Source organism: Lonchura striata, chromosome 11, assembly GCF_046129695.1.
Source record: "Lonchura striata isolate bLonStr1 chromosome 11, bLonStr1.mat, whole genome shotgun sequence".
NCBI classification, from domain to species: domain Eukaryota; kingdom Metazoa; phylum Chordata; class Aves; order Passeriformes; family Estrildidae; genus Lonchura; species Lonchura striata.
In genome coordinates, this window is record NC_134613.1 from 5,954,807 (window position 1) to 6,064,353 (window position 109,547).

At 52.5% G+C, this 109,547-nt stretch overlaps 5 protein-coding genes across 6 annotated transcripts in view; 2 read left to right on the top strand and 3 right to left on the bottom strand.

Moving 5' to 3' along the window:
• Positions 1–1,210: 1,210 nt before the first annotated feature.
• On the bottom strand, positions 1,211–6,128 carry LOC110479741 (cytochrome P450 1A5). Its single transcript, XM_021547238.2, has 7 exons — positions 5,989–6,128; positions 3,708–4,583; positions 2,994–3,120; positions 2,396–2,485; positions 2,196–2,319; positions 1,924–2,010; positions 1,211–1,709 (listed from the first exon to the last, which is right to left on the bottom strand). Exons 2-7 carry the CDS (start codon positions 4,560–4,562, stop codon positions 1,403–1,405), a joined length of 1,590 nt encoding a protein of 529 aa, XP_021402913.2. The 5' UTR covers positions 4,563–4,583; positions 5,989–6,128; the 3' UTR covers positions 1,211–1,402.
• A 5,650-nt stretch (positions 6,129–11,778) lies between these two features.
• On the top strand, positions 11,779–17,532 carry LOC110479740 (cytochrome P450 1A4). The gene is made up of 6 exons (XM_021547237.2): positions 11,779–12,639; positions 13,734–13,860; positions 14,110–14,199; positions 14,276–14,399; positions 14,819–14,905; positions 16,401–17,532. The coding sequence occupies exons 1-6, from the start codon at positions 11,785–11,787 to the stop codon at positions 16,705–16,707; spliced, it is 1,590 nt and encodes a 529-aa protein (XP_021402912.2). The 5' UTR covers positions 11,779–11,784; the 3' UTR covers positions 16,708–17,532.
• A 3,575-nt stretch (positions 17,533–21,107) lies between these two features.
• EDC3 (enhancer of mRNA decapping 3) lies at positions 21,108–47,162 on the top strand. Its single transcript, XM_077785841.1, has 7 exons — positions 21,108–21,180; positions 25,832–26,013; positions 28,717–29,030; positions 33,822–34,157; positions 42,167–42,320; positions 43,718–43,935; positions 46,032–47,162. The coding sequence occupies exons 2-7, from the start codon at positions 25,850–25,852 to the stop codon at positions 46,364–46,366; spliced, it is 1,521 nt and encodes a 506-aa protein (XP_077641967.1). The 5' UTR covers positions 21,108–21,180; positions 25,832–25,849; the 3' UTR covers positions 46,367–47,162.
• A 1,988-nt stretch (positions 47,163–49,150) lies between these two features.
• Positions 49,151–61,366, bottom strand: CLK3 (CDC like kinase 3). 2 transcript variants are annotated; one of them, XM_077785843.1, is made up of 13 exons: positions 61,198–61,366; positions 57,704–57,800; positions 57,494–57,598; positions 55,562–55,655; positions 55,289–55,355; positions 53,563–53,679; positions 52,472–52,638; positions 52,277–52,371; positions 51,406–51,535; positions 51,159–51,241; positions 50,747–50,826; positions 50,570–50,660; positions 49,151–50,036 (listed from the first exon to the last, which is right to left on the bottom strand). In XM_077785843.1, the coding sequence occupies exons 1-13, from the start codon at positions 61,344–61,346 to the stop codon at positions 49,851–49,853; spliced, it is 1,461 nt and encodes a 486-aa protein (XP_077641969.1). In that variant the 5' UTR covers positions 61,347–61,366; the 3' UTR covers positions 49,151–49,850. The 2 variants fall into 2 exon arrangements, with proteins under 2 accessions (XP_077641969.1, XP_077641968.1); XM_077785842.1 differs by having other exon boundaries at positions 57,494–57,569; positions 57,669–57,800.
• A 10,204-nt stretch (positions 61,367–71,570) lies between these two features.
• Positions 71,571–109,547, bottom strand: part of ARID3B (AT-rich interaction domain 3B) — a 43,692-nt gene continuing 5,715 nt past the window's right edge. The window contains exons 2-9 of the mRNA XM_077785800.1: positions 109,337–109,547; positions 93,442–93,513; positions 90,805–90,877; positions 80,555–80,738; positions 75,801–76,036; positions 75,468–75,734; positions 72,981–73,076; positions 71,571–71,786 (exon numbers count right to left, since the gene is read on the bottom strand). The exon at positions 109,337–109,547 is cut by the window's right edge and continues 402 nt beyond it. Of these exons, the coding sequence (XP_077641926.1) occupies positions 71,617–71,786; positions 72,981–73,076; positions 75,468–75,734; positions 75,801–76,036; positions 80,555–80,738; positions 90,805–90,877; positions 93,442–93,513; positions 109,337–109,547 (1,309 nt within the window). The 3' untranslated portion in view covers positions 71,571–71,616. The remainder of the gene's footprint in view (positions 71,787–72,980; positions 73,077–75,467; positions 75,735–75,800; positions 76,037–80,554; positions 80,739–90,804; positions 90,878–93,441; positions 93,514–109,336) is intronic.

Here is a 109,547-nt window from a genome sequence, read left to right on the forward strand (position 1 = left end):
TTTCCCCCAGGCTGCTTTAGCAGGTCTGGACAAGCCAGGATCTCCCCGAAGTCTTGGGCAATCGGCTTCCCCGTCCTCTTCCCACCACGCTTTCATCTCTGCCTCTTCTGGGAAGCTTTTGTGCAACGCCTGCTGAGTGATTGGCATTTGGACACGGCAGGAGCTCTGGCTGGAGCCCCAGTGCCCGGGGTCTGGGGTTCTGGGGGCAGAATGATCCCCTGGGATGGCCGCAGGACGGAGCGTGCTGCGCCGGCGTTGTGCTTGTCCCCGTGTCATTGCTGCCAGGTGCTGGGGCTGGCTGAGGTGGCTTTGCGTGCAAAGCTGGGGAAAAGGAGGCATCTGGCTCTGCTGGCACGGGCTGACTGGCAGCCAATGTAAACTCTTGGGTTTGAGTTGGAGCAATTCTTGGGTTTCATTCTCTTCCTGCTGTGAAAACACCTTTGTTCCAGCCCAGAACAGCAGCAGTTTGGCTTTCTGAGCAGCCAGGGCTGAGGGTGTCCTGCCTTGTATCCTTCCTTTTGTCCTGCCTTGTGTCCTTCCTTGTGTCCTGCCTTGTGTCCTTCCTTGTGTCCTGCCTTGTATCCTTCCTTTTGTCCTTCCTTGTGTCCTTCCTTGTGTCCTGCCTTGTGTCCTTCCTTGTGTCCTTCCTTGTGTCCTTCCTTGTGTCCTGCCTTTTGTCCTTCCTTGTGTCCTTCCTTGTGTCCTTCCTTTTGTCCTTCCTTGTGTCCTTCCTTGTGTCCTTCCTTGTGTCCTGCCTTGTATCCTTCCTTTTGTCCTGCCTTGTGTCCTTCCTTGTGTCCTTCCTTGTGTCCTTCCTTGTGTCCTGCCTTGTGTCCTTCCCTGTGTCCTTTTTTGTGTCCTGCCTCGTATCCTTCCCTGTGTCCTTCCTTGTGTCCTGCCTTGTGTCCTCCCTTGTGTCCTCCAGGGCCACCACCAGCCGTGGTGGAGGAGGCAGATGAAGGCTCAAGTTGCACCTGGGGAGGTTTAGATATTGGGAGAATTTCTTCACCATAAAGGTGGTCAGTGGTGGAGTCTGGGGGTCTTAAAACCTGTGGCATGTGGGGCACGGGTTAGTGGTGGTCTTGACCTAAACAATTCCATAATTCTGTGATTCTGAAACACCGATGGGGGCTGTGGGGTTATGACGTGGGTTGGATGTCCTGCATCCATCAGAGAGCAACTCCCAAAGGATACAGTCCAAGACTGGGTGTGGTGGAATAGCCAACATTTAATGGACAATCCAACACTAGAAACACCAGGAAACAAAACAGGCAACAATTGCTACAAAACGAAGCAGATAAAGCAGAAGTCCCGACGGTTTCAGTTTATCCCATCACCCCACAAAGTCATTCCAGACCCAGCTCTGCTGCAAGGACACCCTGGAGATGTCTGCCCCCGCCGCTCAGCTCCTGCCCCTCACGGGGAAGCGCTGCCTGACCTGGAAGTGCTCACACCTCTTGTGCTTCAGGGACAGTCCGTAGAGCGGGGTCATGTCCACCCTGCCGCCCTCGCAGACGCTGAACTCCAGCTGCTGGAGCAGCGTGACCAGGAAGAGGAACACCTGGCCCCTGGCAATGTTCTCCCCGATGCACCTCCTCCTCCCCAGGCCGAACACCAGCACCTTCTCCCCTTCCTCTTTGTTCACTTTGGTTCCGTCAGCGCTGAGGAAACGCTCGGGGTTGAAAGATTCGGGGTCCTTCCAAAGCTTCCTGGAAGGGAGAACATCAAGAGTTGAGATGCTTTCTCCTGGTCATGGGTGTCGGGGGGACACTGGAAGGTGAGAACTGTTGGGAAGAACATCCCTGATGGTTTTTCCACCACGGGAGGGGTCCTGTTTGTCACTGCAGGAGGGGACGTGTTTGCCAGCACAGGAAAGGACCTGCTTGTCACCACAGGAGGCTTTGTGCCTCACAAGGTACTCACTCGTCGTGGTTCACCTGCCACTGGTTGACGAACACGCAGCGATCCTTTGGGATGAAGTAGCCGTTCAACGCCGTGTCCTTGGTGGTGCTGGGGAGAGAAAAGATGGAGAGCTGGGCAAGGCCAAAGGTTCTTCTGCGTCCCCGGGGGACTGTCAGGCTGCCCCTGAAGGGTGCGACCAACAGGGCGGTTTTGTGGGGACAGCTGTGTCCTCCACAAGCCGTAACTCGGTGCCTCGAGGCCGCCTCGTGCCCCTCTGCCAGCCCAGCCCGTACCTGTGTGGGATGGTGAAGGGCAGGAAGGAGGAATGCCGGAACATCTCCAGGATAAAGGCTTCCGTGTAGGGCAGCGTGCCCCGGTCCGACAGCCGCGGCCGCCTCTCCCGCCCGATGGTCCGGTCTGGGGGAGGTGGATCAGGGTCAGCATCAGGGCCGAGCAGAGAGATTTTGGCCCCTCATGTGGTTCATGGACTCACCCAGCTCTTCATGGATCTTCTTCTGGACGTCGGGGTTTGTCACAAGGTACATGAGGCTCCAGGACAGGGCTGTGGTTATGGTGTCGAAGCCTGGGCAAAGGGGATGGGGTGTGGGTGAGTTCAGCACAGCACCCACCCTGCTCTGAGGGCTGACCATCACACGGGGCAGTCTGGGCTGCCTCAGGAGGCTGCAGGGACATCCTGGACACCCAGCAAGGCTTGGGGCTTTATTCTGCCGTAACAAACTTTGCTAAAATATCCTGCTCTCTCAACCTGTCCCGCTCCTGACTTGTGTCAGGTTTGTACAGCTTCTCCAGAATGGAGGGAATTTCCACAGAAAGATGAATCAGCCCACAGATATCTCCCTCAGCCAGGAAAAACCACTCTGGATTGTGAGGTTTCAGCTGAGCTGTTTAGCACATGCCCTTCACTTTTCCAGAGCTGAGGACCCAGACTGGTCTCTAGAGGTGTTCCTGGCAGGTCCAGTGAGCAGGAGAGCGAGTGCTTAGACCCAAACCACCTGCCTGCTGGTGGACAAGGAAAAAATCTGAGAAAATCTGAGAGCATCTTCCACAGCTGAGGAAAGGTGGGAGGATACCTGCTCCAAAGAGGTCATTCACGAGGTTGACGATCTTCTCCTTGGGGATCTGCACGGCCGTGTTTGTTCCCAGTTTTTTGTCCAGGCACTGCTCAATGAGGGAGTCCGTGATGTCCCGGATGTAGTTCTGAGAGGAAGAGGAGACAAGGTCATGGAGCAGGACTGCAGCGGGGTGGGTGCTCCTGGGCAGCCCCACCCGGTGCTGGGGGAGCCCAGGGTGCATCATCCCTCAGCTCCTGTGTCCCTGTGGAAACAAAGAGAGGGTTCTCTGAGGAACACGAGCACAGAGCAGGTGTTCAAGCACCAGACTGGCCACACCACACAGGGAATGGAGGAGACGCTGAGAGGCTCATGAAGCTGAGGCTGGGGAGGTTCAGGTGGGACAACAGGAAAAGGTTTCTCCCCCAGAGGGTGGTGGGGCTCTGCCCAGGCTCCCCAGAGAACCAGCACGGCCCCAAGGCTGCCAGAGCTCCAGGAGAGTTTGGACAATGCTCTCAGGGATGCACAGGGTGGGATTGTTGGGGTGTGTGTGCAGGACCAGGAGCTGGATCGGATGATCCACGTGTGAGCCAACTCAGGACATTCCATGATTCCACTGATTCTGTGAGAAGGAGGATTGGGGAGAGACAATGGCCATTGCTGCTGTGGCCAGAACACAAACACCCCGCTGGTAGAGAGGGGAGGAGATCGGGTGAGGATCCTGTGAGCTCCTACCTCGTCGTAGGTCTCGTAGTGCTCCTTGACCCTCCTCTGCAGGAAGCTGAGGAAGTACCTGTTGAAATCGATGAACAGCTTCATGCTGCGGCTGGGGAGGTAGCGCAGCAGGGGGATGAAGTCGGCGGGGTTGCCAGCAGCAGCCACGTCAGTGAACTCCTCCGTTGAGTTCACCAGCCTGAGCAGCTCCTGGTCCTCGTGCTCGTAGCGCTTGCCGAAGCACATGGCACAGATGACGTTGGCCACCGACACCACCAGGTACCGGTAGGGCTCGAAACTCTTTCCCTCCTCCATCAGCCGCAGGAACTTGGTGACCAGGTACTCGGCCTCCTTGGAGACGTGCTCCTCCAGCAGGCAGCTGCAGGACAAGGTGGGGCTGGGGGCGATGGAGAAGCTCTTCAGGGCGCTCTGGGCCAGCTTCCTGCGCGCTTTCCACACCTCGCCGGAGTCGGGGCTGAACGCCAGGCTCTGCCCGTCCGCGACGAAGCGGAAGCTGTAGAGGTCGGGGCGCCCCATGAAGTCGTCTCCTTGCCTGACCAGCGCCTGGCGGATGGTGTCCAGCCCGCTGAGCACCAGCACGGGCCGGCTGCCGATGCGCACCTCCATCACGTCCCCGTAGCGCCGGCCGAGCCGCGTCAGCGCCAGGTGCGTGTCCCCGCGCAGCTCCAGCGCGTTCCCCAGCACGGGGAAGCCCCGCGGGCCCGGCGGCCGCCGCAGCCCCTCGGGCACGGCCCCGGGCGGCCGCAGCCGCCGCAGCGCCAGCAGCAGCAGGCAGAAGGCGGCGGCCGCCAGCAGCGCCTCGCCGGCCGACACCGCGCCGGGGCTCCCCGCCGGCCACGCGGCAGCGCTCGGCATCGCCGCCGGCACCGGGCAGCCCTGAAGGAGGGGAGAGCAGTGACGGCGAGAGCCGCGAGCGGCCGGCGGCTGAGCGCTGCCCCTGCTCCTCACGGCGACGGCAGCGGCAGCCCGTGAGCAGCGCGGGGATGCAGCTGCCCCTGCAGCGCCGGGGGTTCCAGCGGCTCGGCTGGAGACCTGTCAATGTCCCAACACACCCACCCATCCTCAACTGTCCATGGTCCAAACGCACCCACCCATACTTTAAGGGGGACCTCAACCCCTCAGAGACGTTGTGGCAGCCCTTTTCCCACAGCAGATCCTTAGACTGGCATGCAGGACCCTCAGGAATGAACGAAAAATGCATTAGGAGCTGGGGCTGGTCTCTATTCTGTGACACCTGGAGGTGTTCCTGACAGAGACAGGACAGGATCAGGGACAGAGACAGGAGTGACAGCCCTTGAGCAGCTCGGGGATGAAGCTGCCCCTGCAGCGCTGGGGTTTCCAGCGGCTCAGGCTGGAGACCTGTCAATGGTCCACCCATACTTTAAGGGGGACCTCAACCCGTCAGAGACGTTGTGGCAGCCCTTTTCCCTCAGCAGACCCTTAGCCGGTGTGCGGAACCCTCAGGAATGAACCAAGAATGCATTAGGAGCTAGGGCTGTCTCTAGGCTGAGACACCTGGAGGTGTTCCTGACAGAGACAGGGACAGGAGCAACAGCCCTTCAGCAGCTCGGGGATGGAGCTGCCCCTCCAGCGCTGGGGGTTCCAGCGGCACAGACTGGAGACCTGTCAATGTCCAAAGGCACCCACCCATACTTTAAGGGGGACCTCAACCCCTCAGAGACTTTGTGGCAGCCCTTTTCCCACAGCAGATCTTAGACTGGCATGCAGGACCCTCAGGAATGAACCAAAGATGGGTTAGGAGCTGGGGCTGTCTCTAGGCTGAGACACCTGGAGGTGTTCCTGACAGAGACAGGACAGGAGCAGCAGCCCTTGAGCAGCTCGGGGTGGGGGTTTCCAGCGGCTCAGGCTGGAGAGCTTTGAAGGCTCCAAACACACCCACCCGTCCTCAACTGCCTGAGCCTTCAGTGACACCCCGTCCCCACACAAAACCCAACCCCCACTGGCACAGCCGTGGCTCCCACCCAGGGAAGACAGTGTTGTAAAACAAGGCATGGAAAACTGCAGCTCAGCAAATCCCAGGGAAGCAGGAGGAGAGGAACAGCAGCTCCTCTGTGAACGTGGTTCCAGGACCTCCAAACCCAGCAGGAATTACAGCCAGGAGGATGGACCCGCTGGCCACAATACTGGGGGACTTGGGGATGCCACAGGGCTGCTCTGTGAGAACACACAGCTCACTGGGTGAGCAGGGGCACTCAAATATGACCTTCCCGATCTTACATCCATGTTCACCCTCCCCTCAAACACTCAGGCTCTCTCCTACCTGGTTGGTTTTATTGCCCAAGGCTCCCAGCAGGGATTGGCACCAGGAGCAGGGGACAATCCTCCTCTGTCTCAACCTTCTTCTCCTGTCACCTCGTTCTCTTCTGCCTGGTCCTTCTTCTGCCACCTGCAAGTCTAAGCTCTCCCTTCACTGCACCGATGGGTTTTTATCTGCAAAAGCCCTTGGGAATAGCTACCTATTAACAAACGGGGCCGACCCTGGCTGGAGCCTGCCCAAGGAGGCAGGGAAGAGCCTTTCTCCCCTCCAACAGGCTCTGAGAGCATGAATGGTGACTTCTCCTCCTGGGCCAGGGCCCTGGAGCCTGCTGTGGGGAGCAGAAGGGGGTCCCCAGGACAGGGAGGATCAAGGGGGACCCCAAACCCTGCCTTGGGGAGGATGTAGGACACGTTGTCAGCATCGCTTGCTTATGGAATGTAGGTGCCAGCATTTCCCCAAAAAAGCTTTTCTGGGCTGGCCAGGCTGCTCCCAGCAGCCAGAGAGGGCTGTCACCTCCGTGGCCACTCTGGAGGCGCTGGGAGCTGCAGGCTGCGAGCGAGGGGACGCCTTTGTGGCCAGGCATGCCCAGCCCTCCCCATGCATCCCCGGGGAATCAGCGGCATGTCCCCTGTCCCGGAGCCGTGGCGGCGGGATCACCCGGGCCCGGGGCAGAGCCGGGCTCAGGTTAACGATTGGCCAGGTTTGCGTGAGAAGGCGGCTGGCTCGCTTCCCCCGGCTCCTCCGGGGCAAACAGGCAGCGAGGAGGAGGAGGAGTGGCGGGCAGAGGGGAGGAGGTGAGCCCGGCAGATAGGAGAGGTGAAGGGGCAGCACGGGGCAAGGCTGGGGCAGTCCATCCCTCCAAAACATTGGCTGACACCAGACAGGGAAGTGCTCGAGCCAACGGGGCTGCTCCTCCGGGCAGGGCAAAATTCAGAGGAGTTTGGGAAGTGCAGCTGGGATAAGCCAGAGCTTGGGGGTTTGCCCCGAAGTTTCCTTCAATCTTCGAAAATTCCAAGGGGAATTTGGCCCAGGTAAAAGCTGAGCTAATATTTAATAAAGGCTTTCAACAGCTGGTCTAATCGGGCTCGTTAATAGCAATGACGCCGTTCATTAAAGTTTGGCAAGAATAGTTAAAAAGCTCTGGCTGCTAATATTCCTGCTGATAATTCCCGGGAATGCCGCAGCCCTCCCGGTCCCGGCCAGACCCGTGGGAACGCTTTTGGGAAGGCAGACTGCAGGAGCAGGGCTTGTCGGCCGGGCTGGATCCCACCACCACCTCCTGTTGGAACTCAAAATGTCCCTCAGACATTTTCGGAGGTTCCAGGCCCTGGTCAGAAGCATTTGAGACCCTGGCAGGCAGCTGGAAACAGCTGTGATTTTGGGTTTGAGCCATGGAATGATTTACCAACTTTGCAGGAAAAACAAGAAGTCACAAAAGTTTAGATATTAGAGTAGAAATAGTCACAAAGTAGAGAGAAGAATTTTTTAGTGTTGTACAGGGGGGTTTTAACACCTGTACAGGGAGGTTTTTACTTTGTACATGGGGGTCAAAAGTTTTAAAATAGAAGAATATAAGCCAGTCCTGTTCCTCCTCTTTCTTCTTCCTTACCTCCATATTCTTAATAATGTTAGCACTCATAGATTGGTTTAAAGTAAAAAGGCATCATTTAATATAAGTAACAGGTATAATGTACCTTATAAAAGATATGGCCAGGGGCGAGAGGAGAGAAGAAAAAGTCAGGGGACAGCGAGGATGTCAGGGTGTGTGTGTGCCTCTGCCTGAGCTGTGAGCAAACCACAGCAGCCCGAGAAGAAAATCTTTTAGATAGCTTACAGTAAACTGAGTGACCCCCCCTCACCCTCCCAGCAGCATTTCAGACCTCGTGCTGATGCTGAACCCACCCACTCCTCACCCGTCACATCCCAAAGCTCTGGAGAAGCTGGGGAGGGTCCCGGAGAGGTTCCCCAGGATCCTCTTCCAGCCCTTCCCAGCCCGCCCCGGTGGCTGCCAAGCCCTGCCAGGGCAGGGTGCCTCCCGATGAGAGCAGCGTTAAGAGCTGCTGCCTTGCGTGCCAGGCAGCCTCACACCCCAAAAACACCCCAAAAACACCCCAAAAACACCCTCAGCTGAGCCAGCGGATCCCCGGAGCTGCCCGGGGCAGCGGCGGGGACGCTGCCAGCCCGCTGTCCCTGCCGGGTGTCGCTGTCCCCTCCGTGGGTCACCACCCCGCGGGATCGGTCACACCGGGCTGTGCGTGCAGGGACCGGCGGGAGCGGCAGGGTGACGGTGCCCGCAGGCACGAGTGGCACGGCATGTGTGGCATGGGGACGTGCCCACGCACGAGGGACACGGAGCGTGGTCGCACCCCCGAGCCTGTCCCCGCACACGGACGCGGCTCCGTGGGCGCGGCGTGTCCGTGCGGGGACACACCTGCGCAGGTGTGCGGGGACACGGCGTGGGCGCTCGCCCACGCGCGGGAGGGACGCGGGGACACTGGGACGGGCGCACCGAGCGCTGTGCCCGCTGTTGTACGAGGTGCCAGAGCCATCCCCGGCCGGGCTTTAGGACAGCCTGACGAGCGTCCCCAGCCTGGGGCACATTTGTGACGTTCGTGGCATGGGTGGCCAGCAGCCCCGCAGCGCGGGGCACAGCTCGGTGTCGCTAAGAGGGGACATTTCAGGTGGCACTCCCCTCTCTCCCTCTCCTCGTGGCTGGAAGGGGCTGCGATCACCGTGTCCTGTCGAGGGGACACAAATGACGGGGCACTGCCGTCCCCTCGCAGGTGATGCAGCACCCTGTGGCCGAGGGCACTGCTGTTGACACCCACGATCGTCCCCAGTGCTGGGGACCCCGCACAAGCTCCCCAGCCCGCAGCCAGCCGTGCGGGGAGCTGATCCTGAGCTGCTCCGGCGCCGCCTTGACCCCGGGCCAGGCTCCTGGCCGGGAGGGCACCGCCCTGGTCCTTTAAAAACCATTTCCCCCCCCACCCACCCATAGCGTGACTGCGAGTGACCAGGACGGCCCTCCCGGGTCTGGCCGGAGCCCCTTCGCACGCGATGTCCCTAATGCCACCTCTGGGACCCCCCGGCGGGGCGGCACCCCCTGGCCTATCTCCCACCTCGTAGCGGCTGGGCTGGGAACAAGGATGAGGGCGGAGGCGACAGATTTTGGGAGCGGGCTGGTCCCCCTTGTCCTCCCTGCAGGGCAGGACCCGGCCTGTCACCCCGCGGGGAGCGGGGCTGGGGGCTGCAAACTCTGCCCGAGCCCCCCTTCGGACGCCGGACATCGTCCCCGGCGTGCCCGCCTCCCTCCGGTGCACCCTGCACCCCATCCCAGCCCCGCTTCGCCCCTCGGGTCGCCCTGTCCCCAGGGGACAGAGGTGACAGAGGGCACGGCGGCTTCTCACGCGAACCTGGACAATCTTTAACCGGGCCGGGGCAGCCGGGGCCGTGACCCCCGGGGCTGCCCCGCCGCCCACGTCCCCGCGGGGTCCCTGCGGAGCGAGGTGGGGGGGACACGCACGGGGCCGGCGGCCGCCGCTCCGCTCTACCGGGCACAGCGGCGGCGGGACCGGCGCAGCCCCCGCGGAGGTGCGCGATGGCCGGAGCCCCGCTGCGGGCGATCTGCGCTCGTCCCCACGTGCTCGCGGAGCCCCGAGGGGACTGAATCCCCCCCGCGCCCCTCTCCCGGCCCGCACCGCTCTGCCCGGGGCGCTTTTCCCACGCTCCCGCCGTCCCCGCGGCTCCGGACCCCGCGGATGTCCCGGGGCTGCGGGCGCCGCTGCGGGGGCCGCGGGAGGGGCTCTGTGGAACCCTCGGGGTCTAGGGGCGAGTAGGGCAGCCGGGGCGGCCCCCGGGGGGGTCCTGGGGAGCAGCGGGGCGCGGGACCGGCGCCTTTAAGATCCTGCCGGTAGCGTGACTGGAGTGACCGGGGCGGTGCGGGTTTGCCCAAACATCCCGCCCTCTTCGCACGCGATGCCCGCCCCGGGCTGGAACCCACGGGCGGCACCCACACCCCCACCCCAACCCCACCCCCGCACCCCACGCCACGACCTATCGGGACGCCCCCTCCCTTCCCTAACCCTCCCCCGCCCGCCTGGCAGCGTCTCCGCGGGGATGAGCGGGGGTCCCGCACCCACGCGTGGGGGGAGCCCCGGGGAAAGGGGGGGGGGGGGTCTGAGGAGTTCTTGGGGAGTTGGGGGTCACGTGACGGGAGGCGGCCTGGCCAATCAGCGCGCGGGGCGATGCATATAAAGCAGGAGCGGCGGGCAGCGGGCACCTGCCGCGGGACCGGGCCCTCCCGCCGCTCCGCACCGCTCCCGCCGAGGTGAGTACCGGGGAGCCCGCACCGCCGTGCACGGGGGCTGGGGGGCTCCTACAACACCCCCAAGGCACCCCCGCGTGATGGACAGCCCCGCCGTGGGTTGTCCTGCCCTTCTGACTCCAGCAGCATCCTCGCCCCACCTGCGGGATGGGGGTTTTGGGGGTCCTGGGGGTAGTGCTCCCCCTCACGGCTCTGCCGAGGGCTGGGAAGGGGTCCCAGCAGGGCTGCACCCGCTGCCGTGCAAGGTCCCCATAGCCCCCCGGAATCTCCCTGCAGGTGTCCCGTGGGTGGCTGTGACACCCTGCCAAACCCCAGGGAACGGGGGGCTTTGACAGCCGACTGCCTCCCAGCCCTGCTCGGGGTTTTCGGATGAATTTCGTCCTGCTAAGGGCTGGGAGCTGGACTCGGTGATCTTTAGGAGGCCCTTCCAAGTTAAGGGACTCTGTGATTCCATGGTTTCTGACAGCTGGGAGCAGGGTGCACTCATCCTGCTGGCAGGATTATTTTTCATACCACGGGTCTTTGGGATGATCCATAGCACTGCTGTGTTTCATGTGGTGGTGAGCTGTGGCTCGGTGACTCAAACCAGGATCAGCTCTCCTCTAGCCAAGAGCTCTGGAAAAAACTTTGAGGAGGGAAGGTCCGGTGATTAAAAGAGCACCTTTGCTTCCTGGCACATAGACAAAAAAAACTGGGGCGCCCATTCCTTCCACTCCTGGCTGGCAAAAACCTTTTTAGTGCAAGGAGTTTCCTAAAGTGCAGCAACTGCGGATCACAAGTGAAGCCAGGCTCTGGTCCTGCTCCTGTCCTGTGCCGTCTCAGCCTGGAGACAGCCCCAGCTCCTAACCCATCTTTGGTTCATTCCTGAGGGTTCCACACACCAGTCTAAGGGTCTGCTGAGGGAAAAGGGCTGCCACAACGTCTCTGACGGGTTGAGGTCCCCCTTAAAGTATGGGTGGACCATTGACAGGTCTCCAGCCTGAGCCGCTGGAACCCCCAGCGCTGGAGGGGCAGCTCCATCCCCCGAGCTGCTGAAGGGCTGTCACTCCTGTCTCTGTCCCTGACCCTGTCCTGTCTCTGTCAGGAACACCTCCAGGTGTCACAGAATAGAGACCAGCCCCAGCTCCTAACCCATCTTTGGTTCATTCCTGAGGGTTATGCACACCAGTTTAAGGGTCAGCTGAGGGAAAAGGGCTGCCACAAAGTCTCTGACGGGTTGAGGTCCCCCTTAAAGTATGGGTGGGTGCGTTTGGACCATGGACAGTTGAGGATGGGTGGGTGTGTTGGGACATTGACAGGTCTCCAGCCGAGCCGCTGGAACCCCCGGCGCTGCAGGGGCAGCTGCATCCCCGCGCTGCTCACGGGCTGCCGCTGCCGTCGCCGTGAGGAGCAGGGGCAGCGCTCAGCCGCCGGCCGCTCCCGGCTCTCGCCGTCACTGCTCTCCCCTCCTTCAGGGCTGCCCGGTGCCGGCGGCGATGCCGAGCGCTGCCGCGTGGCCGGCGGGGAGCCCCGGCGCGGTGTCGGCCGGCGAGGCGCTGCTGGCGGCCGCCGCCTTCTGCCTGCTGCTGCTGGCGCTGCGGCGGCTGCGGCCGCCCGGGGCCGTGCCCGAGGGGCTGCGGCGGCCGCCGGGCCCGCGGGGCTTCCCCGTGCTGGGGAACGCGCTGGAGCTGCGCGGGGACACGCACCTGGCGCTGACGCGGCTCGGCCGGCGCTACGGGGACGTGATGGAGGTGCGCATCGGCAGCCGGCCCGTGCTGGTGCTCAGCGGGCTGGACACCATCCGCCAGGCGCTGGTCAGGCAAGGAGACGACTTCATGGGGCGCCCCGACCTCTACAGCTTCCGCTTCGTCGCGGACGGGCAGAGCCTGGCGTTCAGCCCCGACTCCGGCGAGGTGTGGAAAGCGCGCAGGAAGCTGGCCCAGAGCGCCCTGAAGAGCTTCTCCATCGCCCCCAGCCCCACCTCGTCCTGCAGCTGCCTGCTGGAGGAGCACGTCTCCAAGGAGGCCGAGTACCTGGTCACCAAGTTCCTGCGGCTGATGGAGGACGGGAGGAGGTTTGACCTTAACCAGTACCTGGTGGTGTCGGTGGCCAACGTCATCTGTGCCATGTGCTTTGGCAAGCGCTACGAGCACGAGGACCAGGAGCTGCTCAGCCTGGTGAACCTGGGCAACGAATTTGGGGAGGTGGCCGGGAGCGGCCACCCCGCTGACTTCATCCCCCTGCTGCGCTACCTCCCGAGCCGCACCATGCAGCTCTTCAAGGATGTCAACCGGCGCTTCAACGCCTTCGTGCAGAAAATTGTTCAGGAGCATTACAGCAGCTTTGATAAGGTAAGGGCTTGGCTGCTCTTGGATGTGCTTGGAGATGCCTTCAAGTGTGCCCTGCTGCTGGTTTTTGGCTTCCTTTTTGTTCCTCTGTCGAAGCTGGGATTGAAGGCACTTGAGGTGATAGTTCATGTTCAGGCTCAGGTTTTTATTATTCCTTATCATTGTTACGTGTGAGTTCTGCAGCCTTTCATTAACAAGGCACAAAATTAGCAACCATCTCTTGGTACAAGGTCTTTTAAGGCTAAACTCTCCAATTAAGAAATGACACCTAATTACAAACTTACTAAAACCACCCAAACCCGTGAAGACAAAGGTAGAAGAAGGTAAAGAAGAACAACCAGCCTCCGCCCTCAAACCTCCAACTTTCTCTATATATGTCACTATATTCTAAAACCCCAAACTCTAAGTTTTCCACCCTGTGACAATACACACTTCTAATCGACTACACACCCACAATCCCAGTGCCATCAATCAATGTTGGAAGCCTTCCCCATGGTCTCAGGTCAAATGCAGAGCTCTCCTGGGAGTCAGAGTCTGTCAGCACAGAAAGTCTAAAATTCTCAGCATCCAGAGCTCCAAGCCTGTGCCTTGCCCAGTAAAGGTCTCTGGGCTGCAGTGATTTCCCCCCACCCCGAGCCTGTTTGAGGCAGATTTCCCCATCCCTGTGTGTCCATGGTGTCCCTCCTGAAAGGTGGCTGTGCTCTGGTGGGGCTGGGCTCTGTCTCCAGGAACTGAGAGAACCAGAGGACACAGCCTCAAGCTGCACCAAGGGAAATACAGGTTGGATTTTAGGAAAAAGTTATTTACAGAAAGGATGATAAAGTTCTGGAATGGAGTCCCCATCCCTGGATCCCTGATAAAGTTCTGGAATATTCTGCCCGGGGAGGTGGTGTGTCCCCATCCCTGGATCCCTGATAAAGTTCTGGAATGTTCTGCCCGGGGAGGTGGTGGGTCCCCATCCCTGGGTGTGTTTAACAAAGCCTGGATGTGGCTCTGGGTGCCAGGGCTCAGCTGAGGTGCTGGGGATGGGTTGGACTCGATGATCTCCAAGGTCTCCTCCATCCTGGTCACTGTGAATTGTGTGAATTCTTCCCCAGGAGCACATCCGGGACATCACGGACTCGCTGATCGGGCACTGCCAGGAGAAGAGCATTGGGGAGGACACCCATGTCCAGCTCTCCAACGAGAAGATCATTCACATCGTCAATGACCTCTTTGGGGCAGGTGGGAACGTTTCTGAGGGCACCATTCGATCTTTGGGACAAATCCCAAAGCTGGATGCTGGGTGGGGACATGGAGCTGCTGGGTGGACACCTTGGCCACCTCTGGGTGTGTGGAGCTGCTGCCGGGCGCCCTCCTGAGCAATTTTTGGTGGCAGCTGATGGGGGAACAAACATCCAGAGGGGTGGAATCTGAAACACCCGCTCACCTGTCCCCTTGTGGTCACTAAATGCCTCCTCCACACCCATCCAGGCTTTGACACTGTGGCCACTGCCCTGTCCTGGAGCCTCATGTACGCTGCCTTGTACCCTGACATCCAGAAGAAGATCCATGAAGAGCTGGGTGAGTCCATGCACCACATGAGGGGCCAAAATCTCTCTGCTCGGCCCTGATGCTGACCTTGATCCACCTCCCCCAGACCGGACCATCGGGCGGGAGAGGCGGCCGCGGCTGTCGGACCGGGGCACGCTGCCCTACACGGAAGCCTTTATCCTGGAGATGTTCCGGCATTCCTCCTTCCTGCCCTTCACCATCCCACACAGGTACGGGCTGGAGCGGCCGACACCTGATTCAGGTTTTTGGAAGGGATTTGATCCCTGTAAGGGGGAAATATTCCAGCTTGTTGCCATTCTGGGGTTGAATCTTTTGTTTTGAGGGTGGTTTCATCCCACAAACCTTTGCTGGCAGAACACCCCTGGGTTTATATTTCTTCTTGCCTTGGGAGGAACCACATCACAACCTGTCTGGAATGAGCTGTGAAGTGAAACTGGAATTTTTCTGCTGGAGGAAAGTGAAACCAAGACCATTAAACCTCCCAAATACAATTTGGGGTATTTCCTAGCCAGTCCTAAGAGCATAAATTGGGCTTTGAAGATTAAACCCCTGCAGGACTCGCCTGGCTTTGACTTGTCAGGAGCTGTGGGTCTCCTCTAACTTCTCTTTCCACCCGTGTTCCCTTCAGCACAACAAAAGCCACGGTGCTGAACGGCTTCTACATCCCCAAGGACACCTGCGTGTTCATCAACCAGTGGCAAGTGAACCACGACGAGTGAGTATCCCAAACCCTCCCTGCCCATCCAGGCTGCCCTGGCCGCTCTTGGCGTTCAGATCACGCCAGCCCTCGTGCCAAAAAACGACTGGATTGTGTACAAAAGGGCAGATTGGAACAAAAATGGTGTGGGTGTGATGCTGAGCCCATCCTTGGCTCTGCTGGGCATGGAGCTGCTCCAGCTTGACTTGGCCCCCAGTTCAGCAGCTCCCCAGCACCAGCGATTACCTGGTTTATGTGGAGGCTCAGGCTGCTGGATAGTCAGGAATCGGAAAATCCTGCTGCCAAGCAGATCCTGTGACCCGAGCTGATGGCTCTGGATGTGCTCGATGGGAATTTTTCAGTCCCCTTTTTAAGGGAGAAAAATGTGATGACGTGACCCCGTTCAACTCGATGGGCCCGTGCTGGGGTTGCTGATGGGGGAATCACAACTACAGCTTTGGGAGTGATGGGGGACTGGGAAGCAGAGCCCCATCCTGCCCCTCCACTGCTTCCCTGAAGAGACATTCCAGCAGGGAGGCAGCTAAGGCTTGCTCCAGGAGCGGGTTCCTAGACGGGTGTTTTGGGTCAAAGCTCAAGTTATTCGTCTCCAAACAGCCCAAGAGGCCAGAAACGTTCTGATATCCCTCCTGCTCCTGCGTGAGCATGGGGTGGGAATGCTGTGCTTGGGGCAGAGAGGATTCCGCATATCCCAGCAGAAATTCCCAGCTGAGAGTCTGTAAAATCCCACCTGGCACCCTCCCAGCAGCTGCACTGGGACAGACTGGGAAGTTCTGCTGAGAGAGTAGACAAAGGGAAAACTCCATTGTCCCCGTTTCTCCTGTTTGAAGGGTTGCCGGCTGATCCCAGTGCTGAAGCTGCAGGTTCTCTGGCTGCTGGGATTAAACGGATGGAATGAAATCCATCCCCAGTGTCTGCCTGGGCAAACAACCCGAGCCTGGAGCAGAGGTTTCAAAGGGTGGAGCTGATGGAGTCTGACACGGTCACGGTGTTGTAGATCGGGGCCAGAGCTTGCCAAGGGCAGCTTTGGGTGGTGGCGTGAGACAGCGCTGCGAAGCTCCTCTCTGCAAGGAGGGCTTTTGGTCACTGACCCCATTGCAGGGGTCAAAACTTGGGGTTCCCAAGGGCTGGAGCCCTCTGCTCTGGGGCTGGGATCTGAGACACCTCAGAGCCCCTGCCAGGGCCTGAAGGGGCTCCAGGAGAGCTGGAGAGGGACTGGGGACAAGGGATGGAGGGACAAGACACAGGGAATGGCTTCCACTGCCAGAGGGTAGGGATGGATTGGATATTGAGAAGGAATTTCTGGCTGGGAGGGTGGCAGGCCCTGGCACAGTGCCCAGAGCAGCTGGGGCTGTGCCAGGATCCTCGGCAAGACTGGACAGAGCTTGGAGCACCCTGGGATGGTGGAAGGCGTCCCTGTCACGGCAGGGGTGGCACTGGCCGAGCTGTTACGTCCCCAAACCGCCCCCTCAGGAGTGTCCCCTCTGTGTCCCAGGAGCCTTTGGGAGGAGCCCTCAGCCTTCAGGCCCGAGCGGTTCCTGAGCGCGGCGGGGACGGAGCTGAGCCGGCCGGAGAGCGAGAAGGTGCTGGCCTTCGGGCTGGGCAAGCGGCGCTGCATCGGGGAGACCATCGGCCGCTGGGAGATCTTCCTCTTCCTCACCACGCTGCTGCAGCAGCTGCACTTCAGCCTGCGGCCCGGGGAGCGCGTGGACATCACCCCCCAGTACGGACTGACCATGAAGTACAAGAAGTGTGAGGCCTTCCAGATCCGGCCGCGTTTTCCCGTCGGGAGCGCTCCGTGAGCCGCTCGGGGCGGCGCACGCTCTGCCCCTCCGGAGGATGGCTCCTCTCCTGGCGCTGGCAGCTGGGCTTTGTGGGGCTCTTGTGGGGCTCCATCAGCCCTTCCCACGCGGATGCTCCCCAGAGACCTCTTGGAGAAGTCCAGCTGGTGGTGGGGAGGGTGTGGTGGGATGTTCTCCACCCGTCACAAACAGCTCCCTCCATCCAAACAGAAATGAAACCTGCAGGTTCCTCTCGGAGCATCCTGCCCAGCCTTATCCCACGGGGTGAACTCCTCTTTTCCAGCTCCTTGTGCCGCTGGGATTGGGTTCTTCAGGAAGGTTCTGGAGCCTTCAGCAGGACTCGCCTCGAGGGGACCCACCCTGGGTGCACCCACACAGCCAAATTCCTTGAATGTGAACTCATGGAGTGAATTCCTGAGTGTTCCTACTGATTGAAAAAACAAAAATCCACCAGCGGAGCCACTCACAAATTGAGATTTTAAATCAATCCTAACATGGAGCCTCCTGGAAAATCTCAAAGGACCGGGAAAGGGACAAAAAGGAACTGTAGGACACTGCTGGCTTTCAGACTAACCCTGCATTTGCTGCCTTTTTTAATATCAGGGTTTTTTTCTTTATCAAGCAATAGATTTCTGTATGCAGGCTAAGGAGCAAGGCTTTCAGGAGTGCAGGAGGTGCCTTTGCCACGCTCAGCTTTAGCCAGCGGGAAGGTGAAGCCTCATGGCAAACGCAGCAGCAATTCCTGCCTGTTTGTGCCCGCTTGGAATGCAGCTGGGATGGAAACCACACCACGTTTCTAACCCAATAAATACTCACATGAACATCTCTTGAGTCGCTTTCTGAATTTTATTCCACTGGAAAATAAATTTTTTTTTTTGCGGGGGGGAACACCCTATGCTGCTCTGTCATCCTTAAAAATCTGAGTTGGTGTATTGTAAACGCAGGCGAGCCCAATGGGGAGAAATGAGGATGTCTGACTCAATTCAGAAGGCTGAATTATTTTATTATAACTATGCTAAAATACATTAATATACTCTATTAAAGGAGGATACTAAAACTACAAACTACTTTCTCTGACTCTCACTCAACTTGTGACCCACTCTGAGAGTCCAGCTCCAGGTGGGTTGGATTGAGTTGGATTGGGTTGGGTTGTGTTGGATTGGATTGGGTTGGATTGGGTTGAGTTGGATTGGATTGGCCATCAGGCTCAAACAATCCTCACCAGAATCCAACCAAGCATCACCCCAGGTAAACAATTCTCCAACCACATTCCACATGGGAAAAACAAGGAGCAGAAACAGAAATTGTTTTCTCTTTCATTTCTCTCTGTGCTCCTCTATGAAAATCCAGAGAGGGAGAGAAACGTGCTGCCACAGGGGTGTGGGCTGTGACTCCAGGGGCACTGGGCAGTATTTTCATCCCAAAGGGAGCTGATTCTGGAAGGTGATGCCCTGGATCAGTTCAGGGCTTCACTAAAAATTGGGAATAGCTTTCTGTCCCTGAAAACCTGGAATCAGTAGGTCAGAGCCAGCCACGGGGGATGTTTTGTTCCCATTGCCGGGCATCATGAAATCCCAAGTTTTCCACGATTTCCCGTAAAAAAACAAACAAAAAAAAGCAAAAAAGGTGAATTTCCCTCGGGAAAGTTGGGGTCTGTTGATCCCCCAGGGATCAGCCCCAGCGCAGCTTGGAGCTGCTGGTGGTTTGGGTGTGGAACAGAGCAGCCTTGGCAGGGAGGGAGGGGATGGAAGGGATGAAAAGGGGACAGAGGTGGTGGAGGTATGAGGAGATGGGATGGATGGAGATGATGGAGGGGATGGAGAAGATTGAGGGATGGTGTGATGGAAATATGGAGGGGATGGAGATGATGGAAGGGCTGGAAATGATAAAAGGGATGGTGTGAAGGAGGGATGGAGATGATGGAGGGATGGTGTGATGGACATATGGAGGGGATGCAGATGATGGAAAGTATGGGGATGATGATGATAGAGGGGATGGTGTGATGGAGATGATGGAGGGATGGAGATGATGGAGATGATAGAGGGGATGGTGTGATGGAGATGATGGAAGGGCAGGAAATGGAGGGATGGTGTGATGGAGATTATGGAGGCATAGAGATGATGGAAGAGATGCTGTGATGGAGACGATGGAAGGGATGGAGATGATGAAGATGATGAAGATGATGGGGGGATGGTGATATGGAGATGATGGAACAGCTGGAAATGATGGAAGGAGGGATGGAGATGATGGAAAGGATAGAGATGATGAAGGGATGGTGTGATGGGGATGATGGAGGGATGGTGTGATGGAGGGATGGAGATGATGGAAGGTATGGAGATGATGTAGATGATGGGGTGATGGTGTGATGGAGATGCTAGAAGGGCTGGAAATGGAGGGATGGAGATGATGGAAGAGATGCTGTGATAGAGGGGTGGAGATGATGGAAGAGATGGTGTGATGGAGGGATGGAGGGATGGAGATAATGAAGAAGATGGAAGGGCCAGAAATGGAGGAATGGTGTAATGGAGGGATGGAGGTGATGGAAGGGATGGCGACTATGGAAGGGATGGAGATGACGAAGATCATGGGCGGATGGTGATATGGAGATGATGGAACGGTGGGAGATGATGGGGGGATGAAGATGATGAAGATGATAAAGGGATGGAGATGATGAAGATGATGGAAGGATGGAGATGATGGAGGGATGGAGATGATGAAGATGATGAAGGGATGGAGATGATGAAGACGATGGAGGGATGAAGATGATGGAGACGATGGAGGGATGGATATGATGGAGACGATGGAGGGATGGAGATGATGCAGATGATGGGGGGGTGGAGATGATGAAGATGATGGAGGGATGGAGATGATAAAGATGATGGGGGGATGGAGATGATGAAGATGATGGGGGGATGGTGTGATGGAGATGATGGAGGGATGGAGATGATGGAAGGGATGGAGATTAAGATGATGGGGGGATGGAGATGATGAAGATGGAGGGATGAAGATGATGAAGATGGAGGGATGGACATGATGAAGATGATGAAGGGATGGAGATGATGAAGATGGAGGGATGGAGATGATGAAGATGATGAAGGGATGGAGATGATGATGATGAAGGGATGGAGATGATGGAGATGATGAAGGGATGGAGATGATGAAGATGATGGGGGGATGAAGATGATGAAGATGGAGGGATGAAGATGATGAAGATGGAGGGATGGAGATGATGAAGATGATGGGGGGATGGAGATGATGAAGATGATGGGGGGATGGTGTGATGGAGATGATGGAGGGATGGAGATGATGGAAGGGATGGAGATGATGAAGATGATGGGGGGATGGAGATGATGAAGATGATGGGGGGATGGAGATGATGAAGATGGAGGGATGAAGATGATGAAGATGGAGGGATGGAGATGATGAAGATGATGGGGGGATGGAGATGATGAAGATGATGGGGGGATGGTGTGATGGAGATGATGGAGGGATGGAGATGATGGAAGGGATGGAGATGATGAAGATGATGGGGGGATGGAGATGATGAAGATGATGGGGGGATGGAGATGATGAAGATGGAGGGATGAAGATGATGAAGATGGAGGGATGGAGATGATGAAGATGATGGGGGATGATGCGATGGAGATGTTGGAAAGGCTGGAAATGCTGGAAGGGATGGTGGGAAGGAGGGGATTGAGGGACACAGGTGACAGGTGTGTCACACGGGAGTGACACAGGTATGACACAGGTGTGTGACAGGTGTGTGACACGTGCGTGACCCACGAGTGTGACAAAGGTGCCTGACACAGCTGTGACACTGGGAGGTGACCCAGGGGTGACACCGGTGTCTGATAGGTGTGACAGCAGGGTGTGACACAGGGGTGTGACACACTGGTGACAGAGGAGTGTGACACGGAGGTGACACACCTGAGACACAGGTGTCACATGGGTGTCACACGAGTGTCACACACAGGTGTCACACACAGATGTCACTCGGGTGTCACACTCAGGTGTCACACACAGGTGTCACTCAGGTGTCACACACGTATCACACAGGTGTCACTCAGGTATCACACAGGTGTCACACAGGTGTCACACAGGCGTCACACACAGGTGTCACACACAGGTGTCACACAGGTGTCACACACAGGTTTCACTCAGGTGTCACACACAGGTGTCACACACAGGTGTCACACAGGTGTCACTCAGGTGTCACACACAGGTGTCACACACAGGTTTCACTCAGGTGTCACACAGGTGTCACACGTTGTCACACAGGTGTCACGCAGGTGTCACACACGTGTCGCAGCCCCTGCGCGGTCTCTCACTGCGCATGCGCACACCTCGCAGTCTCTATGGTGTTTCCGGTGCCGGAGCGCCGCGCGCGGGGCGTGGCCGGAAGTGACGTCAGGCGCAGCCGCTGAGGGGAGCGGTCGGGGCAGCGGCAGCGGCGGCGGCTGCGGGGCCGTGCGGGTGAGTTTGGGCCCGGCTCCGGGATTGCGGCTTCCCGCGTGCTCCCCGCGGTACCCGCCCGCCGCGGGGCCTGCCCGGCGTCGCGGCTCTCCTCCGCACGCCCTGCCCGCCCTTCGCCCGCGGTGGGCCCGGGGCAGGCCCGGCCGGGAGCTGTGCTCGGCTCTGGTCCCGCAGGGGTTAATCACGGCTGAAGCGCCGCGCTCCGCTGTGGGGTGCTGTGGGTGTTTTTGGGGGGACCTGGTCAGCTCGGGGGGGCTCTGTGTGTGCCCATGGAGGTGCCCTGTGTTTGTCTCTGGGGACGTCTGTTTGCTTTTGGGGGGTCTTCTGTTTTGGGGTGTGCTGTGGGTACATGGCGGGCCCTGTGTTCATTCCGTGGGGGTTCTCTGTGTTTATTTTTGGGGGTCCTGGTGTTTATCTATGGGGGTTCCTTGTGTTTATCCGTTGGGCGTTCCCTTTCTTTATTTTGGGGGTTCCCTATGTTTATCCATTGGGGGTTCCCTATGTTTATCCATTGGGGGTTCCCTGTGTTTATCCATTGGGGGTCCCTGTGTTTATTTTTGGGGTTCCCTGTGTTTATCCATTGGAGGTTCCCTGTGTTTATCCATTGGGGGTCCCTGTGTTTATCCATTGGAGGTCCCTGTGTTTATCCATTGGGGGTTCCCTGTGTTTATCCATTGGAGGTTCCCTGTGTTTATCCATTGGGGGTTCCCTGTATTTATCCATTGGGGGTTCCCTGGGTTTATCCATTGGGGGTCCCTGTGTTTATTTTGGGGGTTCCCTGTGTTTATTTGTGGGGTTCCCTGTGTTTATCCATGGGAGGGTTCCCTGTGTTTATCCAGTGGGGGTTCCCTGTGTTTATCCATGGGAGGGTTCCCTGTGTTTATCCATTGGGTGTCCCTGTGTTTATCCATTGGGGGTTCCCTGTGTTTATCCATTGGAGGTCCCTTTGTTTATTTTTGGGGGTTTCTTTGTTTATCCTTGGGGGGTTTCCCTGTATTTATTTTTGGGGGTTCTCTGTTTATCCATCACAGGCTTCCCTGTGTTTATTTTTGGGGGGGGTCCATGTGTTTATCCTTGGTGGGGGGGGTGTCTGTTTCTTTTTGGCAGTTCCCTTTGTTTATTTTTGGGGCATTCCCTATGTTTATCCATGGGAGGGGTCTCTGTTTATTTTTGTGGGTTCCCTGTGATTATCCATGGAAAGTGTCTGTGGTTATTTTTGGGGTTCCCTTTGTTTATCCATGGGGGGATTCCTTTGTTTCTCCCTGGGGAGGTTCCCTGTGTTTATTTTTGTGTGTGTGTGTGGGGGGGGTCCCCTGTGTTTGTTTTTGTGGTTCCCTGTGTTTATCCATGGGGGTGGGGTCTGTGTTTATCCATTGGGGGGATGTCTGTGTTTATTTTTTGGGGGTTTAATGTGTTTATCCATGGCAAGGGGTCTGTGTTTATTTTTGGGGGTTCCCTGTAACTATCCATGGATAGTGTCTGTGTTTATTTTTGGGAGAGTTCCCCGTGGTTATTTTTGGGGTTCCCTGTGTTTATCCATGGGGGGATTCCTTTCGTGGTTATTTTTGGGGTTCCCTGTGTTTATCCATGGGGGGATTCCTTTCTTTATCCCTGGGGGGGTTCCCTGTGTTTATTTTTGGGGGTTCCCTGTGTTTATTTTTGGGGGTTCCCTGTGTTTATTTTTGGGGGTTCCCTGTGTTTATCCACGCAGGGGATTCCCTGTGTTTATGCATGCTGGGGGTCCCTGTATTTATTTTTGGGGTTCTCTATGTTTATTTTTGGGGTTTCTCTGTGTTTATCCATGGCGTATCCCCATTTTCATTTTGGGGGTTCCCCTTTTTACCTTATGGGGCTGCTATTTTTGCCTATGGGGCTGGCTGAATTTACCTGTGGTAGCTCCACATGTTTTTAAATATTTACAATATTTATGTTATTTACAATATTTGGGATCCCTGTGTTTACCCATGGGGCTCCCTATATTTTCCTACAGCGACACAGCCACCCCTCTATTCCAACTCCAGGGTAGTTAAACTTATATTTGCACTCAAACATAGATTTACTTTTGGGTTTTCTGTGCTAAAAGGAGGCTCCTGTTTTTCAGAAGTGTCTGTGTAAGGTGCTGCTGTGTGCCGAGCTCCTTCCTGTGTTTCCTAAGGGAGATGAGAAGAAAGCAGGAAATGGAAGGAAGCTTTGGTTTCCCTGTGGTCCCCAAGGCTGTGTTATCTGTGTTTTGGGAGTGTTTTTATCAGCCACCTCCTTGGAATGCAGACATTGTCACCGTGGGTTAACATAAACACACAGCCACAGGAAGGACAGGAGCTGCTCCTCAGGAATTGATGGCTTTGTCACCAAATTTCACATTTTCTTCCCTTTGAAGCATCCCCTCTTTTCAGCCTCTGAAAGTTGGGGGAAGTGAGATTTTTTTTTTCCCCCCTAATCCAAGTTGTTTTTTTTTTTTCCCTTGTTTTTTTTTCAATGAGGCTCAGCTTGCAGAGAATCCAGCTGCCTCTTCCAGAAATGTGATTTATACATGGAAGTTGCTCTCCCTGGGCTGTCTGCCGTGTTTCTTTGTGCTGTTCACAGTAAATATCAAACATTCTCCCTCTTTGATTACAGCATGAAAGGCAAATCTCCACATTTAGGAGCTTGTCATGTCTCCTGTTCTCCGTGATGCTCGTGAGCCTGTCACTGGGAAATCTGGGATCAAAGGAGCTCTTTAGCTGCTTCCAGCACTGTTGGAAACATCTGTCTAAACAAATTGGAGTTTTTCTCCCCTGGTTTTGACAGAACTTCAGTGCAAGGAGAAAAACTATTTTAAAATTCATTTATCTAATCGTGGCACTGATGCTGCCTTTGCTGCTTTTATCCTGCATTCCAGTTTTTGGGGATTTTTTTCACCCTTTTGTGTTTCTCTGTTGGTTGGGGTTCCCCTCCTGCCCTGTATCTCTGTTCCCCTAAAGATTTTGGTTTTCCTTTGCACGTGCAGAGATCAATCCAGAATATTCACAGGAGCTGTTCTGCCCCAGTGTCCATCTGCCAGAACTTCAGTGAAGGAAGTGAAGAGAAATTCCCAGTTTGGAATCACAGGGGGTGATGCCTTTTCCCAGCCTGGAAATGAAACTCGAGATAATTTTAGTAACTAGGTGATGTAAGAGCAGATTTTTATTTGAAACCTTTCAGGGGCTTTTGGGAACATCTTCTTGCATCACCTCTTAATAAAATGATCTTGAGTTTTATTTCCAGGTTGGAAAGAGAATATCCACAGGCAGGACAGAACAGTATCCACAAGAGGATATCCACAGGCAGGATAAAACACTAAATCTTTTTTTTTGGGTTTTGAATTCAGCCAATCAAACAGAGATCTGCAGATCTTTATTTGAAGGCATTCAGGGACTTTTGTGAACATCTTATTTCACCTTACTAAAATGATCTTGAGTTTCATTTCCAGGTTGGGGAAAAGGCAAGAGGAGAATATCCACAGGCAGGATGAAACACTGAATATTCCTTTTGGATTTTGAATTCAGCCAGCCAAGCAGAGATCTGCAGATCTTTATTTGAAGGCCTTCAGGGGTTTTTGTGGTCATCTTTATTATATCACCTCTTAATAAATGATCTTGAGTTTCATTTGCAGGTTGGGAAAAAGGCAACAGGAAAATATCTACAGGCAGGACAAAACACTAAATCTTTTTTTTATTATTATTTTGAATTCAGGTAGTCAAACAGAGATCTACAGATCTTTATTTGAAGACCTTCAGGAACTCTTGTGAACATCTTATATCACCTCCTTACTAAAATTATCTTGAGTTTCATTTCCAGCTTGGGAAAAAGGTAGTAAGAAAATATCCACAGGCAGGACAAAACATGGAATATTCCTTTTGGATTTTGTATTCAGCCTTGAATTCAACTAGTCAAACAAAGATCTGCAGATCTTTATTTGAAGGCCTTCAGGGGTTTTTGTGGACATCTTTTTTATATCACCTCCTTACTAAAATTACCTCTAGTTTCATTTCCAGCTTGGGAAAAAGGTAGTAAGAAAATATCCACAGGCAGGACAAAACATGGAATTCCTTTTGGGTTTTGAGCTCAGCCTTGAATTCGTTCGGTCAGACAAAGATCTGCCGTACAATGGGGAAGACAAAGCCCCACAATATACGTTTATAATTTATTGTAAATGATTTTTATTACCCAGGGATTTCACTCTCCTGGGATGGCTGGGATGTCCTTTCCTCCCCAGCACACAGAGAGGAGGCAGCAGAGCCTGGGAGGGCTGTGGCTGCTTGACGTTCCCCACCTCGCACAGCCCCCTAAATATCAGCTAGCCCAGAGGTCTGAGGCTGTGAGGGGAGGAATATCAGGAGATGGCAAAGATTCCCCAAAGAGGCTCTTATCCCAAAATACGTTGGTTCAGCTCTCTTTATTCTGTGGTGTCCATGTGGAGAGCGGGGCAAAAGAGCACGAACAGGAAATGTCAGGGGTCTGTACAGACTTTGGGCAGGGTGGGCTTCCCTGGCTCTCCACGAGCCCCGTTGGGGCAGGAAGGAGGGTCCAGGGTTATCTGATCAGAGTCACCGGGTCCCGGGGAAGGGGGCACAGAGTGCCCATGAGCTCACTGTAACACCTGCTGACTGAGGCTTTGTGCATCTCGTTGCAGCAGCTCTGTGCCAGAGCCATGGCCACGGACTGGCTGGGCAGCATCGTGTCCATTAACTGTGGAGAGAGCCTGGGGGTGTACCAGGGCAGAGTGTCAGCTGTGGATCAGGTCAGCCAGACCATCTCCCTCACACGGCCCTTCCACAACGGCGTCAAGTGCCTCGTGCCAGAGGTCACCTTCAGGTTAGTGCCTGCCTCGCCCCACTGCCTCTGCCTGGCGAGAAGATCTGCTGAGGAGGGCAGGAGCCTCCCCTGAAATGGGGAATGTCAACCCTCTCCCTCTGAGTTGTTGTTATTTCGGAATTACGGGGCTCTCAGGCAAAGATAAGATGTAAGCCATCTGTCCAACCTTAAAAACTGTCTACGAATCCATTTGTAGAGACTTATATATATATATCTTATATATATATATATCTTATATATAAATACATACTATATAAACTTGGTATAGAAATACTATATAAACCTTCTATCCAACCTTAAAAATTCTCTACAAATCCATTTGTAGAGAGTTATATACAAATACATACTATATAAAATTGGTATAGAAATACATACTATATAAAATTGGTATAGAAATACATACTATATAAAATTGGTATAGAAATACATACTATATAAAATCGGTATAGAAATACATACTATATAAAACTGATATATAAATACATACTATATAAAATCGATATATAAATACATACCTTATAAAATTGGTATAGAAATACATACTATATAAAATTGTTATATAAATACATACTATATAAAATTGATATATAAATACATACTGTATAAAATTGGTATAGAAATACATACCATATAAAATTGGTATAGAAATACGTACTATATAAAACAATATTAATATATAAATACATACTGTATAAAATTGGTAAATAAATACTATATAAATTTGATATCTAAATACATATTGTATAAAATATGAATATATAAATACATACTATATAAAATTGGTGTATAAATACATCCTATATAAATTTGATATATAAATACACACTATATAAAACAATATTGATATCTAAATACATACTATATAAAATAATACCGGTATATCAATACATACTATATAAAATTGGTATATATATACACACTATCTAAAATTGGTATATAAATATATATTATGTAAAATTGGTATGGAAACACATCCTGTTTAAAATTGGTATATAAACACATGCTATATAAAATGGATATATGAATACACACTATATAAAATTGGTGAATGCATCCAGTGCAACCCTTGTGTCAGCCTCACACACTCTGCATTGCATAGATTTTTACATTTGATTGAAAATTTTCATTTATAAAAGTGAAAGAATAATATTATTTATGTAGAATTTTAGTTATACTCTTTATCTATATATTATATAAAATATAAATTAAAAATATTAAGTTATGTAATATGTTAATCTATATGTGTAAATGTATAATGTATATAAAGATAGAATTTTATATAAGGTATAGAATGTATATCTATAATATATATTAATGTTTTTAAATATCTATAATATATAAAATATATCTATTATATATTAGATAGATATATGTATTATATATATTATATTTTCTATTATATATTATATATGAATTTCCAATTTTTACTTATATATTTTACATATAGAAAATTGAATTTTAAAATAATTAGTATATGTAATCTATATTGTGTATAAATACATAATATATAATATATAATATATAATATATAATTTTAATTTCTAATTTTTACTTACATATTTTACATATAGAAAACAGAATTTTAAACTAACAATAGTGTAACATATTAATCTATAATATATAAAAATGAATAATATAGAAATATATAATACATTAATATCTATAATTTTAATTTCTAATTTTGTTTTTATATTTTACCTATAGAAAATATCTTTAAATAATATAATTAATATATAAATCTAGATTATGTACAAATATATAAGAAATATCAATATATATACTATCTATTTTTAATATAAAATATATAACACACGTATATTGCTTTTATTTAGAAGTTTTATTGATCTATTTTAATATTTTCAGGGTTTTTATTTAAATCCTGTTCAGTTGTAGCAGAGAGAGCTGAGGTGCTTTAGAAGCTTTGCCCACAGCAGTTCTTTCCCCCCAGTTCTTAACAAATACAAACAGGAGTCACTCCTCACTGCACATTTTCTGTCCCTGAAATGTTGCAGTGAAGGCTCTGATCTCTCATTTTTCATAACAGCGACTCCACCATGTCAATACTCTTCATTTTTTATTTTCCCTTGGATTTTGAGGAGAGAGGCTGGGGGAAGGGAGCAGGGGATGTGTGCAAGTCTCTGCTTTCCGCGTGGACAAACGCTGAGTTAAAGCTGGAAGAGCCCAATTCCTGACTTGTGTCCTGCACTCAGTGCAAATGCAGAGCTTTATAATCACTCCTTTGTTGTCTTCTGGCCCGTGCCCAGTGCTGGATTAGGTTTTTTTAGACATTTTTTTCTTTGGAAATAGGAAGTGTCCTCCTTGTCTGAGCAGGAACTGCACTGATCCGAAGGTGGCTTTCTGCAGAAATGGATTAAAAGTAATAGTAGCCTCCAGGCTGAGAGCAATTAATTAGCTAGGAACTGTTAAATTAATGCAAATTTCCGCAAAGGTCTGGGCCAGTTGCTTCCATTTCTTGCTTGACTGATTCCTCTTTAACTGCAGACGCTTTCAAACAAAATCCAGGTGCAATGCATCCTGAAGTGGCTGTTTTGTAGATTTGCCATTTAATGTGAACATTTTGATGTCTGTGTATGTCTGAGCATTAAAATCCGTTTATTCCCTTGTTTTAATCGATGATGGCATCGGGATGTTTTTCCTCAGGAGGTTTTTTCTCAATTCCTGATTTTCTGGTGCTGTTTTTAGGGCAGGTGACATCACCGAGCTGAAGATCCTGGAGATCCCGGGGCCGGGGGACAGCAGGCAATGCGGGGACTCGCAGCAGATGGACACGGCCGTGCCAGGGGTGGGCTGCCAGGTGGGACCCAGCCAGAACGGCACTGGCAAGGTGCTGAAGAAGCCCATGTCCAGCAGTGCCCCCCAGAACATCCCCAGGAGGACAGACATGAAGAGCCAGGACATTGTCATCTCCCCACAGCAGCAGTGCTCCAAGAGCTACATGGACCGACACATGGAGACGCTGAGCCAGTCCAAAGGCTTCCGTCGGAGGCACAATTCCTGTGAGTGTGGGGCTGGCCTGGAGCCTTCCTGCTCCTCCAGCATCTTCCCTTCTCCACCAAACTTTGCTGGGAACTTCCCCTGGCCCACCTGGGGGTTGTTTTGAAATAGAGTATATTTCTGAGCCCACCTGAAAGGTGGGTTGTAGTCAGGTGAGGGTCAGTCTTTTGTTCCTGACAGAACTGGAGGGCACAGTCTTAAATTTGGATGTTTGGGAAAAGTTTTTTACGGAAAGAGGGGTAAAGTACTGGATTTGTCTGCCTGGGGAGGTGGTGGAGTCACCATCCCTGGATGTGTTTAAAACAAGACTGGATGTGGCACTCAGTGCTGTGGTCTAGTTGTGGTGGTGATAGGTCATGGCTTGGACTCAATGATCATAAAGGTCTCTTCCATCTTAGTGATTCTGTCTGTGTAGAAAATGTCTACTGCTGTCAGAATCTGTGCTATTGATGATCCTGAGATTGTAGAAAGTCTCTGTCCTTCTGCCCCACTGCCAAAGCAGAAGCCATAATTGGTCTGTGCTGGTTTCCAGGTTGTTTATTCTGTTTATCTCTCACATGTTCTGCTGCCCTGCCCAGCTCTGTCCTGCAGGGCAGCGTGTGGGGCTCTGCCCTCAGTGGGATGTGACAAACATTAAATACCAGAAACTCCCTGGGCTGGATTTACAAGAACGTGCCAATATCTGTCACCTACATTGGACAGTGTGTCCCCAGCCTGAACCAACAGAAAAATGCCAACACCACAGTGAGACATGGAGGGCATGGAGAAGGAGAAAAAGGACAAGGCACACCAAATTTCCTCCATCTTGTCCCCTTTGGACCCCTCATCTAGAATCCTAAAATTTTACTTTTGCACCTGTGCCACACTTAATTATTACTTATATCAACCACTCAGAGCTGGTAATTGATCCTGTAAGATTGAAAGCTCTTTTCCATGGCCAGAGATCACAGCCAGTGTCTCTGGGGGCTCTGTCCAGGGGGGCTCCTGACCCCTGCCAGGGTCCCAGGGCAGCCAGAGGAATGCTCTGGATTCCCACATAATGCCAGTTCTAAAGATTTCCTCCTTTTGCTATTTGAGGATTGCCCAGCTTCCAGCCTTTTCCTCTAAAAGGAGCTGCAAACAAACTGCAATATGATCCTCGGGTGGGAGGAGAACACAGTGGGTTGTAGCAGCTCAGTGTTGTGTTTGCAAGGATCCTCCAGGAAAACATGCAGTGAGACTTTCCCCCACTGCTTTGTCTTTCATGATTTTAAGACTTCCTGAGGCAGCAGTGAGAGTTCAGGCTTAATGGCTTTTTTTCCTGCTTTATTTAACCTCTTGCTTTTTAAATCTCCTCAGGCTTTTCTATTTAAGGCTTCTATACCCATAACCTATTACAACATCACCCTGTGCATAACTACAAATGGGTTTTGGCTGTGTTGTTAAAAATACAAATCAATGAGGGTGATGTAAGATACAATCAGAGCATCCCAAAGTCACACATCTCTTATTTTTATTTCTCTTGATAAAATCTTCAAAATTAGGCCACAACTGGCTTTGTTCACTTTTTTCCTCAAAGCCTCCTGAGCTATCTTCCTTTCCAGACCCTCATAACTCCTGAAATTTTAGTGTACATCCAGCATATTTCCAGACTTAATTGTTGAAGCCTTGGTATGCATCCAGAATAATTCCATTATTTCATTTTTTCCCTCCCTTTGCAAAAGAAACAAACCAAGGTGGGCCAGGCCAGTGAAACAGCTGTAAGGCTGTGTTTTTGGAGAGAAATTCCTAAACCTCTGGAAATCTTTTTCCCCCACCACCAAGTGGGAGATTTTTAACCCTTCCAGGATGTCTGGTAAACTTGGGGTGAGCAGAGTTAGGTGTTGTCGACTTCACCCCACAAACAACTCATGTTAGGTTTACATGAGCACAACAGGTCACTTTTACAGGCTTTGAGGCAGGTTGAGCAAGGTCCTGGTGTAGATTGTTAGCTTGGGTTCATTTTGGAATACAGAAGGGATGTCTTACCCTGCAAAATGTGTGTATTTGGAGAGCTGGGTGAGTGATGTGTGAGTTTTGGGAGGGGGATGGAGTTGGGCCTGGCTTTGTGCAGGAGTGCAGGGAAGAATGGGCTGAGATGTCATCCAGAGCTTGTGTCCTACAGCTGAAAGTTGCCCTCTGGTTGGCCCCTAGCGTGCCAAGTGAGGGCCAGAATTCCCCTTTGGAGCCCTGGTGTGCCAGGAATCAATGAACAACAAACAGCAGTGCAGGTTTCCCAGCAATGGCTCTGCTGGCACCGGGCTCGTGGTGCTGGGGCTGGCAGCAGAGCCTCCCACAGGGATCTCTCAGGAAGGCAGCCAGCTCGCTGGAGACTTTGTTTGCTTGTGTGCTGTACATGAAAGGGTTGTTTTTCCTTAGAAACAAAAAAAAAAAAGCCTGGGAAGGATTGTTTATCTTGTGAGGGAGGTGCTTTTCTGTGTGCCAGCTTGGAGCAGGGCAGAGCACTGGAAGCTGTGATCCAGAAGCAGCTGGAATAGGAGAGCTGCCTTTCTGCAGCCTGACTTTGCTTTTCTCCCCTTGCCCTTTTTTTGCCTCTTTTCCCTGAGCAGAACCAGCTGCTGCTTTTTCCTGTCTAGAAGGAGATGCTTGGAGAAGAACAGCTCCTAACTTTTCTCCCAGCTCGTTAAGAGGCCTGTGCCACGTTCTGTGTGACTCTTTTGGGGGCTGTGGGGTAGCCAGGGCAGAGCTGTGTGGGTCAGCAGCATTGCAGAGCTCAGGATGGGTCAGGGAGCTGCCCCAGCACGTTTTGATGAGTTGGGCTCCTGGCTCCCATTCTTTGTGGCTGCAGGGAGCTTTGCAGCCATTGTTCTCCAGCTCTTCTGGTGCAGCTCTTTATTCCATCAGCATTCCATGCTCACATCAGCTGCCCCTGTCCCACTGGACAGCCACTCTGAGGTTTGGGGCAGCTGAGGGGAGTGTGGAGCTGTTTGCAGAGGGGTCTAGCAAGGAGTGGGACAGGAACAACCTGAGCTGGCCAAACTCTTGATGCTGACACGAGCAGCAGGCTGGCTTTGCCTCTGTGGCAGGGCGGGCTCCAGCTTGTCCACCTGAACCCTGAGAGTCCCTTGGCTTCTGCTTGAGCTGCAGTTCCTGAATCCTGGGAGAGCTTGGGCCCCTTGTGTTTGCATTCCTCATCTTCTTCCTTCAGAGCACTAGCTGTGGCTGTGATTCCAGCAGTGGCAGCTTAGTTCCAAACCAAATCCTGTCCAGCTTTGTGTCACCTTTGGTTTGGGAGCCCTTTATCTGGGACAGAGTGGAAGCTGGTACCAAAAGCTTTCAAAACCATGCACATAAATGAGTGGTTGCAGTGTGCTTACTGCAACTCTCCTTCCTGGGAAGCCTTACCCTTTCCCCTCTCCTAAATCCTGTTTTGTCCCCACAGTGCTGCAATTCTGCTGTCTGTCCTTCCAAGACAAAAGGTGCATTATTATTTGAGAAGGATGTTTGGGGTTTTTGTTCTTAATAGGGAGTGGTTATTCTGCAAGGCCTGGCAGATTTAGGATCTTGCTGTGGGGACTGGGAAAGCGTTCAGGTTAGTTCTTAACCAGTTCTTGAGAAAAACCAAGCCCCACACTGTCTGAAATAAATCCTTGCTGGGGCAATGAGTCTCTGCCTGGAAATAAACCGGGTACACCTCCTCAGCAAATCACATTTCAGCATGACTGCAGTTAGACATGCTGAAACTGGACTTGTAAGGCGACAGGAAGGGTGCTGGTGCAGTTTGTGCCTGTTGCAAATCTTCTGGGATGTTTGAAAATCTCCTTGGATGGCTTGAAATTTTGTTTCTGTCTTATCCAACTGATTCTCTCCAACTCATTTGTATAAATCCCTCAAAAAGGGGATTGTCTTAAACAACAGAGTATGGTTTAGTAGAGCAAGAGCTCTGGCTTGATAACTTACTCCATCTGTTGGACACTGTAGGTGATTCCTGTAACTGCAGGAATTGGCCTGAAATGTTTTCTAGTAATTGCAAATGTGACACTGGCAAGGACAAACAGAATGATACTGTCTGGACCTGAAGGACAAAGGAAGAAATAAGCAAGTAAAGGATATGTTGACCTCACAATTGTGTATTTGCATCAGTTCTCCATCTCCAGCCCTAAGGAGGAGGCTTTCATCAGTCTCACACCAGAGAATTTGAGCTTTCCCAATGACTTGTGATTGGAAAGAAGTGTATCCCAAAACACAAGGTAATGAGTAAGGAGAGTGAAACAGGAATGAGGCAGTGGACTGTGTGTCACATCACAGAAATTACATCAAGGTTGAAGAAAAAAGAGATCCTTTCTATTCAGGTTTGAAGTTCTCCTTAAAGATCATTAATAGGGAAGAAAACACCTACAGTAGTTTCTGAAATTTAGGGGTGTTCCAAAAAAGGGCCTGGGTCACACACCTGCTTGAACATGGGAAAACTCCAGGGTCAGAGCTGATTACCTTGCCACTGATGTGGCAGTGGGATTAAATAAACCCTGAAGAAACACCTTTTTTGCTACTGTGGGCAAACCTGTTTTTCTAACCTGGCAGGTGGGAAGCCCCTGAAAGTCTCTTTGCTGATGCTCTATTTCCTATTGCTGTTCTGTTTTCTATTTGACCTTCTATTTTCTGCTGGCTTAGCTGAGCGTGAGCGATGTGAGCTCCATGGCGAGTACCCCTTGAGTGAGTGGATAAGCAGGAGCTCCATTTCCCACAAAATGTGCTGAGAAAATGCCTTTTTCCCTTTTAGGGCACTCTCCCAACTTGCTTTTCTTTTGGCTTAGGGTCGTCCAGCAGCCGCCACCCCAACCAGGTGACGCCGAAGAAGAGCGGCCTGAAGAACGGGCAGATGAAGAGCAAGGACGACGAGTGCTTTGGGGATGACATCGATGAAATCCCAGACACTGATTTCGATTTTGAGGGCAACCTGGCCCTTTTTGACAAGGCAGCTGTGTTTGAGGAGATCGAGACTTACGAGAGGAGGAGCGGCACCCGCTCCCGAGGGACCCCCAACGAGAAACCCGCCCGCTACCGGCACGACGAGAACATCCTGGAGTCGGAGCCCATCGTCTACAGGAGGATTGTGGTACCCCAGAACCCCAACAAGGAATTCTGCACGGGTATGTTCCTCACCAGGACCCAAACTGCTGCCTTTGGGGGCGCACACGGTGGAGTTTTGCTGTGAGGCATCAGCTTAATGTGGGCAAGCGAGGTTCACGTGAGGTTGGGTTTGTGTGTCCACACACAGCCTTTCTTAGCAGTGTTTCTGAGATAAATACCCCGAGAGGGCAGCAAAGTTGCTTCAGCAGGCAGCAAAGCTGATGGCTGGGAACTGAGTCAAGAGGTGTTTGAGTCCTTGCTTTGCTTTCAGTAGCATGGGGAACCCACGTGGACTCAGAAGAGGGACAGAGGGATGGGCTCAGGACTTGTGCTTTCATGGTTTCAGGAGATTTCCTGTGCTTCTGGCACTCCTTGGGTTGTAGCTCTCCATTTCTGCATGGGTTTAAATATACTTCATGTAAAAAGGACTTACAGCACATTTAGTCCAAATTCCAGGTAACTTTAGTCTCCTTGGGATATCTTGCTTTTGATTTTAAGCACTTGTAAAATGTGGGAGTGAAGGAAATTGGCATTCCAGGAACATTTCCACATCAGAATAAAATCAGATATCAGCTCTTCTTGCAGGGACTCAAACCAACTGATATTCTGGTAGCCTGAGCAGAAGTGTGAGCAGCTCCTTGGGCTGTCATTCGTCCTCTGCGTGGAAATTCCATCTGGGGTGTGAAACGCTTCAGGGGAGGAAGCTGATGGATTTGTAGTGATTTGCTGCTTCTCAGTTTTGAAAAGTCTTTTTTTTTTTTAATGATTCTGGTGTATAACAATGTCCTAGTTCTCCATTTCTGTCATTCCTCTTCCTGGTGTCCCGTTCTGCTCTCGGGTGGGAGGAGAACACAGTGGGTTGTAGCAGCTCCGTGTTGTGTTTGCAAAGATCCTGGAGGAAAAGTGAAAGAAACATGCAGTGAGACTTTCCCCCACTGCTTTGTCTTTCATGATTTTAAGACTTCCTGAGGCAGCAGTGAGAGTTCAGGCTTAATGGATTTTTTTTCCTGCTTAATTTAACCTCTTGGTTTTTAAATCTCCCCAAGCTTTTAGCATCTCTCTGTGGAAGAAGCCACACTTGATTACCCCTGTGCTGTGTGAATAAGCACCTCTTCATTTTCTGTGTGATTTCCTGTCTATCTTGTGGGTTTTTCCAAATTTTATACTTGTCAATCCATCTTCCAGCTGGCTTGTTTGAGAGGAGACAGGGCCTCTGTGGATGTCTAGTCTGGAACAAAAGCTAAACCACTTTTGGCAGCCAATCTGAGCAGGATGGCTGATAGGGGATTCTAGCAGCAGAATTCCTGGGGGGAAAACCACCATGCACTGAGCAGTGAGTAAATTCAGGGGTGGAAACCCAATCCTGTTTGCTGCACTCCCAGTGCTTTGTTTAGCAGCTGGAAGGAGGATGCTGAGCTGTAGGCAGCCTGCCTCTCAGTGGCTCAAAGAGCAGCTGGAGTGATTCAATGAGTGCCAAGAGCTCCAAAAGCCTTTTTGGTTTTGGATGTGTCTGTGGCAGGATTCTCCCTGCAGAGTTGTTTCTGGTTTCCTGAGGGAAGCTCTCCTTGCAAAAAGCACTTCCTAGTTCTGACAAAGCACTTCTTTCTCTTGTTTTGTTGTTTTTTTTTTTTCACCCTGGGCCAGTCTGAGAGATGATTGTGTTAACAGAGACAGTGAGACAGTGATTCTTTCTCTGCTGCAACAGCACAAAACTGATGCTGGGGATTGGCAGGGAGTTCATATCCAGCTCTTGGCACTGTGGGATCCCTGTCTCTGGATCCCTGCCTGCTTTTTATGCCATGGAGGTAGGGGGGTAACCAGGATGGTTTTACAGAGGTAAAACCACACTGCTGATGGCAGTTTTGAGTCAAAGACTCACCTGCAGGACTTCCAGCCTGGGATTTTACTGCTGACTGAAGGAACTTGGTGTGAGTAGGATAAACACTTCAGTCCACTGGGATGCTTTTCTGAGAGCTGGTTTTGTGGAGCTAGGCTGACAAGTAAAACACTTGTAAAACAACCCTGTGTGTTAGAAGTGAGCAGGGAATGAAGAAGGTGGGAATCTGTTCCAAGCAAAAGTGAAAACCTGGAGCTAATAGATTTACCAGGTGATTGTGGCTGAGCTAAGTCCATCCCTGGGACTCCACATGTGAATCCCTCCTAAATACATCGCCAGTCTCACAGGTTTGGGCTGGCTGCTGTTGAACTGTCTCTTTATTTACTGGGAAATGTAACAGCTTGGCAAAAACTGCCTCCCTGGAAAGGCTGATCCTTGCATGAGTGTGAGCTGCCTTTTTCTACTTCCAGAGAATTTCAATGTGTGTTGTCTCTGTTCCTCCTGTTGGCACTAAAACTCCTGTGTTTGAACATCTCTGTGTTTTGGGAGCAGGTCCTTCTGCAGAGTGCAGGAGTGTTGGAGCTCAGAGGGGTTTGCAGGAGGGTCTCCTCTTCAAACAACCCTTCCTTCACAGTGAGGCAGAGCTTTGTGCCAGGATCAGAGGCTGGGTGTGCTCTGAGGGTGATGCCCACAGTGTGGCTTTCCCTTTCTCTGACTTTTCTCTTATTTTATCTCCTTCATGATATGAATATTGAATGTCTGAAGTGTTCTGGGCTGCTTTGAGAAGAGTGAAAACGTCCACTCTCCTCAAGTTTGCTTCAGGAGCGAACAGAGTGGGCCTGGGGCCGAGTCCCTTTGTCCCTCTGGCAGTTTTTTTTTGCTCAGCTGGAGGGAATTGTGCACTAATGCTGGGAGAGGCTCACACTGGAAGGTCAGCCAGAACTGTGGTGGGATTTGCTGTAATTAAAAACAGTGATGATGATGAACAAAAGCAGCTTTAAGGTTGTGTTGTGTTTGTGAGGGGCAGCAAACGTGTTTGGCTGAGTCTGCAGGCAGGTGGTTCCAGCTCTAGCAGCAGCAGAAGGCAGCAAGGAATGTCTCCTGTGCCTGGTGTGGCCAGGAGCTCCAGACACTGGGAGGCTCTGGAGCTGGAGCTGGGATTCCTCATTGCCAAAGGAAAGAGCTGATGATGTCAGGACAGCTTGCAGGAACTGCTGAGTCCAGTTCTACCTGAGCCAGTGCCTGGATTTATTTTAGCAGAGAACTAGAGAGCTGCTGAAATGGCCACGGGAAAAGATGGGATCCAACACCTGAGTTCCTCTAGTGTCAACCCTCTCCTTTTTCCCTGCCACTGCAGGCTTGGGAAGCATTTGGGCATCCCAGCAACATTACAGGGCTTGTCTGGGGAAAAAAAATCCCTAATTTTTAGCTTCTGGAAGGTTAACTCTCTCTTCTGCTGGCTTGGGATTTTTTTATCCACCCAGTGTCACTCTGCATGTCACAAAACTGTTCAGTCTATATCTGCCTTGTGGGTTGGTTTTGGTTGGGTTTTTTTTTTTTTGGGTTTTTTTTTTGTTTTGTTTTTTTTTTTTTTTGTTTTTTTTTCGAGGCAGCTGTAAAATACAGCTTAATTTATTTAATATTAAAAGGCCTGGGCTAATTTATTTTATTGCCTTCATTAACAAACAATAAAGATGCCCTGTCCAACCCAAACATAATTATAAGTTGGCAGAGCTTCAGTTTTCAGTTTTGTGGCAGCGGTGTTATTGTTTGTGGCTTGACACGTCGCCTCCTTGATTGCTCTGTGCCAGAGTTTGTTTAACTCCCCGGGCCTGCTTTGGATGAGCCAGTCTGACTGGTTGGACCTTTCGTGAGGGCAGAGAAGGGAAATTCTCCTGGCACCTCAGCCTGCTCCTGAGAGGGAGCAATTAGCACAGGCTGGCGTGCTAAATGCCACTTCAGCAGTGCCTCACATTAACCCTGGTGGCAGCCAGCCCATGCTAAACGCTGTTCCAAGCACAAGTGAAAACCTGGAGCTGACAGAACTTCCCAGGTGATTGTGGCTCAGCTAAATCCATCCCTGGGACTCCACATGTGAATCCCTCCTAAATACATCGCCAGTCTCACAGGTTTGGGCTGGCTGCTGTTGAACTGTCTCTTTATTTGCTGGGAAATGCAACAGCTTGGCAAAAAGTGCCTCCCTGGAAAGGCTGATCCTTGCATGAGTGTGAGCTGCTGGCTGAGGGGAGGATGTGCAGGGACACAAGGTCTGGGCAGAGTTCAGGTTGGCACGCAGAGTTCAGGTTGGCACGCAGAGTTCAGGTTGGCACGCAGAGTTCAGATTGTCTGCTCTGCCCTTCTGCTTCAGGGACTTGGCACTGTTGGGGTTACTTGGTGAGTCTTTAACGTGTGAAAGTCTCTTTTTCCCTAGCCTGGCTGCTGAAGAAAAGGTTGAAGCTGAGTTTTTAAGGTTGTTTATTTTTTCTTATCTATTATAGTTTCTTTTTGACCTGCCTAGGTCTAGCTGGTACAGAAGCCATGCCAGTCTCCCTCTGGCTCTGGCTCTGGGTGTCTCTCACATTATATACCCAAAATTACGTGTACCATGTTTACAGTTCCCATACCAATGCCTAAAATCCACGTTGGACAGTGTGTCCCTATCCTAAATCAATAGAAAAGTGTCACCATCACAGCGAGGCATGGAGGACAAAAGGAACAGGAAGAAGGTTAGGACACTCCCAAATCCCTCTGTTTTATCTCCTGAATTACATTCTAAAAAAATCTCAAAGTTCTACTTTTCTGCCCCGTGTCAATTTTTCTGTTAACATTACTGAAACCCTTTTGGCTTGTAATTCCTCATGTAAGGTTGGCAGCCTCTGCCATGGGCTAAAATGGAATCCACAGGTGTTTGTGACTTGCTGCCAAGGTCCCTGGGCTCTTTGCCAGGGGCTCGGGGCATGGGGGGCAGCCAGAGGGGTGCTCTGGACTCCCACAGGTCCAACCTTTAAGCAGATGGAGCAAAAGTAGAGTTTGGGATCTGCCTTTTTTGGGGTCAGCAGGACCAAGTTTGGATCACTCATTCCAAATCTTCCCCACACTCCCCCAGATCTTGGAAACCAAGGAGCAGTGGCAGAGCAGGGCCTGGCAGCGTGGCACAGCAGGGCTTGGGTGGCACAGGGCAGTGGGCAGGTGACATTGGCATGGGCACGGTGAAAAATCAAACCCCACAATTCCAATAAGGATTTGTTTGTTTATTCACAGGTGTCGGGACTCATTGCCCTTTCATGTACATGCGTACCTCTGAGAACTCCCGATCCTTTTTTATTACCTTTACTAATTTCCATATGCATCGAATTTCACAATCGGCTGATGTATATTCATTCTGCTGATTTCACATTGTATTACAGCTGTTGGAATCTGTGGTATTGATGGTTCTGAGATTGTAGAAAGTCTCTGTCTTTCTGCCCTATTGTTAAAGAAGAAGTCATAATTTGTTTGTGTTGGTTTTTAAGGTTGTTTATTTTTGCTTATTTATAACATGTTCTGCTGCCCTGCCCAGCTCTGTTCTGCAGGGCAGCGTGTGGGGCTCTGCCCTCAGTGGGATGTGACAAACATTAAATACCAGAAACTCCCCGGGCTGGATTTACAAGAACGTGCCAATATCTGTCACCTACGTTGGACAGTGTGTCCCCAGCCTGAACCAACAGAAAAATGCCAACACCACAGTGAAACATGGAGGGCATGAAGAAGGAGAAAAAGGACAAGGCACACCCAATTTCCTCCATCTTGTCCCCTTTGGACCCCTCATCTAGAATCCTAAAATTTTACTTTTGCACCTGTGCCACACTTAATTATTACTGATATCAAACACTGAGAGCTGGTAATTAATCCTGTAAGATTGCAAACTCTTTTCCATGGACAGAGATGACAGCCAGTGTCTCTGGGGGCTCTGTCCAGGGGGGTTCCTGAGCCCTGCCAGGGTCCCAGACCTGCCAGGGATGTTTGTTTCTGGGATGTTTATCATGGTTTTTTAGTTCGGTTGATTGGTGATTTTTGGGGTTTATTCTGAGGGGGTTTTAGGTATTTTGGGGGTTTCTGGTTTTTTGTTTTGGTTTCTCTTTTGTTTTTTGGGTTTTTTTTACGGTTTTTGTATGTTTTTGGGGTGTTTTGTTTTTGGTTGTTTTGTTTTGGATTAAATGTATAGAGATGGTGTTTTGTCTCTGAACTTGTTTATTGTTTTTATCTATATTACAGACTTACAAGCTGTGAGTTCTACAGCATTTCATTAACAAGTTATAAAATGGCTCAGAATCTATCTCTACAAGGTCTTTTAAGGAAAAACTAATTAAGAAAATGACACTTAAATTATTTTTACTTTTAACTTGATAACTAATTACTTGTGTCTTGTAATGTGGACTTCTCTGTTCAGTTATATAATACTACTTAAATTCATGAAGAAGGACTAGGCACTGCCTTTAAACTTCTGTCTTAGCTTTATATTACTGTATTTTAAAATATATTACTATATATTAAAACTAATATATTACTATATATTAAAACTAATATATCACTGTATTTTAAAACTTTAACTTTTCTACTATGTGATATTACACATTTCTATTTAAACTACACACTTATAACCTCAGTGTTATCAATTCATTTTGGAAACCTTCTCTCAGCTTGAGGTCAAATGCAGTGTTCTCTTGAGTGTGTGTGTCTTTCAGCGCAGAAAATCTGAATTTCTCAGCATGCAGGGATCCAACACCCCCCAGGATGTGCAAAACCTCCCATTTCTGCTGGAGCTTGCCTGGCTGGCTGGTGCCTTGGTTTGAACACAGGAGTCTGCTGAGGAGGGCAGGAGCCTCCCCTGAAATGGAAAATGTCAACCCCCTCCCTCTGAATTGTTGTTATTTTGGAATTAAGGGGCTCTCAGCAAAGATATGGGAATAGGAATAACAGCTCTTTACTGGGAAAATTAAAAATACAAATGCAATAGTACAAAAAAAAAGAAAACAAAGCAGTACAGAGTCAGCAGTGCACTGCCTGTGCCCCTCTGGCACTGCCTGTGTCCCTGAGCACTGCCTGTGCCCCCCTGGCACTGCCTGTGCCCCTGGAACATTTCCCCATCCCTCTCACATTCCCACAGCTCTTTCCCAGCAGCACAGGCAGCCCCAGCCCAGCTGGGCTACCAGGAGCACCCAGGGGGCCACTGTCCCCCCCAGACAAAGGCCGAGGTGCCAAGGGCAGCGTGAGGGTGACCCAGGGCTGCTGAGCACAGGGGACGCTGGAGGAGAGATGCCGATGGGGGCACTGAGCTCCCCCTTTTTTCCTGATGTTTCCTGATGCAGGCATTGCTTTTAGTCCTCGGCCTCTTTGCTCCGTGCTGCTCCTCCTCTGCCTGAGTGGGAGCTGGGAATTCCTGGGAAGAGAAGGAGCTGAGAGCTGCTCCAGCTCTGAGGCCATCCCCTAAGGGGGTGGCACAGCTTGTCCAGAGAAGCTGTGGCTGCCCCTGGCATCCCTGGAGTGTCCCAGGCCAGCCTGGACAGTTCTCAGCACTTTACAAAACCTCTCATGTTGCTTTTCTCTTGATCCAAATGCTGGAGCATTTCCCAGCTCGCTAGCCCGGGCTCTGCAGAGCACCTGGCAGGTGTTTTTCTGCCGAGTTTATCCTTTGAACATTTATTTCCCTGCTGCCTCTGTGTGCTGTGATCCAGCTGTTGGGTCTGGAGCAGCCCTTCTGGCATGGGAACACCCTCCAGCAAATGTGGGATGGCTTGTTTTGCTGTGATCTTGGGATTTTGGGGACCAGTGTCAGGAGGCAAAAACTATCCAGGCTTTTTTTGGCACTTCACAGCTGCTCTTCTGACTTTCACAGTGCTCAGGAGCACTTTATGATGGGTTAAAACACTGTTGGCCTGGAGACCATTAAGAAAAACCTTAATATTCCATCTGTAAGTCCCAAAGGCTTTCTCAACCCTTGTGTTACTAAAATTTCCCGCGGAGCTTTTGCAGAAGTGTTATTTTAAGCCAGCACTTGTGTTAAGCTGTCTCTGCCTCGCTGAGAGTAATTTGGATTCGTTTGTTGGCCTGGGAAGGAGCGTGGGTGAGCAGTTAAGGAGCCTTTTCCCTGCCACTCTGCTGAGGTGTCTGACTGTCCCCGTTTGTGTCTCCCTCCCCTGTTTCTGCCATCAGACTCGGGGCTGGTGGTGCCCAGCGTGTCCTACGAGCTGCACAAGAAGCTGCTGGCGGTGGCCGAGAAGCACGGGCTGACCCTGGAGAGGAGGCTGGAGATGACAGGGGTGTGTGCCAGCCAGATGGCCCTGAGCCTCCTGGGGGGGCCCAACAGGTACAGCTGGGGCCTCTGTGGGGAGGGAAGGGGCTGGCAGAGCCCCTCTCAGCTCGCTGCTGCCACTTTTGGCCCTTGGCTCACAGACAGAGCGCAGCTGAGATTTTCCTTCCCCCTCGCTGGGGGTTGTCTGGGGAGCTGAGCTTTGCACAGGCGCTGCCTGAGGTGCATGGAGCCACTGCAGAATGTGTGATGAGCTCCCTTCTGCACGGAAAGGAGCCTTCCCTTTGCTGGTTTGGCACGTTGCAATGTCAGTGTGTCAATAAAATTTCAATGTGTCATAATTTCACTGTCAGTGAAAGCAGCCTGTGAGAACAATGCTGTGCTAACTCAGCTTTTCAGGCATGTGCAGCTCACCTGAGCACATCCTGCTCTTTGCAGCAGCTTTGGAGTGCACTCAGTGCCTTTTGCTGGCTCCTCAAGAGCTCTGCTTCTGTGGCTGTTGCTGTGGGCAGGAACTGCACCTGTGTTTTTGTGCTCTTGATAGCTGCTCCAGATTATTTGCTTTCAAAAAGAAAGGTAACCCTTCAGTCTCCATCTGCGTATGCAGGAGTGCTTTACCAGGACCTGATTTCTTACTCAGGAGCTCTTTACCAGGATCTGATTTGTTATTCAGGAGCTCTTTACCAGGACCTGATTTCTTACTCAGGAGCTTTTTGCCAGGACCTGATTTTTTATTCAGAAGTTCTTTACCAGGACCTGATTTGTTATTCAGGAGCTCTTTACCAGGACCTGCTCACTTGATGGAGAGCACTGACTGATGGCACACTGGCAGCTGAAATTCCTGCTGCCAGCCCTGATGCCTTCCAGGCCAAATTCACTTTATTGTGCAGTTGATGAAGCTTAGGGAGTAGAAATAATTTTTCTTTTTTAATTGTGACTCCTCTGATGGGGAAGCTCACCTCAAATTTTTAGCTTTCTCCTACAATCCTTGGGATCTTGTGCTCTCAGCTGTGGGTGCAGGAAAGGGCAAGAGAAGGCTGGAACAACCTTCAAGTATCTGAAGGGGCCTATAAGGAAGCCAGAGAGGGTTCATCAGGAACTTAAAGAGAGGAGATTTATGTTAAATATGTGGAAGAAATTCTTCCCTGTGGCTGCTCCATCCCTGGGAGTGTCCACGGCCAGGTTGGAGCAGCCTGGGGTAGTGGAAGGTGTCCCTGCCCACGTGGGTGACCTTTTTAGGTCCCTTCCACCCAAACAAGTCTGAGCTTCTCTAAGCATGCAGGCAGAGCAGCGGCAGCACCACAAGAGGATGTGGGTTGTTTGGAGAGCGGTGGCAGATTTGCAGAGCACCTGGCAATTTGCATTTATGGGTTTTTTTTAAGATTTTTTTTTTTTTCTCGTGCAGGAAGAAGTTGGGGTTTGCTCACAGTCCCTGTTTTTTGGCTGTGTTTCAGACTGAACCCCAAGAACGTGCACCAGCGGCCCACGGTGGCGCTGCTCTGCGGGCCCCACGTGAAGGGCGCCCAGGGCATCAGCTGCGGCCGCCACCTCTCCAACCACGACGTGCACGTCATCCTCTTCCTCCCCAACTTCGTCAAGATGCTGGAGTCCATCACCAACGAGCTCAACCTCTTCAGCAAGACACAGGGCCAGCAGGTGTCCAGCGTCAAAGGTGAGTGGCCAAGCAGGGCTGGCTTTCTCTAGGGGAGCAGGGCTGGCTTCTCCTGGGAGAGCAGGGCTGGCTTTCTCTGGGGGAGCAGGGCTGGCTTCTCTAGGGCTGGCTTTCTCTGGGGGAGCAGGGCTGGCTTCTCCTGGGGGAGCAGGGCTGGCTTCTCCTGGGGGAGCAGGGCTGGCTTCTCCTTGGAGAGCAGGGCTGGCTTTCTCTAGGGGAGCAGGGCTGGCTTCTCCTTGGAGAGCAGGGCTGGATTTCTCTGGGGGAGCAGGGCTGGCTTCTCTAGGGCTGGCTTCTCCTTGGAGAGCAGGGCTGGCTTTCTCTGGGGGAGCAGGGCTGGCTTCCTCTGGGGGAGCAGGACTGGCTTTTCCTTGGAGAGCAGGGCTGGCTTCTCTAGGGCTGCCTTCTCCTGGGGGAGCAGGGCAGCTTCTCTAGGGCTGGCTTCTTCTGGGGGAGCAAGGGTGGCTTCTCTAGGGCTGGCTTCTCCAGGGAGAGCAGGGCTGGCTTCCTGTGGAGGAGCAGAGCAGCTTCTCTAGGGCTAGCTGCTCTAGGGCTGGATTCTCCAGAAGGAAGGGTGACTTCTCTAGGGCTGCCTTCTCCTGGCTTCTCCAGGGCTGGCTTCTCTTAGGGGAGCAGGGCAGCTTCTCTAGGGCTGGCTTCTCCTGAAGGGACAGGGCTGGCTTCTTCTGGGGGAGCAAGGGTGATTTCTCTAGGGCTGACTTCTCATGGAGGAACAGGGCTGGCTTCTCTGGGGGGAGCAGGGCAGCTTCTCTAGGGCTAGCTTCTTCCAGGGAGAGCAGGGCTGACTTCTCATGGAGGAGCAGGGCTGGTTTCTTCTGGGGGAGCAGGGCTGGCCTCTGCCCGCTGCCCTGGCACCATCTAGTGGCACTGGCACGCCTGGGTGGCTGCACAGAGGCTGCGGGGACAGCTGGCACTCGGAGCCTCACAGAGCAGTGCTTGTGCTGCCAGGGATGTTTCCGGTGGAACAGGTCAGGAAGAGCTGCTGCATGGAACTGTGGTGGTGGGATAAGGAACTGCCTTGTTCAGCCTGCTGGAGCTGGGAGGGAAGGAGTGTCCAGCTGCTGCTGCAAAGCAGGAGCCAGCTCTGCTGAGCCACTTGCAGCAGCTGTCAGGATTCCCAGTTCAGTATTCCCTGCAATAAGCAGCTCCTGGGAAAGTGCTGGCTTCTGCTTAGCACTTCACCAGTTGTTTTCCAAGCTGCTTCAGTTGAACTTCTGGGGAGAAACAAAGCTGGGAGTTAGGGCTGTGCTGTGCTGACAGAGCTACTTGCCTATTATAAAATATTGTAAAAGGTTGGAACAGGTTTTGCAGAGCAGCTGTGGCTGCCCTGGATCCCTGGAAGTGTCCAGGGCCAGGCTGGACGGGGCTCGAAGCACTCTGAGATGTGGAAGGTGTCCCTGCCTATGGCAGGGGGTGGGATGAGATGAACTCTAAGGTCCTTCCAACCCAAACCATTCCATGGTTTTGCACAAAGGACTTTGTGATCCATCAGGTGAAGGAATGCAGCAGGTGAGAGCGACAGCGCTCTGTGGGGCAGGCAGCAGTGTAGCACAGTTGGTGTATTCCAAAAGCCAGCCTTATTTTCACCTTGTGGAATAGAAAATGGTCCTTTCTGGTGGACAGAGAGCCCCACTGCTCCCTGGGCTGCCTGCACTGGTGAGTCAGTGGCACTGCTCACTGGCTGAGGTCCCTGCCAGGCTGGGGATGTCCCTAGAGAGCTGTTCAGGATGGGTCTGTGTGGGGGAAGGATGGCAGCAACAGCAGGTGAGGCCAGGCTGTGCAGAGAGAGTGGAAGCCAAACCCCAGATCTGCTGGTAGATTTGTACATCTAGATTTGTGTATATTTGTATATATCTGTACTTTTCTATCCGGATCTCCTGAAGGACATGTTTGGCTTCTGTGCAGCCTGAGCCTTCCCACCTCGCTCCACTTTGCACTGCAACACGGTTTTGCTTGTCTTTGTACTCATTTGGCCCTTCTGAAGGTCCTGGTTTGCCTCCTGTGCTCCTTGTTGTGTATCCTGATAGAGCAGCAGTTGTAGTGAATTTGGTGCCCTGTGTGTGCGTTTCTTCCAGACCTCCCAGACACCCCGGTTGACTTAGTGATCAACTGCCTGGATTGTCACGAGAATGCCTTCCTGAGGGACCAGCCTTGGTACAAAGCCGTGGTGGACTGGGCCAACCAGAACCGAGCCCCCGTGCTGAGCATAGACCCCCCCATCAGCGAGATGGAGCTGGGCATCGACGCCAAGTGGTCGCTGGCCCTGGGGCTGCCGCTGCCGCTGGGCGAGCGCGCCGGCCGCGTCTACCTCTGTGACATTGGCATCCCCCAGAAGGTCTTCCAGGAGGTGGGCATCAACTACCACTCGCCCTTCGGCTGCAAGTTTGTCATCCCCCTGCACTCCACTTAGAGCCCGTGCAGCCCCTGGCTCCCAAGGGAGAGAGGAGGAGCTCTGTGAAAGCCAAGCTGTGCGCTGGATCCCGGCCGGTCGACTCTGGTGACGCCTTAAACGAGGGGAAAAGAAAAAAAAAAAAAAAGGATGTGAAGTTCTGGAGGGTTTCGCCTTCTGGAAGAAACGCTGTGTACTTAAAAAGAAGAAAATGGGATAATCGTAAAATGGAACAAAAAAAAAACAACAAACAAAAAAAAAAGGAGGAGGAAGAGGAAGCGAATTGTTCCTGCAAAGCTGTTTTCATTCTCTCCTGCTGTGGGATGAAGGAGCGTGCAGGACCGTGGTGTCTGTCCCCTGCTGCTGCCCAGCCCTGGCTGGCACATGGTACAAATAAGGGTGCTTTGGAGCTTCGAGATGTTTCGTGTCCTTCTGGTTGGCTATTCCCAGCAAGGACGTCCTGGTGGGAACAGCACCCCTTGATTGTGTAGAAATCCCTTGCTTGAATGGAGGGAAAATCTCATTTGGTTCCCATGTTGGTTTTGACTGCCCCATGCCTGTTTTGTGTTCCAGAAGGCAGCTGTAGCTCCCTCTCCTTCCCAGCCCGTCCTGCCCCTCACGGAGAGGGTTCCCTGTTTGGAGAGCTTGTGCCAGGAGCCAGGGGCTCCCACATGCTCTGGGAGCACTGATGTCCTTCCTCAGCTAGGCCTTATTGTTTCTGTACCGTTGGCTTTTCTTTGTTCGCTTCGTGGCCGAAGCCCAGCTCTGTGGGGTGGAGGCCTGCTATGGAAAAGAACTTTTCCAGCGTCCTCCTGGGGTTTGGGGTTGTTTCCTTTTGTTCTTTCTCCGTGCTGACCCAGCCCCAGGGCTGGGGGAGTGGAGTAGGGCAGGGCAGGGCTGCTCTGGGGTTCTTGGGTGCTGTGTGCTGCAGGTGATGTTTGGGGCGAGCTCCCCTGTCCTTTCAGCATCCCTGCTACATTTGCTATGGTTTGGGAAGCAGCTCACGGATCTCTTCATTCCCATCCGAGTCAAAGCCTGTGTGTGGGGCGGGCTTGGCCTGAGGAGGGGTTTGGCTCCTGTCTGCTGGCAGCAGAGAGGGTGTGGTGGGAGCTGCTGTGCTCCTGGAGGGCCGTGCCAGAGATCCTGGGCGGGATTTCCATCAGAAATCTGCTCTGCTGTCCCGTGCCTGGCCAGAAACGTGGAGTTATCCTTTCCTGTGTTCCTTTTGCTGGCCTGGGTGCAGTGCCCGGGGCAGGGACGAGCTGAGGAGCCACCAGCTCGCTGGCTTTGGCAATCGGCTTGGGCACCCGGAGCTGCTCCTCGGGAGGAGCTGGGCGTGTGGGCAGTGCTGGAGCTCTGCTGGGAGCTCTGCTGGGAGCTGGGGCTGTGGGCAGTGCTGGAGCTCTGCTGCTCCTCTCACCTTCTCCCAGCCCATCCCAGGGCTCCTGCAGGCTGCTCCACCTCGCCCAGCCCTGCCCTGGCACCCGGGAGAGCTCCGGGCGCTGCCTCTGTGCCCGGATCCCTTGGGAGGCTGAAGCACAGGGACCAGTCCAGGTGGGACCCACGGCTTGTGCCCCGAGCTGGGGCTTTAGTCGGGCACTACTCTTTCCTTTCCTGTGTTGGGACAAAGGCAGGGCTGCCAGAGGAGCAGGGCAGAGTGTGCCCTGCTCGGAAGGAAGCGATTTCTGGCTCTGGCCTGGCAGAGTGGAGGGCCCAGGAGGCTGCTGAGCCCCGGGCTCACCCCGAGGTCTGCCCCCCCTGCACGTTGCCATATCTACCTCAGCAGGACCAGGGGCTGTGCCCTGGCTGGCTGCAGCCCTGGCTCCCCCCTGCTGCTCTCGGGGGGCTCTGCCCTCCATCCTGTGCCCCATGGTTCAGCCCCAGCTGCGGGGGCTCCGACTGGGACAGCACAGCAGCGTGGTGGTCGCTCACAACACAAACACAAGGTTTCCCTCTGCCTTTCTTGGTTTTTTGGCTGTTTCCTTGGATCTTCACCCGGGAGCAGCAGCGGGTTAAAAAGGTTCTTGCTGTAGTCAGTGTTAGCTTTAGTCCCCTTACTTTCACTCTCTTTGCTCAAGACACTCAGTAGGAGACTTGCTGTTTCAATTTCTGCTTTCTGCAGGCTTTTCCTGCCCTTTCTGGGTTTGGCTGTTGAGCTGTAGCTTGTACACACGGAGCAGGGCAGGGATAGTCCAGGCTGCAGCTGCCCTGCCTGGAAGGCACTGGGGTAGGTGATGGTGTTTTTGCAAGGATGGAGCTCTGGGAAGCACCAAGGCCCTGGTCGTTGCCAGCCTTGAAATGCTTCCCCAGGTCGAACTAAAAAAATAAAGTGAACAGTGTTGCACGACAGGAAGACTCAGTCCTGGTGTAGGGAACGGGATTCCCAGTCCCAAATCCGTGCAGGGCACAGCAGGCAGCGTGGGGCTGTGCTCGCTGCCTGCTGGATTTGGGTGTTTGGCTGTTCTTCCTCTCACTGCAGATGTTTCTTGGCTTCACACACCTGGAATGTGAGGTACCAGCTCTTCTGGGAGACCCAGAACGGGCTCCTCACCGTCACCACGGTGCCGGAGTCGATTCCAAGAACGGAGCACTGCTGTAGCTGTGTTTGGGATAGTTCCCACCCCACCTGCCCCAGCACACAGCAGCTGCTCCTGGGGGCTGCTCTGGGCCCGCTGTGGTGACGAGGTGACAATCACCGCGCCTGGCACTGCTTGGTGACCCCACTGGTGACCTGATGTTTGTACTGACCAATTCCTGCCACTGCCCACTGCGGGGGGGACCACGCCCTGAAATAAAGTGCAACTCTTCATGTGTGCTGCTGTGTGCAGATGTTTATTTGTCTGCTCTCCTTCTAGAACCTTCTGCAGCCAGGGCAGCCACCGGGCCACTCCCTGCACCGATTCCAGGTGACTTCACCATCCCCCTCTTCCTCTGCAGCAGAGGCAACGCAACCCTACACCCACCTACGAGGGAAGTATCAAACAATAAGAAACACTTTATTTTAACTTTACAACATATAAATAGACAAATCTGTGCTTTCCAACGGAGCTTTCCTTTCCCCTCTCCTCCCAGGGTCCTTGTGGCAGTGCCCCAGCCTCTGTGGACTCGGGGAGGGGAGTGGGGCTGAGCTGCAGAGGCCGGCAAGATCCATCCTGAGAGCTCCATCCTGAGGGATCCATCTTGAGGGGTCCATCCTGAGGGATCCATCCTGAGGGATCCATCCTGAGGGCCCCATCCTGAAGGATCCAGCCCGAGGGATCCATCCTGAGGGATCCATCCCAGGGGCTCCATCCCGAGAGATCCATCCTGAAGGATCCATCTTGAGGGCTCCATCCTGAAGGATCCATCTTGAGGGCTCCATCCTGAGGGATCCATCTTGAGGGCTCCATCCTGAAGGATCCATCTTGAGGGCTCCATCCTGAGGGATCCATCTTGAGGAGTCCATCCTGAGGGATCCATCCCGAGGGATCCATCCTGAGGGATGCATCCCAAGGGATCCCGGCCGTCATCTGCTGAGGTCCCGGCTGGTGCCGCGCCCGCACAGCATCCGCTCCTCTGCCGAGAGCCCGGCAAAGAAGGGGTGCAGGAGGGCCTCGGAGAACGTGATGCGCTGCGAGGGGTCGAATTCCAGCATCCTCCTCATCAGGTCAAAGAGCTGCGCGTGCTCCAGCGAGTCGTGCAGCATGTACGTCTGGAAGGGAAGGGGCAGGGACACGGGCTCAGCCCTGCCTGGCTGCGGCTGCTTCCCCCTGAACACGGCATCCCCCCAGGGCTCCTTCCCACCCCAGACACGGCATCCCCCAGGGCTGCCTCCCACCCCAAACACGGCATCCCCCAGGGCTCCTTCCCACCCCAAACACGGCATCCCCCAGGGCTCCTTCCACCCCAAACACGGCATCCCCCAGGGCTCCTTCCACCCCAAACACGGCATCCCCCAGGGCTCCTTCCACCCCAAACACGGCATCCCCCAGGGCTCCTTCCCATTCCAAACACGGCATCCCCCAGGGCTCCTTCCCACCCCAAACACAGCATCCCCCTGAACTGCTTTCCATCCAAAATACGGCATCCCCCAGGGCTGCCTCCCACCCCAAACACGGCATCCCCCCCTTTCCCTAGTCCCCATCCTGCCCTAGGCAGAGCAGGATGGCTGCAGCTGGGAGCTGGGGTTCCCTGCCAAGCAGTTCCAGTGGGAATTCCACCCTGAGCCAGGCTCCCAGCACCTACCCGCAGGGGCTTGCAGTTCTCCTGCACGTATCTGCCGTCCGACGTGTTCTCGTCCCACACCAGGCTGCCATTGTGGAAGTATTTTTGCTTCCTGCAGGGGGAAGGAGGGGATCAGGCAGGACCTCTCCCTCCCACGCTGCTGATGGTGCCTGGGCTGGCTCAGCACCGGGCTCTTACCGAGTTTTGTGGACCATGTGAGACGGGAGCGGCCCCAGGATTTTTTCCATCATGACAAGGTGCTCACGGTTCTCATGGGTCTGCAAAGGAGCAGAGCGGTGGTGGCTTAGTCACAGCCTGGGAGCTGATGGCAAAAGCTCTGTCAGCTCTGCAGGGACAGCAGAGAAAGGATTCCACCAGGTCCTGTCCAACTCATGTTTTGCTTTTGCCTTTCTTCAGAGAATAGAAATAACCTAAACCCAGAAATGATCACTCTGTCCTTCCAGCAAGGCGCTCCTCAAACCAGCCCTTCTCCAGGGCTCATTTTCACACTCAGCTGCTCATTTTCAGTGCCTGATGTTTGTTTCCCTCCCCTTCACCTAAGTCTGAGCCCTTTTGGACACGAAGGGTTCTCAGGAAACAAGAATCCTACCTGGAAGAGCGTGAAGCCACGGTAATACTCAAACAGAATGCAGCCAGTGCTCCAGACATCACACGGCTGTGCCCAGCCCAGCTCTGCAAAGAAAACCAAATTATAAAACCCCACCACATCCCTCCTCGGTGAAACCACAGGGACTCCACTCCGAGCCAGAAATCATCTGCCCAAGAGCTGCAGCGCTCCCAGGCTGGTTCTCCACCCTGGGGCCCACCCAGGACTCCCCAAAAGCTGCAGTTCTCACCCAGAATCACTTCTGGGGGCCGGTAGTGCCGGGTGGCCACGATGGTGGTGTGGTGCTCGTGGTCAAAGGTGGCGCTGCCGAAATCGGCCACGCGGATGCTCGTGTTCCGGATGGATTTCTGCTCGCAGCTCTGCGGGGAAGCATGGGGTGAGAAGAGCCCCAGGGTGCTGCTCTGAGCCCCAGGGTGCTGCTCTGAGCCCCCAGTACTGCTCTGAGCCCCAGGGTGCTGCTCTGAGCCCCAGGGAGCTGCTCTGAGCCCCAAAGTGCTCCTCTGAGCCCCAGGGTGCTGCTCTGAGTCCCAGAGAGCTGCTCTGAGCCCCAGGGTGCTGCTCTGAACCCCCAGCGTGCTGCTCTGAGCCCCAAAGTGCTGCTCTGAGCCCCAGGGTGCTGCTCTGAGCCCCAGGGTGCTGCTCTGAGCCCCATGGAGCTGCTCTGAACCCCAAAGTGCTGCTCTGGGCCTCAGGGTGCTGCTCTGAACCCCAGGGTTCTGCTCTGAGCCCCAGGGTGATGCTCTGCACCTCCTCACAGGGATGGAGCTCTGAGGAGCCCAGGATTGCTGCTCTGAGCCTCCTCCCAGGGATGGAGCTCTGAGGAGCTCCAGGATTGCTGCTCTGAGCCTCCTCCCAGGGATGGAGCTGTGGAGCTCCAAGCTCTGGACATCCCAGCGCAGTGTTACAGAAAATCCCTGCACGCTCTGGGCAGCCTCAAGGCTTTTGCAAGGCACAGCAGGAAGAAGAGCCCTGCCTTCCAGTTTGTTCCCACTTCCCAGGCTCTGAAGGCCTGGACGGAGCAGGGAAGATCCAATTTCTGCCCAGAGGGATAAAGGCAGCCTGTTCCTGCTGCAGCCAGGGCTGCCTGCGACACAACCCACCTTGTTCTCGTTGTACAGAGTGTCAAAATCCGAGTTGACGAACAGGATGTTTTCCGGCTTGAGGTCAGTGTGGGTCAGCTGGTTGTCGTGCAGAACTGCCGAGGCAGGAGGGAAAAGCCTCTCTAAGAACCCGAGAGAAGCACGGGCACGGCCCCGTGGCAGCAGAGCCGCCCCCAGCCCCGCTGGGTCACTCACATCTCAGGGCGTGGCACAGCTGGTAGGCCATGTGCCGGATCTGCGGCAGGGGGTAGGGCTGGAAGTTGTTCTCCTTCAGGAACTCGAAGGTGTTCTTGCCCAGGAGCTCAAAGGCAATGCACATGTGGCCGTGGAAGTTGAACCAGTCCGACATGAGGACGCACAGGCTGCGCAGGGAGAGAGGCAGGGCTCAGCCAGCTTTAGGGATGCTCAGGAGAGCTGCTCTGTGTTCCTGGCCACTTGAGGAGTGGCTGGGGAGCAGAGCTCCGTGCCAGCAAGCCAGGGAGATGCTCCCTGCTTTGCTCAGCCACCTTTGGAGAGAGCTGCCCAGTTCCTGGGGGACAAGGCAGCAGAGTGTCCTAAATTATAATATTGGCGTTTATTCCATTACCACCTCCAGTTGCAATTCCTTTTTTTTTTTTGTCCCTTATCTCGTGACTCAGAGATAAGTCCCTCCAGGATGACTAAGATCACAGCATTCTATTTTGAGATGTTCCACCCAGAGGGAGGAGCCAAACGATGTCCCTCCAGGAAGACCCATTCTTTTGGCCACATGACTGATAAGATCACAGCATTCTATTTTGAGATGCTCCGCCCAGAGGGAGGAGCCAAACGATGTCCCTCCAGGAAGACCCATTCTTTTGGCCACATGACTGATAAGATCACAGCATTCTATTGTGAGATGCTCCGCCCAGAGGGAGGAGCCAAACGATGTCATCAAGGATATAAGCGGGGTTGTGCAGACAGCAAGGAGATCCCGTCTTCCAAGAGGAACAGCTGAGACCTTCTCTACACTGGACCTCCAGAGGGAAACTACATCAGTCTACAGGACCACTGCTTGGACAGAACCATATCTGCCACCACCGCCCTTTCAGGTTGTATCTCAAACTCTGTCAGTTGTTCTTCTTTTGTGCTATTGTATGTATTTAGTTCTTCATTCCCTTTTTCCTAGTAAATTGTATATCTGACTTAGAGCCTCTCACTGGTTTTGCTCTTCAAACCAGGACACAAAGGAATGGGGCCACTTTCCCCTCACCCCATCCTCAGCCCTGCTTTGCTCTGTGTGCCAGGACGTGGCACTGGGAACTCACAACTTGTTGTCCTTGTCCTTCTCTTTGATTTTCTTCAGGACGTTGATCTCCAGCCTGGCAGCCTCTCGGTACTTCCCGACGTTCTTGATGATTTTCAGAGCCACCTGGGATTTGCCTCTGGAAGGGAGGAGGCAGCAGGATGGAGTCCGAGGGGGAGCCTGGGTGCTCAGCCCACGGGGAGAGGCACACCCCGCTCCTGCAGCCATCATCTGTGCTGACGGAGCTCTGCCAGCCCTCCGTGCTGCTCGGGCAGGGGCAGACTGGCACTGCCACTCCAGGAAAGGTCCCTGCTGGCTGTCCCTCCCGAGGGACCCTCCTGTCACAGCAGGGCCCCCTCCCCTCTCCAGCCATGCCCTGGGAGCAGGAGAGCTGCAGCAGACTGACCCAGGGCTCGGGGCCACACAGGTCAGAGGGGCACGGGGGTCAAGTGGAAGCACGGGGGAGGTTGAGGCAGAATGGAGAGGAGGTGCCCTGGCAGGTCAGGAGGTCACAGGGGCCACCCCCAGCAGGAACACAACCTCCATGGCTGGGGCTGGGGCTGGGAGGGTCAGGATGGGGAGCAGGGAAAAGCTGGGGAGAAGGGAAAAGCTGGGGAGAAGGGAAAAGCTGGGGATCAGGGAAAAGCAGAGATCAGGGAAAAGCAGAGATCAGGGAAAAGCTGGGGATCAGGGAAAAACAGAGATCAGGGAAAAGCAGAGATCAGGGAAAAGCTGGGGAGAAGGGAAAAGCTGGAGATCAGGGAAAAGCTGGGGATCAGGGAAAAGCAGAGATCAGGGAAAAGCTGGGGAGCAGGGAAAAACAGAGATCAGGGAAAAGCAGAGAACAGGGAAAAGCAGAGATCAGGGAAAAGCAGAGATCAGGGAAAAGCTGGGGATCAGGGAAAAGCAGAGATCAAGGAAAAGCTGGGGATCAGGGAAAAGCAGAGATCAGGGAAAAGCTGGGGATCAGGGAAAAGCAGAGATCAAGGAAAAGCTGGGGATCAGGGAAAAGCAGAGATCAGGGAAAAGCTGGGGATCAGGGAAAAGCAGAGATCAAGGAAAAGCTGGGGATCAGGGAAAAGCAGAGATCAGGGAAAAGCTGGGGATCAGGGAAAAGCAAGAGATCAGGGAAAACTGGAGATGGGGGGAAAAGCAGAGATCAGGGAAAAGCTGGGGATCAGAGAAAAGCTGGGGATCAGGGAAGAGCTGGGGATCAGGGAAAAGCAGAGATCAGGGAAAACTGGAGATGGGGGAAAAGCTCTTCCCCAGAGGGTTCTGGGGCACTGCCCAGGCTCCTCAGGGAATGGGCACAGCCCCGAGGCTGCCAGAGCTCCAGGACAACGTTTTCAGGGGTGCACAGCTGGGATTGCTGGGGTGCCGTGCCAGGAGCTGCACCTGCATGACTGGTGTGAGTCCCAGCTCAGGATATTCCTCTATTCTATTCTAAGAATGGAATATTCTAGAATATTAGAATATTCGACTATTCTTAGAATAGTCTAATATTCTAAAACAGAATAGCATATTAGATTATTAAAATATTCTATTCTATACTAGAATATTAAAATATTCTAATATTCGGAGAGGAGAGGAGAGGAGAGGAGAGGAGAGGAGAGGAGAGGAGAGGAGAGGAGAGGAGAGGAGAGGAGAGGAGAGGAGAGGAGAGAGATGCTTCTCTTAACACACCAGGCTGTAAATTCTGGAGGGGGCTGAGGTTTGCTCCAGGGACAGATGCAGGGAGAGGCGCCCACCTGGCGTGGTCCACGCACTCCACCACTTTTCCAAAAGTGCCCTCGCCGAGGCTGCCCACGATCTCATCTAGGAGGGAAAACAGGAGCGGGGTGAGCCGGGGGGCTCGGGCAGAGCCGGGCTCCTGCCACCTCACACCACCAAAACCTCAGAGCCAACAAAACAACCTGTGGCTGCTACACCCTTTACAACTCAGCTCTGCCTCGGGCAAGTTACTGCTCGCTAAACAAAACCCGGGGCGGGGGAAAGGAAAGTTTTACGAAAGGTGGCTGTACATCGCTCCTGAAGCCAATCGCCGATCCTGCACACCAGGTGACCTTCCTTGTCATCCTCCACGCTCCTGCTGCGCTTACTGCTCTGGTGGCTCCTCTGCACTCCCCGCCCCGGGATGGCCACAGGACGGTCAGGATGGCCACAGAGAGGTCGGGACAGCCACAGAGAGGTCAGGACGGCCACAGGGAGGTCGTTCAGAGGTTCAGAGGAGACGACAGGGCCGCCGGTGGGTGGGCGGGTGCATTGTCCAGATGCCGGCATTTCATAAGGCACGCAGCATATATAACGACAGGGACATTGCAAGGGACACGTCAAGACACAGAACGAACTTCAAAACAGAAAAGTCATCAACAGCTACAGGTACGGCAAGGAAACTGCACTCACTTGTTAGCTACAGCCTCGGGGGCAGGGAAATGCCTCTTCCAGGGTGGGAAGCTGCAGGAGGAACCCTCTGTTCCCCATGGAGGGAGGGGAGAAGGCCCTGGCCAGCAGAACGTCCCCTTTGGACAGGCTGCCCAGTAGGAGCCACAGTCACAGGTTTTTTTCCCTCTGCCCAGAGCTGTGTCCTGCCCTGGCTGGGAAGCAGCCCTTCCCCTCCTGAAGGGAAGCTTTCTGCCAGGCCCATCCTAAATCCGTGTGCCCGCTGGGGCACGTCGGCCTTTTTGAAAGTGGGAGAGCTTTAGGAACAGGACAGGGAAAGTGATCGCCAGGGAACACTTCAGGCAAGGGCTGAGGTGACACTCACACCCTGCTGCTGGCAAGCTTCTACTGGAAAACCAGCCCAAGGTTCCTGCAAGGACCTGGGGTCCGCAAAGCGAGCTGTCCTCATTCCTCACCTTGTGCTAGTCTGCTGTCAAAATAGTTACAATCCCTGCAGCCAAAGGAATTCATGGAAACTTTGACATTTCCACGCCTAAGCTTCCCTTCTGTGCCACTCGCCCCCCACCCCAGCAGGTCCAAAATAATGAGCTAAGATCAAAACTCCCTAAAAAATCAGAGGAGAAGGTGGGAGGAGAGCTGGGACAGCTGGGAGGTGTCTGGTGGAGGACAGAGCTCCTGCCAGCCCAGAGCTGCACGGCGTCACCACCGCACACCCCCTGTGCTTCCAGCACCGCCCCGGCTCCCTCAGCACCCACATTCCAAAAGTGGCTGGAGAGGAATCAGAAGGGGGAGCTCAGAAGTTCCCAGCCCTGCAGGTTATCCAGCTGCCGGGATCAGAGCCCGTCTCTCAGCTGGGGTGACACTTCGGGCGGGAGGGGAGCGCTCCTTACAGGAGGGAGGAGCTGAAGCGCTGGGTCTGACACTCTCACCTCTTCCAGGGCATGCCTGGGACCAGCCCCCCACCCAGCTCCAGCCATTCCCAGTTAATCCATGGAAGGAATGCTGCACTTCAGGCCAAAGCGTGCGGGAAGCTGAAATCCAAGTGAGCAGGGGAAAGAGGACACACGTGTCCCCTCGGAAGGCAGGGCTCTCTCCGAGAACTGACAGGGCACAAAAACAGCTCCGGAGAGCCGGGCTGAGCCATCCCACCCGGAAGGGGATCCAGGCACGAAACCAACCGAGGAATGCTGAGCACCAAACCCCCCTGAAAGCAGCAGCGGCCGCAGGCAGAAGCGAATCCCTGGGCAGGGATAAAGCGGAGCAGGGCTGGCCCCGGGCCCAGGTTCTCCCTCGTCAGCATCACATGAGTGCCACTGGAAGCTCTCCCTGATCCCTTCCCAGCCCTAAGGAACACGGCTCCCTCAGGGATTAACCTACAGGGGCCGGCCCGGCAAACGCCAAGAGCGCCCAGCTCTCCCCGCTGAGCACCACACAGATCGGGGGGACCCCGCAACAAAGCCAGCAGCGGGGTTGGCGGTACTCACCCGGGGCGCCCGGAGCTGGAGGGAGGCAAGAACAGTTACCGGCCGAGCTCGCAGGGGGATGCTACTCACCGAGGAGGCGCTGCTCCACGACCTGCTGCGGCGCCTGCGGCAGCGCTGCTGCTCCCGGCGGGGCCGCCGCTGCTGCTGCCGCTGCTGCTGCTGCTGCTGCTGCTGCTGCTGCCGCTGCTGCTGCTGCTGCTGCTGCTGCTGCTGCTGCTGCTGCTGCTGCTGCTGCTGCTGCTGCCGGCCGCGGCAGCGCCGCCAGCCCCGCGGCCGCGCCGGGCACCACTCCGCGGCCAGCGACGGGCTGCGCTCCTCCGGCCGGCCGGCACCGCTGTCCCGCCGGCACCGCCGCGGGTACGGCATCCGCTCCGGGCTACAACAGAATACAGCGGCACACACAGCGCCCCGCGGGTCAGGGCTGGGCGTGCTGCAGCCCGACCCTCGGAACGGCAGCAGCGCCACCGCGGAGCCCCGAGGGACGCCCCGGCCATCCCACCCTGTGCCCGGCGCAGCCGGTGTGCTTTCCTGCACGAATCGCTGAACCGCTCCGACACTACTGGAGTATTGATGGTGATAAGCTTTGCTCAGCCTACACTGGAACTTGTGGGTTTCAGATTCAAAGAGAAACTGAGAGTTACTAGCCAGGCAAAAGCCTGGGAAAGAATGTAAATAATTCTTTATCTCTTGTTTTTCACCTTGTTCATAGTTAATTTCTATCGCTGTGCGTCAAGCACTCTGCACCAATGGTATAGGTTGTTTTCACTTCAGAACCAATGGATTTGATCCCTGCAAAGCTCTGTATAAAAGAGCAGTGTATTTTAAATAAATCGGAGTTTTACTCTCAGCAGCCTTCTGAGTCATTCCCGTCCTGCCTCAACAGCGACAGGGACTGACAGATTGTTTTGTATCCAATTCAGGGAAAGAATCGGGTCATTCTCTGGAGAAAAGCCCCTTTTCCTAACGCCCACCCTGACACAGCTCCCTGCTGTCCCCCTGGGTCCCATCAGCAGTCACCACGGAGAAATCCTCCTGCTCCCACTCCCTGTGCCAGAGGCTTCAAATCTTTCTGCACCTCAAACTCTGGCCAGCGAGGAGAAGCTCTGGAGGGAAAACAGTGAGGCATTCCCACATTTTAAGGTGTGGGGGGAAAACCACCCTCAGAGAGCTCCAGCTGGGCTGCCTGCCTTGCTGTGGATCCCACCTCTGGAGTGTCCAAGCTGGGTTGGACAGAGCTTGGAGCAGCCTGGGACAGTGGAAGGTGTCCCTGCCCATGGCAGGGGGTGGCACTGGGTGAGCTTAAGGTCCCTTCCAACCCCTCAACACTCCATGATTCCACCTGTGCCACGGCACACTGGTGTTTGTCACCATTCCTCCTCCCTCGAGGAGGTGTCTCATTAGTTCTTAACCAAACGAGGAGCAGCAGCAGGGCTCTGGTTGTCACCCCAGGGGCACAGGAGGTCCCAGGGCACCAAAGCCTCGGTGTGCACGCACAGAGCAGCCCCACGGATCATCAGCAAGAGGCAGAAGGGAAATCTGTCCCCAGGCTCCTGCCCCTCGAGCAACAACCTCCCAGGACACACGGCCAAACTGTGCATCAGGAGGGGCCAGGACCAAGCTCAGCGGTGCAGGCACCGACACACGGGTGACACACGCGAGGTTTTGGGCACCTCAGGGATGAGAGCAGCTCTCCCTGCTTCTGCCTCCAAAATACAAGTGCCTTCCCCACCAGACTGCACTGGAGGCTTGCTTCACACCCCCTTGAGAAAGGAGCTGTGTTTCAGGTAGAAGATGTTGCAATCTGAAATAAAAGCAGCGCTCTGGCTCCCCAGAGATAACCCTGGGCCAGGCTGGTGCCATCACCCAGCAACAGCTTTGCCAGCCGAGCCTTTCAGCCTGGGAATGGGAATTTCTGCTGTCTGCACCTCCCTGCCCCGTCAGCAACCAGGACACTGCTGGCAGCTCCATGGGGCACTTGTGGGGGCATCCCAGAGTGGGTCCCAACTCCAGACTGTGCCAGGGCAGCCGTGGCTCTCACTGACTGCTGAAGTACCCAGAACACAACCCCACAGCTCTGCCCAGCACCGGCCCAGACACTCCCTGGGGTGCAAACAGAAATAATGACCCGGAGCACTCAGGTCTCCTCAAAGAGGCTGAGACAGAAGAGACAAGGCTGTTTTCACCCAACCCTACTTTCATCCAAATCTGTTCCAAATGACCCATCAGATGGAAATAAAAAAGGAAAAGCTCGCTGCGCGCACCAGCTCTATTTCACAATCCACCTCCTTCACGTAAACAAAAGCCAGGCTGGGGAGAGAAATTAATCTGGGGAGCATTTGAGGAATTTAAAGATGAGCTCAGCTCCTGCCTGGCTGCACCTGCCCAGTCCAACCAGTGGAACCACAGCAGCCCCAGCAGCAGCAGTGCAGTGCAGCCGCTCCAGCCTCTGCTCCAGAACCTCCCTGAGGCCTCGTCCCGCTCCCAGCTCCCAGCCGTCCCCGTGGGAGCGCTGGAAAAGCGAGGAGCAAAGGTAAAACCCCACAGCAAGGCAGAGAGATCGGCCAGCAGCAGGATCCCTCAGCTGGGATCCTGTCTGAGGCGAGGGAGGAGCGCGGTGGCTTTAAATGTGATTTTAATCCTGGCAGGGATCCTGGCAGGACAGCCTGTAATGCAGCATGGAAACGTGATTCCAGCGCAGGCTGCTCCCTCCTTGACGCCGCGGCTTCGGGAGAACTTCAGCGCCGCAGGGAGAGCGCACACACAGACAGACAGACAGACAGACACAGACAGACAGACAGACAGACACACATACACACAGAGACAGACAGAGACAGACACACACAGAGACAGGCACACACACAGACACACACGGACAGACACAGACAGACACACACAGAGACAGGCACACACACAGACACACACGGACAGACACAGACACACACACACAGAGACAGGCACACACAGACATGCACAGACAGAAAGACACACACAGACACACACAGACAGACAGACAGACAGACATGCACACACAGACACAGGCAGACAGACACACAGACACACAGACAGACACACACACACAGAGACACACACACACAGACACACAGACACACACACACACATACACACAGAGACAGACAGACAGACAGAGACAGACACACACAGAGACAGGCACACACACAGACACACACGGACAGACACGCACAAACACACACACACATGCAGACATAGACAGACACAGACAGACACACACACAGAGATAGACACACACACAGACACACACAGACAGATACACACACACGCACACACACGCAGACACAGACAGACAGACACAGACACACACACACACACACACAGACACACAGGCACACACACACACACGCAGACACACACACACACACACACACAGGCACACACACACACAAGTAAACCCTTCCCTTCCATCCCCGGGATTTACAGCTGGTCCACAGCCAGGAGCCGAGCTCAGCACGGCAGTTTTGGGGGCAGCTCTGCACGGCAGTTTTAGGGTAAGCTCAGCACGGTGCTTTTAGGGGCAGCGCTCTCGGGGTCAGGGGCAGCGCTCTCGGGGTTCAGGGGCAGCTCAGGTCGGCAGTTTTGGGGGCAGCGCTCTCGGGGTTCAGGGGCAGCCCAGGTCGGCAGTTTTGGGGGGCAGCCCAGCACAGGGTTCAGGGGCAGCGCTCTCGGGGTTCAGGGGCAGCCCAGGTCGGCAGTTTTGGGGGGCAGCCCAGCACAGGGGTCAGGGGCAGCGCTCTCACCTCCTGGAGCGCGACCTGCGGGCCGCGTCCCGGCGGGGCGGGTACCGCAGCCGGGCCTCGTCCTCCCGGCTCCGCGAGCGCCGCCGCTTCCAGCGGTGCCCCGGCTCGCCGTCCTGCTCGGGGCACCGCAGCCTCCTGCAGTGATGCATCTGCGGGAACGGCGCGGCGCTCAGCCCCGGCCCGGCCCGGCCCGGCCCGGCCCGGCCCGGCCCGGCCGTTACCGGCCCCGCGCCCGCCGCCCCCGGCCTCACCGCCGCCACCGCGGCCGCGGCCCGGCCCGCGGCCCCGAGCGCCGCTTCCGCTTCCCGGCCGGGTCAGACCCGCCCCGCCGCGCCGGGCCGGGCCGTGCCGGGGCGGGCCGGGGCGGGCCGGGCCGGGCCGGGCCGGGCCGTGCCGGGCCTGCATCGCCGCCGCCCTCAGCCCCGGCACGGCTTCCTCCGCGGGACCGCTCACCGCGGCCAGCCCGCCCCGGCGCGGCTCGCTCAGCACGGCTTCCTCAGCATGGTCATCCTCACCATGGTCATCCTCAGCATGGTCATCCTCACCATGGTCATCCTCAGCACGGCCAGCCTCACCTCAGCACGGCTTCCTCACCATGGTCATCCTCAGCATGGCTTCCTCACCATGGTCATCCTCAGCATGGTCATCCTCACCATGGTCATCCTCAGCATGGTCATCCTCAGCATGGTCATCCTCACCATGGTCATCCTCAGCACGGCCAGCCTCACCTCAGCACGGCTTCCTCACCATGGTCATCCTCAGCATGGCTTCCTCACCATGGTCATCCTCAGCATGGTCATCCTCACCATGGTCATCCTCAGCATGGTCATCCTCAGCATGGTCATCCTCACCATGGTCATCCTCAGCACGGCCAGCCTCACCTCAGCACGGCTTCCTCACCATGGTCATCCTCAGCATGGCTTCCTCACCATGGTCATCCTCAGCATGGTCATCCTCACCATGGTCATCCTCAGCATGGTCATCCTCACCTCAGCCATCCTCACCTCAGCACGGCTTCCTCACCATGGTCATCCTCAGCATGGTCATCCTCACCATGGTCATCCTCAGCACGGCTTCCTCACCATGGTCATCCTCACCATGGCCATCCTCACCTCAGCCATCCTCACCTCAGCATGGCTTCCTCACCATGGTCATCCTCATCATGGTCATCCTCACCTCAGCACGGCCAGCCTCACCATGGTCATCCTCAGCATGGCCATCCTCACCATGGTCATCCTCACCATGGCCATCCTCACCTCAGCACGGCTTCCTCACCATGGCCAGCCCCACCTCAGCACGGCTTCCTCAGCATGGACATCTTCACCATGGTCATCCTCACCATGGTCATCCTCAGCATGGCCAGCCCCACCTCAGCATGGCTTCCTCACCATGGCCATCTTCACCTCAGCACAGCTTCCTCAGCATGGCCATCCTCACCATGGTCATCCTCACCTCAACACAGCTTCCTCACCATGGCCAGCCTCACCATGGTCATCCACAGCATGGCCAGCGCCACCTCAGCACGGCTTCCTTAGCATGGCCATCCTCACCATGGTCATCCTCACCATGATCATCCTCACCATGGCCAGCCTCACCTCAGCATGGCTTCCTCACCATGGTCATCCTCACCATGGCCGTCCTCACCATGGTCATCCTTACCACGGCCATCCTCACTATGGCCATTGCCTCAGCATGGCTTCCTGACCACGGCCAGCCTCACCATGGTCATCTTCACCTTGATCATCCTCACCATGGTCATCCATCATCACCACCATCCTCACCTTCAGCACAGCTTCCTTCCCGTGGGACTGCTCACCAAGGCCAGCCTCAGCATGGCCATCCATCACCACCACTATCCTCACCCTCAGCACGGCTTTCTCACCATGGCCATCCTCACCATGGTCATCCTCACCATGGTCATCCTCACCATGGTCATCCTCACCATGGCCATCCTCACCATGGCCAGCCTCACCCTCAGCACAGCTTCCTCACCATGGTCATCCTCACCATGGTCATCCTCACCATGTTCATCCTCGCCATGGCCATCCTCACCCTCAGCACCATGCCTTCCTCCCCGTGCTCTGACTCACTGTGGTGGTCAGGGCCATCCTCACCACAGCCTTCCTCTCCATGGCCATCCTCACCTTCCACACAGCCTTCCTCGCCAGGGTCTTCCTCCTCACAGTCTGCCTCACCATGACCTTCGTCTCCAGAGTCTGCCTTCACCATGGCCAGCCTCTCCCTCAGCATGGTCTTCCCTTCTTCATCTGCCTCACCGTGGTCTTCCTCATCACATCTTCCTCACCACAGGGCCTTCCTCGCCGTGGTCATCCTCACCGTGATGACCCCCACAGTGACAGCCTTGGCCACGGCCTTCCTCCCTGTGGTGACCCTCCCGTGGTCTTCTCTGTGGTGGCCCATGGACAGGAGAGAGAGCTCCACACACATGGTCATTCCCAACCCCTTCATTAATTTATCAAGCACTCATTAGGGCCAGCAATCAATTAAAAATGCCGATTGACTCCTTTATCACCAGGTGGGCTGGAAGGGGCAGGAGATGCCACCACCGTGGTGGCCACCTGGTCACCTCCTGAGCTGGTCACCTCCTGAGCTGGTCACTTCCTCAGCCATGGTCACCTCCTGAGCCTGGTCACCTCCTGAGCCTGGTCACCTCCTGAGCTGGTCACTTCCTCAGCCATGGTCACCTCCTGAGCCTGGTCACCTCCTGAGCCTGGTCACCTCACCTGCCAGCGAGGGAGGCTGGCAGCTCCCACGTGGGGCCTGGGGGGCTGCAGGACCCCTTGGAGCCCTGTGGAGCTGTGGGGAGAGCACAGAGCTCCTGAGGTTTCATCTGGCCCTCCCTTCTGGAGAGCAGGGACCTCCAAAGTCCTCAGCTCACATCCCAGAGAGCAAGGAGAGCCAGAGGTGACAACCGCCAGCAGGACAGAAAGCCACATGCTAATTTTGGACCATAAATAAATATATTTCAAGCTCTTTGGGGCCATCTTGGAGATCCCTAGATCTCTGTTATGCTCCCAGTGCTCGTTTCCATCCAGTGGTAGAATCACGGAGTGGTTTGGGTTGGAAGGAGCCCCAAAGATCATCTCATTCCAACCCTCCCCCGTGCTTGGAAGAGAGAGGTTTGAGAGGGAATAAGAGAATCTGCCAAGCAAAAGGAGGGGAAGCCGTTCCCGGTGCCCACCCGGGCACGTTCCGGTCCCCGTGCCCTACCGGGGGTGCCCGGCACGCGGGAGAGGCAGCCCAGGGCCTCTGCCCTGTGCAGCAGCACCTGGATGTGCCCGGCCGGAGCCTGGCGCTGCAGCAGGAGCTGGGCCAGGGGCCTGGGGGCCAGGAGAACACGCTGCAGCCCAGGCTGGGAGCACTGCAGTGCTGGGAGGCGAGGAGAGGGCAGGGGACACTGTGAGACCTCCTCCAGCCTCATCGTGGCCTTCCAGCTCCGAAATCATCGTGTCCTTCCAGCTCTGACCTCATCGTGTCCTTCCAGCTCCGAAATCATCGTGTCCTTCCAGCTCCGAAATCGTGTCCTTCCAGCTCCGACCTCATTGTGTCCTTCCAGCTCCGACCTCATCCAACCCTTCCAGCTCCAACCTCATTGTGTCCTTCCAGCTCCAACCTCATTGTGTCCTTCCAGCTCCAACCTCATCCAGTCCTTCCAGCTCCGACCTCATTGTGTCCTTCCAGCTCCAATCTCATTGTGTCCTTCCAGCTCCGAAATCATCGTGTCCTTGCAGCTCCGAAATCGTGTCCTTCCAGCTCCAACCTCATTGTGTCCTTCCAGCTCCAATCTCATTGTGTCCTTCCAGCTCCAAACTCGTGTCCTTCCAGCTCTGACCTCATTGTGTCCTTCCAGCTCCGACCTCATTGTGTCCTTCCAGCTCCGAAATCATTGTGTCCTTCCAGCTCCAAACTCGTGTCCTTCCAGCTCCGAAATCATTGTGACCTTCCAGCTCCAACCTCATAGTGCCCTTCCAGCTCCGAAATCATCGTGTCCTTCCAGCTCCGACCTCATTGTGTCCTTCCAGCTCCGACCTCATTGTGTCCTTCCAGCTCCAATCTCATTGTGTCCTTCCAGCTCCAACCTCATTGTGTCCTTCCAGCTCCGACCTCATCCAGCCCTTCCAGCTCCGACCTCATCCAGCCCTTCCAGCTCCAACCTCATCCAGCCCTTCCAGCTCCAACCTCATTGTGTCCTTCCAGCTCCAACCTCATCCAGCCCTTCCAGCTCCAACCTCATTGTGTCCTTCCAGCTCCGAAATCATCGTGTCCTTCCAGCTCCAGCCTCATCGTGTCCTTCCAGCTCCGAAATCGTGTCCTTCCAGCTCCAATCTCATTGTGTCCTTCCAGCTCCGACCTCATTGTGTCCTTCCAGCTCCAATCTCATTGTGTCCTTCCAGCTCCGAAATCATCGTGTCCTTCCAGCTCCGAAATCATCGTGTCCTTCCAGCTCCGAAATCGTGTCCTTCCAGCTCCAACCTCATCGTGTCCTTCCAGCTCCAACCTCACCCAGCCCTTCCAGCTCCGACCTCATCCAGCCCTTCCAGCTCCAACCTCATCCAGCCCTTCCAGCTCCATCCCTTCCAGCCCAGCCATGTTCCTCTCCCAGCAGGGTCCGGGCCGGGCAGGAAGGAGGCAGCCCGGTGGGTTTGGTGCCCAGCAGCGCTGCAGGGGTGCTGCCAGCTCTGTTTGCCCCTTCCACCCGCTGAGGATGAGGTGCCAAGTCCCGGCTGAGGGAGGCTCTGCCAGGGACCCACCCGGGGCTCCCGGTGCTGCTTGCAGGAGGCTCTGCCTCCGCCCGTGGAGTTCCCGAGCTCTGAGATCGATCAAATCTCAGCCCAAGCACTGACACCGCTGCCGTGCTGGCCTGCCTGAGCTCGGTTTGGTGCTCGCCAGCTCCCAGGAGTAGCTGGAGGGGGCGCGGGGGTCCCAGGAGGCGCAGGGGAGCAGGACCTCGCCCACGGTGGAATCCTGGAGGCTCCGTGAGCTGGCGCAGGGTGCAGCTGCCCAGCTCCTCCGGGCCGCACGGGCCGAACCGGCACCGGCACCGGCACCGGCACCGGCGCCGGCACCGGCGCGGCTCCCGCGGCGCACGGACACGGGCGGGACAGCCGCACCGGGGACACCTTGCCGCGGGAGCCCTGGTGGCCCCGGGGCAGGTGCGACACGCCGAGGATGGTGACAGTGAGGGTGGCCTCGGGCAGGGAGTAGCAGAGGTCGCAGCGGAGCCGGGGGCGCTGCCCGGAGCGCGGCGGGGAGCCCGGGGACCAGCGGGCTCCGCTCGGGGCAGAGGAGTTCGGGGCGCTCCCGTCAGCTCCTCGCCGTGCTGCTGGTGGCCGCGGGCAGAGCCGCCCCCAGCTCCGCTCGCTGCCGGCCCAGGGGGCGGCCCGGGCGCCGGCGGTGCCACCGGCACACGGCACAGCCAGGAGGACGCCGAGGCGGAGGAGGGACAGCAGGTGCGCTGGAGAGAGAATGGGCAGCGTTAGCGCGGCTCTCCCGGCTGTGGGGCAACTGGGACCAGCCGGGTGAGGCAGCTGGGACCAACAGGACTGGCTGTGGGGCAGCTGGGACCAGCCGGGTGAGGCAGCTGGGACCAACAGGACTGGCTGTGGGGCAACTGGGACCAGCCGGGTGGGGCAGCTGGGACCAGCCGGACTGGCTGTGGGGCAACTGGGACCAGCCGGGTGCCCCCTCCCCGGGCTCCCTTCCCACTCTTGGTAAGCCGGGATTGAGCTGGAACAGCCCAAGGGCAGCAGGTGGGACAGGAGCCGCTGTCGGGCAGCCTGGCACGGGTCCGGGGCTGAAACAAAGCCGGCCTCACCCCGGCCGTGATAAGGGCCCCATTTACAGTGCCAGGCTGACGCGCGATCAGCCGGGCTTGGTGGGGGTTCACAGGGGGTGCGGGGGAGTGCGGGCACCTGCCGGGGGGATTTGGGGTGCCCGGGCTGCATTCAAAGCGGCAGCAGCCCCTGAGGGCTGAGATAAACCCAGTCCCAAAGAGGGGAACGTCCTCCCTGAGCGGTGATGAGCTGGGTTTTGTCCCTCCCTGCAGGGATGCCCGCGGGGTTTTGGGCTCCCTGGAAAGAGGGCATCCCTGCCCAGTGGGCATTTAGGGAGCAGGGAAGCAACTCCTGGACACGAGAGCTGAATCTCCTTTGGAATTTCGTTTCTGCGTTTGAGGTGGTGTCTGTGCTGGCACAAAAGCTCCCTGTGCCCAGAGCTTTGCTTCCAGCGCTGGAGCGAGGGATGAAGGAGAACAGGGCCGGGACGAAGCTGTGCCAGAGCCTGAGCCGGGTCCACGAAGGGATGCGGGTGTCGGGAGGAGCAGAGCGGGCATTGCTCACCCCGCGGGGCCGGGCCGCCCTGCCCAGGCTCCTCCATCCCCACCGGGCGCTCGGGAGCCGGGAGCCGGCTGGAATTTCCCTCCAGGGATCGTATTCCAGCCCGAGCAGCGGCTGCCGATGCCCGCGGCCGCCCAGCCCCGGGACACGCACACGCACACGGGGAGCTGCGGGTGCCCAGGCGCACCGCACCTTTGGGGTGCCCGCTGCAGGATCCCTGCGGGCACGGGGCATCAGCAAAAGGGTTTTAAAATCACGAGGATTTGGGGTTAAAAGGAAAAATGAGCTTAGTAGGCCCTGGAAAAATAAACACCCTAAGCACATGGAGAACTTGTGCTTGCTAGAGCTGCACCTGTGTAGCTAGTACATGATAAATGATATAATTGTTAGATGTGATGATTGTTTAGTCATTAAATATAATTACTGTTTAATCGTAAGAATAATCATGAGAAACTGTGGTCAGGGGCCTAAGAAAGATCACGAGGAACTCATGTCAATGCATACAATATCTGGGAATTCTTTACCCTCAGGGCTCCCTGCAAGGACACAGCCCAGCCTCGGGAATATCTGGGAATTCTTTACCCTCAGGGCTCCCTGCAAGGACACAGCCCAGCCTCGGGAATTTCTGGGAATTCTTTATTCTCAGAGCCCTGCAAGGACACAGCCCAGCCTCGGGAATATCTGGGAATTCTTTATCCTCAGAGTCCTGCAAGGACACAGCCCAGCCTCGGGAATATCTGGGAATTCTTTACCCTCAGAGTCCTGCAAGGACACAGCCCAGCCTCGGGAATTTCTGGGAATTCTTTACCCTCAGGGAGCCAGCCGGGGGCACAAAGCAGGCGTGGGGGTCACGGTGTGAAGAGGTAGAAGTTTATTGGAATATAAACATTCAGATAACCTGTAAGATAGAAAAAACCCAACAACAACATATACAGACACTTGTTGGAAGGAGACGTTGAGGTATTTATCCACCGCCTAGGCTATCACATTTGTTTTTATTTACTTATTTTATTATTTTTTTTTTTTCTCTTTTAAATAGGTAAGAAAACTAGTTAGCAAGGCTGCTGCAGCTGTTTGGAGAGAACATCTGGTCGCAGGCCCCTGGGAAGGAGCGGGCACACGCAGCCTCCCCTGGTGCCTCCCCCGCAGCCCCGGGAGCAGGCTGGGCTCGCTCTTCCCCCCTGGAAGCGCCGGGGGGAGCAAGCTGGGGGCTGGCCGGGGTTTTTTTGGCTGGTGCGTGGAGCTGGGGGAGGATGGAGCACTGCCCTCGGGAACCTCCTGCTGGCAGCATCAAACCCTGAGAACTACACGGGGCTGGGGGCTCGGCCTCCCCCGCTCTGCTGCTGGTTTCCAGCACCCCCTGCCCAAAGCCTGGCAGCTCAGCAGGAGACCCGCAGCTCAGGCTGCCAGGGCCAAAGCCAGGCTGAGGGAAAGGGTTAACTCTTCACAGTCTGGATGGTCCTTGTCACCCCGGGCTGGGAAAAGGACCCGTTTATTGTTGCAGCTTATTTAACTGAGGTATCTGTTACGCTTCCCGACCTGATTCTTTCCCTGAATTGGATACAAAACAATCTGTTAGTCCCTGGCTAGTTCCAGTCTAGGTTGAGTAAAGCTTATCAACATTAATACTCTAGTAGTGTCCAAGCAGTTTCAGTGATTCGAGTGCCTTTCTGTGCAAGAAAACACAACGTTAGCAAGTGACACAAAGCAGCCCCACCCCGGAGCAGCCTCTGCTCCCCGGGGCCAAGGAGCAGAGCAGAGGGAAAAGCAGAAAGTGCCCCAGAGTCCCACTCAGAGGAAACAGCCCCAACCCCACCCAAGAATAAAATAAAAACAACCAAAAGAAAACACAAAAAATAAAAAAAAGGTGGGGGAAAAAATATGATCTGATTGAGTCCCAGAGGGTGGAAAACCCTCTGGGAGCGTGTGAGGATGAAATGGCAGGGAGCAGCTGGGGCCAGCCGGGAGCAGCATCCCTCCCAGGATGGGCAGCTCCTGATCCACAGAGCCGGGGCACGCAGCGGGAGGGCACAGCCCGGGGCTGGCAGAGCCAGGAGAGCTCACAGACCAGGGGCCAGGCTCAGCCCTGCCCCTTTCCCTGCTCTCCTGCCGTGCAGTGCCCCGGGTGATGCTGGAGCTGGGCTCCCGCAGGGTGGGGAAGCCGCTGCTCCTCTGCTCAGCCTCGTCTCAACCCCCTGCTTGGCGATCCATTGAAAAGCCAACAGAAATAAAAGCAAAACACAAAGTCACCAAAACCCACCTAGGAAAACCCCCAAGCCATAAGGATATGCCAATACTTCCTTGAAGAGGTTAAAAGAAACCAACCCAACGCGAACAAAACAACCCAACACGTACATATCTGAGGTATTTCGTCTGCTCAAAAAACCTGACTCGGGCCTGCAGCACGGGGAGGACGGCAGGGATGGCAGGGATGTCACCGGGGCAGGGGATGGGGAAGGGACAGGGGGACAGGGGACAGCACCAGGCCCCTGAGCAGCTGAGGCACAGGGAACTGCAGCTCTGCTCCAGCCGGGCTGGATTCCCTGGGCCCTGCTCGGGCACAGTCACGGGGGGTTTGTCCAGAGCCCCACAGGAAGCAGCCCGGCTGCACCGTGCCCGGCTGGGCTCCACCTGCAGCCCTGTGCCCAGCACGCAGCCCTGCAGAGATCCAGGGAGCTGCACCCACCCCAGGGACCCTGCTTCGGGGCACAGCGGGGCACACGGAGCCCCAGCACGCCCAGGCTGGCCGTGTCACCACTCAGGGACACTCGAGGGGGGAGCTGGCACCAGCCAGAACCAGAAGCGTGGAGAGGAGCAGGAAGGAGGCTCAGGAGCCTCCCCTGAGGACATGGGGACACAGCAGGAAGGGACATGAGCAGATTGCCACGGGAGGACAGGGCCAGGCACCCCCCGGCTCTCAGGATTGTCAAAACACGGAGTTGTGGGTGGGAAGAGCCCTGGCGGCCCCTGGTCCCAGCAGGACCAGAGTTCCAGCAGGACCAGAGTTCCAGCAGAACCAGGATTCCAGCAGGACCAGGGTTCCAGCAGGACCAGGGCTCCAACAGAACCAGGGATCCTGCAGAACCAGGGATCCTGCAGAACCAGGGATCCTGCAGAACCAGGATTCCAACAGAACCAGGATTCCAACAGAACCAGGGATCCTGCAGAACCAGGGATCCTGCAGAACCAGGATTCCAACAGAACCAGGGCTCCAACAGAACCAGGGATCCTGCAGGGTTCCAGCAGAACCAGGGCTCAAGGAGAACCAGGGTTCCCAGCAGAACCAGGGTTCCCAGCAGAACCAGGGCTCCAGGAGAACCAAAGTTCCAGCAGAACCAGGATTCCAGCAGGACCAGGGTTCCAGCAGAACCAGGATTCCAACAGAACCAGGATTCCAACAGAACCAGGGTTCCAACAGAACCAGGGATCCTGCAGAACCAGGGTCCCAGCAGAACCAGGGTTCCAGGAGAACCAGGGATCCTGCAGAACCAGGATTCCAACAGAACCAGGATTCCAACAGAACCAGGGTTCCAACAGAACCAGGGTTCCAACAGAACCAGGATTCCAACAGAACCAGGGCTCCAACAGAACCAAGGTTCCAGCAGAACCAGGGTCCCAGCAGAACCAGGGTTCCAACAGAACCAGGGTTCCAGCAGAACCAAGGTTCCAGCAGAACCAGGGTCCCAGCAGAACCAGGGTCCCAGCCCCAGTCCTGGCCCTTTCCCTGCCCTGGTGACAGCCCAGGAGCTGTGGCCCCAGAGCCATCCCTGATTGAGAAACGCCAGGTGTGCCCCCCCTCCATGGGAACACCCCACACCCTGCGAGGAGGAGGAGGAGGAGGAGGAAACAAAGAGGAAAAGGGAGGAAGGCAAGCGGGGGAACAAAGCCAAAACAAGGCCGGACAAAGAGACGATGAAGGAAAACTCGCTGGCATGGCAAGGTTTCACCACCACCACCACCACCACCACCACCACCACCATCATCATCGTCATCCTGCAGGTGCTGTGCAGCCACGGGAGCAGGTTCTGTGAGGTGAGGTAAGCGTGCAGGCCGGGCAGGGCCGTCAGAGGGACCAGCTGGTGGAGGGCTCTGCGCCGGGCGTGCCCCGCGACGAGGTAGGGCTGGGGGAGCAGTGGGAGCTGCTGCTGCTGCTGCTGCTGCTGCTGCTGCACGAGCTCTGCGTGCCCGAGCCGGCCAGGAGCTGCACCACGGGCTTCTGGGCAAACAGCACCCCTGTGGGCATGCCGAGGGTGAGGCTGGGCACAGCGCAGGCTCTGCCAGCCCCAGGGTCCCATCCCAGCTCGGCATGGCTGCTCTGGCTCCTGCGCTCCGCAGGGAAGGGGTGGCTGGAGCTGGAGGCTGTCACAGGGCTGCTGTCCCCACAGGAAACAGATCCCAAAGGGCTTCTGCCTTCGGGGGTTAGGGTCAGGCAGTGCCAGGCTTCCCCACCTGGGGTTTGCCCAAGGGTGTGCAGGCGTGGCCTGCAGGAGGGAACTGCTCCAGGGGACAATTCCTGCTGGGAGAGCCGAGCAAAGCCCCTCCTCGGCAGAACAGGGACAGTTCTCCTTCCTATGAACGCTTCCACGGGGATTTCAAAGCCCTTCCCTCAGATTTTAAGGCACTAACACACCAAGGGAAAGGTGCTGCTCCTGCCCAGCCCAGTGAACAAGAATTGCCTCCCGCTGCCATTTGGCAGGGACCAGCCCCATCCCACCCATTCCCAGCCACTGGTGGGATCAAACATTCCCGGGAGGGCTGTCCCAGGGATCTCCCATTCCCAGGAGGTCCATCCCCATTTCCAGGAGGGCTGTTCCCATCCCCAGGATGGCTGTCCCCACACCCAGCAGGGCTGTCCCCATCCCAGGAGGTCTATCCCCATTCCCAGGAGGGTTGTCCCCATCCCAGGAGGGCTGTCCCTGGGCTGTCCCACACCCAGGAGGTCTATCCCCATTCCCAGGAGGTCTATCCCCATTCCCAGGAGGTCTATCCCTATTCCCAGGAGGTCTGTCCCCATTCCCAGGAGGTCTGTCCCCATTCCCAGGAGGGCTGTCCCCGGGCTGTCCCACACCCAGGAGGTCTATCCCTATTCCCAGGAGGTGTATCCCTATTCCCAGGAGGTGTGTCCCCATTCCCAGGAGGGCTGTCCCACACCCAGGAGGTCTATCCCTATTCCCAGGAGGTCTATCCCCATTCCCAGGAGGTCTATCCCTATTCCCAGGAGGTGTGTCCCCATTCCCAGGAGGTCTATCCCCATCCCCAGGAGGGCTGTCCCACACCCAGGAGGTCTATCCCCATTCCCAGGAGGTCTATCCCCAGTCCCAGGAGGGCTGTCCCCGGGCTGTCCCACACCCAGAAGGTCTATCCCCATTCCCAGCAGGGCTGTCCCCAGTCCCAGCAGGGCTGTCCCACACCCAGCAGGTCTCTCACCAGCGTAGGTGGTGCCGTTGATCTCCACGGACATGTTGATGCTGCCGATGCCGTTGGGGGACAGGTTCAGCGCCGCCGCCGCCGAGTCGGCCTTGTCTTGTCCCAGGGAGGGAGGGAGGGAGGGAGGCAGAGTTAGAGGGCAACAATCCCACCCCTGGCACTCCCCAGAGGTGGGCACAGCCCTGCTTTGTCCCCTCTTTGGGTGGGATGTCCCCACTGAATGCCCGAGGCCAGGCTCCCAGGGCTTGGAGCACCCTGGGACATGCAATGTCCCTGCCCTGGCCCGGAGGTCCCTCCCAACTCAAACCACCCCAGGACAAGGCTGCAGAGGTGCTGAAAGGCCTTGGTGAGGCTGGGAGCCCGCTGGCATTGGGAAATGTTCCCAAAATTCCCACTCCTGTCCCAGGGAAGGGCTGGGAGCACACGAGACAAGCCCGGGTTTAACTCCCAGCTGAATTTTGTTGTGGCTCGCTGTGCTCGGACTGCAGCAGCTCCAGCGGCCACTGGAGGGAGGGAAAAGGCAGGAACACTCCAGGAAAATCAGGATTTTCCCCAGCCTGGGCAGGGGTGGGCAGCTGTGCTTGAGGGGAGCTGAACGTGGGACTCTTCCAGCAGCTCCCGAAGCTCCACGAGGGTGGGCCTGGATTTTGGGATTGCTCCTCCACAGAGGGCAGCAAGGCCAAAAAAACCCTCTGAAAACTCCACAGTGAACCTAAATGTTGTTACCAAGCCACGCTGAGCTTATCAAAACCACCCCTCAGAGCAGCTCCCAAAGCTCCACCTGGCTTTTACGGTGCCGTGGGGAAAAGGAGGGCACGGAAGACAGGACAGCCCCTACAAAGGTGGGAACCCATCCCTGAATCCTCAGGATGTTCCTGTTTGTAGGGACTGCAATGGTTCCCAGCATCTGGGATTAGGAAGTTCAGGGGGAAAGCAGAAATGAGGTGAGAGGGAACAAACACTCCTGGAAAAAATTTGTATTCCCTATCACTGGCTCTTGTGGTTTTGATGTGGAATTTGGTTGGATGCAGAGCTGCCAGGAAATGGGAGCAGTGACATCACAGAAATCATTGCTAAGATTCAGGATGAATTGTTTAAATACAGGCTAAGGGAGAAGCCCAGAAACAAGAACATTTTTTAAAAGTAATACAATCTAAAAAAGCAACAAGTTCTAAAAAGAAGAACTGCTGCTTCAGAGGAACCTGCTTTGACCTTTCCCATCCATATTTGTGGCCAAGCACCTCAAAGCAGCACTGCTGGAGCAAGAACAGCTCTTCTCTTTCTTCCAAAATGTGCCACACTTGACAAACTTGGAGCTTTGGGAACGTGGCAAAATTCACAGAATTACAGAATTTCACACAATTCACAGAGTGACCAGGTTGGAACAGACCCTGGAGATCATCGAGTCCAACCCATCCCCAGCACCTCAGCTGGCACCCAGAGCCACATCCAGGCTTTGTTAAACACAGCAGGGATGGGGACCCACACCTCCCCGGGCAGAACATTCCAGAACCGTATCACACTTTCTGTAAATAACTTTTCCCTAAAATCCAGCCTGTATTTCCCTTGAGGCTGTGTCCTCTGGTTCTGTCAGTTCCTGGAGACAGAGCCCAGCCCCACCTGAGCACAGCCACCTTTCAGGGAGTTGTAGATAAGGGCACCCCGAGTCTCCTTTTCTCCTCTGGGCTGGATTTGGACGAGCTGGAGAACAAACCAGCAGGAAAACCCAAGAAAACTTTGCACCTGAATATCTCTGTGCCATGCTGTGGGAATCCAGGGCTTCCCTCTGGCTGCCCTGGGACCCTGGCAGGGCTCAGGAACCCCCCTGGACAGAGCCCCCAGAGACACTGGCTGTGATCTCTGTCCATGGAAAAGAGTTTTCAATCCTACAGCATGAATTACAAGCTCTCAGTGTTTGATATCAGTAATAATTAAGTGTGGCACAGGTGCAAAAGTAAAATTTTAGGGTTCTAGATTAGGGATCCAAAGGGGACAAGATGGAGGAAATTGGGTGTGCCTTGTCCTTTTCCTCCTTCTTCATGCCCTCCATGTCTCACTGTGGTGTCGGCATTTTTCTGTTGGTTCAGGCTGGGGACACACTGTCCAACGTAGGTGACAGATATTGGCACGTTATTGTAAATGCAGCCCAGGGAGTTTCTGGTATTGAATGTTTGTAACATCCCACTGAGGGCAGAGCCCCACACGCTGCCCTGCAGGACAGAGCTGGGCAGGGCAGCAGAACATGTGAGAGATAAACAGAATAAACAACCTGGAAACCAGCACAGACCAATTATGGCTTCTGCTTTGGCAGCGGGGCAGAAACACAGAGACTTTCTACAATTTTAGGATTATCAATAGCACAGATTCCAACACCATGCCCTCTGCCTGGTACCCCCAGAGGCGCCCAGGCCGTGTGTGTGTGACATTCCGGGCTGGCAGCTTTCCCCCTGTGCCGCTTCCCGAGGAGTTCATCCCGCTGGGGCTCACCTTTGCCGTTGATTTTGATCTTCATGGGGATCTGCCGGGCCACGCTGAACAGGTTGCGCTGCAGCGCCTGCTGCACCAGCCGCTGCTCCTCCTCCGACACGCGCGGCGCCTTCTTCTCGGGCGGCTCTCCCGCCTCCAGCCTCTCCCTCAGCTGCTCCAGCGTGGCCGCCCTGGCCTGCTGCCCGCCCAGCGCCACGGGCACGGCCAGGCGGCCGGGCACGGCCACGCCGAGGGGCACGGCGCCGTCACCTGGGCGGGGAGAGGCGGCTGAGCCGGGGCACGCTGCCAGCGGCACCGCCGCGGGCGGCCCCACCTTCCCACCGCCGCGCTGACCTTTCCTGAGGGCGGGCGAGGCGCGGGGGCTGCCGGCGGCGATGATGGGGAAGCGGATTTTGGGGGGGGACAGCAGGGACGGGGGCGCCGGTGTGGAGGGCGAGTAGCTGAACAGGGAGGAGCTGTAGCTGGGCCGCCGGCCCTCGCGCCGGTTGCCGTCGATGGCGGCCTGCAGCTCGGCCGGGGAGCTCAGGGACTTCTTCTCGCACTCGTAGGCGTAGAGGTACTTCATGTACCTGTGGAGAGACATGGACAGTCAGGCAGGCGGCACAGGCACTGGGATGCTCGTCCCGAGGGGCTCGGGACTCCGGGGGCACAGCCCCGCCTGGGTTCGCTCGGTGCTTGGAGGGAAATGTGCCATGAGATATTCCCAATCTCACACGGCAGGGAAGAGTCAGCCAGAACTCCTTCACAATGGGAGAATCCTCTGAGGATCATCCTCACAATGGAAATACTGACTGTAAATCATCCAAAATTCCATCACAACTGAAATATTGTCTATAAGTAATCCAGAATTCCCCCCCAACTGGAACGTCCTCTAAGGATCATCCAGAATTCCCTCACAACAGAAATATCATTGATAAGTCATCCAAAATTCCCTCACAACTGAAATATTGTCTATAAGTAATCCAGAATTCCCTTACAACTGGAACGTCCTGTAAGGATCATCCAGAATTCCCTCACAACGGAAATATCATTGATAAGTCATCCAGAATTCCCTCATAACTAAAATATTGTCTGTAAGTAATCCAGAATTCCCTTACAACTGGAACGTCCTCTAAGGATCATCCAGAATTCCCTCACAACAGAAATATCATTGATAAGTCATCCAAAATTCCCTCACAACTGAAATATTGTCTATAAGTAATCCAGAATTCCCTCACAACTGAAATATCTTCTATAAATAATCCAGAATTCCCTTACAACTGGAACGTCCTGTAAGGATCATCCAGAATTCCCTCACAACTGAAATATCATTGATAAGTCATCCAGAATTCCCTCATAACTAAAATATTGTCTATAAATAATCCAGAATTCCATCACTACTGAAATATTGACTGTAAATTATCCAAAATTCCCTCAGAAGTGAAATGTCATCTATAAATAATCCAGAATTCTCTCACAACTGAAATACTGGCTATAAATCACACAGAATTCCCTCACAACTGAAATATCATCTACAAGTCATCCAGAATTCCCCCACAACTGAAATACCCTCTATAAATCTTTAGAATTCCATCACTACTGAAATATTGTCTATAAATCATGGAGAATTCTCTTACAGCTGAAATATCATCTATAAAACATCCAGAATTCCATCACAACTGAAATACCCTATATAAATCATTTAGAATTCCATCACTACTGAAATATTGTCTATAAATCACCCAGAATTCCCTCACAACTGAAATATCGTCTATAAATAATCCAGAATTCCCTTACAACTGGAACATCCTCTAAGGATCATACAGATTTCCCTCACAACTGAAATATCATTGATAAGTCAGCCAGAATTCCCTCAAAATTGAAATATTGTCTATAAATAATCCAGATTTCCATCACTACTGAAATATTGTCTGTAAATCATCCAGAATTCCCTCACAACGGAAATACTGACTGTAAATCATCCAAAATTCCCTCACAACTGGAACATCCTCTAAGGAACATCCAGATTTCCCTCACAACTGAAATATCATCTAGAAATAATCCAGAATTTCCTTACAACTGGAACATCCTCTAAGGAACATCCAGAATTCCATCACAACGGAAATATCATTGATAAGTCATCCAGAATTCCCTCATAACTGAAATATTGTCTATAAATAATCTGGAATTCTATCACTACTGAAATATTGTCTGTAAATTATCCAAAATCCCCTCACAATTGAAATATCATCTATAAGTCATCCAGAATTCTCTCACAACTGAAATACCATCTATAAATCCACAACTGAAATACCATCTATAAATCATTCAGAATTCCCTCACAACTGAAATATTGTCTATAAATCACCCAGAACTCCCTCACAACTGAAATATCATCTATAAGTCATCCAAAATTGAAATATCATCTATAAATTATTCAATATTCCCTCACAACTGAAATATCGTCTATAAATCATCCAGAATTCCCTCACAACTGAAATACCGACTATAAATCATCCAAAATTCCCTCACAACTGAAATATCATCTATAAATTATCCAGAATTCCATCACAACAGAAATATCATCGATAAGTTATCCAGAATTCTCTCACAACTGAAATATTGTCTATAAATAATCCAGAATTCCCTTACAACTGAACTATTGTCTATAAATCACCCAGAATTCCCTCACAACTGAAATACCGACTATAAATCATCCAAAATTCCATCATAGCTGAAATATTGTCTGTAAATCATCCAGAATTCCCTCACAACTCAAATATTGTTTATAAATTGCACAGAATTCCTTCAAAATTTAAATATCTGCTATAAATCATGTAGAACTCCCTCACAACTGAAATATCATCTGTAAATAATCCAAAATTTCCTCACAATTGAATTATTGTCTATAAATCGCACATAATTCCCTCAGAATTGAAATATTGTCTCTAAATCAACCAAAATTCCTTCCCAAATAAAATATCCTCAAAGGACCACCCAGAATTGCCTCACAACTGAATTATTATCTATAAATTATCCAGAATTCCTTCACAACTGAGCTATTATCCATAAATCCCCTAGAATTCCCTCAGAACTTAAATATCCTCTATAAATCATTCAGAATTCTCTCACAACTAAAATATTATCTACAAATCACATTCCCTCACAACTGAAATCCCATTTAAGAATTAGCAAGAATTCCCTCAAAACAGAAGTATTATTTATAAACTATCCAGAATTCCTTCACAACTGAAGCATCCTCAAAGAACTATCCAAAATTTCCTCATAACTGAAATATCCTCAAAGAACCATCCAGAATTACCTCACAACTGAAATTTTCTTTATAAATCATTTAGAATTCCTTCATAACTGAAATACTGTCTGTAGATCATCCAGAATTCCCTAACAAATGAAATATAATGTATAAATCACACAGAATTCCCTCACAACTGAAATATCCTCTATAAATCATTCACAACTCCATAAAAATTGGAATATAATCTAGAATCATCACAATTCCCTCACAACTGCAATTTCATCTATAAATCAACCAGAATTCCTTCATAACTGAAATATCCTCAAAGAATAAATCAGAATTCCCTCACAACTGAAATATTATCTGTAAATCATCCAGAAATCCCTCACAATTGAATTATTATCTACAAATCACCCAGAATTCCCTCACAACTGAAAGATCCTCAAAGAATAAATCAGAATTCCCTCACAACTGAAAAAATGAGGTAAAAAGGCCAGGGCTGGAGGGAGGTGAGGGTGAGAATTCCTTCAGGAGCTCCTTATGCTGAGGCATCATCTCCCCCCTTTAGAGGCTTTACTTTGTTCAGTCTCTATTCGAAATATTTACTAATAATACTGCTTATATTATATTATATTATATTATATTATATTATATTATATTATATTATATTGTAATATAATATAATGTAACGTAATATAATATAAATATAATTATAAATATTATATATAATATAGTTATAGTATATTATATATTATAATGTAATGTAATGAAATGTTATATTACATTATACTACATTACATTACATTATTATAACATAGTACAATATAATATAACATAGTGTAATGTAATATAACATAACGTAATGTAATACATTATGTAATGTAATATAAATATTATAATTATATATATTATATATAATTATAGTATATTTTATATTGTAATGTAATGTAATGCAATGCAATGCTATATTACATTACACTACGTTACATTACATTATTATATTATATTATAACATAGTACAATATAATGCAACATAGTGTAATGTAATATAATATAATGTAATATAATGTAATGTAATATAAATATTATAATTATATATATTATATAGAATATAATTCTAGTATATTATATATTATAATGTAATGTAATGCAATGTTATATTACATTACAGTACTATATTATATTATATTATATTATATTATATTATAATCATAGTATAATATAACGTAGTATAATGTAATATAATATAGTATAATGTAATGTAACATAAATAATGTAATGTAATATAAATAAAATAAATATTATAATTATATTTATTATATATAATTATAATATATTATATATTAGAATGCAATGCAGTATAATATTACATTATAATACGTTATATTATATTATATTATATTATATTACGTTATATTATATTATATTATATTATATTATATTATATTATATTATATTACGTTATATTATATTACGTTGTATTATATTATATTATATTATATTATATTATATTATATTATATTATATTATATTATATTATATTATATTATATTATATTATATTATATTATATTATATTATATTATATTATATTATATCATATTATATTATATCATATTATATTATATTATATTACTATTTTCTATGTTCAAACTAGGTATATTACATATCCTATTAACAACATTTCCTACTAATAATTTCCTAACAATAACGACCAACAGCAGCTATTTAACAGCCACCAACAATCAACAACCACCAGCACAAACACCTAACAACCCCCAGCTAAGGACAGCTAAACTCCAGCAACACCCGGCGTGCAGGAAGGACCAATGCCCGGAGGGAGCAGCGCTCACTGCGTGCGCAGGGTGAAGGCGGCGCTGGTGATGGAGGTGGGCAGGTTAAGGCCTTTGGTGATCTCCCTCCAGATCTTCTTGTTGATGATCTCCACCAGCCCGCCCTTCTCGGTCACCAGCTTGTAGAGCATGTAGAGGTCCAGGATCTGCTTGGCCATGATGGGGATCCTGTTGATGGGAGTTCCTGGAGAAACAGGAGCACGGAGAGGGTGAGGGAACGGGCAGCCTGGGCGGATCCAGCTCGCTCCAATTTCCTCTTTTCCTGCTAGGAAATTCAGGGCATTTGTAGCCTGGCTCCAGGCCTTTCCATGGAAAACCCTTTTGGGATTTTGTCGGAAGGGAATTTGTAGGAATTCAAAATGTCCTTCGGACATTTTTGGATGTTCCAGGCCCAGGTCAGAAGCATTTGAGACCCTGGCAGGCAGCTGGAAACAGCTGTGATTTTGAGTTTGAGCCTTTGAATGATTCACCAACTTTGCAGGAAGAACAAGAAGTCACAAAACTTTAGATATTACAGTAGAAATAGTCACAAAGTAAAGGGAAGAAGTTTTGAGTGCTGTACAGGGGGGTTTTGGTTTTGTACATGGGGGTCAGAGGATTTAAGATGGATTTGGGATCTGGGCATGCCCTGTCCTCCCTCTTTCTTCTCCCTCACCTCCATGTTCTTGGTGATGTTGGCACCCACAGATTGGTTTGGAGTAGAAAATCACCATTTAATATAGGTAATAGGCATTGGGAAAAACTGTAAACATGTAACACGTAATGTCCCATATAAAAGATAGAAAACACCATTTAATATAGGTAATAGGCATTGGGGAAAACTGTAACCATGTCACACGTAATGTACCATATAAAAGATAGAAAAGCACCATTTAATATAGGTAATAGGCATTGGGGAAAACTGTAAACATGTAACACGTAATGTCCCATATAAAAGATAGAAAACACCATTTAATATAGGTAATAGGCATTGGGAAAAACTGTAAACATGTAACTTGTAATGTACCATATAAAAGAGAGCAGCAGCCCTGGGTGAGGGGAGAAGAAGAAATAGAAGGAGAAGAAGAAAAAAGAAGGAGGAGGAGGAGAAGAAAGAGAAGAAGGAGAAGGAGGAGAAGGAGGAGAAGGAGGAGAAGGAGGAGAAGGAGGAGAAGGAGGAGGAGAAAAAGACAGCAGTCAGAGAGGATGTCAGGGTGTGTGTGTGCCTCTGCCTGAGCTGTGAGCAAACCACAGCAGCCCCAGAAGAAAATCTTTTAGATAACTTGCAATAAACTGCCTTGAGACCAAACAACAAGAGGCTGCAGAGTTTTCTTTGGAAGCTCGGGTTGGAGGAGAGACTTTTCAACCACACGGAGCCCCTGAACCAGGTTGGGCTCCGGCAGGAATTAGCAGAGCAATAAAAACCTGCAGCTCCTGGAATAGAAAGAGGGGAAGTTGGGACTATTGAATGAGTTTTATGAGCTCGGGGTTAAAATCCTTGGATAAACATGCCTCCCTCATCCCCCAGGATGTGCTCTTTGCCTGGGAACAGCAGAAGCAAGGGGATCAGCACTTGTAGAACATCTCCCCCCGCACAGAATTCCATCTTCCCTCACATGTTCAACACTTGGAACAACCTGGAGAGGTAAATAAAGGCTGCTCCTTCTACAGAGCTTCCAGCCTCCCACTCATTTTCCCGAAATGTGCTCCCAAACAATTCCCTGCCACGGCAGCTCTGAGCATCCCAAAACCAGCTCCTGCTCCATCCTTCCTGCTTGCTTTTGTCATATTTCAGGTTAACAGGAAAGAAAATGTGATTTTTAACCTATCGGTGCCCCTTTGGCAGCTCCTGAAAGCGCCAACGCCCAAACTAAGGGGAGTTAGGCACGGAGAGGAAGAAGGAATAATAAAAAGCTGAAGTGGCAGAGCTTTTATTTGGCCTGGGAAACTGTCCTGGATCAAAGGGCCGCCCAGCCCATCCTGTCCCCACAATGGGCAGCCCCAGCCTGGCAGGAAGGCTGGGAGGGGGACAATGGTGGAATCCCCAGTCCCCAGGGGAGGCTGGCAGCCCCTGATCCCCCGTTTATGGCCCTATAAACGGGTTTATTCCGTGCCATGAAAGGAGCCGGGCCCCCCCTGCAGATGTCAGGGGAATTTTTTTCCTGTCTTTTCTTTGGGAATCCCATTAGGCATGATTCGCTCACCGTGCCAATTCCCACAGGTTAACGAGGTGCTGGATCAAACAGCCCGTTTTTGCAGCTCTGAAGGGCTGAAAACCCCACAGATTCCGAGTGGTCAGGAGCAGTTTAATCAGGTTTTGTAGGTCAATCCCAGTTTGATCAGGTTTTGTAGTATATCAATCCCAGCCTCTCCCCTTGTCCAGGCAGCCCCTTCCCTGCCCACGGAGCAGATCCCACATTTCAGGGGCACAGATCCCACATTTCAGGGGCACAGATCCCTCAGGAAGCACAGAGGGAATTCCAAACCCTCCAAACTCTCTGTGCCTCCATCCCTTCCTCCCAAAAATCCTCAATTTCCTCTGTTTTCTTCCCAAGCATCCATTTTGTCTCGCTGGGAATCAGGGCATGATCAAGTTACCTCCAGCTGTCACTCATCACCTGAGTCACACCCGCAGGGAAAACAGGGAAATATTTCCTTCCAAAGCCCCCAGGACACCCGAAAATTCCTCTCCTTTCATTAATTAGCCACAGCAGCAAAGCCTTTGCTGGACTGGGGGAGGATGAAGCCCAAGCCACGCCAGTTTCCCCAATCCAATTTAGGGAATGGCATGAACTTGTCCAGCAGGGACTTTCATCCAGATGGACAGTGAGAGGGAAGATAAAACTCTCAGCAATTCAGAAAATATTAACAAATATCTGCTATTTAATACCCTGCCTTTCCCCCAAACATGCTTCTACCCTTCTCCAGACTTCCATAATGCAGAAATGATGAATCCAGCTGCTCCCGTGAGAGGCACAAACATCACCTGCATCCCTGGGGAATGAAGGGTGAAACATTTCCAGGGAGCTGCTCCCAGCTGGAGCAGGAGCAGCCACGGGGTCTGACCTCCCTGAATCACCCCAGCACCCCTTCCCTCCCTCAGCTGTGCTTCAAACAGCACCAAAGTGCCTCCAAATTGCATTTATAAACCCAGCTAAACAGGGATTTATATAGAAACATTCATTTATAAACTCAGCTAGATGTGTTTACACACAGAGTATAAATTTATCCACTGAGATAAAACCTTGGGTTTACACACAGAGTATAAATTTATCCACTGAGATAAAACCTCGGGTTTGGTTAAATGATAAAATTCCTTTGTGCAGATGAGAAACTTTAGAGCAGGGACTGCAATAATTCCATCACCTCAGCACCCTCAGGACAGCTTCCCTCCTTCAGCTTTGCTTTAAGCAGCACCAAAGTGCCCTGAAATTTCATTTATAAACCCAGCTAAATCGAGATTTAGACAGAAAGACACATTTATAAACTCAGCTAAACAGGGCTTTATACAGAAACACGCATTTATAAACTCAGCTAAATGTGTTTACACACAGAATACAAATTAATCCACTGAGACAAAACCTCGAGTTCGGATTTCCACCCCTAAATAAAATTCCTTTGCGCAGCTGAGAAACCTTAGGGTAGGGCCAGAACTGCTCCCAGGAGCTGCAATAATTCCATTTCCCACGTGTTCCTCCAGCACTGCCCCGCAGATCCCGAGTCGGGCTTTGGCCCCGGTGAATTCCCGGCGTTTTCCGGCGGGATTTGGTGCCTCTCCTCCCCCAGCCCTGCCCGGGGAAGGCGATAAAGGAACGTTTTGATTGGGAACCGCCGGGGAAAAGGCTGAAAGGGCAGATCCTGCGGCGGGCAGGGCTGTCAGGGCTGTGATGGATTACTGTCATCTGGCAGCGCCAGGATTAATGAGCCCGGGGGCAGGGGGCAGAATTCCAGAGGGAAAGGTCAGCGGCCGGGGCCACGGCACAAGACTTGTTGCCTTTTGATGGTAAACTCATTTTACTGTACTTGCAAGCCTCCTGCCCCGAGCCCTGCCCGGCTCCTGAGGCACAGGAACATCCTCCTCTCTGTTTCCTCGGAAATAACTTCTCCTGCCTCTCAGCAGAACCCCAGCCCCATCACTTGGTTCACCCCAGCTCCATCACTGGGCTCATCCCAGCCCCATCACTTGGTTCACCCCAGCTCCATCACTTGGCTCATCTCAGCTCTGTAATTCGGCTCATCCCAGCCCCATCACTGGGCTCATCCCAGCCCCATCACTTGATTCAATCCCAGCCCCATCACTGGGCTCATCCCAGCCCCATCACTTGGTTCACCCCAGACCCATCACTTGGCTCATCTCAGCTCTGTAATTTGGTTCAATCCCAGACCCAAAATTTCGCTCAATCCCAGCCCCATAATTTGATTCAATCCCAGCCCCATAATTTGGCTCATCCCAGCCCCATCACTGGGCTCATCCCAGTCCCATCCCTTGGCTCATCCCAGCCCCATCACTGGGCTCACCCCAGCTCCATAATTTGGCTCATCCCAGCTCCATAATTTGGCTCATCCCAGCTCCATCACTTGGCTCATCTCAGCCCTGTAATTCGGCTCACCCCAGCTCCATCACTGGGCTCATCCCAGCTCCATAATTCGGCTCATCCCAGCCCCATCACTGGGCTCACCACAGCTCCATAATTTGACTCATCCCAGCTCCACCACTGGGCTCATCCCAGCTCCATAATTTGGCTCATCCCAGCTCCATCACTTGATTCACCCCAGACCTATCACTTGGCTCATCTCAGCTCTGTAAATCAGCTCATCCCAGCCCCATCACTGGGCTCAATCCCAGCTCCATCCCTTGGCTAACCCCAGCCCAATAATTTGGCTCATCCCAGCCAAAGGAGGGGCACGAGGAGTCTGTTCCCACTGGCAAAGGGAAGATGCAGAGCCATCCCAAGGGCACCTTGTTTTCTGAGGAGAAAGGCAGCCACAATCCCGGCTTCTGGAATAAAGGGTTTCCCAGAGGAAGGCTGACTGGAGCCATCAACATCTCTGCCCTTTGAGGGAATGTCTCCCACACAATTCACAGAGTGACCAGGATGGAGGAGACCTTGGAGATCATCGAGTCCAACCCACCCCAGCACCTCAGCTGAACCCTGGCACCCAGAGCCACATCCAGGCTTTGTTAAACACACCAGGGATGGGGACCCACCACGTCTCCAGGCAGAACATTCCAGAACTGTATCAGGGATCCAGGGATGGGGACCCACCACCTCCCCGGGCAGAACATTCCAGAACTGTATCAGGGATCCAGGGATGGGGACCCACCACCTCCCCGGGCAGAACATTCCAGAACTTTATCAGGGATCCAGGGATGGGGACCCACCACTTCCCCAGGCAGCCTTTCCAGAACTTTATCACCCTTTCTATAAATAACTTTTTCCTAATATCCAGCCTGTATTTCTCTTGAAAAGCCTTTCCTCCTTCCTAATCTCTTGAACTGCAGTAGATATAGCTGATTTGGCCCCTACAACTATCAGAAATTCACAGGATGTCCTTAGCAAAATAGTTTTGTGTTACCCTAAAAATCACATCTGATGACTGATGAGGGTTTTTTAATTATGCCTTATTGATGTTAGCACCCTCCAACACTACAGCTTAATACATGTTCCCCTTGAAGCCCTTCAGGGGCGAGATGCAGCCTCACGTCTCACTGCTGCAGCCACGGTCCTGTGGGCTGCAGAAATCTTGAAAATGCTGTCAAAACGATTCACTGAGGGCAGTAACAACCAGGGCAGCACAGGGGGTAGATGTAAACGTAAATGTAAATGGTGTGGGGTAACAGCAGCTGCCTAAGAGAAGAACGTGGTACCAAGTGTGGGTGCACCCACTCGTGCCCAGATCACCTACAGGTAATGGGCACTTGCTCCAAAGCTTCTTTAAGAAAAGAAGAAACCATCAGAGGGATTCAACAGCAACTGGGGAATTAGGAATTCTTGAAGAAAAAGGAGCTGCCTTGAACAAAACTATAAAAAAAGAACAAGTGTTGATTAACTAAGTGCCAATACAATCTCCCTGTTCCAGGGAGTTCCCTGTTCCTCAGTGTCCCCTCTGGAGCCCCAGGAAAGCCTGGAATGGCTGGGATTACACCCAGGAATCACCTGGGGAAGAGGGTCTGGCACAGCCACGGTGAGGGATGAACTGGGACCCTCCCTGCCATCCCACACCGCCCCAGGGCTTTGTTCTCCTCTCCTCCACCCTCCCTCGGCCACACCTGGCAGCCACACCTCAACCTGGAGAGGCAGCCTGAAGAAAACTGCCCCAAAGCTGGGTTTGAGGAGAATTCCAGGGAATTTCAGGGCTTTGCTTGGCCTCCATGCCAGAGATTCCCTTCCACACAGGGATTTCCAGCAGCCTAAGCCACAACTTGTCCTGCACAAAGAGCATTTAATCACACCCAGCTCTGCTTTCCCAACCACCTCCCACCCTCCCTATCCAATTTCCTCCACAAGTGTCCATTTTACAGCAAGGAACAAAGGAGGTGAGAATCCCCAGGGTTTGTTCAGCACAGAGACGTTGAAATCCCGGTGAAATGGGATATTTCACTCCCACTGGAGTGGAAAATAGGCACGGAAGAGACATTTTGAAGCCACAAGCAGGTAAATAAAAAGCTGCTCTTCCCACTGCAAATATGTTCAGGGGAGATGCTGCATCAGGCAGCCAGAAGGAACAGGTTTTCCCCAGGAAACTGGGGAAGTCCACAGTGATTTAAAATAATTCTGAGCCAAATCTCAAGAAAAGCAGAATTTCTTTGAAGGGAGGCACAGTAATTCTGTGGGGTGTGGGAATTCCCAGCTGAACAGAGGGAAAATGCATTTTACAGCAGCAAATCGACTCCACCCCTGCGCTGTCTCAGCTCCTGGTTTGCTCAAACCCCTCTCCAAGGAAAAATCCTGGCTGGTTCAGGGGTTCAGCCTGAGATTTATGGGGTTTGGTTCTCCAGAGCTGGGATGAAAAGGAACAGGGACCCCATGGAGAGCTGCAATCCCTGATCCTGCCCTGATCCCATGCAGAGCTGCAATCCCTGATCCCCTGGAGAGCTGCAATCCCTGATCCTGCCCTGATCCCATGCAGAGCTGCAATCCCTGATCCCCTGGAGAGCTGCAATCCCTGATCCCATGGAGAGCTGCAATCCCTGACCCCATGCAGAGCTGCAATCCCTGACCCCATGCAGAGCTGCAATCCCTGATCCCATGCAGAGCTGCAATCCCTGATCCTGCAATCCCTGATCCCATGCAGAGCTGCAATCCCTGATCCCATGCAGAGCTGCAATCCCTGATCCCATGCAGAGCTGCAATCCCTGATCCCATGCAGAGCTGCAATCCCTGATCCTGCCCTGATCCCATGCAGAGCTGCAATCCCTGATTCTGGGGATCCCATGGAGAGCTGCAATCCCTGATCCCATGCAGAGCTGCAATCCCTGATCCCATGCAGAGCTGCAATCCCTGATCCTGCCCTGATCCCATGGAGAGCTGCAATCCCTGATCCCCTGGAGAGCTGCAATCCCTGATCCCATGGAGAGCTGCAATCCCTGACCCCATGCAGAGCTGCAATCCCTGACCCCATGCAGAGCTGCAATCCCTGATCCCATGGAGAGCTGCAATCCCTGACCCCATGCAGAGCTGCAAGCTTTGGCTGGAGAGAGAAAAACAAGCAGGATGGGATTCACCACCTAAAGCTGTAATTGCACAATGAACCCCAATATGCAAATGAAGCAGAACTCAGAGAAGTGAGACACCTCAGGACCAGTTTTCCCTTTTTGGGACCATTTTGGTTCACCTTGGCTGCAGCCCTGGCTGGGCTCTGGTGCTGCCCAGGTGGATCCACTGAGGAGATCCTTTTAATAAATCCCGGCTTCATTCCTGACCTCAGTCTGGTCTCTGCTCTAGCTCAGCCTTCCCAAGGCATCACCCCCAGCCCTGCTGTGCTACCCTGCCAGGAAGAAAACCCCACAAAGGCAGTGCCACCCTGTCCCTGGTGTCCCAAACCCCACAAAGGCAGTGCCACCCTGTCCCTGGTGTTCCAAACCCCACAAAGGCAGTGCCACCCTGTCCCTGGTGTTCCAAACCCCACAAACCCAGTGCCACCCTGTCCCTGGTGTCCCAAACCCCACAAAGGCAGTGCCACCCTGTCCCTGGTGTTCCAAACCCCACAAAGGCAGTGCCACCCTGTCCCTGGTGTTCCAAACCCCACAAACCCAGTGCCACCCTGTCCCTGATGTTCCAAACCCCACAAAGGCAGTGCCACCCTGTTCCTGGAGTTCCAAACCCCACAAAGGCAGTGCCACCCTGTCCCTGGTGTTCCAAACCCCACAAAGGCAGTGCCACCCTCCCCTGGTGTTCCAAACCCCACAAAGGCAGTGCCACCCTCCCCTGGTGTCCCAAACCCCACAAAGGCAGTGCCACCCTGTCCCTGGTGTTCCAAACCCCACAAAGGCAGTGCCACCCTGTCCCTGATGTTCCAAACCCCACAAAGGCAGTGCCACCCTGTCCCTGGTGTTCCAAACCCCACAAAGGCAGTGCCACCCTGTCCCTGATGTTCCAAACCCCACAAAGGCAGTGCCACCCTGTCCCTGGTGTTCCAAACCCCACAAAGGCAGTGCCACCCTCCCCTGGTGTCCCAAACCCCACAAAGGCAGTGCCACCCTGTCCCTGGTGTTCCAAACCCCACAAAGGCAGTGCCACCCTGTCCCTGGTGTTCCAAACCCCACAAAGGCAGTGCCACCCTGTCCCTGGTGTTCCAAACCCCACAAAGGCAGTGCCACCCTGTCCCTGGTGTCCCAAACCCCACAAAGGCAGTGCCACCCTCCCCTGGTGTCCCAAACCCCACAAAGGCAGTGCCACCCTGTCCCTGGTGTTCCAAACCCCACAAAGGCAGTGCCACCCTGTCCCTGGTGTTCCAAACCCCACAAAGGCAGTGCCACCCTCCCCTGGTGTTCCAAACCCCACAAAGGCAGTGCCACCCTGTCCCTGGTGTTCCAAACCCCACAAAGGCAGTGCCACCCTCCCCTGGTGTCCCAAACCCCACAAAGGCAGTGCCACCCTGTCCCTGGTGTTCCAAACCCCACAAAGGCAGTGCCACCCTGTCCCTGGTGTTCCAAACCCCACAAAGGCAGTGCCACCCTGTCCCTGGTGTTCCAAACCCCACAAAGGCAGTGCCACCCTGTCCCTGGTGTCCCAAACCCCACAAAGGCAGTGCCACCCTCCCCTGGTGTCCCAAACCCCACAAAGGCAGTGCCACCCTGTCCCTGGTGTTCCAAACCCCACAAAGGCAGTGCCACCCTGTCCCTGGTGTTCCAAACCCCACAAAGGCAGTGCCACCCTCCCCTGGTGTCCCAAACCCCACAAAGGCAGTGCCACCCTGTCCCTGGTGTTCCAAACCCCACAAAGGCAGTGCCACCCTGTCCCTGGTGTTCCAAACCCCACAAAGGCAGTGCCACCCTCCCCTGGTGTCCCAAACCCCACAAAGGCAGTGCCACCCTGTCCCTGGTGTTCCAAACCCCACAAAGGCAGTGCCACCCTGTCCCTGGTGTTCCAAACCCCACAAAGGCAGTGCCACCCTGTCCCTGGTGTCCCAAACCCCACAAAGGCAGTGCCACCCTGTCCCTGGTGTTCCAAACCCCACAAAGGCAGTGCCACCCTCCCCTGGTGTCCCAAACCCCACAAAGGCAGTGCCACCCTCCCCTGGTGTTCCAAACCCCACAAATGCAGTGCCACCCTCCCCTGGTGTTCCAAACCCCACAAAGGAGCTGGATTTGGGGTTTTTTTAGGAAAAGGTAGCTCTTCAGCCTGGATTGGGATGTTGGAAACACTTTGCTCTGTGCCACTGACACCTCAGGGGCCACCACAGCCCTCCCTGGACCACTGACACCCTTGGAGGGACAAGAGGGCACCCCAAACGTTCTGAGGTGCTTCTGTTACCCACCACCGCAATTAAAGACATTTTAATTATCACCAGTCTGCTCTGAGAGCTGGACTGGGATCACTGGCACCCTGGGAATTCCCAGGAAAAGGTGCCTGGGATCCTCAGGGCATGGAAACAGCAGCACTACATCAGAAAGCGAAGAAATTGAAGGCGAATTTAAATTAATTTAATTCTAATTAATTCAACAAATAAATAAATAAATGTAATTTAATTTAAATTCATTTGATTTAAGGGAAGGATCCCGTCTCCTGGCCTGGCTCCCTCCTGGACTCCAAGGAAAGGTCACTCACCCCTCTTCTGCATGAAGATGAAGAGGTCATCCAGGAACTCCTTGCGCTCGGGGTCGCTGTCCAGTTCGTAGAGCTGGGGGGGAAGGAGCCAAAATGAGACAGAATTCCGGAATTCTGCCCTTTGCCAGGGGGAGGAAAGCACAGGCAGGGAGGGGAGACATGGAGAGGGGCCTGGGGGCTCGGGGGCCACGGCTGGAGTGCAGCCCAGGGATGGAAAAGAGCCCCAGGGATGGAAAAGAGCCCCAGGGATGGAAAGGAGCCCCAGGGATGGAATGGAGCCCCAGGGATGGAAAAGATTCCCAGAAACTGAATGGAGCCCCAGGGATGGAAAAGATTCCCGGGGATGGAATGGAGCCCAGGGATGGAAAGGATTCCAGAAATGGAATGGATCCTCAGAAATTGAACTGATCCCCAGGAATGGAAAAGAGCCCCAGGGATGGAATGGATCCTCAGAAATGGAAGAGATCCCCAGGGATGGAACAGATCCCCAGGGATGGAAAAGAGCCCCAGGGATGGAAAAGATTCCCAGAAAGTGAATGGAGCCCCAGGGATGGAAAAGATTCCCGGGGATGGAATGGAGCCCAGGGATGGAAAGGATTCCAGAAATGGAATGGATCCTCAGAAATTGAACTGATCCCCAGGAATGGAAAAGAGCCCCAGGGATGGAATGGATCCTCAGAAATGGAAGAGATCCCCAGGGATGGAACAGATCCCCAGGGATGGAAAAGAGCCCCAGGGATGGAAAAGATTCCCAGAAAGTGAATGGAACCCAAGGGATGGAAAAGAACCCCAGGGATGGAATGGAGCCCAAGGGATGGAAAGGATTCCAGAAATTGAATGGATCCTCAGAAATGAAACAGATCCCCAGAAATGGAACAGATCCCCAGAAATGGAACAGATTCCCAGGGATGGAAAAGAGCCCCAGGGATGGAAAACATTCCCAGAAACTGAATGGAGCCCCAGGGATAGAAAAGAACCCCAGGGAAGGAATGGATCCCCAGAAATTGAAGACATCCCCAGAAATGGAAAGGAGCCCCAGGGATGGAAAACAACCCCAGGGATGGAGTGGAGCCCCAGGGATGGATCCCCAAGGGTGGAATGGATCCCCAGGGATGGCAACGATCCTCAGAAAGGGAAAGGATCCCCAGAAAGGGAGCCCCAGGGATGGAATGGATTCCTAGGAATGGATCCCAGAGATGGAAAGGATCCCCAGAAAGGGACTGGATCCCCAGGGATTTAGTGGAGCCCCAGAAAGGAAATGGAATCACAGAGCTGGAAAAGAACCCCAGAAATGGAATGGATTCCAGAAATGGAATGGGTTCTCAGAAATGGAAAGTATCCCCAGAAACGGAATGGAGCCCCAGGGATGGAAAAGATTCCCAGAAACTGAATGGAGCCCCAGGGATGGAATGGAGCCCCAGAAATTGAATTGATTCATTGATTGAATGGATCCCAAAGATGGAATGGATCCTCAGAACTGGAACAGATTCCCAGAAATGGAAAGGAGCCCCAGGGATGGAATGGATCCCAGAGATGGAATGGATCCTCAGAACTGGAACAGATTCCCAGAAATGGAAAGGAGCCCCAGGGGTGGAATGGAGCCCCAGAAAGGAAATGGCTTCACAGAGCTGGAAAAGAACCCCAGAAATGGAAAGGATTCCAGAAATTGAATGGATTCCCAGGAATTGAACAGATCCCCAGGGACAGAAAAGAACCCCAGGGATGGAATGGAGCCCCAGAAATTGAAAGGATTCACAGAAATCAAATGGATCCCCAGGAATGGAAAAGAAAAATGAAAATGAAAAACATGCCCAGAAATGGAATGGAACCCCAGGAATGGAATGGATCCCCAGAGATGGAAAAGATCTCCAGAAATGGAATGGATTCCCAGAAATCAAATGGATCCCCAGAACTGGAAAAGAAGCCCAGAAATGGAAAGGATTCCCCAAAATGGAAAGGATTCCCCAAAATGGATCCTGCTTCCAAATAAAGCAAAAGCCTTCAGAAATGCCAGCAATCAGCCCAGAATTTATCTGTTACAGGAATAATTTACTATTTATAATTTTTATTTATTTATAAGTATTTTGTGTTTCTATTATTTATAATAAATATTTCTAAAATGTCTTTATAAAATAGATAATTTATGTTATATTTATAGAAATACTTATAAAATATAAATATTTTATAGAATAGAAATATGTGTTAACATTTATTATTTATAATTTGGGTTTTAAATGCCCAGATCATTAAACTGAAGTTCCCCAGGCAGTGCATCCCAAAAGATTTTTGGGGCTGAATTCCTGGGAAGCTCTGGAAGAGCAGAGCTGCCTTAGTTTCAACTCCAGCTGCTGTGACACATTCAAATCCACAAACACAGCATTCCAAAGGGAGAATATTCTCCTCCCAGCTGGAGAAAAACTGGATTAAAGCCTTTAAATATCCAAAATCTGGTTTTTCATCATTAGTTCAGTAAGAATTAAATATTGCAACCTGATTCAAGGCAACAAACCAGCCCCGAATTGCAGGACAAAGCAATTTTCCTACAAATCCCCTGCAGGGAGGGCTCTGCCATGGGGTCAGGGGAGGATTCCCCAAATTGCCCAAGCTCCCCAAATTTCCCCAAGTGCCCGGACAGACCTTGGCAAAGTCTCGGGAGATTTCCCTTCCCCGGCAGCCGTCGCCTTCGTCGCTCCAGCTCCCGCCGCCGTTCTGGGGAGGCAAAAACAGCAAAGGATTCCTGTCCTGGCTTGTAAGGTGAGCACGGATTCTGTTTGCCACCTGTTGGAGCTGGGGCAGTTTCTTATCTCTTCCAAAACGTCTCCCTCCAGGGAGATATCTACTGTTAATGGGCTATTGAATGACTCCCTGCATGACTGGGAAAGTTCACAGAATCACAGAATAATGAGGTTGGAAGAGACCTCTAAAATCATCGAGTCTGTTTGACACCTATTGGAGGTGGGGCAGTTTTCTTATCTCTTCCAAAATGTCTCCCTCTGGGGAGATATCTGCTGTTAATGGGCTATTGAAGGACTCCCTGCATGACTGGGAAAGTTCACAGAATCACACAGAATCCCAGAATCACAGAATCACAGATTCACACAGAATCACAGAATAATGAGGTTGGAAGAGACCTCTAAAATCACTGAGTCTATTTGCCACCTATTGGAGCTGGGGCAGTTTCTTATCTCTTCCAAAATGTCTCCCTCTGGGGAGATATCTGCTGTTAGTGGTCTATTGAATGACTCCCTGCATGACTGGGAAAGTTCACAGAATCACAGAATCACACAGAATTACAGAATAATGAGGTTGGAAGAGACCTCTAAAATCATCAAATCTGTTTGCCACCTATTAGAGATGGGGCAGTTTTCTTATCTCTTCCAAAATGTCTCCCTCTGGGGAGATATCTGCTGTTAGTGGGCTATTGAAGGACTCCCTGCATGACTGGGAAAGTTCACAGAATCACACAGAATCCCAGAATCACACAGAATTACAGAATAATGAGGTTGGAAGAGACCTCTAAAATCATCGAGTCTGTTTGCCACCTGTTGGAGCTGGGGCAGTTTTCTTATCTCTTCCAAAATGTCTCCCTCCAGGGAGATATCTGCTGTTAGTGGGCTATTGAAGGACTCCCTGCATGACTGGGAAAGTTCACAGAATCACAGAATTACAGAATAACGAGGCTGGAAGAGACCTCCAAGATTATCAAGTCCAACCCATGCCCTAACACCCAACTAGACCATAGCACCATGTCCAGTCTTTTGTTAAACACATCCAGAGATGGTGATTCCACCACCTCCCTAGGAAGACAATTCCAGTATTTTATTGTTCTTTCAGTGAATAATTTTTTCCTAATGTCCAAACTAAACCTTCCCTGACATAGCTGAGGCTGTGTCCTCTTGTTCTGCCAGTGCTGCAGGTGGGAGAGACCGACCCCACCTGTCTAAACCACCCTTCAGGAGCTGTGGAGAGCAATGAGGTCCCCTCTGAGCCTCCTCTTCTCCAGGCTGAACAGCCCCAGCTTCCTCAAACGTTCCTTGTGTTCCAAGCCCCTCTCCAGCCTCGTTGCCTCCTCCAGCATCTCAACGTCCTTCCTGAGCTGAGGGGCACAGTTCCATCATCCCATTGTGAGATGCTCCGCCCAGAGGGAGGAGCCAAGCAGCCCTACCTGCAAAAAATCAACTTTTTTTTGGACATCAGCAGCCTCTTTGCTGGATTCCCAGAGGAGAAGCTTCTTCTCCAATGGATTCCCAGAGGAGTAACTTCTCCAATGGATTCCCAGAGGAGCAGCTTCTTCTCTGCTGGATTCCCAGAGGAGGAACTTCTTCTCCAATGGATTTCCAGAGGAAGAACTCCATTTGCAATGGATTCCCAGAGGAGCAGCTTTCTTTTCCAATGGATTCCCAGAGGAGGAACTTCTTCTCCACTGGATTCCCAGAGGAGCAGCTTTCTTCTCTGATGGATTCCCAGAGGAGCAGCTTTCTTCTCCGATGGATTCCCAGAGGAGCAGCTTCTTCTCTGCTGAATTCACAGAGGAGGAACTTCTTCTCCAATGGATTTTCAGAGAAAAACCAAGCCCATCTACTCTATCACCAGACCTTCAGAGAAAACTCCACCCTTGTACAGATTTCACCCTTCAGCAGCATTTCATCTGCCACTGCAGGAGGAGCAGCCACCATTTAACTGGACTGTTACCAACACCCTGACTCCTCGGGGTGTCAGCTTTCTGACTCCATCACTAGTTTTCTTTGTGCTAATTACATAATTTTTTAAAATTATTCTTATTTAGTTTTTCTCCTAGTAAAGAACTGTTATTCCCATTCCCATATCTTTGCCTAAGAAGCTTTTAATTTTGAAATTGTGGTAATTCAGAGGCAGGGGGTTTACCTTTTCCATTTCACAGGAGGCTCTTGCCTTCCTTCACAGACTCCTGTCTTTTCAAACCAAGACAATTCCCAAGGAAAGGCTTCAGAATTTTTAGGATTTTGAGCCAGAAACACACAGAAAAGCAGCTGCTGGTTCAGGCCGAGGTGGTGAGAAAGGAGGGGAGGGCATCTGTGGTTCTGTCACCATTTCCTGCTGCTGGATCTCAGGGTGTGGGGAATATTTTTGTTGGTTCTGGTAAGTTCTGATCTCTGGGAGAACACTGCTTTTAATCTTCCTTCATGGAGGAAGCTTCTAGAACTTTGGGATGAACTGGGATCTACGGTGTGTGAAACAGAGTGTAACACAATTTATCACAGGGTGAAAAACTTAAAGAGTTTTGGGGTTTTAGTATGGAGGTGGATAGGGGACAAGATGGAAGAATTTGGGTGCTGTTGGATCTCTTCCTTGTTCTTCATCTGCTCCATTTCCTGCAGTGTTGAGGGATTGCTTAGAAAGAGCCACAATCCAGATGGTTCATGGACAGAAAAATAATTAATTACTTAAGGTTTAAGAGTTAATTAAACAAAATAGCTTTAAAAGACTTTCAACTTGTGCGTTTTTTGGTGCTTTTTTTTGGTATATAGATGGTGCATTGAATTGATAAGAGAAAAAAAAGAACCAACAACCTGAAGACTGAAAAAACTAAAGTTTTTTAACTAAAACTAAAGAACAAAAGTTCTGTTTGTTTCTTAATTTTAACACAAAACTGTCGAGGGGTTTCCTCATTAGGGGAACCTCGGGGTGGGGGGGGGTTTCACATCCTGGGATCTCTCACACAAAATGGGAAGAGCAATTTCCCCTCCCAGCCACATTCCCTCCCCTGCTGAAGAGCAGGATGTCAACTCCTCTGGGGCTCTGCTGGGATGAGATCCAGCACCTTCAGAGCTGATTTGACTCCTCATTTTGGGCACATCCCAGAGCCCCTGGTGAAAGGTGTCACCCTTCCTTCCTGAGCTCCAGGTGACACAGCCCTGCCATCCCCGCAGGAGCAGGAGGAGGGGAATCATCCCCTGGAAAGCTGCTTGCCAGCCCAGCTGCCCCGACTCCAGCAGGATGTGGATTTTACCCCCAGAGAAATGGAAAGCTCAGCTTTGCTGGATTAAGACTCATTAAAAGGATTAATCTGGTTAAGCCCTATTCCACTTGGGAATCACCACGCTGGAACGGTCTCCAAAGGCTGGAAAGCAGCAGCTCCAGCTGGATGGAAGGCCAGGATAACCCTGAAATAAATCCAGGCATCCTGACAACACCAATTACACAAAGTCCCAGTCCAGGGCGGGCTGGAAAGGGAAGAGCCAAATCCATGTGGACAAACATGGAGAGAAAAGGTGCAAAACCCCCCAAAAGCACCTCCTTGGAATTCTGGAGGTGCTCCAGCAGCTCCAGCTGGATGGAAAGCCAGGATGACCCTGAAATAAATCCACGCATCCTAAAAACACCAACTCCACAGAGTCCTGATCCCAGTGAATGCTGGAAAAGGGAAGAGCCAAATCCACACTGCCAAACACACAGAGAAAAAGATCCCAAAAGCATGGAGAGAAAAGGTGCAAAACCCCACAAAACCACCTGCTGGGAACTCTGGAGGTGCTCCAGCACTTCAAATAAACCAGCAGCTCCAGCTGGATGGAAGGCCAGGGTAACCCTAAAATAAATCCAGGCATCCTGAAAACACCAACTCCAGAGTCCTGATCCCAGTGCATGCTGGAAAAGGGAAGAGCCAAATCCACCCTGCCAAACATGGAGAGAAAAGGTGCAAAAACCCTCAAAAGCAGCTCCTGGGAACTCTGGAGGTGCTCCAGCTGGATGGAAGGCCAGGATAACCCTGAAATAAATCCAGGCACCCTAAAAACACCAACTCCACAGAGTCCTGATCCCAGTGCATGCTGGAAAAGGGAAGAGCCAAATTCACACATGGAGAGAGAAGGTCCCAGCATTCCCAAAACTCCTCATGGGAATTCTGGAGGTGCTCCAACAGCTCCAGCTGGATGGAAGGCCAGGGTAACCCTGAAATAAATCCAGGCATCCTTAAAACACCAATTCCACAAAATCCCAGGCCAGGGTGGGCTGGAAAGGGAAGAGCCAAATCCACCTGGACAAACACACACAGAGAAAAGGCTCCAGCACCCCCTGGGAATTCTGGAGGTGCTCCAGCACCTCAAATAAACCAGCAGCTCCAGCTGGATGGAATGCCAGGATAACCCTAAAATAAATCCAGGCATCCTGAAAACACCAACTCCACAGAGTCCCAGTCCAGGAAGAGGGAAGAGCCAAATCCACATGGACAAACACATGAAGAGAAAAGATCCCAGCAACCAAAAACATCCCCTGGGATCTCTGGAGGTGCTTCAGCAGCTCCAGCTGGATGGAAGGCCAGGATAACCCTGAAATAAATCCAGGCATCCTAAAACCACCAATTCCACAAAATCCCAGTCCAGGGTGGGCTGGAAAGGGAAGAACCAAATCCACCGGGACAAACACATGGAGAGAAAATGTCCCAGCACCCCAAAAGCACCCCCTAGGAACTCTGGAGGTGCTCCAGCCCCCCAAAGTCCCAGAGCCATGTGGCTGTGGGGCACTCACTGGATGAGGAGGATGAGCAGCTCGTGCATGGCTCCATGGCCCATCCCGAGCCCGGCAGGAGCTCCCTGCTGCTGCTGATTTGGTTTGAGCCACTAATTCCTGCTGGAAAGTCAATTAGCCAGGGAGCCCCAGCAACTGAGAGGTATTTAATGGGGGATTATTGCCACTTGTGCTGTGTCAGCTGTTTGTGGCACAGGATCAATTCCCAGCCCTCTCCAGGCTGGCTTTGCTCACGGCAGGATCCATCCCAATCTCCTTTCTCCCTCAGCACAGATTAAACCCACAGATTTTTGGCTAATTAGGAGCATCCAGCTGCTTCTAAAACTGTTCAAAACTGGGATCAAACCCATGGAGCAGCCAGAATCAGGCAGAGTGGGAGGAAAAGGAGGCAGCAGGATTTTCCCAGCCTGGCGCTTGCACACTCCAGGGCTCAGGGATTTGTGCAGATTCAGCTTTCTGACCCTTCCCCAGGATATAAATCCAGAGGCAGAACTTGCTTCCAGAGGGAATTCTGGTCATGCTGAGAGCTTATTCCACTCCATTTGAGGGCGGGGATGAGAAAGAAGAGGGGTTAAAGGAGGCAATTCCCTCCCTCCAGTGGGTTTGAACTTGGGATAATTCCTAGGAATAAAACTTTTAAAGACTCCTGAAAAGTTAAACACAACATATTTGGCTTGTTCTCTGTAGGTAAAAAGAAAAGAGTGATTAGACCAGAATGGCAGAGAATAAGGAGAATAAATCCATCCCATTTTCCACAGCTCCACCCTGGGAGCTTGGGGGAAGCTGAAGGCAGCAGGCTTTGGCCATCTGGCCATCAGCACAGCAGGGATGGCTGTCACCTGTGTCACCTGTGGGAATCCAGGAATTCCCTCTGGCTGCCCTGGAAGGCCTAAAACCCTGGCAGGGCTCAGGAACCCCCCTGGACAGAGCCCCCAGAGACACTGGCTGTGATCTCTGTCCATGGAAAAGAGTTTTCAATCTTACAGCATGAATTACCAGCTCTGAGGGTTTGATATAAGGAATAATTAAGTGTGGCATGGGTGCAAAAGTAAAATTTTAGGATTCTAGATGAGGGGTCCAAAGGGGACAAGCTGGAGGAAATTGGGTTTGCCTTGTCCTTTTTCTCCTTCTCCATGCCCTCCATGTCTCCAACTGTGCTGTTGGCATTTTTCTGTTGGTTCAGGCTGGGGACACACTGTCCAACGTAGGTGACAGATATTGGCACGTTCTTGTAAATGCAGCCCAGGGAGTTTCTGGTATTTAATGTTTGTCACATCCCACTGAGGGCAGAGCCCCACACGCTGCCCTGCAGGACAGAGCTGGGCAGGGCAGCAGAACATGTGAGAGATAAACAGAATAAACAACCTGGAAACCAGCACAGACCAATTATGGCTTCTGCTTTGGCAGCGGGGCTGACAGACAGAGACTTTCTACAATTTTAGGATCATCAATGCCTCGGATTCCGACAGTCACCCACTGTCACCTGAGCTGGGGAGCTCCTGCACCTCCTCCTGCTGCTCTGGGAAGGGCCTGGGGACATTTCCCAGTGCCAAGGGACATGGAGAGGGCTCCTCAGGGAGGTGGAGGTGTGGGATGGAGCACGGCTGTCTCGGGGGCAGAGCACGGAACAGCAGCTGGGAATAAAGCTGAATTCATCCTGGGGAAGCTGAATTCATCCTTGGAAAGCTGAACTTATCCTGGGGGAGTTGAATCCATCCTGGGGAAGCTGGACTCATCTAGGGGAAGCTCAATTCATCCATGAAATTTATCCATGGGAAGCTGAATTCATCCATGGAATACTGAATTCATCCTTGGGAAGCTGAATTTATCCATGGAAAGCTGAACTCATCCTGGGGAACTGAATCCATCCCTGGAAGCTGAACTCATGCTGGGGAAGCTCAATTCATCCATGAAATTTATCCATGGGAAGCTGAATCCATCCTGGAGAAGCTGAACCCATCCATGGGAAGCTGAACCCATCCTTGGGAAACTCAATTCATCCATGAAATTTATCCATGAGAAGCTGAATTCATCCATGGAATTCATCCTTGGGGAGATGAATTCATCCATGGAACACTGAATTCACCCTTGGGAAGCTGAATTTAACCATGGGAAGATGATTTCATCCTTGGGATGCTGAAACCATCCTTGGGAAACTGAACTCATTCTTGGGAAGCTGAATCCATCCTGGGGAAGCTGAACTCATCCTGGAAAAGCTGAACTCATCCTGGAAAAGCTGAATTCATCCATGTAATTTATCAGCGGGAAGCTGAATTTAACCATGGAATTCATCCTTGGGAAGCTCAATTCATCTGTGGAAAGCTGAACTCATCCTGGGGAAGCTGAATTCATCCTTGGGAAGCTGAATTTTACCATGGAATTCATCCTTGGGAAGCTCAATTAATCCATGACATTTATCCAAGGGAAGCTGAATTCCTCCATTGAATTCATCCATGGGGAGATGAATTCATCCATGGGGAGATGAATTCATCCATGGAATACTGAATTAACCCTTGGGAAGCTAAATTGAACCATGGGAAGATGATTTCATTCTTGGGAAGTCGAAACCGTCCTTGGGAAACTGAACTCATTCTTGGGAAGCTGAATCCATCCTGGGGAAGCTGAATCCATCCACGGAATTCATCCCTGGACGCCGAATCCATCCATGAAATCCATCCCTGGAAGCCGAATCAATCCATGGAAAGCTAAATTTAACCATGGAATCCATCCTTGAGAAGCTGAAAACATCTGTGGGGAGCTGAATTTAGCCATGGGAAGCTGAATTCATCCATGGGGAGATGAATTTAACCATGGAATTCATCCACGGGAAGCTGAATTCATCCATGGAATTCATCCATGGAGAGCTGAAATCATCCACGGGAAAATGAATTTAACCATGGAATTCATCCACGGTAAGCTGAATTCATCCTTGGGAAGCTGAATTTAACCATGGAATTTAATCATGGGAAGCTGAATCCATCCATGGGAACCTGAATCCATTATTGGGAAGACGAATTCATCCATGGAAAGCTGCATTAAACCATGGAATTTATCCTTGGGAAGCTGAATTCATCCTTGGAGCGATGAATCCATCCATGGAAGCTGAATCCATCCAAGGGAAGCTCAATCCCTCCTGGAAGCTGAATCCATCCCTGGAGCTGAGTCTCTCCTGGAGCTGAGTCCATCCCTGGAGCTGGGTCCATCCCTGGAGCTGAGTCCATCCCTGGAGCTGGGTCCATCCCTGGAGCTGAGTCTCTCCTGGAGCTGGGTCCATCCCCGGAGCTGGGTCCATCCCTGGAGCTGGGTCCATCCCTGGAGCTGGGTCCATCCCTGGAGCTGAGTCTCTCCTGGAGCTGGGTCCATCCCTGGAGCTGAGTCTCTCCTGGAGCTGGGTCCATCCCTGGAGCTGGGTCCATCCCTGGAGCTGAGTCTCTCCTGGAGCTGGGTCCATCCCTGGAGCTGAGTCTCTCCTGGAGCTGGGTCCATCCCTGGAGCTGGGTCCATCCCTGGAGCTGAGTCCATTCCTGGAGCTGGGTCCATCCTTGGAGCTGGGTCCAGGCTGTTTCCCATGCCCACAAGTTCTGAGGGAAATCTTCCAGCACTGCCTCCCTGCAGCCCGGGCCAATGCCCTTGGCACAATCCCATCCCTTCCACCAGCCAGGGAGCCTGGCACCCACTTCCCTGGCACCCACTTCCCTGGCACTGCTGCGGGCACAACAAAGCTGCTCCTCTGCAGGCAGGGCAGGAGAAGCCAATCATCCCCAGAGGGCATCAAGGGAGCTCCTGAGGGACCAGGGCCACCAGAGCCCTTCCTGGGCCACCAGAGCCCTTCCTGGGCCACCACCACCTTGGGGGCCACCAGAGCCCTCCCCTGGGCCACTGACACCTCAGGGGCCACCACAACCCTCCCTGGGCCACCACAGCCCTCCTCTGGGCCGGTGACACCTTGGGGGACACCAGAGCCCCCTCTGTGCCACCAGAGCCATCCCTGGGCCACCCCAGCCCTTCTTGGGCCACCACAGTCCTCCCTGTTCCACCACCACCTCGGGCACCACTGGAGCCCCCTGCCCCTGCCCAGCTGCAGCAGCAATTGCTCCCAGGCCCATTTGGGATTACTCTGTGGAGTATCTGATCCCAGAGTATTCACTCCCTGGAGTATCTGATCCCAGAGTATTCACTCCCTGGAGTATCTGATCCCAGAGTATTTACTACCTGGAGTATCTGACCCCAGTGTATTTACTCCATGGAATATCTGGGAGCATTACTCCCTGGAGTATCCGACCCCAGAGTATTCACTCCCTGGAGTATCTGACCCCAGAGTATTTACTCCATGGAATATCTGGGAGCATTACTCCCTGGAGTATCCGACCCCAGAGTATTTACTCCCTGGAGTATGCGACCCCAGAGTATTCACTCCCTGGAGTATCTGATCCCAGAGTATTTACTCCCTGGAGTATCTGACCCCAGAGCATTCACTCCCTGGAGTATCTGGCAATATTTACTCCCTGGAGTATCTGACCCCAGAGTATTCACTCCCTGGAGTATCCGATCCCAGAGTATTCACTCCCTGGAGTATCTGATCCCAGAGTATTTACTCCCTGGAGTATCTGGCAATATTTACTCCCTGGAGTATCTGATCCCAGAGTATTCACTCCCTGGAGTATCTGGCTTACCCCCTGGAGTATCTGATGAGGGCCAAGCCCACATGGCCAGGGCAAACCAGGCTGCCAGTTAAGCCCTGGTGACAAACCCAGGTGACAAACACTCCCTGCAGGACCTTCCAGAGCAGAGGAATAAAAACTCCTCTGTTGTTTTTAAGTTTTCTTTTCGAGTTCTTCTGAAAGTTTTAAAGTTTTTCTAGAACTCCTTTAACCTTCTGATAGCATTTACACATTTGAGAGTCAGAGTTCCCACACAATTTCATGGATAAATAGAATAGTTTCCATATTTCTCTGTGGGTGGAGAGAAATGATTGATGGATCTTTGGAGCAGTGTGGTTGGAGAGGTGCTAATTCCATCCTCCAATCCACAGTCACCTTTGGAATTTTATAAATCCCAGATGTTTAAATAAAACTGGGTATTTTTTGAGTTTCCCAGGCTTCTGTGTACTCATTTATTGTGTGATAGCAACGCTCCTCCTGTGAAACCCAGCCTCATCCTGCACCTCCTCACCTTGCACACAGCTTTTACAGAGGATTTTAGGGTTTTTCTAGGCCAGGAATCTGCTAAAATCCTCACCTGGGGATGAGCCCTCCCCTGCCCCGTGGGTTCAGTCAATGAGAAGGGACGGGAGCAGCAATTTCAGGATTATCAGAGAATCCAGAGAAATTCCTTTTGTGGGCAGAGTTAAGCCTTAGGAAGTGAAACAGATGCTCTCAGAAAGAAAAGTGTTGTCCAACAAACGCTGATTAAGATCAGGGCTGCTGCCCCGAGCTGCAAGTTCTCAGGCAGGGAGAGCCAAGGGGTAATTACTGCCCACAGCAGCTCCCCTGCAATGGGAACCAACCCCCGCTAATAACAGAGCTCAATTCAGCAGCCCCAGCTTCAAAGGCAGCCCCTGAAAACATCTGAGTGATTTCAGGAATGGCAGGGAGGATGGGGAAGGGAAGGGCTGAGGTTTCACCGATTCATTGCCTTTTTTTTTATTAAGCTCCTTTCACGTGTTCCCACGAGCAAACAGGAAGCTGCTGCCTCATCCTGAATTCCTCCTGTTCCCAAGGACTCAGAGAAATCAGCCCAAGACTGATTTGGGGTGAGAAGAGGGATCCTCAGGGCCAGCCCAGACTCACCGATTCACCCCAGAGGGAGAAAAACAGAGTGCAAGGGAATAAAACATTGCAGCTGCTGGCACGGCTGCGTGCAGCCTGAGCTCCTGGGAATGCCAGCGAGGAGAGGAGTGCCAGCACTGCCACACACGAGTGTGGCACCTGGAGAAATCCTGTGGCACCTGGAGAAATCCTGCAGCAAATCCTCCTGTCCTGCCTCGGGATCCTAACTCACCTGTGGGGCTCTGCAGGGCAGGAGCTGGGCAATGCTCTCAATTTCTTTTTCTTTCTTTTCTTTTCTTTTCTTTTCTTTTCTTTTCTTTTCTTTTCTTTTCTTTTCTTTTCTTTTCTTTTCTTTTCTTTTCTTTTCTTTTCTTTTCTTTTCTTTTCTTTTCTTTTCTTTTCTTTTTTCTTCTTTTCCTTTTCTCTTTTTCTCTTTTTTTCTCTTCTCTTCTCTTTTTTTTTTACTATCCCCTTTCCTCCTCTTCCCTTTCCCTCCCTTCTCTTCCCCTTCCTTTTCATTTTTCCTTTCCCTTTTCTTTTTCCCTTTCCTTTCCCCTTCCCTTTTTCCTTCCCTTTCCTTATTTCCAAGCTGGAAATCTGGGATTTATTCTCTCACACTCCTGATTTCCAAGCTGGAAATACAGGGATTTATTCTCACATTCCTGATTTTCAAGCTAAAAATCTGGGATTTATTCTCACATGCCAAATTTCCTAGCTGCAAATCTGGGATTTATTGTCTCATATTCCTGATTCCCAAGCTGGAAATCTGGGATTTGTTCTCTCACATTCCCGATTTCCAAGCTGGAAATCTGGGATTTATTCTCACATTCCTGAGGAAGCAGTACCAAGCTGTTCTCCTGATTTTCCCTGCTCAGCTTTCCCAGGAACAGGCATTCCTGGAATAAATCCCTCTTTCCCCCCCTCCAAAAAAAAAAAACCCTTTCCCAGGAGCTGGGATGGATTTCAGGGCATTCCAGAGGGTTGGAAGAGCAAACCCCCAGCAATTCCTTCTCCTGGATAAACTCCTCCACTCCCTGTGCTGACAAAATTCCCAAAATTCAGCTCATTCCCATGATCTTTGTCCTAAAATGATTTCCTGGGACGGGACAGAAGTGGCTTCGTTTTCCTGGTGGATCCCAGATTTCTCTGGGCAATCCCAGCCTCACAATTCCAAGGGGATTCTTTTCCCCAAAGCTTCCAGAAGAACAAGCAAGCCTTGAGAGAAGGAATGAAGTGACTTTTCCCCCCATTTCCAAGAGCATTCTGCATCCCAGGAATGCTCCAGGAGCAGGGCACAGGACTGGGAAGAGAAGCTAAAAATGAAAATACTAATCCAGGAGTAATTTTGGAAACAAACTGGAGAATTGTTTCATCCTGGATTTTCTTCCCATTAAAGAGAAAAAGCAAAGGAAAGAACTCATCCCCTTTTAAAAATTCCTGGATAACAAAGGAAAGAGATCATCCCTTTAAAAAATTCCTGGATATTAAAGATTCCAAGGGATGAAGTGGGCAGCCCAGAGCTCCCCACACAATTCTCTCCCTCTCCTGCTCCTGCTTTGTTCCCCAGCTCTGAACTGGGAATCAGCAGCTCCATTTGAACCCCAACCATGGATCCAAGCCACTCCACCTCCAAAAATTTTGGGACAACAGGAGGACCTGCCCTTTCCCTGCCACATTTTCCCACTGTTCTCCAGAGCTGCCCCTGCTATTCCTTTGTAACTCACTCCTGAACCTGGTGTCCATGGATTCCTCCCACTCCTGCCCTTCCCAGCAGCAAAAGTGGTTTCATTGGAGTTTTTCCTGCTGGAGTTTTGGGTACTTTGGGCTCCTGGATTGAAGTGATCTCCCGAATTTCAGGAATGGGCCAAAGCACATGGTGCCAAATGTGGAATGATGTTTTATTCCACTTTTTTTCCCCTCTTCCACACAAACCCTGCCTGGTTTCATGACCAGTGAGATCTGCAGGGCTCTCCCAACAGGAGGGAGAAGCACCAGCTGGGCAAGGAACAAAACCAGCTCAACTAGGCTGAGCTTATTTGATTTTTTAAAGAAAAGACCCCATAAAACCTGAGCCCTGCCTCCTTTTCCCCAGCCAGAGCCCTGCAAAAGGAAGTTGTACCACTCCCATCCAGTAAATTCTGAGGCAATGGCCCCTGAGTGCCAAACCCACCTCATTTGAGCTACTCCCTCTCCTGGGCCAGCCCCTCAGAGAAAAACCAGCAACAAGAGCTTCCCCTGGGGGTTTTACAGCCCCAGGGCTGCTCGCTGAGGAGCTGGGGCTGGGAACACCCCAGAGTCTGCAGGGACAGACCCAGAGTCCCTGAAATCCCCTGGCAACAAAGGGAACAATTCCACCATCCCCTGGCACTGGGATGCAAGGAGCAGTAATTCTTCAGTCAAACCTGGAATTCACCTCCCACGAGGCAGCAGCGTGCTGGCTCCTAACTCTGTTCTCCTTTTCTCTCTCCTTTCCTTTTCCTTTCCCTTTTCCCCTTTATTTTCCTTTCCTTTCCCCTTTCCTTTTTTCCTTTCCTTTCCCCTTTCCTTTCCCCTTTCCCCTTTCCTTTCCTTTCCTTTCCTTTCCTTTCCTTTCCTTTCCTTTCCTTTCCTTTCCTTTCCTTTCCTTTCCTTTCCTTTCCTTTCCTTTCCTTTCCTTTCCTTTCCTTTCCTTTCCTTTCCTTTCCTTTCCTCTTTTTCTCTTCTTTTCTCTTCTCTTTTTTTTTACTATCCCCTTTCCTCCTCTTCCCTTTCCCTCCCTTCTCTTCCCCTTCCTTTTCATTTTTCCTTTCCCTTTTCTTTTTCCTTTTCCTTTCCCCTTTTCTTTTTCCCTTTCCTTTCCCCTTCCCTTTTTCCTTCCCTTTCCTTATTTCCAAGCTGGAAATCTGGGATTTATTCTCTCACACTCCTGATTTCCAAGCTGGAAATACAGGGATTTATTCTCACATTCCTGATTTTCAAGCTAAAAATCTGGGATTTATTCTCACATGCCAAATTTCCTAGCTGCAAATCTGGGATTTATTGTCTCATATTCCTGATTCCCAAGCTGGAAATCTGGGATTTGTTCTCTCACATTCCCGATTTCCAAGCTGGAAATCTGGGATTTATTCTCACATTCCTGAGGAAGCAGTACCAAGCTGTTCTCCTGATTTTCCCTGCTCAGCTTTCCCAGGAACAGGCATTCCTGGAATAAATCCCTCTTTCCCCCCCTCCAAAAAAAAAAAACCCTTTCCCAGGAGCTGGGATGGATTTCAGGGCATTCCAGAGGGTTGGAAGAGCAAACCCCCAGCAATTCCTTCTCCTGGATAAACTCCTCCACTCCCTGTGCTGACAAAATTCCCAAAATTCAGCTCATTCCCATGATCTTTGTCCTAAAATGATTTCCTGGGACGGGACAGAAGTGGCTTCGTTTTCCTGGTGGATCCCAGATTTCTCTGGGCAATCCCAGCCTCACAATTCCAAGGGGATTCTTTTCCCCAAAGCTTCCAGAAGAACAAGCAAGCCTTGAGAGAAGGAATGAAGTGACTTTTCCCCCCATTTCCAAGAGCATTCTGCATCCCAGGAATGCTCCAGGAGCAGGGCACAGGACTGGGAAGAGAAGCTAAAAATGAAAATACTAATCCAGGAGTAATTTTGGAAACAAACTGGAGAATTGTTTCATCCTGGATTTTCTTCCCATTAAAGAGAAAAAGCAAAGGAAAGAACTCATCCCCTTTTAAAAATTCCTGGATAACAAAGGAAAGCACTCATCCCTTTAAAAAATTCCTGGATATTAAAGATTCCAAGGGATGAAGTGGCCAGCCCAGAGCTCCCCACACAATTCTCTCCCTCTCCTGCTCCTGCTTTGTTCCCCAGCTCTGAACTGGGAATCAGCAGCTCCATTTGAACCCCAACCATGGATCCAAGCCACTCCACCTCCAAAAATTTTGGGACAACAGGAGGACCTGCCCTTTCCCTGCCACATTTTCCCACTGTTCTCCAGAGCTGCCCCTGCTATTCCTTTGTAACTCACTCCTGAACCTGGTGTCCATGGATTCCTCCCACTCCTGCCCTTCCCAGCAGCAAAAGTGGTTTCATTGGAGTTTTTCCTGCTGGAGTTTTGGGTACTTTGGGCTCCTGGATTGAAGTGATCTCCTGAATTTCAGCAATGGGCCAAAGCACATGGTGCCAAATGTGGAATGATGTTTTATTCCACTTTTTTCCCCTCTTCCACACAAACCCTGCCTGGTTTCATGACCAGTGAGATCTGCAGGGCTCTCCCAACAGGAGGGAGAAGCACCAGCTGGGCAAGAAACAAAACCAGCTCAACTAGGCTGAGCTTATTTGGCTTTTTTAAAGAAAAGACCCCATAAAACCTGAGCCCTGCCTCCTTTTCCCCAGCCAGAGCCCTGCAAAAGGAAGTTGTACCACTCCCATCCAGTAAATTCTGAGGCAATGGCCCCTGAGTGCCAAACCCACCTCATTTGAGCTACTCCCTCTCCTGGGCCAGCCCCTCAGAGAAAAACCAGCAGCAAGAGCTTCCCCTGGGGGTTTTACAGCCCCAGGGCTGCTCGCTGAGGAGCTGGGGCTGGGAACACCCCAGAGTCTGCAGGGACAGACCCAGAGTCCCTGAAATCCCCTGGCAACAAAGGGAACAATTCCACCATCCCCTGGCACTGGGATGCAAGGAGCAGTAATTCTTCAGTCAAACCTGGAATTCACCTCCCACGAGGCAGCAGCGTGCTGGCTCCTAACTCTGTTCTCCTTTTCTCTCTCCTTTCCTTTTCCTTTCCCTTTTCCCCTTTATTTTCCTTTCCTTTCCCCTTTCCTTTTTTCCTTTCCTTTCCTTTCCCCTTTCCCTTTCCTTTCCTTTCCTTTCCTTTCCTTTCCTTTCCTTTCCTTTCCTTTCCTTTCCTTTCCTTTCCTTTCCTTTCCTTTCCTTTCCTTTCCTTTCCTTTCCTTTCCTTTCCTTTCCTTTCCTTTCCCACACAGGGAATTTAAACTGCTCTGACTCCCATGACCAGGTCACATCTCCCTGCACTCCAAAATCCACAATTCCAAGATCCCCGAGGTACCTCTGACAAGAAGTAACTCTGCTGAGGCATTAGCAGGGAGCTGCCTGCCCCTAAAACCAACAAACCACCAGCTTTTTCCCCAAATCCCACCCCACAAAGCCTCTCGCAGAGCAGGAAAATCCTCAAAGCCAATTCCTTGTGGGGAAATTCACGCACCAGGGGGGCCTTGCATCCTGAGAAAGGGAAAATGGAGTTTTTGGGAGCACTGACCTGTTTGAGCTGCTCATCCAGGCGCCAGCCGGGGCGCCCCGCCGAGGCTCCGGGCTGCTTGGCCGAGTCTTTGCCCTGCTCCTCCTTGCCCTGCTGGGCTCCCCGCGGCTGGCACGGGGCTGGCACGGGGCTGGAGCCAGGCCCTGCTCTCTGCTTGCCGTGGCCACCTTTGGGAGCGCGGAAATACGCCAGGGCAGAGCAGCTCTCCTGG

Bases quoted from the DNA above. Each gene is read 5' to 3' on its own strand.
- EDC3 (XM_077785841.1), top strand. From the start codon at position 25,850: ATGGCCACGGACTGGCTGGGCAGCATCGTGTCCATTAACTGTGGAGAG. The intron at 29,031-33,821 runs GTGAGTGTGGGG...CTTTTGGCTTAG, and splicing joins CCGTCGGAGGCACAATTCCT to GGTCGTCCAGCAGCCGCCAC. The intron at 34,158-42,166 runs GTATGTTCCTCA...TTCTGCCATCAG, and splicing joins CAACAAGGAATTCTGCACGG to ACTCGGGGCTGGTGGTGCCC.
- LOC110479741 (XM_021547238.2), bottom strand. From the start codon at position 4,562: ATGCCGAGCGCTGCCGCGTGGCCGGCGGGGAGCCCCGGCGCGGTGTCG. The intron at 3,121-3,707 runs GTAGGAGCTCAC...TCTTCCTCTCAG, and splicing joins ACTACGAGACCTACGACGAG to AACTACATCCGGGACATCAC. The intron at 2,486-2,993 runs GTATCCTCCCAC...CCCTTTGCCCAG, and splicing joins GAATGACCTCTTTGGAGCAG to GCTTCGACACCATAACCACA.
- CLK3 (XM_077785842.1), bottom strand. From the start codon at position 61,346: ATGCATCACTGCAGGAGGCTGCGGTGCCCCGAGCAGGACGGCGAGCCG. The intron at 57,801-61,197 runs GTGAGAGCGCTG...ATTCTGTTGTAG, and splicing joins CGCAGGTCGCGCTCCAGGAG to CCCGGAGCGGATGCCGTACC. The intron at 51,242-51,405 runs GTGAGAACTGCA...TTTTCTTTGCAG, and splicing joins GCCCCCAGAAGTGATTCTGG to AGCTGGGCTGGGCACAGCCG.
- LOC110479740 (XM_021547237.2), top strand. From the start codon at position 11,785: ATGCCGAGCGCTGCCGCGTGGCCGGCGGGGAGCCCCGGCGCGGTGTCG. The intron at 12,640-13,733 runs GTAAGGGCTTGG...ATTCTTCCCCAG, and splicing joins ATTACAGCAGCTTTGATAAG to GAGCACATCCGGGACATCAC. The intron at 14,200-14,275 runs GTGAGTCCATGC...CACCTCCCCCAG, and splicing joins GAAGATCCATGAAGAGCTGG to ACCGGACCATCGGGCGGGAG.